This window comes from Petromyzon marinus, chromosome 25, assembly GCF_048934315.1.
Source record: "Petromyzon marinus isolate PM22_M1 ecotype Great Lakes invasive population chromosome 25, UKy_Petmar_22M1.pri1.0, whole genome shotgun sequence".
Taxonomy (NCBI): Eukaryota; Metazoa; Chordata; class Hyperoartia; order Petromyzontiformes; family Petromyzontidae; genus Petromyzon; species Petromyzon marinus.
This window is the reverse complement of record NC_133691.1, coordinates 11,568,172-11,712,350: the sequence shown is the minus strand read 5'-3', so window position 1 is coordinate 11,712,350 and position 144,179 is coordinate 11,568,172. Positions and strand designations below refer to the sequence as shown.

Below are 144,179 nucleotides of genomic sequence, written 5' to 3'. Positions count from 1 at the left end.
TGTGTGTTTATTTGTGTTTTCATGTGTGTGTTTATTTGTGTTTATTTGTGTTTGCGTATGTGTTTATTTGTGTTTGCGTGTGTTTATGTGTTTGCGTGTGTGTGTTTATTTGTGTTTGCGTGTGTGTTTATTTGTGTTTGCGTGTTTATAGGAATGGGGAGCGGTGGTGTAGTGTTTAGCGCTCTGCACTACGAACCCCGCGGCTTGAGTTCAATTCCCACTCAGGGCCCAATACCAGTGATGATTATCTGAACCGGTTTTCGGGTGCCCCTAAGGTCGACTCAGCCTCAAACGAGTGCCTGGTGTGGTTAAAAAAAAACATCGGCACGAGGGAAACAAAGGCGGTCGGGCGTGGTTCTGGCCGCCCACCCTCTTCGAGTACCGTTCCGGCCTTCACAGGTGGTACTCGCAAACAGCACTTGCCCCAACAGTCTGTGTTAGTGTATCTGTGTTAGTGTATCTGTGTTAGTGTATCTGTGTTAGTGTATCTGTGTGAGTGTATCTGTGTGTGTGTCTGTGTGTGTGTATCTATCTATGTGTGTGTATCTGTGTTAGTGTATGTGTGTGTATGTGTGTGTATCTGTGTGTGTGTGTGTGTATCTGTGTGTGTGTGTATCTGTGTGTGTGTGTATCTATCTGTGTATCTGGGTGTGTGCATCTGTGTGTGTGTGCATCTTTGTTTTGTGTGTGTATCTGTCCGGCAAAACAACCCCCTACGGCAACTCTGTCGTGGACAGTGCTGTGGGGGGAGGTCCAATTCCGATCGGCTCCTCGCCTCATGGCGTCTGTGACCATCACAGTGGCTAAACAGGGGCTCTGGACGGGTGTGAGGGGCTCGAAACCCCTCCACCTTCAATTAATTACCACTAAACTACGACTGAAATATGTAACTAATAAGCTTGTGCCGGAGGCCCCTGGGGGACAGGCGTCTATTACGTCTCCTGGCCAAACCCCAATTGGCGGAGCCAGGAGATTTAATCTCTACCCTCGGGGTTCCTCCAGAAACAACGAAAAGCCACTACGGATGGCCACGTGGAATGTTCGAACGCTCACTGCGGAGGAGAGGCTGCCACTCCTCTGTCGGGAGCTGGACCGGTACCGCCTGGATCTCTGTGGCATTCAGGAGGTCCGGTGGACCGATTCTGGCTCTAGCCACCATGAGGGGTGGACAGTCCTCTACTCGGGGCAACAGACTGTCAAACAACAGGGTGTGGCTTTTCTTTTGAACAAAAGAATAAAGGGGGAGTGGGAGCGTGGCGGTGAGGTGTGGGAAGCTGTAAGCCCCAAGCTACTTTGGGCTCGCCTTCCCATCAACCGGAGGCGGGGAGTGGTGGTCGTGGTTACTTATGCCCCCACCGAAGACGAACATCCATGGAGGGATGCAGGCAAAGCCGATGAGTCAGATGCCTTCTATGACCTCCTGTCACAGGTGCTGGCTAATGTGGTCCCTCAGAATAGAGTCATCTTGTTGGGTGACTTTAATGCCCGAGTTGGTCATGATGCTGGCACCTGGTCTGGAGTGATTGGAGGGCATGGGCCAGATCAGCTCAATAACAACGGTAGGAGGCTGCTAGATTTTTGTGCAGCCCATGGGCTTGTAATTACCAACACGCTGTTCCGGCACCGGCGCATCCACACAACATCATGGATGCATACCGGGTCCAAGCAAGAACATCTGCTAGATACATAATGACGGACCAGCGGATGCGAGCCCATGTCCTTGACACCAGGACCTACCGTGGAGCTGATCTGCCCTCTGATCATCGACTAGTCATCTGTAAGATGCGCCTGCCATTCTTCCACTCCGGTGGTGGGTGTACACCCAGGACCCCATTCCAACCTAAAGTGAGCTGGTCTCAGTTATCTGATGAAAGTTGAAAGCGAGAATTTCATCATCGCTTGCGGCTGCGGTTGGTATCGTCCCCCACTCATCCTGATGTCGAGGGTAAATGGGCGAGGTTTAGGACTGTGACTCATGCAGCTGCAATTGCTGCTTTGGGTACGCGGTCCAGACCTCCACAGAGACCCTGGCTGACAGAGGAGGTGTTCAGGATGGTTGAGAAAAAGCGACAAGCCCACTGTCATCAGCAACAGAATCCCATGTCAGAGAATGAGGAGGCTTACCGCAGCCTTCGCTCGGATGTTCGGAGAGCCGTGAAGCGTTGCAAGGATGGGTGGTGGTCGCGGGTTGCTGAGCAGATGGAGTCTGCCTCAGTGGCCCGCGATCACAATTCTCTATTTAACTCCATCAAAAAAGTAACCTGCAGCGCCACACCTATTAACATCATTAGGGGAAAAAACGGTGATCCAATCTCCGACCCCCAGGAACAGATTTGCAGATTTGCTGAGCATTTTTGTGAGGTCCTGGGGGAGGGGAAATCCCTCAGCCAGGAAAACATCGTGGCACAAAGTGGGGATGACCCTGCTGAGGCTGCAGTGCCTCAAATATTGGAAGAAGTCACCCCCTGTGAGTGGCTGGCTGTGGTGCCATCTGTTGAGGAAGTACTGAAGGCGATCCGGAGTCTGCGACCAGGAAAGGCACCGGGTAGAGACGATCTCACAAGCGAAATGCTGAGAGGGTGGCGTTTGTGCACAGACTGCCCTATATGACATCATAATAACAATCTGGACCACTGGACGGGTTCCGCAGGATTGGAAGGATGCCCTGGTGATCCACCTCTTTAAGAAGGGGAACTGCACAGACTGTAACTGCTACAGGGGCATCTCACTCCTCAGTGTGCCGGGAAAGGTCCTGGCAAGGATTATTCAACATCGTCTTGCCAGGCACGCTGAGGAGAGGCTTGCGGAGCCCCAATGCGGTTTCAGGAAAGGGCGGTCCTGCACAGATGCCATATTTTATGTCCGTCTGCTACAGCAGAGGTGTAGGGAATTCCAACAAAACCTACATCTCTGCTTTATTGACCTGGTCAAGGCCTATGATACCATCAGTAGGCCTGGGCTCTGGGTTGTTCTTCGTGCTTTTGGAGTCCCTGACCCTCTGCTCACGATCATTAAGGACCTTTATGATGGTGAGCGGGCCCGGGTAAAATTACGTGGCTGGGAGTCAGAGCCATTCCCTGTACACCTTGAGGTGCGACAGGGATGTCCTCTGGCTCCCACATTATTTAACATCTATTTTGACCACGTAGTTCGTGAAGCCTTCAATAGCTGTACCGTGGGAATCTCCATTTGGTACAGATATAATGGGAGGCTGATCGATGCCCGGGTGCGATCAAGGGATGGCTCCCTATTGCTCAGCCACGTTATGTATGCCGATGATTTGGTAATAGCTGCTCATTCAGAGGAGGAGTTGGAGACGCTGCTGCTGAGACTGGAGCGTGCCACTAAGAGATGGGGCCTTACCATCAGCCCCACCAAAACTAAGCACCTGCCTGGGTATTTTGTACCATCGGACACTCCACCCCCACAACTCCCAATCGGTGATGGGGCAGTTGTGGAGAAAGTGGAGAGTTTCCCATACCTGGGCAGTGTGCTTATGACCGGCTCCAGTTTAACAGCAGAGGTCTCACTCCGAATCAGTCGAGCGGCAATATCTTTTCATCGATTGCGTAACGCTGTGTGGAAGCTACCTGGTCTGTCGTTCCGCACTAAGCTTCAGGTCTTCTCAGCCACGGTCATTTCCTCCCTTCTCTACGCTTGCAAAACGTGGACCCCTCTAGTGGAACATCTTTGCCGGTTAGAAACATTTAGGCTGGCCTGCCTACGATCCATCCTGGCTTTAACCAAGCTGGATTGTTTGAGGAGCTCACAAATCCTTGAAAGATCTGGGCAGGGTCCCATCGGTGAGCTCCTCCGGCAGGCAAAACTGTGTTGGCTGGGTCATGTAGCCCGCATGCCCAGCCATCGCATGCCGAAACAGCTTTTGTTAGTCAGGATCGAGGGGGCTAAACGGGCGCGGCACGGGCTAGAGAAGAGATGGAGTGATGTGGTACAGTAGGACGTGGAGCTGAGTGGACTTCCCGATGACTGGTACCAGCGGTGTCAAGATCGGCCTCTGTGGAGGAGGCTCATGAAAGACGCTACTAGGCAGTTGGAGGCAGTCGCCCTCCAACAGCAACGGAGGGCGGAGGAGCGACGCTCACAACAACGAGCGGAGCGCCGGGTGGCTAAAACACAGCAGGTTGGCAAAGTAGGGGGCACAGGTGGTGCATCAGCCAGTCATCTCAGTCAGTGGACCCGTGGCACCTGGGTCTGCCCCGTGACCTCCTGCCAGCGGGCGTTCGACACTCCACGTGGTCTCAAGGTGCACATGGCCTGGCACAAGCGTCGTGGTGACGTCACCGCCACTTAGTGGCGAATGGCGGTTGTTGTTGTTGTGTCTGTGTGTGTGACTGTGTGTGTCTGTGTGTGTGTATCTGTGTGTGTATCTGTGTTTGTGCCACAACATGGTTGGCGCATGTGTGCAGTGTCTGCCGTATATGATCATTACAACCGTTGTGGTGCACAAGGCGGGTGCCACAAGATTTAAATGATGTGCCCCGCTCCAGCCCCTTCTTAAAAAGGTGGGGGGTGGGGGGGGGGGTCCGCACTGACTGAAACAAAAACTGCATGGGTCATCGTGCCACGATGATTCAACATTGCCTTGCCAGACCAGGCACGCTGAGGATCGTGGAGCCCCAATGTGGATTGGGACCAAGGAGTTCCCGCACGAGCGGCACATTCATTATTCTCCGTCCGTCTGCTACGGCAGAGGCGGAGTGAATTTGAACGGGACCTACATCTCTGCTTTATTGACCTGGCACATGCCATCGACAGGCCCTAGGCTTTGCGTTATTATTCGTGTTTTTGGGGGGTCCCTGACTCTCTACTCACAATCATTGAGGACCTTTATGATGGTGGGCATAACCGGGGAAAGCTGCATGGCCGGGAGTCGGAGCCTTGGGGTGCGACAGAAATGTCCTCTGGCTCCAACACTTTTTCACTTTTATTTTCAACGCGTCGTTCCAGAAGCCTTCCAATGGCTGTACCGGAGATATTTCCATCTGCTACAGATACAATGGGTGGCTGATCGATGCCCCGGGGTGGTCGAGGAATGGCTCCCGATTGGTCAATTGCTGCCCACTCTGAAAAGGAGTTGGAGACTCTGCTGCTGAACCAGGAGAATGCCACTTTGAGGTGGCGCCTTGTCATCCGCCTCACCAAAAAACAAAACACCTGCCTGGGTATTTTATGTAATCAAATACCGTAATCCACCCCCTCAACTCCCCACGAGTGATGGGGCAGTTGTGGAGAGAGTGGAGACGTGTCCGTACCTGGGCAGTGCGCATTTCACCAGCTGAGGCTTGGCAGTAGAAGTCTCACTTCGAATCAGTCGAGTGGCATCAGCTGCCGTAACGCCGTGTGGAAGCTACCTGGCCTGTCGCTTCGTACAAAGCTCCGGGTCTGTACCGGTTTGAAACATTCAGACTGGCCTGCTCACCATCCATCCCGAGTCTAACCATAGCGGATGATGTGAGGAGCTCAGATTTTGAGAGATATGGACACATTCCCATCAGTGAGCTCCTCCGGCAGGGCGAGGCTGCGTTGGCTGGGTCACGTGGCCCGCATGTCCAGCCACCGCACACTGAGAAACCCTCTATCCGGCTTCTGTTTGGCCGGATAGAGGGGACTAAACGGGCACGACACGGGCTCGAGAAGAGATGGACTGATGCGGTACAGGAGGATTTGGAGCTGAGTGGACTTGCCTATGATTGGTACCAGCGGTATCAAGATCGGCCACCGTGGAGAAGGCTCGTGAATGACGCTGCTGCTACTGGGCAGTTGAAGGCAGTCGCCCTCCAACAACAGCGGAGGGCAGAGGAGCGACGCTCACAACAACGAGCGGAGCGCCGGACGAATTAAATGCAAGTTGGAACAGTGGGGACCACAGGTGGTGCATCTGCCGGTCATTTCAGTCAAACAACCCATGGCACCTGGGTCTGTCCCGTGACCTCCTGCAAGCATCGATCCTTCAGCACTTCACGTGGAACTCAAAGACCACCTAGCCTGGCACAAGCGTCGTGGTGATGTCCCCACCAATTAGGGCGAACGTGTGCTTGTGTGCGTGTGTGTGTTTGTGCATGCGTGTGTTTGATGCGCCAATGTGTGTGTAGGTTTGTGGGGAGCGGTGGCGCAGCGGTTAGCGCGCCGCGCTACAAACCCGGCCACCCGAGTTCGATTCCCACTCATCAGCAAGACCGAGGCGATTATCTGAACCAGAACCTGGGCTTCTCCTAGGTCGGCTCAGCCTCAAATCAAAACTTTGTAAGGTGTGTAAATATCGCCACTCGGGAGACAAAGGCGGTCGGACGTGGTATTAGCCACCCACCGCCTCGTGTGCCGTGCCGGCCTTAATAGGTGCTCGCTAACAGCGCTTGCCCCTAGCAGTCTGTTCAGGCGAAACGAGGGATCTTTGTCTTCGTGTACGTTTGTACTTGAGCGTGCGATGTGCATTTATTGAAATCCTCCAATAATCAAACTAATGAATGATTAATAGATTATAATCGATTGTATATAAATAAAATATTGATTTCCATGTCCCCCCCCCATGTATTATCTCACGGCGCGGCAGCTGAAACAATGCTGCTGGGGGGTGGGTGGGTGGTGGGTAGGGGGTGAGTGGGTGGTGGGTGGGTGGTGGTGGGTAGTGGTGGCCTCGTCGGGTGGGGTAAAGTGTGGGTACACACACCTCTTCCCAAGACATCCGTGAAACTACCGGGCATCGGTAAAACAACTGGACATCTGCGGGGAAAAAAGAGCTTTATCGCTCATCGGATTCCTCCAGTCTAAATTTTAACAAAAAAATGTCCTGATTCTCCAAGACATTTGGCCACCGTGAAAGAGTAGGCCAAGGGACCCTCCAGTGGGCGCCCTGCTGGCAGGAGTGGCGCGAGCAGGGAAATTACTCTTCCCCTGCTCATTAAAATTGTAAAATTGTACTGGTGGGTGGGTGGTGGGTGGGGGGTGGGTGGGTAGGTGGTGCGTGGTGGGTGGGAGGTGGGTGGGTAGGTGGTGGGGGTGGGTGGGTAGGTGGTGCGTGGTGGGTGGGGGGTGGGGGGTGGGTGGTGGGTGGGTGAGTAGATGGTGGGTGGGTGGGTAGGTGGTGCGTGGTGGGTGGGGGGTGGGTGGGTGGGTGGTGGGTGGGGGGTGGTGGGTGGGTGGTGAGTGGGGCATGGGTGGGTGGTGGGTGGTGGGTGGGTGGTGGGTGGGGGGTGGGGGTTGGGGGGTGGGTGGGGGGTGGGTGGGTGGTGGGTAGGGGGTGAGTGGGTGGTGGGTGGGTGGTGGTGGGTAGTGGTGGGTGGGTGGTGGGTGGGGCGGGCACGGGAAGGGGGGGGAGATTTGGGGGGTGGGGAGAGATGGGGGCTCATCCCCCCCCCGCGCCCCCACCTCCCTCCCTCCATTGTTCTCACGATGTAAGTAGCACGTTCTTTGTCTCCTAACTCTATACATGGATCTCGCATGAATGCAGCTATGCATTGGACATGCATTCGTCACACGCGATATATATAGGCACACACAATGATAAAGATTCCCCGTATAGCCTTAAACAGACCGTCGTGGCAAGTGATGTTAGCAAGCACCTACTAAACTAAGCTCGAACAATGTTTTCATTATTTTACCAGGTAGGGCTCACTGAGCTATGTAGCTCTTTTTCAAAAGCGACCTGGCCACGAATGATAGCTCAAACGAAGTAGCCGCTTATCGCGTGGACACGTATAGCAACCACATTCTCTAAACGCGTGATGTTCATTCTAAAATGTGGAGGGGAAAAACCGGAGGACCCGGGAAAAAATGCACGCAGAGATAGAGACACGCACACTCCAAATATACAGCAGGCGTCAGGGTCGGGATCGAACCCACAACCTCCTGCACACCAGGCGAGGGAGTTAACATCGCGACACCGAGCGGGAATCGAACTCTTGTCGCCGGGTTCGTAGCGCAGTGCGCTGACGACTGAGCCATCACAACTACCATCACCACCATGCTCATCCACACTGTATCCTATCACCACCATAGCTAAAGGTAGTGCCTTTAGCAGACTGTTAGCGCGTAGCACCTCTGAAGCGCCCGCACGGCACACGAGGGGGTGGCTGTCCAGCACCACGCTGAGCCGCCTTTCTTTCCCGAGTGGTGATATTTACACACCACTCCGGTTACTGACTTATGGGAGGCCCAGGACCGGTTCAGATCATTGTCACCGGTGTTGTCCACTGAGTTCGCCGGGTTCGAAGCGCACCACCATCACCACCACCAGCAGCAGCAGCACCACCAGCACCACCATCACCACCAGAACCACCAGCAGCAGCACCACCACCAGCACCATCACCAGCACCACCAGCACCATCACCAGCACCGGCAGCACCACCACCACCAGCAGCAGCACCACCAGCACCACCAGCAGCAGCACCACAACCACCAGCACCACCAGCACCATCACCAGTACCAGCAGCACCAGCAGCAGCAGCAGCACCAGCAGCAGCATCACCAGCAGCACCACCAGCACCACCACCAGCACCATCACCAGTACCAGCAGCACCACCAGCACAACCAGCAGCAGCACCAGCACCAGCACCACCACCAGCAGCATCACCACCACGTTGCCTTCGTGTTGCCGTGAACACACCCGCCCGTGACACCACCACCACCACCACCTCCAAACCTTCCGCAGCTGCAGGATTCTCAACAATCGCAAACACCGCGAGTCACCGACTCTAAACACCGCAACACGAACTTCCTCCTCGGTATGAACATCGCCGCGCCGGGGAGATGTCAACGTTGTGTCGCACGCCCTCCTCCACCCGACAGTCAAATGGTCACGTGAACGAACGCGGCCAATGTATCACCGCTGCAGCAATAGGTGGAGGGAGCCTCTAAAGCTCTCCCGAGTGGGGGCCTTCTGACAGCGGCGGCGCGAGCGAGCAGTTGCAGGGCTGCACCTTTTGTTCCGCTTACCTACTGCGGTGGCTAGATGTTAACTCCCTCGCCTGGTATGCAGGTGGTCGTGAGTTCGATCTAGACCCTGACGCCAGCTGTGTATTTGGAGTTTGCGTGTCTCTCTCTTTGTCATCATCACTGTGGCTAGGAGATGTGAACTACCTCGCCTAGTATGCAGGAGGTCGTGAGTTCGATCTCGACCCTGACGCCAGCTGTGTATTTGGAGTTTGCGTGTCTCTCTCTTTGTCATCATCACTGTGGCTATGAGATGTTAACTCCCTCGCCTGGTATGCAGGAGGTCGTGAGTTCGATCTCGACCCTGATGCCAGCTGTGTATTTGGAGTTTGCGTGTCTCTCTCTTTGTCATCATCACTGTGGCTAGGAGATGTGAACTACCTCGCCTAGTATGCAGGAGGTCGTGAGTTCGATCTCGACCCTGACGCCAGCTGTGTATGTGGAGTTTGCGTGTCTCTCTCTTTGTCATCATCACTGTGGCTAGGAGATGTGAACTACCTCGCCTAGTATGCAGGAGGTCGTGAGTTCGATCTCGACCCTGACGCCAGCTGTGTATTTGGAGTTTGCGTGTCTCTCTCTTTGTCATCATCACTGTGGCTAGGAGATGTTAACTACCTCGCCTGGTATGCAGGACGTCGTGAGTTCGATCTCGACCCTGACGCCAGCTGTGTATTTGGAGTTTGCGTGTCTCTCTCTTGCTCCCCGTGATCACGTGGACTTTTCTCCGGATCCTCCCGGAGAAAAGTCCCAAGCGTTTAGAGTATTTGGCTGCTGTAAAGTTTGCACGTGATGATGATGATGAGTTACCATGCGTGGCCAGGTCGCTTCTGAAAAATAGCTACATAGCTCAGTGGGCCTCGACTGGTAAAATAAATAAATAAAGTTTTTTTAGTTCAAGGTAGTTAAAGATAGTTAAAGATAGTTACAGGTAGTTACAAGTAGTTAAAGGTAGTTAAAGATAGTTAAAGGTAGTTTAGTTAAAAGTTGTTGAAGATGGTTACAGGTAGTTACAGGTAGTTAAAGATAGTTAAAGGTAGTTTAGTTAAAGGTAGTTAAAGATAGTTAAAGGTAGTTTAGTTAAAGGTAGTTAAAGATAGTTAAAGGTAGTTAAAGATAGTTACAGGTAGTTACAAGTAGTTAAAGGTAGTTAAAGATAGTTACAGGTAGTTACAAGTAGTTAAAGGTAGTTAAAGGTAGTTAAAGATAGTTACAGGTAGTTAAAGTTAGTTACAGGTAGTTACAGGTAGTTACAAGTAGTTAAAGGTAGTTAAAGATAGTTAGAGGTAGTTACAGGTAGTTACAGGTAGTTTAGTTAAAGGATGTTAAAGATAGTTACAGGTAGTTACAGGTAGGTACAGGTAGTTAAAGGTAGTTTAGTTAAAGGTTGTTGAAGATAGTTACAGGTAGTTACAGAAAGTTACAGGTAGTTAAAGGTAGTTAAAGGTAGTTTAGTTACAGGTAGTTACAGGTAGGTACAGGTAGTTAAAGGTAGTTTAGTTAAAGGTTGTTTAAGATAGTTACAGGTAGTTAAAGGTAGTTCAGTTAAAGGTTGTTTAAGATAGTTACAGGTAGTTACAGGTAGTTTAGTTAAAGGTTGCTTAAGATAGTTACAGGTAGTTACAGGTAGTTAAAGGTAGTTACAGGTTGTTAAAGGTAGTTAAATATAGTTACAGGTAGTTAGAGGTAGTTACAGGTAGTTAAAGGTAGTTACAGGTAGTTAAAGATAGTTACAGGTAGTTACAGGTAGTTACAGGTAGTTAGAGGTAGTTACAGGTAGTTAAAGGTAGTTAAAGATAGCTACAGGTAGTTACAGGTAGTTAAAGGTTGTTAAAGATAGTTACAGGAAGTTACAGGTAGTTACAGGTAGTTAGAGGTAGTTACAGGTAGTTAAAGGTAGTTAAAGATAGCTACAGGTAGTTACAGGTAGTTAAAGGTTGTTAAAGATAGTTACAGGAAGTTACAGGTAGTTACAGGTAGTTAGAGGTAGTTACAGGTAGTTAAAGGTAGTTAAAGATAGCTACAGGTAGTTACAGGTAGTTAAAGGTTGTTAAAGATAGTTACAGGAAGTTACAGGTAGTTAAAGGTTGTTAAAGATAGTTACAGGTAGTTACAGGTAGTTAAAGGTTGTTAAAGATAGTTACAGGAAGTTACAGGTAGTTAAAGGTTGTTAAAGATAGTTACAGGAAGTTACAGGTAGTTAAAGGTTGTTAAAGATAGTTACAGGAAGTTACAGGTAGTTAAAGGTTGTTAAAGATAGTTACAGGTAGTTACAGGTAGTTACCACCGTCACCGGGTAGTCCTTTATTGCGTCTGTCACCCGCCGCTTTCGCCAGCATCCTGTCCTCGAGAGCTTCCTTCACTAAGCCCTCCCCCCTGACAGCATTGCCTCTCCGCCCCGCTCTTCAAACGCTCGTGATGAGATTACTTCCCTTCTGGATGCGTCGGACGCAGCGCCTCGTTAGTACCCCCCACCCACCCACTGCCCCCTACCACGTTCCTGGAGCGCCCCTTGACTCTCAACTCAGGCGAGGCTCTCCAGTGCCCTCGCTCCACCGTTACCAAAATCATTCCCATCCTCAGGTGACGCGCCGTTCGGCTGCCGCAAGTGCTGCACCTGCACAGAGCCCGTGTGCCGTTCCTTCTCGGCTTGCCGTGATGCTTCTTGTTGTCGTGTTGTTGTTGTTGTCGTCGTCGTTTTATTCGCTCGATCGTCGCGGTCACCCCCCCCCCCCCCGCTCGACGTCTTCGCATCCGGCAGGCCCTAGCCCCCTGGTTGGACGTGAAGAGATCCTCCACCGGAGGTCGTTCTTTTATTTGCCGAATTCAAAACGCGCCCGCGAATGACGGGCGCGTTGTAACCCGGCGCCTTCGTGCTCACTTGGTGCTGGAGGGACAGCGCGAATGCCAACCGCGCCCGCTCGTTATTATCGTCGTCTTCTAAAATTACGCTTCTGAGAAATGTTAAACCGGTTGATCCCGTGCCGGCTTGAGTTCTTTCAACGGGCGACGTTCGAATTGCTTCGACTCGGCCCCCCGGTATTTTTATCGCGGTTGGATTAAATTAATGATTTGTTTCATTCGCATATCGAACTTTTCGCCCCGGCATATTGAAACCTTCAAAACCAACCAAATTACTGTCGCCTCCACCCCCCCTCCCCCCCCCCCCCCATATTTTCTCTCTCCGAATGGCACAAAAGGTGGCTTCATCAGAAAACCCCCTAACGCATTATTCTATCATCGGTGCCTACGCGTGGACATTGAACTGGAGTCGGTGGCAGTGAGTGACCTTGGTCGACTGCCTTCCCTACAACGACATTGGGAAGGACAGAACACTCCCTCCTCCATAAGTAGTGACGTGGGGGGGAAGGCAGCAGAAGTCGCCTAAATTGTCACTGCCGTGACGTTAGAGGCGTCGCTCGCATTGTGTGGCACAGAACCGTGGGCAAGGTCTACGGGTGTCGATGTTAGTCAAAAGCCTACGGGGGTCTCTTCAGAGTATAGGGGGGAGGGGGGGGGGTCTCCGTGCACGTGTCCAATTGTGAGTGTGCTCGACCACAATCCATCGCGAGCGTGTATGTGCGCAGATCTCCTTTGACACCGTCACGTAGCCAACCGCGCAAGTCGGATGTGTGGGGGCAGTAAGTCCTCCGTGTGAGTCTCAGGGGCCTCCGCTGGAGTCGGCGAGGTTCTGTGTAAGTCTACGGGGGGGAGAGTTTCCACCCGCGAATTACAACACACGCTTCTGCAGGAGGTGCATATGGAATCCAAATTGCCACCCCCAGAAAAACCGCCAACTCATGGCTTGCCAAACTTAACGTTCGCAGCTTTTTTTTTTATGAATATATAAAATTTGAAAACCAAATCAGTGGATTGCTTCACTATTCTGGCAAATCGCCCGATGATGCTGGATGATATTACCAAATTGTAAACGTTGTGGATTTACTCTCCAACACACCGGTGGGCTGTAGTAGTAACTAATCGGCGCGTTGTTCACGTGACAAACCTTACTGGCTGTCGGGTGGTGGAGGGTCACGACACAAAATTTATATTTACGCGATCCAACCCCAAAACCTTGTATCGTGAAAATGTAGCGGGGTTGCGATTCAAATGCCAAGACGCTCAATCCCCCTCCGACTCCCGCCATCTGTCCCGACGCGCAGCGGCTCGACGAGTCTCCCGTGGTGGGGCTTTCGCGACCAATATCATCCATAAGAGGTTTCTTTGGGTTAGATCGCTGTAAATGTATAAATGTGTCGTTAAAACCCGCCACCACCCTGATGAAGCTAGTTGTAATTACTGGCGAAACGTCGTACTCGGTTTGTAAACGTTGTGGCTTGGCTCTCCAACACACCGGTGTGCAGTACTAGTGACGAATTGGCCACGTCCCGTTAACGTGACAACCCATTACTAGTTGGCTGTGTCAGGTGATGGAGGGTTTTAACGACACAACATTTATATATTTACTGCGATCTAACCCAAAACAACCTCTACAAAAGGGGGCGATAAATTGACGCGACGTTCCTCGGGGAACCAATTGGCAGGTTTTTTGTTTGTTTGTTCGTGCGCCCAATTCAAACGAAATTAAAACGTCTTCTCTTTCCTTTTCTCCAATCCACGACCGCGGGGTCCGTGCGCCGCACTTCATTCCGCTCGTCGCTATCATCATTCTCAATCTTCTCCCCCTTTCGTTCCCGCATCCGCTCCCACAATACCGATCCATCCCCCTAATGTGCCCATTCGCTAACAATAAAAAAAAACAACCTCGGTTCTTTCAGCCAAAACGCTCGGCTCGAGTGCTTCCGCGAGCGGTATCGGGCTGACGGTTGTTTGCAGAGCCTTCGCAATCACCTGTTACGCGGTTATCATGAATTACTTTCCGTCGACTTTCAGTGCATCCCTCCCTTTGTGTACACATTCTAGCATTGGGCGAATCACTTCGTCTCCCTTCCTTCTCTTCCCCCTTCAAGCAGCCGTCGATCCTCTCTTGCTGGCATTCCATCCACACCGTCTCGGTGGCGAGATGTTAACCGCCTTGCCTGGTATACAGGAGTTCGTGGCATCGTTGCCGACCCTGACGCCTGCTGTATATTTTGAGTCTTCGTGTCTCTCTCTCCCCCCGTGGTCGCATGGATTCTTCTCCACGTCCTCCAGTTCCCCACCCCCCCCCACACACATTTAGAAACTGGCGTTTCAGAGTATTTGGCCGCGATAAATGTCCACGTGACAAGCCGCTGTGTTGAGCTGTCATTTGTGGCCAGGTCGCTTCTGAAAAAGACCTCTTTCGCTCAGTGGGCATTACCTGGTAAAATAAAACGGGTGTTTTTTTTCAAATCTTCCGATTTCTCTTACCACCTCACTCGGGCATGCTATGCCCAAAATTATAATCTCCAACTTCTCGTCTCCATCTCCCGTTCCTTTATTTAAACTCATGCAGCTCCACAATCTCTCTCTGCATATTATCTTTATATCGTTGGATTATATTCACTATGTAACAAGATTTTTCTTCCTGGGTAGTGTTATTTTCTAATTGCTTATGTTTCAAACGTATAAAAAAAATGGCTATTTTTATTCCCCACAAACTTTGCTTTTGTGACCAGGACTTTATGTGAAGGAATGACACAAATGCACGTTTTCTCATTGAAAATAGGTAAATTTCGAAATCATTTTTCAAATTTTCTTGCTGTGGTTCACACCTGATGATGATTGCTTGTGTTGCAAGTCGAAACGTCGTGATCATTTTAGTGTTTTGTATTTTTATAATTTTATTGTTTCCCTTCTACGTGACTTTACCGAAAGAACCAAGAATATAATATTGGACTCGTGCCCGTCTACTCGCTGACCGCGGGGCTCGACACACACAGCACACTCAAGTCCCCATACACGATGAGGCGCTTCTTAACCAGATACATTATTGATCCTTTTTTTTTAAGTGAACGTACCCATAATTGGGATGCCCACACCGATGAGGATCTCTTCGGAGAAACCGCTTTGATAGCCGTGTCGGAACTGCGTACCTCCCCGCATGAGCGAAGACGCATCGATGGGAGTCAGATCCAGAGATAGATCCCGGTCGGAATGGTGGTCGGTTGGTTCCGGTGTGACTTGGTGCTCGTGTTGTTGATGCAGCTGTGATTGTATTTGCTTGTGTGCGATGATGGCAGATGGTGCGATTTATGCTTTCGTTTTTTTATGGTGTCGTCGTTCAAGCAAATTGCCTCTCAAGATCGACGATGCAATGAGTCGGAAGGCAGCAGCCAGCAGCCAAAGCAGGCGCCAACAAAGATCCGCAGTCCTTCATGTATTCACGATGTTTTCAGCCAATGAATATTTGTACGTGTGTGGAAATAAACCAGAGCACCCGGAAAAAACACAAGTGCAAGGGAGCAACATACTATCCCACACAAAAAGGGGCAGGCGAGTCCACACACACACACACTGCTGTACCCGGCGTCTTCCGTCAAGCCCGCGTATGGGAATCTCGATGCCCACGGGGAGTTTCACAACATTTTGTGCAATCCATCAACCCTCGGCTCCAGTGCTGGATTTCCAGGCGTGGGTGGCCATCGCTGATCATTGCTTGGTGGGACTGATTTGGCGGTTCTGCTGATTGGTGCTGTGAATGATTGGTCGGTTCTGATGATTGATGATAATGTGACTATGATTATACTTATGTATATAGGACTTCTTTCGCGACGTGTAAATCGGGACGTGCGGGGGGGGGGGGGGCGCAACTAACAACAAAAATCAGTTCTAAAGAAATTAGTTTTCGATTTAGACCAGTGTTGATGCGACTGAAATCGGTTGGTGTTAGTGCGATTGGTGCTAGTGTGAAGATGATTGGTTGTCCAGGCGTGATAAATGTTCACTGGCAACCGTTAACCCTTTCTCTCGTTCCGAGACACCTGCAAGTTGCAGGGTGTGGGTTCCCGTTCACCTCGGAATATCGGAAACGTGCGAGCGACTCGGCCTCAAAATGTTAGTCGGTAGCGCCGTTGTTTTTAAAAACATTGTACTCACCGCAGACAACTGCAGCGACACGACCACACTCAAAGCTGGCGCCAAGCTGTGCCACACGCCCTCCCGCACGGCCAGATTCCTTTTGATGACATACGTATGTACAGGTATGTACATTTTTGGAGGGTTTGCAGACAATGAGGAGAAAAGCCCACAATCTTCTTCGCAACGACAGGGCGCAAGTGCGACAGGTGAGTTGGCAGGGATGACCTTGAAACGAGGGGTGGAAAGAATAGAAGCCAAATGCAACTCTGCATTCATGCCCACCCGATGTGATTTGCCCGACGACGCAATTTCACTACGCTCGGCAGCATGGGGCTGTGAGAAAATGAGATTTATTTTAAATTTTTAACAACTACTGGCATTTCAATGGAGAAGTGTCGCAATTTCAACATTTAATGAAGTAGCAATTTCAAACAAAAAACAAAACTTATTTCACTTTTCAACCCACGTAACGGTATTTGTTTAAAAAAAAAAAACCTCCGGAGCTATTTCAAGTTCCTTTTTCATAACAGTGAATGGTGAAAAAAACATTTCTGGAATCTTATCCGGTACGCTCAGGGAAACCAACTGACAAAAAAAAACCCGCACCAAGCCAAAGGTGGATTATTTCTCGCTCTCTTGCAATTCACCATTAAAATTCCAAAGGCGAAGGTCCAGCAAGACACTCACTCGCAAAAGAGGCTCTCCTTTAGAGCAGTAACTCTATCAGATGGGAGCAATACGTTTGCCGGCTAATATTCACAAGCGCAACGGACCGATTGATTTGTGAAACGTTATCAGCGCCTTAAACAAGCGAGGCTTCAACTCCGTCCCCCCCCCGCCCCATCCTTTCAAGTAACACGAGATTAAGAAAGAAAAGCTTCACTTGGGGGCTTGGGGGAGAAGACCTGTCCCGTTTTTGTCGACACTAATAAAGAAAAATATTAGACGGCTCGTCATCGTTGTTCAGCCGAGCGCAAACCCCCTCCCCCCTTCCCCCTAGGAAAAACACCGCTGCGACTCGCGCACACACGTTTACACACACCGGCCAATCCCACACCGGAGCCCTCGGGCAATTCCCACCGCCGATGCCGCTGGGTATCGTCGAGCGCACGCCGGTGCGGGCGGCCGCGCTCCCGCGCAGTTCGGCGAGGATCGTCCGGCGGTGGGGGACGACGCAGGCGGTCGCGGCGAGCTCACCGGCGCGGCCCCCCGCGGCCCCTTCCTCTGCCGCCCCGACCTCGCCCTCGACCCCGACCCCGGCCGCGGCCGACGGCTGCACGCGCGGAAACCACACACGCGCACGCGCGCAGGCGAGCAGATCGGCAAACGAAATTGGTTAGAAACAGGTTGAGAGGTGCGTGCAAACTTGCGCACAAAAGGACACTTTAGAGCAAATGCACGGCCGCACATGCGCACACACGCAAAGACAAATATCCTCCACATAGCCTGTAACAACAGACTGTTGGGGCAAATGCTGTTAGCTAGCACCTATGAAGGCTGACACGGCACACGAGGGGGTGGGTGGCTAGCACCACACCTGGCTGCCTTTGTCTCCCTAGTGCCGATGTTTTTATACGTCGCACTAGGTACTAACTTGAGGCCGAGTCGACCTAGGGGAGGCCCAGGACAGGTTCAGATAATCGTTACTGGTGTTGGCCGTGAGCGCTAATCGAACCAGGGTCACCGGGTTTGTAGCGCAGCGCGCTAACCACTACACTCCCACTCCATACAAAGACACACGCATAAACAAGCACACGTGTGTACACAACCGTAGAGATAAGCAAACATATGGCACACACACACAAACAGGGACACACAAACGTATGTGCAAATAGATACAACCACAAAGACACGAAATAAACAGCAGATTAAAATAACCGCGTGGACGCGGAACCCAAACCAACACACGGGCGCGAGTGTGCACGCAACAAAGACAAAAATCACCGGCAAGCACACACACACACACACAACCGCATGACACATGATACACACCCACACGACAACACGCAGCGGTTAAAGAAGGCAAGGCAGCGAGATTTGCACAGGCAGGAAGGGCAAGAGAGCGCCAGGTCTGCCCATTGATTGAAGCGCACGTGCCACGTTTGCCAAGCCCTGCTATTCCCTAGGCTTCACCGCTAAATTCTCGCCTGCCGAGTCTTTAAGGTCATCTTTAAGAGTTCTCGGTGGGGGATGCTCGCTAGTTTGTGCCCGAGCCCCCCACCCCACCGAAACGCGCCAGCCCCGCACAAGCTGCGTGGTCTGAAGTGGCACGCAGTCATTTACGTCGCGGTAATCTGCAGACGGGAGCAGTAGAATCAGCAAGCGAGTGCGCCAGGGGCTGGGTGGAAATCGTTGCGTCGCAGGATCGCGAGAGATGGCATCCACCAGAGCCCATGAGTTGGTACCGATGAGTAGGAAGGAGCCTCCGAGATAGTGCCAGTGTGCATGCGTCCGTGCACTGGTGCCCGCACGTTAACACCCGACGCCAGTACCCATACATCAATAACTCCTGTTCACGACCTTGGTGAGTGGGCAGTATACGAGTGCCCGTATGCGACTTCCTGTCCCGCTGGCAGCAGTCCACGATGCCTCCCCCTCCATCCCTCTGACCCTGCGTACTTGCTCACCGACTGCCCTTGCTGCAAACCGAGGCTCAACGCCCTCCTCTCATACTCTGGCCCACGACTGTCTCTGCTATTCAATACATAAACCGTATAGAGCAGGGGTCACCAAACTTTTTTCACAGCGGGCCGGATAACTGATAGAATGACGAGCGCGGGCCGCATAATCATTCTGTTCAATACTTGGGGGCGGGAAAGATGCGTATTTGTGTGTGTTGCCATGGAAACCATGGTAACGTCAGAGCGTAGGCTCTGACGGCGGGCCTTATGGACCGACGTCGCGGGCCGGATCCGGCCCGCGGGCCGTAGTTTGGTGACCCCTGGTATAGAGGTACGGGTACACGACACACTGTTTAATAAATCGAACATATTTTTGGTACATACCTCCCCTTGTTGTCCTCCCATCCCCAACCACCCCACTGCCGTGGTCCACTACTCTCACTACCACCGTGTTTACCGTTCCCATCAACTGTATTCATTGATTCCTCCACACCCATGGTGAAGACTCGGGATCTACCACTCTCAAGACTGCAGATGACAACAATACCCTCACCCGAGTCACTTTTCTTTCTGCTTCTTCCCTCTCACACTGCACCAATCTGGAATTCCCTCCTCTCATACCCCCCCCCCCCCAAAGCTCTAATAACAACCTCGTTCAATGCAAGGAACACGTTACACTCCTCTGTCGCTTGCAGCGTCAACGGAAGTGCCGTTTGCTGCTGGCAGCTTAAGGTTTTAGGGCCCGTGCTTTCCAACCGTTTTCAAAAAACATAAGTACACTAAAGCACAGTATTCCCTCGTCAATCGCGGACTTGCCATCCGTGATTTTGGCTATCCGCGAATCGCATCTGGAACTCTATACCACGACTACTGCATCGAGAGAAAGTGATGCGTGAAAGCGATGGGTGAAAGCGATGAGATACAGTGATGAGATAGTGTTGAGCTAAAGCAGGGGTCACCAAACTTTTTTGACAGTGGGCTGGCCGGATAACTGAAAGAATGACGAGCGTGGGCCGCATAATAAATAAATATTTCTGGAGCGTCGGACCTGTGTTGACAAGCTGGCAAATCTTGGGGCGGGAAAGATGCGTGTTTGTGTGCGTTGCCATGGATACCATGGTAACGTGTTGCCATGACGTTGCCATGGAAACCATGGTAACGTCAGAGCGTAGGCGGAGCTACCACGAGCCGGGGAAGTACTTGGTATGGCGCGAAATAAGCAAACGTCACAATAAACAAGAAAATCTAGATACAATACTTTAAAATAGTAAATTTAAGGAACATAGCAGTCAGGAGGTCTCCGCACGCGTGAAGATCTCCTAGTATTCTAAACATATTATTTAAATTTAAATTGCATCACAACGTCTCGTGTTCCATACGTTTTTATCAACCAAATTCAAGTACCGTCGGCGGGCCTGATGGACTGACGTCGCGGGCCGGATTTGGCCCGCGGGCCGTAGTTTGGCGACCCCTGAGTTAAAGTGATGAGATAAAGGAGTCAATTTACATGTATTTAATAGCTATTCGTAGGCCAATATCATTAGCCGTGAAATATGATACTCACAAGCATCTCCGGAACGTGACCCTCACGAATAACGGGGAAATACTGTATTTTCATTTTACCAGGGAAGGCCCACCGAGCTATATAGCAATTATTTTTAAGCAATCTGGCAAGAAACGATAGCTCAACAAAGCGGCTTATCATCACGTGGAACTTTATAGCAGCATAAACTCTCTAAATGCATGTTCATTATAAATGTTGAGGGAAAAACGGGAAGACTCGGACAAAAATCCACGCGATCACGCAGAGAGAGAGGTTAACTACCTGGCCTGGTATACAGGAGGTCATGGGTTCGATCCCAACCCCGACGCCTGTTGTGTGTGCATGTGCTGCCTGTAGTTGCATGGATTTTTTCCGGGTACCTCCGGTTTTTCCCTCCACGTTTGGAATCAATATGCCTTTTGAGTAGGTATGTACATATGTATGTAGAACTTCTTTCGCACTGTACGTAGCCGCTAACCATGCTAATCAGAAGTGCGGGGGAAGGACAACAAACTATGGGTCTCTGTGCGAGTTTATGGCTCTTTGTGCAAGTCTATGGATCTCTGTGAGAGTCCACGGGTCTCTGTGTGAGTCCATGGGTCTCTGTGCGAGTCCATGGGTCTCTGTGCAAGTCTATGGATCTCTGTGCGAGTCCATGGGTCTCTGTGCAAGTCTATGGATCTCTGTGCAAGTCTATGGATCTCTGTGAGTGTCCACGGGTCTCTGTGCGAGTCCATGGGTCTCTGTGCAAGTCTATGGATCTCTGTGCGAGTCCATGGGTCTCTGTGCAAGTCTATGGATCTCTGTGCAAGTCTATGGATCTCTGTGAGTGTCCACGGGTCTCTGTGCGAGTCCATGGGTCTCTGTGCGAGTCCACGGGTCTCCGTGCGAGTCCACGGGTCTCCGTGCGAGTCCACGGGTCTCTGTGCGAGTCCACGGGTCTCTGTGCGAGTCCACGGGTCTCTGTGCGAGTCCACGGGTCTCTGTGCGAGTCCACGGGTCTCGGTGCGAGTCCCATGGGTCTCGGTGCGAATCTATGATGCACGTGTGTACGCTGAACTTCTTTCGCGCCATACGTAGCCGGCAACCGTGCTAACCGCGAGGCAAGTCGCCGTGCGAGTCGTACCGGCTTCCCGCTTGCGCGCCTTCGCCTTGGGGCCATCGTCGACGAGCAGGGTGTCGAGCGGCAGGCTGTCGGGCAAGATGTAGTAGCGGATGTTGTTGCCGCGGATGCTCAGCGAGTCCAGGGTCACCGGCTCGCGGTTCTTCACGGTCAGCTTGACGGCCTTCAGGTGCGTGTTCATGCTGATGTCCACGCCTGCAACCGCACGCACAAAAGACAAAGATTCCCCCGTGTAGCCTTAACAAAATGCAACTATGAAGGCCGGCATGGCACACGAGGGGGTAAGGGGGGCCAGCACCACCCCCGGCCGCCTTTGTCTCCCAGTCGCAATATTTTACACACGGCACTGGGTACTTATTTGAGGCCGAGTCGACCTAGGGGAGGCCCAGGACCGGTTCAGATGCTGTCCGCCAGCGGTTATTGAGCTCCACTACTGCTCCCCACGGGCGCGCGCACACGTACCCATGTGCACACGTGGACGGAGTAAAGGCTGTGTTTCTCAAATGACAAGTCCTCGTGAACGTGGTTAAATGTCAGCCAGATCTGTCTGGGTCGGCGATGCAGACAATATTTTCGCACCCGGCATACGGCATCCAGTACATCTTCTCTCGCTGTGGCTTTGACTACTAGTTGCGTGCCACCTACTCCAGTCCATCAGCGACCGGGAACAATTATTTCCCGCACCTGGCATACCAGGACCAGTATTAACCTCCTCTTGCTAGAGCCGAGGCTAATAATGACCCGTCCACCCCAGTCTACGGTTTACTGGGACATCAATTGGCGAGGAATTAACGCCTGACCGTGCGTGACACAGCACGGCATGGTTTTCCATCCTTGTTAATTGTCATACAAACACAAATGAAGTTATGCACTGCACGTGCTCGTTGACTGCTCAATATCTGACAGCACCGATCAAAATGAAGATGCCGTGTGTGCGTGTGTGTAAACGTACGCGTCCCATGCACTGTAAGAGCGATCTTAATTTGAACTGTGAAAAAGGGTCATTGCCCAAAACATTGCCTCTTATTATTTCAAGGCCACAAAGTGTTATCAACAAATGTGTTCGAGTTTTTTTTGTTTTATACCTGTGCTTGTTGCAATACCGCCAATACAACAGTATTACCGAATAATGTTGCAATTCAATTAGCACTCTGTACAGGTGTACGTACATGCGACACGTTTAGCAATCATCGGGTGTGTTGCAGCAGTCGATTATTGCGCAATGCAATGCGTGTAAAACTGCGAGCTTAAGGAGGAATATAAAAAAAAAAATCCATGCATCGCTCCACCCCTAAATCTGTAGTCCATGCTCCGGCTACCCGACAGGCATGAAAATCAATGCTACTTAACTGCAATGCAGCCCATCTTGCACATCTTGCAAATCTCACAATGTAGCCAACATACGTGAGTCAGGATACTGTCACTCTTACAGCAAAACACAAACACCCGTGGCATTCCAACCTTCCCACACTCACGATGATGAAGTATGCCAATCCCTGTCACCTCCCCCGTCTCTTAGATTCTCCACCTTCGAAATAAAATAATGTTAAAAGCCGCCTATTCCCCACGACCTCATTATGTGTCCTCCTTCGTGTACAACATTTTGAGATGCAGTCATTCTGGGGCGCTGCAGTGGTGAGATGTTAACTACCTCGCCTGGTATGCAGGTCTTGGGTTCGATCCCAACCCGGACGCGTGGTATATTTGGAGTTTGCATGTTCTCCCTGTGGCCGGTGGATTTTTTAACCCGGTCCTCCAGTTTTTGCCCTCCACATTGAGAAACTCGCGTTCAAGAGTATTTTCCTGCTATAAATGTCCACAAGCCACTTCGTTGAGCTGTCATTTGTGGCCAGATCGCCCCTGAAAGAGCTATAAAGCTTAGTGGGCCTTATCTGGTAAAATAATAGTATAGTTTGAGTTTAGCAATGCTTTCTAAATCCTGAATGTCGCGTACGATTAACTGTGAACACTCGCGTGTACCCACGTGGTCATATGCCACTGCGAGACGGTCAAAACATGCAAACTATTCACACGGCCCTTTCTCAGTCGGTAAAGGCAGTTGGGGGCCCAGGAGAAAGTTCGGACATCATTCGCCAATGACGTTAGGCATGAAAGAGAAACGAACCGCAGCTGCCTGGCTCATGGTGCAGTGCGCGAGGCACCGGCGCCACCGCTCCATTCAAAACGTGAGCCCGTTCGTAATTGCGAGGAGGGGGGAGCTGGAGGGGTGCGTCGAATATTTCCGTGTGCCAACGCCGCCCTCGCAAAAGATTAACGCTGCTTCACCGCCGCCCACGTGCGCGCGCATGCACGCACGCACGCCACTCTCAGTGCATTGTTTATGGAGTTGCCCGGGGAGAGCGACATCTTTTCTCTACGGTTCAATAGCTCAGAGAGTTAAAAAGCCTGCAAGAGCACATGGCTGCTGGCCACGTGGCCCCCGCACGGTGAGAGGAGCTCTGCAGAGCCAGTAGGCAATTAAAATAGGGAACGTGTCACTTATCCGCCGTCTCATTGCGCAATTGCGATTTTTTTTTTTTTCAGGGGGCGCGCGGGGCCGTAAAAGATTTCAATCATTGCGGGGCGTTTATGAACGCTCGCACATAATTAATGCACATTCAAGCCTCTCCGTCACTTTTACTCGGCAATTAACGAGTCACATTCCCATTCACAGCGAGTGCCGTGTACGCAGGCGGGCGGCAAGTGCGAGTAGGGGCGCGGGGGAATAAATGGGGGAGATGTTTAAAAAACTGTGCTGTGTTGTGAGTTCCATTTTGCCTGGTCGGGGATGCCTTTGTTGGGCTCTCGAGTGTTTGGCATTTCTGCTGAATCTAAAGAAACTGACGAACAACAATTCCCAGACGCGGCTCATAAAAGGCGGCTAAAGATGCACAGCGGGTCCAATAGACAGCTTCAAAGCCCATCAGCAGGAAAACAGCTGATCGCACACGAAACAGCCTCATTTTCACTACAGATAGAAACCGGCTGAAAATCCTTGATTGAATTTTTTCTGAAGACGCGAGGAAAATTCTCGCAAATCTCCCCCACCCAAAAAGAAGCGCATGGCAGGCACAGTGGCGGCAGCGACTACGGAAAAAGACAGAAATTCGCCGTGGCCTTTCACGCGAGAGGGCGGAGAGATGTCCCACATTACAACGGACGTGGCCGACTGATGATTAATGTGGTTCCGCCGCTTCAAAGAAGCAAGCGGTATTGAAAACCTCTTTCCAGACACGGCTGTGTGAAAACAAAAGGCCAACTTAATCCGCCCGGTGTCACGGCCAAGGTTGTTATTTCACAGCCGGTGCAGGGTTAAGCCTGCAGCCGATGGCGCTCGCTTGTTATCGCGAGGCGCCGACTGCAGGACCCCTTGCCTGTCGCTGCTTGCGCAGGGAGGTGGGGGTGGGCGTGCGTCACGGCGCGCGGGCGTAGCAAATGTCGCGCGGACGTTAGCTTACGGTGGTGTGCATGGCGGGGGAAAGGAATTAATACGCAGATTTACAAAATAACTGGTGCTTGCTTCTTTTTTACGATCTCACTGCAGCACGTTCTCGGTTCAGCGAGTTTAATATTTCATTTCGTCTTCTTTGCCCCAATTATATTCCAATTGTGCCACCACTGTCAGGTCATTAGTCTAAGAAGTTTCCATTTGGAACACTCGCCGACTGCAGTGTAGCATCAACGAAGGGTGACCTACTTTTGAAATCCCTTCAATCGGTCTCTTATCCTTAGGTTTGTTATCCGTACAAGGTGGTGCATGTTTTATCTGCCCTGCAAAAAGTGTTCACCACAGGGCAAGCAAACCCCAAATGGTTGGTCCTCAGATCTTGTGTAGATCCAGAATAAGGTCAAAAAAACAAATAAAAAAAATGCTACAGTCATTGGTTACCGGGCTAAGGCCATCACCTTGTCTCAAGTGAGAAGCTGGTTTAATCACACAACGCAAAATAATCATTAACACTGCCGTGGAGAATGTAAGAAACAAAATAATTAAGCAGATATTAGAGGCCTCCTCATTTCACACATCTGTCCCTGCATATCATCATCGGCAGTTCAAAACTGGATTCGAACCCAGGACATGAGTGGTGTTTGACTCAGGTTGCCTGTCTGGCCATTATAGCCCTCAGCCACCTCAAGGGAGCAGGCTTTCCTAGGGGTCATGTGTAATGGCACACAGTATGGGCACACGGGGCCAGAGGTAGTATATTGTTATTTAGAAACCGTGCACGTCTTTACTTTTTTTACAAGGTCGACGGGAGAAGACTTTGCTTCGTCGTCTCGCGATGCCCTATTAATAACACGAGCACCGCAACACTTAAAAAATGTACAAATGAAAATTTACAAGTGAAGGCAGAGGACAATAAATGATTCAAAACAACTTCTTTTGCAGTGCCAAATTTCACCAAGCAGCGAATAAAACACGCAAATTCACTCTTTCATTCACTTCGTGCACGGAATCCAATTACGTAAATGAAATGCCAGAGGTTGAAATAAAATAAAAAAAGTATCGACGTCTCAATATTACAATCCACCCCTGATAAACCAAGTGCAAGTTGCATGAAAAACACGCAGAGCACAGATGACATTTAATATTAGCACGGGCCGAGGAATTTTGCACTCGCTGCGTTTTTAACTTCCAGTCACGCAATCGCAAATGGCTGTATGTTATACTGTACGCCGGCCACATATTTTGTTTACGCACAGCAGTAAGTATCATGTGCCTCCATAACGATAAACAGTGCAGAGGGTAAAAAAAAAAACTTGCCCATGTGTAAATCCCAAAGTTTACGAGAGGACTTTCGCGTAGTCGGATATGGACAGTAAATGTGAAAACTGGCTGCCACTTTCATAAAAGTGCAAAATTCTGAAACATTATTGAGAGCCTTTATAACCGTGACTAATACTAAAGTGTGGCTGACATGAGACCTTGAGAAAATGACTAGTGGGCTACGTCAGATGCATCCCTTTTTTTTGTAAAAAAAAATAAGTGCAGCAGGGTGTGTGTTCTCCTGATCGCCAAATTTCCAGGGTTCCTGACTCAACATTCACAGAAGCAATGTCGCACCGATGCCAATACTATTCTGCAGAATCGTCCGTCACCTGTTTCTCAACAACATCGTGTCTCGGTGTTATCCAACAGTCTGTGGCATCGCTCAAATGCACCCCCATGGCCTCTCACTTTCTGCCATCACTGCATTCCCCATCTCACACAACCTTTCACTTCTGCACGACGAATTATCACTCCACGTCTAACACAGCTGCGCTGTGGTCTCAGCCATTCTTCCCCTTTCTTCATCCCACTTTTTCACCCAAATTTTTTAAAGCAAATATATCTCCGCTTTTTCCCTATGCATATACTCTCATGATATTAAACATGCCCTTTCCTAAGTCACTCATCTACTTCCGACCCTCAATGTAAATCGTCCACATTTCTTCGGGATGTATTTCAGGGGGTTGTGATTTATTAAAACAAAACATAGTTTTTTACTCCAGTTTGTATTGTCTTGTTTGTCTAGTCCAAGGAAAACAAGTAAATATATAAACTGCATTTATGGAAAATTATTCATTCCTACACATACACACAGTGGATGCATCGTGATAAGAATCTTACTGAATTTAAATGCCCCGGCCCCAACACTTTTGGGATTTAAAGAGTCTTATTTAAAAAAAAATATTTAATTTTTAGCGTTCGCAACAACCGCTTTGTGCACCGAGTGTGGCCGAGCGGGAGAAGAGTAATCAAGTGCAGGTACAAGACATTCAGTTTATCACGTAGTAGGCTTTTGCGACCAACATCATCCATAAGGTTTTTTTTGGGTTAGATCGCGTTAATGTGTTGTTAAACCCGCCACCACCCGACACAGCCAATTAGTAAGGATGTCACGTTAACAGAAAATGCCAATTCGTTACTAGTACAGCACACCGTTGTGTTGAAGAGTAAGTCCACAACTGGTTTTCATTCATTGACATTCACCGGTTTCCTCTATTCTAACAGCCTCTCTCTTATAATATAAATATGCTCAGCGTGTCTGTCAGGGCTGGGTAAATACATGGTGCGTTTGAATGTCACGTGACAACCCATTATATATAAGATGTATGTTTAAAAAATGTACAGTTCATTTGTCAATCCATTGCTGAATGAAGGCTTTACCACGCTGTTGTTTGTCATGGGGCTTATTTGACAATACTTCCTCACCATGCTAGTTGGTTAACCTGATAGTAGATTTTTTTGCATGTGATCATGAATAACACTAAAATACCAAAATTAACAACTCTCATTTCACTACTTTGTGGATTTATACAGCATTATTATTATTATTCACCTGTGACCGTGCCATGCACCTGGGTACCGTTCTTCAGCTCAATGGTCACCGTCTCGTGGCTCAGCTTCATGAGGAACCTGCGGGTGACATTGCAACACCTCGTCAGACCCACACCACAGCGGCACATCACACCACGCCGAAAGATCTTACCACTACCAGCCCCGTACCAACACGTGGCGAGATGTTATCCCCTTGGCCTGGATATACAGGTCGTGGGTTCCATCTCGACCCTGACGCTTGTATATTTGGAGTTTGCATGTTCTCTCTCTCCCTCCTCGTGGTCGCGTGGATCTTTCTCCGCGTCTACAGGTTTTTTCCTCCACATTTAGAAACATACAATTTCATTAACACGGAAGCTTGCGACCAATATCATCCATAAGTTTTTTTTGGGGTTTGATCGCGTAACTATAAATGTGTCGTTAAACCAGAGGATTTCTTCACAAATCTGGCTTTCGCCTGAGGATAGTTGTAATTACTGTCGAAATGTCGTACTCAGATTGTAAATGGCGTGGATTTGCTCTCCAACACACCGGTGTGCTGTACGAGTAACGAATTGGCACGTTTGTTTACGTGACAAACCTTACTAATTGGCTGTGGCGAGAGGTGGCGAGTTTAAGGACACATTTATAGTTATGCGATTTAACCCAACAAACCTATATGATATACGATTTGATTATTTGGCTGCTATAAATATCCACAAGCCACTTCGTTAAGCTATCATTTGTGGCTAGGTCCCCACTGAAAAAACAGCTAATAGCTCAGTGGGCTTTGCCTAGTAAATAAAATAACGGTTATATATACAGTATCACCAAACCAGCACAATAGGGGCCATCCATTTAGTACGTACGTATGGAGGGGGGGGTTAACCCAAATGCGTATGCTTGCGTAAGACGGCGGCCCAGCAGACTGCAGCTAACGCTATGCTTCAGCCTGACATTGCACGTGTTGACGAAATTCCTATAATATGGAACTGTTCGACTGGGTTCAGTCGACGTTTGGAACCCAGCGGACACTAGATAACTTTTTTAAAGTTACGCAACTTAATTCTTTAATGCAGCGGTGGACAATGTTTGCTTAAATAAATGGATATTATTCATCCTTGATCGTTTCTGCGTGGATTATCGGCCGTTCTATAGGATGCGGGGGAGGGGGGTGTAAAAAGTACACGTGCGTACAGGAAGGGGGGGATCAAGTTGACAGATTTTTGCGTACGTATTCTTGGATCTTTCGGTAAAGTCACGTAGACAGGTTTAAAGAAAATAACAAAAAAACTACGACGTTTCGATCACAACACAAGCGGTCGTCTTCAGAAAAAGGGGGGTAAGCTTCCAAGGCAAACTGTTTATAAGGGTTTGAAATGGGCGTAGCCCAAATGTCAGCAGCCAATGATAATATAAGAGGTGGGCAGCCAACTCGACAGTGGTTGGTTTTCCACCAATCAAAGGGCTGCCAGGTGAAACGTAGCATGTTAATGAGATATTAGCATGGTGATCGCAGAGCCGTAACAAAGTGATCGGCGCGCGAAGTGGCTGTGTGAGTGTGAACCCTTGCGTACGTACTAAATGGATGGCCCCATATAGCGTGCATGAGAAATATACCAGATCAGTATTCAACAACAAGCCAGCATCTATGATGAGCGCATAACAATATCCGAACAGCCACCAGTGAAAGGTCACACGTCACCAACACACACATCAGTATGCCACACCACACAACGCTACAGCACATCACATTCGCACAAAATATCATGCCAACATATAACCACAGCGACATGTAACACCGCACCAACACACCATATACCAAGGTGGCACAGCAACATGGGCGGTTAGGGTGGAATCGGGGGTAGGTAACGCACGGCTCGTCACGATTTCACTCATTCTGCCTACAAATCGGTGAGAAGGAACACCACCTCGGGTGTTTTTCGCATCGCAATCGGATCACCCGTCAACAACTCACGTTGACCGCCGAGTGCGCAGCTTTTACAACTGTGCACGTGAAAGTTAATTTGCAATCGTATCGACCAACGTCCATAAACTTTTGAGGCAGACAGGTGGGTGCGCAGGGCTATTTGCGGGCCCTGAACATAAACAAACATTGACGAACATCTAGCGAGTGCGTCAGGCCTCGGCACTTCGCCCCCCATGTCTAATTACAAGCGCACGCACGTGGCTTCTTGTAAAAGTGGCCCACATTCAGTTCACTTACAACGAGCAGCCCTTATTTCTAGCCCAGATGCGATTATCAACGCACGCGTATGGAGGCCCTCGTCCAGAAGTGGATTGATGAAAGGCTCGTACATTAGTTTACTTACAGCCAGGAGTCTCCTATACCAGGTCTTAACACAGTGCATCAATAACACTGACCAATGTCCCGCCTACAATTACAAATAGACGCGTGGTGAGGCCTTCATCCACCAGTGGGCTAATCAAGGGTTATACGTGACAATTAACTTTTTAAAACTCTCATTGAAATTTCAACTCTCGTTACCCAAAGAGTTCACTCGTGACTCTTAGCACAGAGTTAAGTTGACATCACGCTGGCAAAGTTCGCTAATCGCGAGCGTAGCTACATCACAGCTCGAACTAACTAGTCCACCGATGGCTCGTGGGCTCTTAGCCCAGATATAAAATTGGACAAAGTGAAGCAAACCTCTCAAGGGAGTCAAACGCAACCCCCGGGCTAGAGTTAAACACAGCGCTCGTAAAATAGTCAAACACAGGGCCTAAGTCTGCTAGCGTTTGCGACGGCGCAACGCGACCGACTGCCTGATAAATTTACGTGGAGCACCCGTTAAATGCACGGATTTAAAAATAAAATAAAAAAGCGCAACCTGCTGCTACGTGATGAGAGGCCACTGTTCGCTCATCAACGCGCGGCTGTCAGAGAGAGGCCGCTTCGTCAAAATCAAACCGCCGCGCGAATGAATGGAATCCCCGGGTATCCATCTATCTCCAAGACCCGCCCCCCTCCGTCGCTAAACCAGCAACCACTGCCAATTAACCTGCTAAGTACACTTAGCGACTTAGTCACCACTAGCAGCAGCGACACGAGCGACGCAGGGTAATTAACGCTTGAACTCCCCCACCCCCCTCCACGAGCTTAAAATCCCGCTCGTTGTGGCGACTCCAAACGCCAGGGAAACAAAAAGCGCGGGGGCCGTGGCGCTGCTTCGGACAACAACAAAAAAACCAAGCAAAAACCCCGCGAAGTCCCCTTTCAACTCCGAAAGGAAGGAGGCGAAGGGACGATATGGACCACGCGAGTCTGCCGGGCCATCGCGAAGACGAATCGAACCTCGCGAGCTTCATGATGCCGACGGATGGAGGCAGCGGGGCCCGAGATGGCTGGAGCTTGACGCTAGGATAGAGCGGGGCCCTGGCGGGAAGGGCCGCGGTAGGTGGAGGGAGTGGCGGATGTGACGTCACTGGGGTCGATGATAGAAGATTTGTACTTCCGGGACAGGATGGTTACCACGGAAATTTTTAGTGGCAATAAAAAAATATTTTAAAAAACGAGAAATTGGACCTCTTTTTTATGTGGGTCACTGTGAATCAATGAATGAAGTTTGAATGAAGTAAAACAAAATCCACAAAAGTTAAATATAGATTTTGTAAAAATATCAATATTTAGCGAAATTATTTTTTTTGTGAAAATGAGGTGTATACAGATTTATCGGCAAACTTTCAAACTTTGAGGGGGAAATCCCTCGGCAAAAAAAGTATCCACGTTCTGACAAAATACATTTCTTTATGCTGACAAAACAAATGGAATAATATGAATAATACTTCCGCATAGTAAAATAAAATTCGGAATTTTGTGAAAACCACTGCTATTTAAAAGCATAAATGAACTCAACACATTAATCAATAACACTGTGGCCTTAAAATAATAAAAATATATATAATAGACGACGTTTCGGGCAATGGCCCTGCATGGCACGTAATTAGAGAGGTCAGAGAGACAGAGTGGATATTTGGAGTTGCAGACTGCCCATGTTTACACCAAAAGGCTTGATGAGAATTACATTTTTAAAAATATGTTGACATGTGACGCTACATTATTCTCAGATATTGACTGACAGACAAACCTTTCAATAATCACAAAGAATTTACTCAAAAATAAACAAATGTATATTAGATGTGAAATCTTCAAATGTTTCTGACACATTGCATTGTGGGAAGATTTGTTCTAATGAGAGCAAGTCACGAGTCACTTAACAATGCATCCCTGGGCCCAAATCACAGTTCCAGGAAGATTAATCTGAGAAGTGAAATGTTAAAAGTACACGGACTGCATATGAATCTAAAATGAATAACCTTAAATTAGTTTTTACTTCTAACACACTAAAATAGGCAAGCGATGATAACTTCAATCAGCCAGACCCAGCGATCAACGTAGTTTTGCAACATTAACTTCCAGCTGGGTGCAAAAAACGTGAGAGAAAATCTCTCTGCTGCGAAGATTCACCTCTAAAACAAACAAACAAACATCGATTTAATTATCAACGCCACATTTCCCAGGTAATTATTCCACGCTGCATGCCTCTGTCTAGAAACACCTGATGTGCCAACACTAGCCATCAACAAGTACGGCATGCTCCGTGATGCTGTGTCGGTTCATGGGGAGCGGTGGTGCAGCGGTTAGCGCTACGCTGCGCTACGAACCCGGCGAACCGAGTTCGATTCCCGCTCACGGCCAACACCCAGTGACGATTATCTGAAACGGTCCTGGGCCTCCCCTAGGTCGACTCAGCCTCAAATTAGTACCCGGTGCGGTGTGTAAACATCGCCACTTGAGAGACAAAGGCGGTCGGACGTAGCGCTGGCCACCCACCACCCCCTCGTGTAGCGTTCGGGACTTCATAGGTGCTGGCAAACAGCACTTGCCCCCAATGGTCTGTGAAGACCACACAGGGGATCTCTGTCTTGTTGTTGTGTGGGTTTATATGCCAAGTCACTGCATGCCCAAGTAGCCTCTGTTTGGCCAGATAGAGGGGGGCTTAATAGGCTGATTGGGCTGAGTGGCCGGTACCAGCGGTGTCAAGATGGGCCTCTGCGAAGGAGGCTCGTGAAGGATGCTGCTGCTGGGCAGTTGGAATCAGTCGCCCTCCAACAACTTCGGAGTGAAGAGGAACTACGCTCACAACAACGAGCGGAGCGCCAGGCGGCTAAAACGCAGCAAGTTGCCCACAGTGGGGAGCACAGCTGGTGCATCTGCCAGCCATCTCGTGGGTCAGTCAACCCATGGCACCTGGGTCTGTCCTCTGAAAACTTGCCGACGATCCTTCCACGCTTCACGGTAGTCTGAGGGTGCATCTAGCCTGGGACAAGCGATGCGGTGATGTCACCGCCACACAGCGGTTAACGTCGATTTTGTTGTTGATGTTGTGTGTAAAGTTTAGTGCCAATGGCTGTCAAATTAACAACCAGTGGGACTTGAGGACGGGAAATGGCAGACCAGTCATGCGTGTACATGTAGCAAATACTCAAAGCAATCGTAACTTTCACTGCCTTAAAAAAATAGAATGGTCCAATAATTATAATTAATCAAAGGAACGTTGAGCCAACGTTGTTGATCCAACGGTTTCCAACCATATGCCAACGTTGGCTCAACGCTGACATGTTTACTGGGAGGTGACGTTCCGGGCAATGGCCCTTCTTCAGAGCACATCGATGTAGCCTCATATACAGGGTGCTTAATATTTTTTAAACAATTATATTGTGTTGTCTCTGCGCAAGCCAGCGTGTGTGTTATTATTGGACGCCACAGTGACGAGATGTTAACTACCTCACCTGGTATGCAGGAGGTCGTGCGTTCGACCCTGACGCCTGCTGCTGCTGTATATTTGGAGTTTGCGTGTCTCTCTCCCCGTGGTCGCGTGGATTTTTCTCCGGGTCCTCGAGGTTTTCCCTTCCACATTTAGAATCAACATCACGCATTCAGAGTATATGACTGCTATCAATGTCCACGTGATGATGATGATGACAGGCCACTTCGTCGAGCTATCATTTGTGGCCAAGTCGCTTCCGAAAAAAAGAGCTACAGCGCTCAGTGGTAACGAAAAAACGAAAATATCGTTATAATTTATTAATGTATTGTTTCGTGGCAATAAAACAGTGGCGGCTGGCGGGGCTGCTCGCCCCTTGTTGCGAGTATAAAACACGCGTTCAATTGAGGCCAGGGGACCGAGCGGGCGGGTGATGTTTACTGCGTTTCGTCAGTCGCGGCCTCGTTAATAGACGCAAGGGAGGGGAGAGGAGGGGAGGGTGAAGTCCTCGCTTGATTCACGGCTTTAATCAAGGGGCGCGCGCGATTCCGCGGGAGCGGCCACACTCCCCACCATGGACAGCAGCGAGGGGCAGGAAACCTCTCCAGCGAATCCTCGCGGTCCTTCTGCGATGACTGTCATGCCGGGCCAACCCCTCCCCCACCCACCCCCAAGAACGTGTTTCAAAACAGATGAAGAACCGATTCAAAGCTTTCGTGACCGCAAGGATTCATCTTCTTTGGTTCTTTCGGTAAAGTCACGTAGAATGAGAATAAAATAATAAAATAAAATAACAATAAAATTCTCACGACGTTTCGGCCACAACACAAGTGGCCGAAACGTCGTGAGAATTTTATTGTGTTATTTTATTATTTTATTCTCATTTTACGTGACTTTACCGAAAGAACCAAAGAAGATGAAGAACCCTCATCACGTCGTCATCGCCATTATTATCATGAGCAGCGGCTGCAGATGCAGATGCCGATTAATCTTATTTGGTTCCTTCGGTAAAGTCACGTAGAATGAGAATAAAATAATAAAAATAAAATAACACAATAAAATTCTCACCACGTTTCTTTACCGAAAGAACCAAAGAAGATGAATCCTTGCAGTCACGAAAGGTTTAAATCGAAATTTAAATGCCGATTAATATTAATAATTAGCATCAAGTAATACGAGCAGCTAAATGATGATGATGATGATCAATCGGCAGCAGTAACTGATACCCATCAGCAGTAGCAGCAGCAGAAGTGGCTGCAGCAGCTAAATGATGATCATAGTCATCATCAGCAACAGAAGCAGCAGCTGAATTATCGGCAGAAGGAACAGCTGGATCACCATGATTATTATCATCAGCAGTCGAATAAAAAGTATAATCAGTTTCAGCAGAATCATCATCGCAAAAGCTTGCCTAATGGTCCTTATAATCACCAAAGCTTAATCATCATCAATAGCGTAATCACCAAAATCATAACAGCATAATCACCATCATCTTGCAGAAGCTGAATTATTATCATCAACATCACCATTGCCACGGTATGACCCTTCCTGCCTTTCAATTTCGCTGTCATTCAGAAGGGGATTTTAGATTGCCATATGGGTCGTATAACCGTGGGTACTTATAGTGCTGTGTATAAGACCCTTAGCTATAATGCACAACGCGAACACCTGCCAAATGTACGAGCCATGCCCACCGAAACACAACAACATCATTTAAATATGTGCCAGCCAGGTGGCTCAGGGGAGCTCATCACGTGTCGAACAAACTGGAGCCATCTGAGAGCATTGGGATCGACTCCAGGCTGTAGCCGTCTGTGATTAATGACCATCGAAGTGCAGCGAGCTGATGGTTCTCAGCCTTAATGGACAACGACTACCCAAAGGAGGAGGAGGAGGGGAAAAAAACTCATCACGTAAATTTGTTTCTGTGTTTTTTTATTTGGATAGCTACCAGCTGCGATGATTAAGCTAAATTTCGTTTTAACGCAAATGTGGCGAGCGTATCTATATAGCAAAATTAAATATGCAGGCGACAGTCTCCTTCTGCACATATAATCCGTCTCTCCACATCAAATAATTTAAAAGTATTTCTTACACAAAACCCATCAACCACACACACACACACACCCGCGCAGGGCCTTCTGGGAGCGCGCAACTTCAGCAGCATCGATTCAAGACAAGTCAAACTCTGGACCGGTTTCAACATTCAATGCATCACACAACGCCGCCAGTGACTACGTTGATTTGGGGGTCGCTCTAAACCAGCGTCCTTCATTGCAAGGCCCGCGGGCAACTGGTGGCCCCTGGTGGCCTTCAGTGCGGCCCCTGACATTAAACAAATCGTGAAAACATCACCATCGTGCTGCTGTCAAATCCCAACATTGGTTTCAAATGTGTGGCGGGCCCTTACACACTGATTATGTCTTATCGGCCAAAGCGCCACCCCCCCTCCCCTCTGAAAATTAGTGAAGAACACTTCTCTAGAACGTCGCATCCAATTGGGACCTCCACAGCGTGACGAGAGAGGCACCTTGCCTGTTAGATCGGCAGCTCGCCGACATTGTTGACGACGCGACTTCAAAAGCACAATTATAATAACATATATAGATTTTTTTTTAAATATATATACATATATATGAAAGGCAAAGTTGTGAATATGTGTGTCTGTTCGAAATGTTTAGCATACTTCCCGACATGCAGCAAACTGGAAATTTGCCAGACTGTACACCATGCAAAAATGATAAAAATACACTTTTTTTTTGGGGGGGGGGGGGGGGTGGGAGCTCAATAATGCATTTATTTTTTGCACGCACGTGAGCTGTGACGTCAAATCTGTCACGTGACCCACGCATGTGGAAGCGTAACGCATTGTAGTGTAGTGGTTAGCGCGCCGCGCTACGAACCCGGCGACCCGAGTACGATTCCTGCTCACGGCCACCACTGGTGACGATTATTTTAACCGCTCCTGGGCCTCCCCTAGGTCGACTCAGCCTCAAACAAGTAACTGCTGTGGTGCGTCAATATCGCCACTGGGGAGACACAGGAGGCCGGGCGTGCAGCTGGCCACCCACCCTCTCTTCTATATATATAAAAGGGAAATTTGTGAATATGTGTGTCTGTTCGAAATATTTAGCATACTTCCCAACATGCAACAAACTTGAAAATTGGCAAGTGGGTAACTTCCAGACTGTACACAATGTAAAAAGTATAAAAATAGACTTTTGTATTTTGGGAGGTGGGGGCACAATAATGCATATAATTTGCACGGCAAGTGAGCGGTGACGTCACATCTGTGATGTCACCCGCATGCGTCAGCGTCACGCAGTGTGCCTGTGACGTCACGCATCCCCCCCACCCCCCACCGTCCGCGTAGGCCGTGTATTAATTCAAGACAAGAATTTTCTCGGGCGAAGCCGGGTAGTCAAGCTAGTACATATATAAATAGTCGTGTAACAGTGTACTCGCTGTTCAGCGGTCATGTACCTAGAGGCACAGGGGCACTGCAGTGTTCAGGAATTACAGAGTCCACACCCCCCCTCGTCACGCACAGATAATCCCCACAGCAGATGCAGCAGCCAATGTGATTGGAGGCAGCATGGGGTGGTGGTTGCTGTTGCTGTTGTTGTTTTGGGTCCAAGAAAAGACCAAGGCAACCCTTGCTCTCTCTCTCTCCTCGTCCTTGATGTGAAAACGTTAACCCCTTCCTTGCCTGCTCCACTCCTCCACCCACACGCATCGGCATGTGTAACAAGCCGAGACAACGGCTCACACATTGCGTAAACAAACAAAAACATTCCAAATCGAAACAACTTGTAGCGCGCTGATAATTGGACGGGTATGTGCATCCCCAATTTACATCGGAAGGATTGCGAGAGATTGTGAACATTTGGCCAGGCCTCCATCCAGCAGTGGACTTCTGGATCGATCACCTGGCTGGTGATGATTGATCACGATGATTATCCCCATTGAGACCACGCGTATTTTATTTCACAACGGAGACCCTGATATTAAAATACCGCATTTCTCCAGATTATGAGACGCTCTGAATAATACGGCGCACTCAAAACACGTGTGTGTGTGTGTGTAAGGTGCCAATACGGTTCTACAAAACGTGATATCCCTCTCTCTCACATACCGGTTTACAAGACCGGTTGCTTTAAAAGACAAAATAACAACAAGTGCGGCTTATAGTCAGAGCGCAGAAAAACAGAAAACGCTTTCCATCGCGTGAACAAACTCGAGGTGGATTTCCTTGCCCCCCCCCCCTTTCCCATTTGAAAATTTCACATCACAGCCCACGGTCGTTACCTCCCGTCTCTTGGCAATCTTCTCCACTCCAATTCAAATCAAGCCTTTAATCACACACGCTGTGTGGAGAAAGAGGAGGAAGGCGAGGATTGGTCAAAACGCAAGCGCACGCTGATGGGAGTTTACGAACCCCTATTCTTTCAGAGCGCGGGCGCTCCTGCACTAAGACGACGGTACGGTCAATATCTAGGGGCGCCACGGTGGCTAGGAGATGTTAACTCCCTCTCCTGGTATGCAGGGGATCGTGGGTTCGATCCCGACCCTGACGCCTGTCTCTCTATCCCCGTGGTCGCGTGGATTGTTTTTTTATCGGGGTCCTCCGGTGTTTCCCTCCACATTAATAATCAACATCACGCGTTTAGAGTATTTGGCTGCATTACATTACCGCACGATGATAATCCCACTACTTCGTTGAGCTATCATTTGTGGCCAGGTCGCTTCCGAAAAAGAGCTTCATAGCTCAGTGGGCCTTTCCTGGTAAAATATAAAAAATGTGTATAAGTTTAGTTTTAAATACCCCCCCCCCCCCCACCCAAACTCAGCGAATCATCCCGGCAAGCGATGGGGTGGGTGGCCAGCACCACGCCCGACCGCCTTTATATTTCCCAGTGGCGATGTTTTTACACACCGCACCAGGTACTAATTTGAGGCTGAGTCGACCTAGGGGAGGCCCAGGACCGGTTCAGATATTCGTCACTGGTAGTGGCCGTGAGCGGGATTCGAACTCGGGTCACTGGGTTCGTAGCGCAGTGCACTAACTGCTACACTACCACACACAAAAGACAAAGATCCCCCGTATAGCCCTAACAGACTGTCGGGGCAAGTGCTGTTAGCGAGCACCTATGAAGGCCGGAAAGGTCCACACGAGGGGGTGGGTGGCCAACACCACGCCGGGCCACCTATGTCTCCCCAGTGACGATGTTTACACATCGCACCAGGTACTCATTTAAGGCTGAGTCGACCTAGGGGAGGCCCGGGACCGGTTTAGAAAATCGTCACTGGTGTTGGCCGTGAGCGTAAATTGAACCCGGGTCGCCAGGTTCATAGCGCAGCGCGCTAACCGCTACACTACCGCTCCCCTACACACACACAACACACAAACACAGACATCTTTACACGCCTCCCCCACCTCCACCACCCTAACGGAACCCCCTAAAATATTAAGCACGCCTCACACTTTGGCGCGCGCGCGGGGGGGGGGGGCGGTTCCGCTGGCGCCGGAAGGATTTCACGTCGCGGGGGGTGAGTGAATGATTGGTTGTGTGGGTGGGGGGGGGGCTTTATGGGATGGTGGATAGAGGGGGCGAGGTAGGGGGGCCTGGGGGGCTGCGGGGGTGGGGGTGGGGGGTTACCCCGCAAGGGGCCGTAGTTATTGTGGGGGGAGTGGGAACGGGGGGCGGGGGGTTTCCTTTGATGCCGGGAAGCTCCGATACGGGAGGCGAACGGCGTGGGATCAATTCGGACCGAGCAGGCTCGTCTCTGGAGACCCCATTAGGTGGATTATGATCCCTCCCGGCTTAAGAGGCTCCTCGCGCGAGATTTCAAAAATAAAGAAATAATTATGGAACGCATTTGAAAAACATTATAAATAAACCCATCCGTGGCCAGGCTGATGCGGACTGACAGGCGGTACGTTCGCTCTGTCGCTTTCTGTCTCTCTTTTTTGTTCTTCTCCAGTGACCTGTCCTGGGTTTTGTTTGTGTGTTTGTATCACCACTTCGGAAACGTACGGTTAAGGCATGTTTGTTTGTTGAAGTACGGAGTTAGCCTGATAACTTTAATATAAATTGCTTCATGGTTGTTACTGTTTGACTCGTATCCCACTGGGATTTTTGCACATAGCGTTGCTATTCGGTGGGTTTTTTTTTTCAGGAAGATTTTTGCTGGTTTATTCCTGGATGTTTCTGTTGCGCGTCATCACTTTAAGATGTTTCTTTGTTCATGTTTTTGTTTCATCTTCTTTGGTTCTTTCGGTAAAGTCACCGAAAGAACCAAAGAAGATGAATCATTGCAGTCACGAAAGCTTTAAATCGAAATGTTTTTTGTTTGTTGCGGTTGCACCCGAGTCAATAGCCGCATGGCTCACAGGGCTGTACCTAATAAATGAAACTGAAAACTGAAAATCACTTCAAAGGAGTGGGTTGGTCATCAAGTAATTCACTCTCATCGGGCACGTGAAGAAAGCGCTGCCATTCAACTTCAGAGAGTTGTCAAAATGATGCTGAACGTCAGAGATGATGGGAGGGAGGGGGGTGAGATACTCCCGTTCAACGTAGAGGATCAGAGTTACAATTGCACTCCCCACTCGATTTGCTCTGTGTGAAACCCTGAAAATCCGCAAATTATGTGAAATTTTTTTTATAAACTATTGTATTTTTTTTAACCAGGTAAGGCCCCACTGAGCTATATAGCTATTTTTCAGAAGCGACCTGGCCCATCACAAATGATAGCTCAACGAAGTGGCTTATCGCGTGGGAAATTCATAGCAGCAGCCAATTAATCTAAACGCATGGTGCTCATTCTAAATGTTAAAGGGAAAAACCGGATGACCCGGCGAAAAATCCAGGCGACGCCGGGGAGAGAGAGAGAGAGAGACACGCAAACTCCAAATATACAGCAGCAAGCGTCAGGGTCGGGACCGAACCCACAACCTCCTGCATACCAGGCGAGGGAGTTAACATCTCACCACGGGGAGAGAGACACGCAAACTCCAAATTCTACAATCAGAAGGTCAACTCGATGGGCGCGTTTCATTGGCTGGCAGCAGAGGCTCATGGGACCCCTGCACGCGGTCACAGGCGCACGTGACCTGTGCACGTGGCCTGTGCACGAATCTTCGCTCGCGCGAACCACGGAGGTTTGGAAAACACGGAGAGAGGCGACCCCTGGAGCCGGCGCGTTGGATTGGAGTCCACACAACAACAACAAATGGAATAAACCACGACACATTTGAAACGGAAGCCGGATCCAGAGGGATGGACATAAAATAATGCTCGTTTCGACCGCCTCTTGTTTTCTCTCTTCTGTCAGCTGTGTTTCGGTTGTATTCCTCTCTCTTCCCCCTTACTTTAAAAAAAGGTGACCCTTTACCCTTCGGTAGGACCCCCCCCCTCCCCCTTTGTATGGTTTGGGGCAGCGAGCCCCCGTCCCCCATTTTTATATCCCCCCCTGAATTTCATAATCGGCTCGGCTTGTGTTGACGGCGGTGCGTTCGCGCGCGTCGCGACGCGATGTATCGGGCCCCGCGCATTGCCCCCCCCCCCAAAAAAAAACCTCATGGACACCACCCCTGCAATCCTCGTGAGACAGACAAAGATCCCCCGTATAGCCTCGAGCAGACTGTTGGGGCAAGTGCAGCCAGAGAACACCGATGAAGGCCGCCTACGGCGCACCGATGGGACTGCGGCCAGCACCACGCCGGGCCGCCTTGTTCTCCCCCAGCGCTGACGTTTGACACACCGCACCACGTGATGTTTGACACACCGCACCACGTGATGTTTGACACACCGCACCACGTGATGTTTGACACCGCACCACGTGATGTTTGACACACCGCACCAGGTGTTGTTTCACACACCGCACCACGTGATGTTTGACACACCGCACCACGTGATGTTTGACACACCGCACCACGTGATGTTTGACACACCGCACCACGTGATGTTTGACACACCGCACCACGTGATGTTTGACATGGCACCAGGTGATGTTTGACACACGGCACCAGGTGATGTTTGACACACCGTACCACGTGATGTTTGACACACGGCACCACGTAATGTTTGACACACCGCATCACGTGAAGTTTGACACACCGCACCACGTGATGTGTGACATGGCACCAGGTGATGTTTGACACACGGCACCAGGTGATGTTTGACACACCGCACCACGTAATGATTGACACCGCACCACGTGATGTTTGACACACGGCACCAGGTGATGTGTGTCACACCGCACCACGTGATGTTTGACACACGGCACCACGTGATGTTTGACACACCGCACCAGGTGATGTTTGACACACCGCACCACGTGATGTTTGACACACCGCACCACGTGATGTTTGACACACCGCACCACGTGATGTTTGACACACCGCACCACGTGATGTTTGACACACCGCACCAGGTGTTGTTTCACACACCGCACCACGTGATGTTTGACACACCGCACCACGTGATGTTTGACACACCGCACCAGGTGGTGTTTGACACACGGCACCACGTGATGTTTGACACACCGCACCACGTGATGTTTGACACACCGCACCACGTGATGTTTGACATGGCACCAGGTGATGTTTGACACACGGCACCAGGTGTTGTTTGACACACCGCACCACGTGATGTTTGACACACGGCACCACGTGATGTTTGACACACGGCACCACGTGATGTTTGACACACCGCACCACGTGATGTTTGACACACCGCACCACGTGATGTTTGACACACCGCACCACGTGATGTTTGACACACCGCACCAGGTGATGTTTGACACACCGCACCACGTGATGTTTGACACACCGCACCACGTGATGTTTGACACACCGCACCACGTGATGTTTGACACACCGCACCACGTGATGTTTGACACACCGCACCACGTGATGTTTGACACACCGCACGACGTGATGTTTGACACACCGCATCACGTGATGTTTGACACACCGCACCACGTGATGTTTGACATGGCACCAGGTGATGTTTGACACACGGCACCAGGTGATGTTTGACACACCGTACCACGTGATGTTTGACACACGGCACCAGGTGATGTTTGACACACGGCACCAGGTGATGTTTGACACACGGCACCACGTGATGTTTGACACACCGCACCACGTGATGTTTGACACACCGCACCACGTGATGTTTGACACACCGCACCACGTGATGTTTGACATGGCACCAGGTGATGTTTGACACACGGCACCAGGTGATGTTTGACACACCGTACCACGTGATGTTTGACACACGACACCAGGTGATGTTTGACACACGGCACCAGGTGATGTTTGACACACCGCACCACGTGATGTTTGACACACCGCACCACATGATGATTGACACGGCACCAGGTGATGTTTGACACACGGCACCAGGTGATGTGTGACACACCGCACCACGTGATGTTTGACACACGGCACCACGTGATGTTTGACATACCGCACCAGGTGATGTTTGACACACCGCACCGCGTGATGTTTGACACACCGCACCACGTGATGTTTGACACACCGCACCACGTGATGTTTGACACACCGCACCACGTGATGTTTGACACACCGCACCAGGTGATGTTTGACACACCGCACCACGTGATGTTTGACACACCGCACCACGTGATGTTTGACACACCGCACCACGTGATGTGTGACACACCGCACCACGTGATGTTTGACACACCGCACCACGTGATGTTTGACACACCGCACCACGTGATGTTTGACACACCGCACCACGTGATGTTTGACACACCGCACCACGTGATGTTTGACACACCGCACCACGTGATGTTTGACACACCGCACCAGGTGATGTTCGACACACCGCACCACGTGATGTTTGACACACCGCACCACGTGATGTTTGACACACCGCACCACGTGATGTTTGACACACCGCACCAGGTGATGTTTGACACACCGCACCACGTGATGTTTGCCATACCGCACCACGTGATGTTTCACACACCGCACCACGTGATGTTTGACAGACCGCACCACGTGATGTTTGACACACCGCACCACGTGATGTTTGACACACCGCACCACGTGATGTTTGACACACCGCACCAGGTGATGTTTGACACACCGCACCACGTGATGTTTAACACACCGCACCACGTGATGTTTGACACACCGCCCCACGTGATGTTTGACACACCGCACCACGTGATGTTTGACACCGCACCACGTGATGTTTGACACACCGCACCAGGTGATGTTTGACACACCGCACCACGTGATGTTTGACACACGGCACCAGGTGATGTTTGACACACCGCACCACGTGATGTTTGACACACCGCACCACGTGATGTTTGACACACCGCACCAGGTGATGTTTGACACACCGCACCACGTGATGTTTGACACACCGCACCACGTGATGTTTGACACACCGCACCACGTGATGTTTGACACACCGCACCACGTGATGTTTGACATGGCACCAGGTGATGTTTGACACACGGCACCAGGTGATGTTTGACACACCGTACCACGTGATGTTTGACACACGACACCAGGTGATGTTTGACACACGGCACCAGGTGATGTTTGACACACCGCACCACGTGATGTTTGACACACCGCACCACATGATGATTGACACGGCACCAGGTGATGTTTGACACACGGCACCAGGTGATGTGTGACACACCGCACCACGTGATGTTTGACACACGGCACCACGTCATGTTTGACATACCGCACCAGGTGATGTTTGACACACCGCACCACGTGATGTTTGACACACCGCACCACGTGATGTTTGACACACCGCACCACGTGATGTTTGACACACCGCACCACGTGATGTTTGACACACCGCACCAGGTGATGTTTGACACACCGCACCACGTGATGTTTGACACACCGCACCACGTGATGTTTGACACACCGCACCACGTGATGTGTGACACACCGCACCACGTGATGTTTGACACACCGCACCACGTGATGTTTGACACACCGCACCACGTGATGTTTGACACACCGCACCACGTGATGTTTGACACACCGCACCACGTGATGTTTGACACACCGCACCACGTGATGTTTGACACACCGCACCAGGTGATGTTCGACACACCGCACCACGTGATGTTTGACACACCGCACCACGTGATGTTTGACACACCGCACCACGTGATGTTTGACACACCGCACCAGGTGATGTTTGACACACCGCACCACGTGATGTTTGCCATACCGCACCACGTGATGTTTCACACACCGCACCACGTGATGTTTGACAGACCGCACCACGTGATGTTTGACACACCGCACCACGTGATGTTTGACACACCGCACCACGTGATGTTTGACACACCGCACCAGGTGATGTTTGACACACCGCACCACGTGATGTTTAACACACCGCACCACGTGATGTTTGACACACCGCACCAGGTGATGTTTGACACACCGCACCACGTGATGTTTGACACACGGCACCAGGTGATGTTTGACACACCGCACCACGTGATGTTTGACACACCGCACCACGTGATGTTTGACACACCGCACCAGGTGATGTTTGACACACCGCACCACGTGATGTTTAACACACCGCACCACGTGATGTTTGACACACCGCACCACGTGATGTTTGACACACCGCACCACGTGATGTTTGACACACCGCACCACGTGATGTTTGACACACCGCACCAGGTGATGTTTGACACACCGCACCACGTGATGTTTGACACACCGCACCACGTGATGTTTGACACACCGCACCACGTGATGTTTGACACACCGCACCACGTGATGTTTGACACACGGCACCACGTGATGTTTGACACACGGCATCACGTGATGTTTGACACACCGCACCACGTGATGTTTGACACACCGCACCACGTGATGTTTGACACACCACACCAGGTGACGTTTGACACACCGCACCACGTGATGTTTGACACACCGCACCACGTGATTTTTGACACACCGCACCACGTGATGCTTGACACAGCGCACCACGTGATGTTTGACACACCGCACCACGTGATGTTTGACACACCGCACCACGTGATGTTTGACACACCACACCAGGTGACGTTTGACACACCGCACCACGTGATGTTTGACACACCGCACCACGTGATTTTTGACACACCGCACCACGTGATGCTTGACACAGCGCACCACGTGATGTTTGACACACCGCACCACGTGATGTTTGACATGGCACCAGGTGATGTTTGACACACCGCACCACGTGATGTTTGACACACCGCACCACGTGATGTTTGACACACCGCACTACGTGATGTTTGCCACACCGCACCACGTGATGTTTGACACACCGCACCACGTGATGTTTGACACACCGCACCACGTGATGTTTGACACACCGCACCAGGTGCTGTCCTCGTTTGAGCCCGAGTCGACTTAGTGAGAGGCCCAGGACCGGTTAAAATATTCGCCACTGTTGTGTGGTTCGTGAGCGGGGCGGTGGTGGGTCAGAATCGCGACTCTGATCGTCGTCGGGCTCGTAGCGCAGTGCGAGTGATCCCCGGAACCACAACAACAACCACAACAACCACAACAACAACAACAACCACAACAACCACAACAACAACAACCACAACAACCACAACAACAGGGACGACACCGTTAGCGTCGACGCGAAAGCATCGACGAGCGGCGAGGAGCGGCCCGGGTCACACGAGGCCAAGGGGGGGGGGGGGGGTAGGGGAGCGCCGTTCCGCCGCCCCCTCGCCCACACGCGCCTCGCCGCGTTGGACTGGGCTGTAATTACAGCTTGGAGCGCCTCTCGCTTGCCCCACGCTTCAAGTGCTCATCAGCTGTTGTTGTTATTATTAGGGGCGCCACGGTGGCTAGGAGATGTTATCTCCCTCGCCTGATATACAGGAGGTCGTGGGTTCGATCCTGACCCTGGCGCCTGCTGTATATTTGGTGTTTGCATGTCTCTCTGCCCGCGGTCGCGTGGATTTTTCTCCGGTGTCCTCCGGTTTTTCCCTTCACATTTACAATCAACATAGCCCGTTTAGAGTGTTTGGCTGCTGTAACTTTGCACGTGGATACGCCACTTCGTTGAGCTATCATGTGTGGCCAAGTCGCTTACGAAAGAGCTACATAGCGTAGTGGGCCTTACCTGGTAAAATAAAATATTACTGTTGTCTTAACCCAGAGTGGAGAACCGACTTTCAACCTCCAAACATTTCCCGGACCACCACGCGCTAATGCGGCCCACATGTTGGGAGCCGCTGGTGTAATGCTCCCCGCGAAACGTCACAGTTAAAGTAGCCCTCCCCCACCCCTCCCCCTTTAATAGACCACCCCCCGCCTCCCCCACACCCTCCCTCACCCACGACAGAACGACTTAAAGGGCTCGCACGCACGTGCGGTGATCGTAAGGGTGCCACTCACGATGTGTTTGGGAAAGTGAAGTCTCAAGTTATCCGGGATCACTCGCTCCTCTCGAACGTGCGCGTAGAGTGGTTGCTGTACATTTCCACACGGCGAGTCACGCAGTTGAGCGATCATTTTAGGTGATAGCCAGGTCGCCTTCTGACAAGGAGCTGCCTATCTCAGTGGGGGCCTTACCTGGTAAAATAAAAAAATAAAAAGTTTAGTTTTACTTCTTTTCATATTTTTTTTACGTGCAGATTGCTTCGGGTCCTCCTCTGCTGATACGCGCGTCTATGCCTCTGCACTGTGGCTCCAATCGCATTGTCTCAACTCGGTCGAGCGACCGGTAAAACATCGCGGGGTTCTCATTAAACTCGCACAGTGGCTTCAGTTTCACAGGCAAATGACTAAAGCCAGTAAGCGTGACCTGGATAATGAAACGCACCTGAATTTTGAGTGGCCACCGTAATGCTCAAAGACAAAGATCACCCGTGAAGCCTTCAGAGACTTGTCTGGGCAAGTGCTGTTAGCCAGCACCGGTGAAGGGCCGCAAAAAGGCACGCGAGGGTGTGGGTGGCCAGCACCAGTGGCGACGTTTGCACGCCGCACCTGGTACTCATTTATGGCCAAGGGGACCTAGGGGAGGCACAGGACCAGTTCCGATAATCGTCACCGGTGCTGACCGTGAGCGGGAATCGAACTGGTGTGGCCGGGTTTGTAGTGCAGCTCGCTAACCGCTACAGCACCGCTCACCACCCGAATGCTCACACACACACACACATATACACACACATACACACACATGAACGGTACCGACTGCAGTCATTTCCAGTGCCTCCATACGTCCAGTGAGGTGGAGGCCCAGCTAAGAGTGCACTGCGCTAAGAACCCGCCCAGTTGAGTTCCATTTGTGGTCACGGCTCACATCAGTGGCGCCACGGTAGCTTGGAGATGTTAACTCCCTCGCCTGGTATACAGGAGGTCGTGGGTTCAATCCCGACCCTGATGCCTGCTGCTGCTGTATATTTGGAGTTTGCGTGTCTCTCTCTCATCATCATCACTGTGGCTAGGAGATGTTAACTCCCTCGCCTGGTCTACAGGAGGTCGTGGGTTACATCCCGACCCTGACGCCTGCTGCTGCTGCTGTATATTTGGAGTTTGCGTGTCTCTCTCTCTCTCTTCCCGTGGTCGTGTGGATTTGTATCCGGGTCCTCCGGTTTTCCCCTCTATATTAAGACTCAACATCACCAAGGGTTTAGAGTATTTGGCTTCTATAATTGTCCACACGATGAAACATCGAGGCCAGGTTGTTTCTGAGAAGGAACTACATAGCTCAGTGGGACTTATCTGGTAAAAACAGTTCGCTAGTTTAGTTTAGTGGCGAGTGATGATATCCCCTCCCTCCACTCCCCCGTCAATTCCCAACAACAACAACCGCCGCATGCCACTAAGTGTCGGCGACGTCACCACGGCGCTTGTGCCAGGCTAGGTGCGTCTTGAGGCCACGCGAAGTGTGGAAGGCTCCCTTCTGGCAGGAGGTCACGGGAGAGACCCAGGTGCCATGGGTTGACTGAGATGACTGACAGACGCACCACCTGTGCTCCTCACTGTGCCAACTCGCCGTTGTTGTGCGCGTCGCCCATCTGCTCTCTGTGGTTGTTGCTGGAGGGCGACTGACCCCAACTGCCCATCAGCGTCCTTCACGAGCCTCCTTCCCCACACACCGTCACCAACCCGCACTGTCATCGTGGTGAAGTATGGTCAAACATCCCCCAGGCGTGGAGAGGCCTTCATACAACAGGTCAGTAATAAAGACCTGCACACACCAGACTTAGAATTGTACGATACATGCATATGCTTATATACAGGGTTGTCCAAAAGTCATGGGACATCTGGTTATTATGTTAATTTGAACAAATCACACACGGTTATTGGATTTATTTTAACAAATGTTCAAAGTGACACTCCGTTAACAATAATGGATGCATGAATTCTGTTTTGAAATTAATTTAGGACGATTTTTTTTTAAGATTACAAGTGTAATCGTACCAGGGTGCTTATTTTATGGTTGAGTCAACCTAGGACATTCCCGGCCATGGAACGTGTACACGGAATGTACACATTTCATGGAATGTACACATTCCATGGCCGGGAATCGAACCTAGGTGTCCGGGTTCGTAGCGCAGCGCGTCGTCCACTGACATACACACAACCCAAACATAGACACAAAGACACACGAATATAATGACTAATGTCTCCTGTATTTGTCGTATTTGGCCGTTGGAGCAAGTGCTGTTAGCAAGCACCTATTATGGCCGGCCAGCACCGCGCCCGGACGCCTTTGTCTTCCCAGCGACGATGTTTACACATCGTACCAGATACTAATTTAAGGCTGAGTCGACTTAGGGGAGGCCCAGGAGCGCTTCACATGGCCGTGAGCGGGAATCGAACTCGGGTTGCGCGCTAACCGTTGCGCTACGACTCCCCGCCTATATTCACAGATACACACGGGCACGTGTAGACACACAACGACACGCAGATACACACGGGCACGTGTAGACACACAACGACACGCAGATACACACGCGCACGTGTAGACACACAATGACACGCAGATACACACGCGCATATATAAACAAACGCACAACTGGGAATACGGTGTGATCGCATTCGAATACCAAATTGTACCGGCGGCACGAGTCTACGTCGCCCCATTTGGGGCCACGAATGTTCGAGCAGAAGCAATGAGCCCGGCTACGCCTCTTGCGAAGTACAACTCAGGGCCCTGAAGGGCTCTTAGCTGGCAACAATGCAAAAAGCCTGCGCGGCGGAACGTAATGGAAGCCGTTCGTCCTCCCGGGGAGTCTCTGCGTGAGATCGGCACCGTGGAGAGCGGCGCTTGCTCTGGGAACGCGCCGAGCGGTTGTGGTGCCCGTAACCCGGCACCGACACCCCCTCTTCTTTGCAACAACAACAACAACAAAAAATCCTCTCAACATTCATCAACACGTCTCGGCAGTTAAAATGACGGCGGTTGGGCGGTACTCCTTATTCCGGTAGGGACGTTTTAAGGGCGAGCCGGGGGAATCGTTGTATTTTCTGATGGAGATTTGCCCACCCCTACCCCGAATGCACTTCGCCGCCGAAATTATGAATCGCGCGGTAATTTCCCCCCCGGGGAACGGACACGGGAGCTCGACGTCTCGAGGATAACTCAACGCGCCCGTCACTGACGCCACTGCGCGTCGCCTTAAAAGGGGTAATGGCCGGCGTTTCGGGCAACGTTCCTTCTTCATGGCCAGTGCGCAGAGAGGCCAGAAGCGAGAAATTGTGGGCGATAAGAGTTTGAGAGTGCGCTCGATTACACGTTGGCGCGCAAATGAAAATTACATTCTTAATACAGTTTTCAGATTATGGGTTTCTTTATTTACTGCCATATGAGGTTACAATAACAGCAGTTTATTGAGTAACGGAATAAAACTCCTTCAATAATCACGCAAAATTTACTACGAAATTAACTCATTTATATTTCGAGTAAAATTCCGCAATGTGGCTGGCACATTGCATTCTTGGAATGTGCGTTAATTCATACTTAGAGTCTATTCATTAGGGCGATCATCGCAAGTTATTGGTTGGTTGAACGTTATCACCCCACCAACGGCGATTCAATTTTGGGCGGCAAATCGATTAACGAATCGATTTTAGTTTTGTTGACAACAGTGGTGAATCGATCCATGCGCGCGCGCGTGACGTGATGAACGCGCGTAGCAGCGACGCGTAATAATCGATGGTATCGTCGACTAACGAGTGCGATCTTTGCACTGAGATCATTGATGGAGAAGTTCAGAGAGAAGAAACGGGGCCTGCGTGTGGTGTTTATTGATCTCGAGGAAGCGTAAGGGGCCGTCCATAAATGACGTCACGCGATTTTGGACGATTTTTGACCGCCCCCCCCTCCCCTCGTCACACGGCGTCACAAAAGTCAGACCCCCCCCCTCAAATATGACGTCACAAAGCTCTGCCCCCCCCCCCAAAAAAATTAAATATGCTTCAAATCGCTTTAAACTATTGTCATTGTAGTGCGTATTTAATGTGGCGCTGCACTCTAATATTGTATAGGAGAAAACATTTATTAAAAATATATATTTAATTAAGTAGAACGTGTTGTCTATTTTTAAAGTTGCGCATTTTAATGTGACGTCACATTTCTCAACCCCCCCCCCCCTTCGTCACACATCGTCACAAATGTCTGACCCCAAACCCCCCACCCCCCCCCCCTAGGTGCGTGACGTCATTTATGGACGACCCCTAACCACAGGGTGCCTAGCGAGCTCACCTGGTGGTGCATGGGAAGAAGAGGAATCCCTCAGGTGTATGTCCGGCTGATCCAGGATCCGTGTGAATGAGGGATAATGCACGTGCGAAGCAGCTGTGGGTGTCGGAGGGCTTTCAAGTGAAAGCGAGAGCGAAGCGAGGTTCCGCCCTGAGCCCCTTCCTGTTCATCCTGGCGCTGGGCACACTCACGAGAGACGTTCAGAGGCAGCCCCCCTGGTGGACGCTGTTTGCAGGCGACATCGGGGCTATGCCGTGGAAGCAGAGGGGTCGTGGAAGAGGATTTTGAAGATTTGGGTGCAAAAGATTGAAGGGAATGGGTTGAGGAGCAGTCGGACAAAGACGGAGTACATGGTGGCAAATTTCAGTGGCAATAATGCTGAAGATTGCTAATTGGAATTGACCAGTTCATGAAGACAAACGAGTTTAAGTACCTGGGTGCCACGATGTGTTGCTGTTGGATCACAATGATAGATGAGAACAATAACAACGGCTGGATGGCTGAAGTGGCAAGAGATGACTGGTGTGGTGTGCGATAAGAGGGTTCCAGTTTGGTTGAAGGGAAAAGTGGGTAATGTACAGTGTAGTGTATAGTGTAGTGTATAGTGTAGTGTATAGTACAAGACGGTGGTGGGGCCGGTACTGGTGTATGGGGCCGAGTGATGGGGTCCAGGAAAGAGGGAGGACCAAGCTTTGTCAGTCACAGAGATGAGGATGTTGGATTTAACAAGGAAGGACAGGGTGAGAAATGAAGACGTGAGAGGAAGATTCAAGGTGCTAGAATTCACGGAGAACATGAGCGAGAAAAGGCTGTGGTGTGGTTCGGTCACGTGAAGAGATAACAGGAAAATGATGTGGGTCAGAAGGTGCAAGTGATGCAAGTGGAAGTAAAGAGATGAAGAGGAAGGCAGAGGAAGAGGTGGGGGGGGGGGGGGGGGTCGATGCGGTGCGATCGGACACGGTGGCCCGAGGAGCGGAAAGAGAGATGGCGCAGGACAGCGCAGCGTGGAGGAGGTTGGCAAGGACAGCGGACACCCCCTCGTGAGTGGGACAAACGCGTGGAAGAATAAGAAGACAGTCGACTAATCGATGCGTCGGTAAGTACCGCCCATGTCGGGAGCGGTTGCGCAACGGTAAGCGCACTGCGCTACGAACCCGGCGGAGCGAGTTCGATTCCCGCTCATGGGCCAACACCAATGGCGATTATCTGAAGCGGTCCTGGGTCTCCCCGAGGTCGACTCAGCCCCTCAAATGAGTCCCTGGTGCGATGCGTGAACATCGCCACTGGGGAGATGAAGGCGGCCGGACGCGCTGCTGGCCAGACCACCCCCTTCGTGCGCCGTTTCGTCCTTCAAAGCACTTGCCCCAACAGTCTGTTAAGGCTTTACGGGGGGGGAGGGGGATCTTCGTCTTTGTAGCCATGCGGGAGGGGATGAGGGAGGGTGGGGAGGGCAGTGCGCCCCTCCCCCCAGTCTCCCTCCCCTCCAACACTACGTTGGGTTTGACTTTGAAGTTCGGAGGAAGGGGAGCCTCCCCCCCCCCTAAACCTCCCGAGCAATTAAAGAGTTCAAAGTGAAAGGCGGTCACGTGAGCGGTGCCCGAGCCTTACCCCGCGGTAGTTGGCGAGCTCTTTCATTACTAGCTTCCGCGAGCTTAATGATTAATTAACCGCACGCGCAGACAACCTGGTTATGTAACGAAGCGAATGTAAGTTAAATTAATGATCTAATGGCACAGAGCAAGAGGGAGCGGTGGAATGTGCTCACGTGTGGATGATTGCATTGCGAGTCAGTGAAAGACGACGAGACTACTTGGGGAGGCCTTGGTCCAGCGGTAGATAGATCTTGGCTGATGATGGTAACGAGGATGATGTAGAGATGCATACGAATGACTCCACCTCTCCGGCCTCTGTCTCTCTATGTGCTGTGAGAAAGGGCCATTGCCCGAAACGTCGCCTTTTTATGCATCGTCTCTTTAAGGCCAAACGCGGTGTTGTTGACGATTGAGTTATTAACGAACACGAGGGGTTGGGGCAGGAAGAGGCGACCGTGTAAGTTAGCCCCCTGTGCTGTGAGGCACGCAACCTGAAGTTCGGACTCCCATACACGGCTAACATCAGTGGCGAATTACATCGGAAAGGAACGGTCCGGCAGTGGATTAAAATCCCCACCACCATCATCAGCATCATCATCAGCATCATCATCATCATATGTCTCTTACGTTATTGGGCCTCTTGAGTCTGTGCGAGTCACTGGGTCTCCACGTGAGCGCTTGGCTCCGCACTTGAATCCGTGCCTGGCTGTGTGAGTGGTGTGGTGGGTCTCGATTTGCGTCTGTATCGTCCGGAGAAAACAAATGGAAGGAACCGGAAAGAGTGGAAGAGAGCTCACAGAGAATGTCTCTGACGACGACGACGACACGATAGGAGAGTGGTGCCAGAGAATGTCTCTGACGACGACGACACGATAGGAGAGTGGTGCCTGATAATGTCTCTGACGACGACGACACGATAGGAGAGTGACGCCAGAGAATGTCTCTGACGACGACGACACGACACGAGAGTGGTGCCAGAAAGATGTGGCCACCACTTGAGCTGTTTTGGCACAAGACAGAGAGGGACGTGGAAACAACGAATCACGAAATGCGCAGCGGACACCTCGCGATGATGACGGTGATGACGTGAGTCTCTTGGACCTCTATTTAAGTCTCCGGCGTCCTAACTAAGTTTATGAGACTTCCATAGTACATCTATCTCGTCACCAAACACACAGCCTAAATCTCCCTCATACATGTATAATCCAAACCCAGGTATTGACTCCCCTCCCCGATTGTTGCTGATAAACGAGCGGCCACGCTCCGTGACACAGCGAGACAAACGGCAGCGCACGTTGTTCAAGCTCCGGCTCCATGGATATTGGAGCAAGATGAACATGCAAAAGTTCGCATGCGTCGGCGCGAGCGAAATATCCCACTTGCGATTCTGTTCTTACGCAGTGCAGCACTGCGCTCTTCAGAAGCGAAATGCCCAATGATGAGGTCTGCTGCTGATGCTGCTGCTGATGCTGATGTTGCCGCTGCTGCTGCTGATGCTGTCGCGGATGCTGATGTTGCCGCTGCTGCTGCTGATGCTGCCACTGATGCTGCTGATGCTGCTGCTGATGCTGCTGATGCTGCCACTGATGCTGCCGCTGATGCTGCTGCTCGCCACGCCGGGAGGGCTTCAACAGCGAGCGAGAGAGTTCGTGTCGTGTCCGCTGTTCACCCTCCTGCGTTGACGGAGCTCAGACCACAGCGGGTTTGCTGTACGGTCCATAGTTTAAGTTCCATTGCCACAATCACACGACTGTGGCTCGCGTCTTTAATTATATATCTTTACGTATCTATATGGGTCTCCGTGAATCTCTACGTATCTGTATTAGGCTGTGCATCTCTGTGTGCCACTATGGATCTACTCCGTGGTCCATAGTCTGGGCTGCATGGCCACAACTACACTGCTGTGGCTTGTGTTTTTAATGTATTAATACGTATTGCTACGTGTTTCTATGGGTCTCTATTAATACGTATTGCTACGTGTTTCTATGGGTCTCTATTAATACGTATTGCTACATGTTTCTATGGGTTTCTATTAATACGTATTGCTACGTGTTTCTATGGGTTTCTATTAATACGTATTGCTACGTGTTTCTATGGGTCTCTATTAATACGTATTGCTACGTGTTTCTATGGGTCTCTATTAATACGTATTGCTACATGTTTCTATGGGTTTCTATTAATACGTATTGCTACGTGTTTCTATGGGTTTCTATTAATACGTATTGCTACGTGTTTCTATGGGTCTCTATTAATACGTATTGCTACGTGTTTCTATGGGTCTCTATTAATACGCATTGCTACGTGTTTCCATGGGTCTCTATTAATACGTATTGCTACGTGTTTCTATGGGTTTCTATTAATACGTATTGCTACGTGTTTCTATGGGTCTCTATTAATACGTATTGCTACGTGTTTCTATGGGTCTCTATTAATACGTATTGCTACGTGTTTCTATGGGTCTCTATTAATACGTATTGCTACGTGTTTCTATGGGTCTCTATTAATACGTATTGCTACGTGTTCCTATGGGTCTCTATTAATACGTATTGCTACGTGTTTCTATGGGTCTCTATTAATACGTATGGCTACGTGTTTCTATGGGTCTCTATTAATACGTATTGCTACGTGTTTCTATGGGTCTCTATTAATACGTATTGCTACGTGTTTCTATGGGTCTCTATTAATACGTATTGCTACGTGTTTCTATGGGTCTCTATTAATACGTATTGCTACGTGTTTCTATGGGTCTCTATTAATACGTATTGCTACGTGTTTCTATGGGTTTCGATTAATACGTATTGCTACGTGTTTCTATGGGTCTCTATTAATACGTATTGCTACGTGTTTCTATGGGTCTCTATTAATACGTATTGCTACGTGTTTCTATGGGTCTCTATTAATACGTATTGCTACGTGTTTCTATGGGTCTCTATTAATACGTATTGCTACGTGTTTCTATGGGTTTCGATTAATACGTATTGCTACGTGTTTCTATGGGTCTCTATTAATACGTATTGCTACGTGTTTCTATGGGTCTCTATTAATACGTATCCTGGAGAAGACCGCGTTTAGGAAAAATCTCGTTATCATAAACAATATCTAAAGTAGGGGCAAAGCACAGTCCGTGATAACACGTGAGATGGGTACGCAGGCTGAACAAAGCCTCAGGCACGTGGGTAGCGTCTAGAAGCATCCAGCAGCATCCCATTGCCTTGTGCGATGTTACGCAGAGACAGCCGTACGACCGCTTATTGCTACTCGCGCGGCGTAGTTCTGTTCACACTCAATCGCGTTATATCCAATTCGCGTTTTAAAAACACGCGGCGTTCTCGCAGCACAGACTGCATTTCTAAATATTCCTATGGGTCTCTAAGTATCACCACGTGTCCCTATGCATCTCTATTGGTCTCTCGTATCTAGTATGTGTCTATGGATCTCCGGGTATCTCTAGCTTCTTCTTACACATGTCCACATGTCCAGCAGCTAAATGCCAATGTCGAGGTCTGCTTGCCTGCACGCCCAGAGGGCTTCAGCAGAGAGAGGGAGAGTTCGTGTCGCGTCGCTCTTCTTCCTCCTCCTCCTCCGGTGCAGTGCAGACTCCAGAAGCCCGCTGCATGGGCCACAGTATCATCCTTGTTGATTCATAATAAAGGTTTTTGGGTTAGATCGCGTGTATTTATAAATGTGTCGTAACCCTCCACCACCCGACACGGCCAATCAGAAAAAAAAAAAGTGTCACGTTGACAAAAGACAAATAATTCACTACTTTAGCCCACCGGTGTGTTGAAGAGTGAATCCACATTTACAGTTTGAGTACGATGTTTCGCTGGTAAATACATCCAGCATCATCGGGCAATTCGCCAGAATGGTAAAGCCCTCGCTTGCTCCCGGTTTTATTTAGAGCAGCAGGGTGACGTCATCACTTAACTCATATCAGGTGCAGTGATTAGAGGCGGAGGGGGGGGGGTATTGTAATTATATAATCGATTAGTAATCAGTCATTGGTTATGATTAGTAATGAGTTGTAGATTAGTAATTCTTTAAATCAAAATGTAATGTGTATTATTTAATAATACGCTTCCAGGCCGCACTAAGCCGGTAGCTGTCAGAGCGATTAAAGTTATTCTTGTTCCTCTCAATTTCAATGGATTCTCTAATTAGTCTTTGCCAGTAATAATTAGTTTTACACACCACTGCAACATTGTCAAAATCAATTGAGTGTCCTTGTTGACAAGCATGTTCTGCCACTGCCGACAGTTCTGTTTGAGATAATTTAATATTTCTCTGTTCTTTTAGTCTTACGCTGATGTTACGTCCCGTCTGCCCAATGTAGCAGCTGCCACATGAACAATTAATCCGATATACACCTTCTGTTGATAGTTTAGGTAATGTGTCTTTAGTGCAAGATACTAGTTTTTGAATTTTGTGTACTGTACCAAATCTTACTGTAATGTTTTGCTTTTGCAAAATACGGGCTAATTTGTCAGTTACTCCTGAGATATATGGAATTTTTATTGTTTTAACAATCTGGTCGCTTTCAGCAGTATTGCTTTGCGATCGTGATTTGGCATTCAGTGCTCTGTTAATTTGAGCATTATTGTAGCCATTCTGTCGTAGTGCGTCTTTAACGTGTTTAATCTCTCTCACTAGACTCTCACCATCTGACACTGTTTTAGCCCGATGTATGAGCGTCTTGATAAGAGAGGATTTCTGAGCTGGATGATGATGTGATTCTGCATTCAGATAGGCATCAGTGTGCGTTTGCTTTCTGTAAACGCTGTGTGTTATTTTACCGTTTAGGCCATGTCCAAGCAAAATATCTAGGAATGGGAGTGTGTTATTCACCTCCATTTCCATGGTGAACTGGATGGCCGGGTTTTGTGCATTGAGATGATTTAGAAAATCATTAAGTGTATCTTTACCATGTGGCCAGACAACCAAAGTGTCATCCACATATCTAAACCAAAAGGATGGTTTTAATGTGCTCGAGGCAAGTGCTCTTATTTCAAAGTTTTCCATGTACAAATTTGCTATAGCAGGGGATAAAGGAGAACCCATTGCTGCTCCTTCCTTTTGTTTAAAGAAATCACCTCTCCATAAGAAGTAAATGTTATTTAAACAATGGCCAGCAAGTTTCGGAATATCTTTTGGTAAACCGGTATTCTTTACTAGTGTATCAATCAATTTAAGTGATTCGTCCACTGGAACCTTAGTGAATAGAGAAATCACATCAAAACTTACCAGAATATCATCAGGAGTAAGTTTAATATCTTTAATCACATTCACGAGATGTTCTGAATTTTTTATGAATGAAGATGTCTTACCGATGTAGGGCTGTATTTGTTTGGTTATATATTTTGCTAATTGATATGTGGCAGAGCCAATTGTACTGACTATGGGTCGTAATGGGATGCCGATTTTATGAATCTTTGGTAGCCCATAGAGTCTAGGTGGTTTTGAGGCCCTTGGCTTAATTAGGTATTGTTCATTTTTAGGGTTTAATGAATTTGCAATTATTGCAGTGGTCTTACGTTCTAAAGTATTAGTTGGATCTCGTTTAATTTTAATTTAGGTACTTTCCTCTAGTAAATTTCTAATTTTATTATCATAATCGGCTCGTGACATCACTACAGTAGTGCGGCCTTTATCAGCTGCTAGGATTTGGATATCCTTATTTACACGCAGCTCTCTTAAGGCTTTTGCCTCGTTAGAGCTAATATTTACTTTTGGAACTTTGCTATTCTCAATTATTTTAGCAACCTCATGTCTAGTCATCTCTGCCTCATTATGTGGAAGGAGTCTAACTGCTGATTCTACCTCAGCAATTATCTCATCCACTGGAATTGTGCGTGGGGTAACGGCAAAGTTAAGGCCTTTAGAAAGGATAGAGACCATGTCACCGGTTAATACAGTGTTAGTCAAGTTCAGTACAGTTTTGTTTTTTAATTTTTGGTTTTCAGTAGGGATTTGTTTATTATGTAGTCTAGAAAATTTATAAATTTGGTTAGTTTTTGTTAGTTTAAACACATTATCAGCCGATTGTTGTGTTATGTTATCGATTATATTCCAATAATGCATAGATACACTATTGCTTATATCTAAGTGTAACTGCTTTAGCGATTCCGAAATGTAAGATAATTCACTCCGATTGTGCTGTATTCTCTCTATTAATAATAATTCGCTAGCTTTGTGTAGTATTTGGTTAGCTTTAGAAGACTTTATGTGATGTGTTATTTTAACTGCGTTTGGTATTACCTTGGTATTACCACTCAATTGATTTTGACAATGTTGCAGTGGTATGTAAAACTAATTATTACTGGCAAAGACTAATTAGAGAATCCATTAAAATTGAGAGGAACAAGAATAACTTTAATCGCTCTGACAGCTACCGGCTTAGTGCGGCCTGGAAGCGTATTATTAAATAATACACATTACATTTTGATTTAAAGAATTACTAATCTACAACTCATTACTAATCATAACCAATGACTGATTACTAATCGATTATATAATTACAATACCCCCCCCCCCTCCGCCTCTAATCACTGCACCTGATATGAGTTAAGTGATGACGTCACCCTGCTGCTCTAAATAAAACCGGGAGCAAGCGAGGGCTTTACCATTCTGGCGAATTGCCCGATGATGCTGGATGTATTTACCAGCGAAACGTCGTACTCAAACTGTAAATGTGGATTCACTCTTCAACACACCGGTGGGCTAAAGTAGTGAATTATTTGTCTTTTGTCAACGTGACACTTTTTTTTTGCTGATTGGCCGTGTCGGGTGGTGGAGGGTTACGACACATTTATAAATAAACGCGATCTAACCCAAAAACCTTTATTATGAATAATATTGGTCGCGAAAGCCTACGTGTTAAACTGATCCTTGTTGATGTTGTTGTTGTTGTCCGTAGCATTATTAATCGTGGTATTGTTGTTGTTGTTGACACGAATACATGACGACGGTGGACACGTTTGGAGAAATTGGAAAACAAATAAACAACAGCCAATTATGACCACCCTCCCCTTGATCTCTGGGCGCCCGTGTTTCCGCGTGAGCGTCGCCACCGCCTCACGCCGACCGACTCACCTCGGCTATCGCTCACCAGAGCTGCGTGCATATCAGCGCCACAGTTGTAGTCGGTATCGGGGTTATTGACGCGTGCTGCTGAATATTTGGAGTTCGCGTGCTCTCTCTCTCTCTCCGCGGCCTCCGTGGTCGCGTGCATTTTCCCCACTCTACATTCAGAATCGGCATCACGCGTCTCGTGCATTTGGCTGTCGCGATGCATTCCCACGCGAAGACGAGAAGCCGCCACTTCGTTGAGCGATGTGATGGCCACGTGGTGGTGAGCTCAGTGGGGCCTTTACCTGGCACACAAACAACAGCGCCGTACCCCGCGGTGGACACGTGGCAAAGGGAGATAATCACACGGGAGGTCTTCATTGACGTGTGGGGTCAGCTCGCGTGCCGTGAGACCCTCTGCCACCCGACACAGCCAAATCAATGAGGTTGTCACGTGATGAACGAACATGCCGTTGCATTACCGCTTCGTCAGCACCACCGGTAGTGCTGGGCAGCAATCCACACATAGGGCGCCCACGTGGGTGACAGCTGCATTCATTGGCTGTGTCGGGTGGAGGAGGGTGCACGACACCAAACGCGTATACATGTTTTACTCGCGCGATCTGACCCAAAAATAAATAGCTCATCGTTACATTTGGCCGCGAAAGCCGTCACCTGTTCAATGTGGAAGTCGCTGTGATTACACTGAGCTCTACGAGAGGCAACGGAGGTTCTATGAAATTTACGTAACGCTATGCAAGTGAACGGAGGTCGATTTTTTTAATGTGTAGAGCATTCACGAGTGAATGGGGGTCACCTTCATGGATCTCTATTCAATTGGGGCTGGAGCGGTGGGTAGTGGTTCGATTCCAGGCAACGGCGAGACTCTTCTTATTCTTTACTACTGCTGTATTTTAATGTTACAAGGTAAGGCCCAGTGAGCTATGTAGCTCTTTTTTCAGAAGCTCAACGATGTGGTTCGTCACGTGGACGCTTATAGCAAGCCAACTACTTTCAGTCATCGGTGGAGACCACAAAACCGTCGACTCTGCCAACGCTCAACCCGCTCCTCGCTGCGGCTGCGCCAGGTGGCAGGATGGGACGAGACGCAAAGGAAATCCCGGGACGGGTGGATTCTTGCATCCACAGGCCACGACCCTGGGACGCCTTCATCCAGCAGTGGATTGTAGTTTTGTAGAGCGATGGTTGCTGAGCCACAGGCCAGGCGGCGAGCAATGAACATCACCATTGAACGCCCGGTAGATGCGCGTGAATAGTGAGTTTTGAAACTGGCAAAACAAGGTTATCCCATGATATAGCTGCTCACCCCGAGATGTAAATGTTCTGATACGTGCATTGTCTTTGGACTGTTCGCCTTTTGGCGTTCTCTGATCTGACACTGGTCAGACTAGGCTACAAAGAAGGCTGTCTCTCGTGTCGATCAATGAGTTTCTAAAACAATTCATATATAATTATCAGAGCATGTTTGTTTGCATGTTCACTACAAGTGTGGTGCGTGGTTAACGCAGTAAACTTGATTCCTTGCAAAAGGTTTATATTTGGTGTTGGAACATCTCAACACCTCCTGGTTTATTGCCATAAAGGTAAAAAAACACTGTTCTTATTTTTCACGAGTGAATACGCGCCTTCAATTTGGCAAGGTTATACAAACTTTGGAAAATTCGCGACGGGAGAATTGATCGTGGATGACGAGATGATGATGATGGTATCGGCAGGCCTGGGAGGACAAGTTTCTCTTGGGGGGGGGGCATCAGCGGCCTACGCTGTCACCCTGGGAGCGAGGGGACTGAATGCGTCACGAGGTGAAGGGCATGGAGATTCTCTTGGAGAGTCACGGGCCTTCACAGATGACAGCGCGGAGGGGAGGGGAGGGGAGAGGAGGGGGGTTGGAGGGGAGGACAGGGGAGGACAGGGGAGGGAATTCGCCAGGGGTTTGAGGATCGATCTCAGGGCCCGGTCATTAAACTTCTCACAAGAACTGGCGCTCACATTAACCCTGACCCGAACGACACCTTGAGCGCAAACGATGCCACATTAACCCTGACCTTAGGGACATTAAACAGGACCTGGGCAATAATCTGTGACACGAACACCACACTTAAAATTAACCTCGACCCCAACTTTAAACCTGATCGGAACCCCAACCCAGACATTCACTCGGCCCCGAGTGCCCACCCTTGGATGGAGCACCGTGTCTCACATTGCCCCGGTGACACCAACAAAGACATCGACACTCAATCTAACGTTAGCCCTGACATTAACCCTCCTCACACGAGCACTCACCTTGATGTTAAGCCGAGCTCGAACATTCACCCTGACCAATGACGTTGACCTTGATCCCAACAATAACCCTGACCCGAGCACTGAAAATAAATGCAGACATCGCATTCACCCTATGCGTGATCGGAGAGAGAGTCCGAGTAGAGTGATGGGAGAGAGATTGAGAGTGAGTCTGGGTAGAGTGATGGGAGAGAGAGTCTGGATAGAGTGATGGGAGAGAGAGAGTCTGGGTAGAGTGATGGGAGAGAGAGTCTGGATAGAGTGATGGGAGAGTGAGTCTGGGTAGAGTGATGGGAGAGAGAGTCTGGATAGAGTGATGGGAGAGTGAGTCTGGGTAGAGTGATGGGGGAGAGAGAGATTGAGTCTGGGTAGAGTGATGGGAGAGAGAGTTTGAGTAGAGTGATGGGAGAGTGAGTCTGGGTAGAGTGATGGGAGAGAGAGTCTGGATAGAGTGATGGGAGAGAGAGTCTGGGTAGAGTGATGGGAGAGAGTGTCTGGATAGAGTGATGGGAGAGTGAGTCTGGGTAGAGTGATGGGGGAGAGAGAGATTGAGTCTGGGTAGAGTGATGGGAGAGAGAGTTTGAGTAGAGTGATGGGAGAGTGAGTCTGGGTAGAGTGATGGGAGAGTGAGTCTGGGTAGAGTGATGGGAGAGAGAGTCTGGATAGAGTGATGGGAGAGAGAGTCTGGGTAGAGTGATGGGAGAGAGAGTCTGGGTAGTGTGATGGGAGAGAGAGTCTGGGTAGAGTGATGGGGGAGAGAGAGATTGAGTCTGGGTAGAGTGATGGGAGAAAGAGTCTGGGTAGAGTGATGGGAGGGAGAGTCTGGATAGAGTGATGGGAGAGTGAGTCTGGGTAGAGTGATGGGGGAGAGAGAGATTGAGTCTGGGTAGAGTGATGGGAGAGAGAGTCTGGGTAGAGTGATGGGAGAGTGAGTCTGGGTAGAGTGATGAGAGAGTTAGTCTGGGTAGAGTGATGGGAGAGAGAGTCTGGGTAGAGTGATGGGAGAGTGAGTCTGGGTAGAGTGATGGGAGAGAGAGTCTGGGTAGAGTGATGGGAGAGAGAGTCTGGGTAGAGTAATGGGAGAGAGAGAGTCTGGGTAGAGTGATGGGAGAGAGAGTCTGGGTAGAGTGATGGGAGAGTGAGTCTGGGTAGAGTGATGGGAGATTGAGTCTGGGTAGAGTGATGGGAGAGTGAGTCTGGGTAGAGTGATGGGAGAGAGATTGAGAGTTTGGGTAGAGTGATGGGAGAGAGAGAGAGTGCGACTAAAGTGATGGGAGAAAGAGTCTGGGTAGAGTGATGGGAGAGTGAGTCTGGGTAGAGTGATGAGAGAGTGAGTCTGGGTAGAGTGATGGGAGAGTGAGTCTGGGTAGAGTGATGGGAGAGAGATTGAGAGTTTGGGTAGAGTGATGGGAGAGAGAGAGAGTGCGACTAAAGTGATGGGAGAAAGAGTCTGGGTAGAGTGATGGGAGAGAGAGTCTGGGTAGAGTGATGGGAGAGAGAGTCTGGGTAGAGTGATGGGAGATTGAGTCTGGGTAGAGTGATGGGAGATTGAGTCTGGGTAGAGTGATGGGAGAGAGAGTCTGGGTAGAGTGATGGGAGAGAGACTCTGGGTAGAGTGATGGGAGAGAGAGTCTGGGCAGAGTGATGGGAGAGAGAGTGAGCGATGTGGACACAATCCTGACGCCCACGAGTGTAATGAGTGGAGGTGTCTCGACGAGAAGCCGCGGCCCTTCCCTGCCCCCTTCGAATGGACGCGTCCACTGCCCAGCAGGGGGCCGCCGCGGATCGCGCGCGCGCGCGTGCACCCCCCCCCCCACCGCCCCCCCGTGTCACCTACAATGGCCCATTGCGCGAGGATGCATCCCAAAACACAAAGTTGCTCTTCTCACTGTATCTTGTAGCCGCACGTGTTTGTTGTCGTCCCGCGCGCGCGCGCGCGAGTGTGGAGCTCACTGGCTGAGAACTGAGACTTCACATCGACTGCCCCACGCGCGATGCTACAGCCAGGGACGTGCACAGTGGGTTGGGGGCTCGGGGTCAAACCCCAACCGTGTGGGCCCTCCCGACCGACGCCTTCAAACTAAACCGGGGAAGTATGACTTCTCACACCGTGCCCCTCGGGCTTCGGCTCTGGAGGATAGGGGACCTCATTGCTGCGATTGTCGTTGCAAATAGCAATGTAGTGGCATCACTGGCGAGCTATCGCAGCGAACGTGAATGTAACTTTCAAACCTTTGTGTGTGTGTGTGTATATATACAGTGAGGGAAAAAAGTATTTGATCCCCTGCTGATTTTGTACGTTTGCCCACTGACAAAGAAAGTATCAGTCTATAATTTAAATGGTAGGTTTATTTGAACAGTGAGAGACAGAATAACAACAACAAAAAATCCAGAAAAACGCATGTCAAAAATGTTATAAATTGATTTGCATTTTAATGAGGGAAATAAGTATTTGACCCCCTCTCAATCAGAAAGATTTCTGGTTCCCAGGTATCTTTTATACAGGTAACGAGCTGAGATTAGGAGCACACTCTTAAAGGGAGTGCTCCTAATCTCAGCTTGTTACCTGTATAAAAGACACTGTCCACAGAAGCAATCAACCAATCAGATTCCAAACTCTCCACCATGGCCAAGACCAAAGACCTCTCCAAGGATGTCAGGGGCAAGATTGTAGACCTACACAAGTCTGGAATGGGCTACAAGACCATTGCCAAGCAGCTCGGTGAGAAGGTGACAACAGTTGGTGCGATTATTCGCAAATGGAAGAAACACAAAAGAACTGTCAATCTCCCTCGGCCTGGGGCTCCATGCAAGATCTCACCTCGTGGAGTTGCAATGATCATGAGAACGGTGAGGAATCAGCCCAGAACTACACTGGAGGATCTTGTCAATGATCTCAAGGCGGCTGGGACCATAGTCACCAAGAAAACAATTGGTAACACACTACGCTGTGAAGGACTGAAATCATGCAACGCCCGCAAGGTCCCCCTGCTCAAAAAAGCACATATACACGCCCGTCTGAAGTTTGCCAATGGACATCTAAATGATTCAGAGGACAACTGGGTGAAAGTGTTGTGGTCAGATGAGACCAAAATGGAGCTCTTTGGCATCAACTCAACTCGCCGTGTTTGGAGGAGGAATGCTGCCTATGACCCCAAGAACACCATCCCCACCGTCAAACATGGAGGTGGAAACATTAAGCTTTGGGGGTGTTTTTCTGCTAAGGGGACAGGACAACTTCACCGCATCAAAGGGATGATGGACGGGGCCATGTACCGTCAAATCTTGGGTGAGAACCTCCTTCCCTCAGCCAGGGCATTGAAAATGGGTCGTGGATGGGTATTCCAGCGTGACAATGACCCAAAACACACGGCCAAGGCAACAAAGGAGTCGCTCAAGAAGAAGCACATTAAGGTCCTGGAGTGGCCTAGCCAGTCTCCAGACCTTAATCCCATAGAAAATCTGTGGAGGGAGCTGAAGGTTCGAGTTGCCAAACGTCAGCCTCGAAACCTTAATGACTTGGAGAAGATCTGCAAAGAGGAGTGGGACAAAATCCCTCCTGAGATGTGTGCAAACCTGGTGGCCAACTACAAGAAACGTCTGACCTCTGTGATTGCCAACAAGGGTTTTGCCAACAAGTACTAAGTCATGTTTTGCAGAGGGGTCAAATACTTATTTCCATCATTACAATGCAAATCAATTTATAACATTTTTGACATGCGTTCTTCTGGATTTTTTTGTTGTTATTCTGTCTCTCACTGTTCAAATAAACCTACCATTAAAATTATAGACTGATCATTTCTTTGTCAGTGGGAAAACGTACAAAATCAGCAGGGGATCAAATACTTTTTTCCCTCACTGTACAGGGATGCCCCATGAGTCTGGAATTATAGGAAAGACCCAGCTCTGTGTTGTTGGCTCGCGGTCTGGATGAGTCTGTTACATTCAACAGCGACCTCCCTCTGACTCCTGGACTCGTTCGTCCTTCTTACTCAGAGACATCTTGGGCCTGCAGAAACAAACAAAAAAATATTAATTCGTTTCCCCCTTCCCCCTTCCCCCCATGATTCCAGACTCATGGGCCACTTTACATAAATATATATTAAATTCCGATTCAACACGTTGTGGCCCATGCTTCAACAACTTGAAGCATGGGCCATGAGTCTGTCTAAAACATAAATAAAGCGCAGCAAACATTCCCTGCACGTTCGCGGTTGCGACTTTAACTGCATCATTAATGACAGCAAACGCCGTCGAAGCAGCGGGGGGAATTCCTCTTCCTGGGATCCATACAGACCACGGATGGCCGATGTGGACCCCTCGTGGCATGCGCCAGATCGCCCTGCCCTCAGGAATCGTGAACGGCTTAAACCGCATTTGGTCCCAGAAACGTTTAAGTCGGGGCATCAAATTGAAAAGCTGACCAGTGGTGTGTTTTGCCAATGTTGTTGTTGTTATTGTGCGGAGACACTGGACACCGCTTCCAGCCGATTTAAATCGGCTGCGGTCCTTCAAAATCGCGATGCCGAAGGCGACTCCCTCGCATCCGATGGTTCGACTTGGTGGCATCTCCAGACGGCCTCCGAGCGATCGCGAGATAGACAGAGAGCTGAGTTTCAGGGAGGAGACGGCTGTGGCGTCACTTTGTGGACTCGTCATCCCTTCTTGGTGAGTAAAGTCCAGCGGCAACTTGCGCTCACATCGGTCGGCGGTCGAAGCGTGGACTGCGACGACCCTCAAAAAAAATGCCCCCCGCCCCCGCCGTGATGCAACACCAATTTTACAAATATTCCATAAGCATAAGCCGAACCACAGTAGTCCAATCGAGTCTCTAGCATTGAACAAGCCAACTGGCCCAACCATAACCCTGACTAAACGAGGCAACTGGACCCGATGGTCATCATCCTCACCAAACTAAAAGCAACCCGACACTCGCTGCTCTCCGACCCAAAAATAAGCAACCAGTCACCCACGACCCCAAACTCACTCGCCGGCTTCCACCTCGATCGCCACACGAGCCCACAACGCAACCAACAGCCACCCCCCCCCGAACTCGCAATCCACGAGCCAACGAGACGAAAACCTTTCCCGCTAACCCCATCAAACTAAGGGGCCGTCCAGTCCCAAACACGACCCCCCCCCCCACGGTGCCCCATGGCCCGAACCGCAACCCCCGCGTCTGGCGCTGCCGTCCTGCCCAGCCCCCTCCACCTGCAGCTCCATCGCACGCCGCAGGCTCTCGGCGACCGTGCCCAACGCGTCATTTGGGAGAGGGGCCTCCTCCCTCCTCCTCATCATCATCCTCCTCCTCCATCCTCCTCATCATCCTCCTCCATCCTCCTCCTCATTATCCTCCTTATCATCCTCCTCATCCTCCTCATCATCCTCCTCCTCATCATCCTCCTCCTCATCATCCTCATCATCCTCCTCATCATCCTCCTCCTCATCCTTCTCCTCATCCTCCTCCTCATCATCATCCTCCTCCTCGTCATCATCACCCTCATCATCCTCCTCATCATCCTCCTCCTCCTCATCATCCTTCTCCTCATCCACATCCTCCTAATCCTTCTCCTCCTCATCATCATCCACATCCTACTAATCCTTCTCCTCCTCATCATCATCCACATCATCCTCATCATCCTCCTCATCCTTCTCATCATCATCCTCCTCATCCTCATCATCCTCCTCCTGCTCCTCATCCTTCTCGTCTATCCTCCATCCTTCTCATCCATCATCCTCTTCTTCTTCATCCTCATAATCCCCCTCCTCAACCTCGACCAAGAGTCGAGGTTTGTAGGGCTCGTCTGAAGCCACGTTTATTTTCTCTTGCGGATCCGTTTAATGGGTGGTGGTTTTCCTCTAAGTTTTAATGTTCAGATTTTCGTTCTACTGGCATGCTGCTATAACCCGCCATGAGGCCTTGGGTGAATTCCGTTCTGTGTGTTGGGAGTGTGCCGAGGGGGGTAGTTGTGTCCGTGGTAACCTCACGAGCCCGCCTGCTTACAGAATTAGGCGAGTTATTGAACGTTGTTGTTGTTGTTAGCTCTGTGCAGCGCCTTGCGACCTCTGGGTGAGACGCGCTTCACAAAACGGTGCGAATTATTATTATTACTTTGTACTTTACTTACCTCCAATTAGCATGGGCTGGCTACGCACGGTGCGAAAGAAGTTCAACGTGCGTACACTGCGGAACGTGTTGCGACGGGCGAGGAGGGAAGCGCAACCCCCCCCCCCCGCCCCCTCGGGGGGGGGGGGAGAGGAAAAAAATAGAGGAGGAGGAGGGGGGGGGCAACCCCCACTTCTTCCCGATCCGTCTCTTCCCCCCCCCCCCCACGACCGCCCCTTCAAGCGATTCGACCCGGGGAAGGTCTGGGGCACAGTGTCACGTCGGGAGACGGTGCAGTGCAACGCCGGGCGGCATGATTCACGAGCGACGGCAAACGAAACCGCGGTGACGTCGCGTTATGTTGGGGGTCTTCTTTTGTACCCCCCCCCCCGCCGCCTCCACTGTGAGCGACCCCGATTGGGGGGGGGGGGGGGTGGGGTAGACCCCGAGAGAGGAGCCACGTGATGGCTTTCACGCGGCCGCCGTCGTCACGTGATTCTCGTGCGTGGCAATTTTATTTCCCTCGAATCGTCTGATCGCGTTCTTCCAATGACTGCGAGCGTGCGATATATGACGGCGTTGTGCGATACGATGCGCTTTGAACTTCTATCGCACCGTACGCAGCCAACCGTGCTGATTGGAGGTGCCCCGGGGGGGGGGGGGGACAGCAAACGATGCGCCGAAGAAATTCCAATGGGTGGGTGGGTGGGGGAGACCCTGGCAGAGAGCAGTGTACCACCGTGTGGGGGGGGGGGTACGTGGAGCGACAACACTTTTTAGTGTTTTACCGCCTGCAACCGCTTCCTTGACGCGGCCAAAACACAACGAAGTGGACGCGACAATTCGGATAACTTCCGCGGACGGTGACACAATCCCCTCGAACAAGTAAAAATATTGTCTCTCTCTCGGTCTCTCACCAAGCAGACGGCTCGCACCAAGCAGACGGCTCGCAAGTCCACGGGCGGCAAGGCTCCCCGCAAGCAGCTCGCCACCAAGGCAGCCCGAAAGAGCGCTCTGGCCACGGGCGGCGTCAAGAAGCCTCACCGCTACAGGCCCGGCACCGTCGCTCTGCGCGAGATCCGCCGCTACCAGAAGTCCACCGAGTTGCTCACCCGCAAACTGCCCTTCCAGCGCCTCGTCAGGGAGATCGCGCAGGACTTCAAGACCGACCTGCGCTTCCAGAGCTCCGCTGTCAAGGCTCTGCAGGAGGCCAGCGAGGCGTGCCTTGCTGCGCTCTTCGAGGACACCAACCTGTGCGCCATCCACGCCAAGCGCGTCACCATCATGCCCAAGGACATTCGGCTCGCTCGCCGCATTCGTCGCGAGCGCGCTTGATCGCCCAGCTCGGCCCTCTCTCTCTCTCGGTTAATGATCGAGGACTCGGCCCTCTCTCTCTCTCTCTCGGTTAATGATCGAGGACTCGGCCCTCTCTCTCTCTCGGTTAATGATCGAGGACTCGGCCCTCTCTCTCTCTCTCTCGGTTAATGATCGAGGAAGAGGAGAGCGGCGCACAGCGATAAAAATGCCACTTTAGGTCGTTGCACTGACGAGCCAAAAAACAAACACGACGCTGTGGTATCATCAGCATGGCACAGTAAGCCCGTGTTTTGTTGACTCCTCAGAGAGGGACTACACGCTCAAGACGCAATTATACCCTCCTTGGTGACTTGTGTGCCAAGCCTCATCAACTCGCTCCACTCCAGCTCCCCGGCTTCATCACAGAGCGGCGGTGGCTAGGAGATGTTGACTACCTCGCTCGGTGCACAGGAGGTCGTGGGTTCGATCCCGACCCTGACGCCTGCCGCTGTGTATTTGGAGTTTGCGTGTCTCTCTCTCATCATCATCATCACGGTGGCTAGGAGATGTTAACTACACAGGAGGTCGTGGGTTCGATCCCGTCCCTGACGCCTGTTGCTGTATATTTGAAGTTTGCGTGTCTCTCTCTCCCCGTGGCCGCTTGGAATTTTTTCTGGGCCCTCCGGGAATCGAACCCCGGCTCCTCGGCGGTGCCGGCTCTGCGCCTCGCCTCCGACACGGCCATGATGACCCCGCTCCCCGGACCCCACTCTGAGCCACGCCCATCGGTATGAGAGGCCCCTCTTGGGGACACACCCGTGCGACGACACTGTGTGTGTGTACATACAGTGAGGGAAAAAGAGTATTTGATCCCCTGCTGATTTTGTACGTTTGTCCACTGACAAAGAAATGATCAGTCTATAATTTTAATGGTAGGTTTATTTGAACAGTGAGAGACAGAATAACAACAACAAAATCCAGAAAAACGCATGTCAAAAATGTTATAAATTGATTTGCAATTTAATGAGGGAAATAAGTACTTGACCCCTCTGCAAAACATGACTTAGTACTTGGTGGCAAAACCCTTGTTGGCAATCACAGAGGTCAGACGCTTCTTGTAGTTGGCCACCAGGTTTGTACACATCTCAGGAGGGATTTTGTCCCACTCTTCTTTGCAGATCTTCTCCAAGTCATTAAGGTTTCGAGGCTGACGTTTGGCAACTCGAACCTTCAGCTCCCTCCACCAATTTTCTATGGGATTAAGGTCTGGAGACTGGCTGGGCCACTCCAGGACCATAATGTGCTTCTTCTTGAGCCACTCCTTTGTTGCCTTGGCCGTGTGTTTTGGGTCATTGTCATGCTGGAATACCCATCCACGACCCATTTTCAAAGCCCTGGCTGAGGGAAGGAGGTTCTCACCCAAGATTTGATGGTACATGGCCCCGTCCATTGTCCCTTTGATGCGGTGAAGTTGTCCTGTCCCCTTAGCAGAAAAACACCCCAAAGCATAATGTTTCCACCTCCATGTTTGACGGTGGGGATGGTGTTCTTGGGGTCATAGGCAGCATTCCTCCGCCTCCAAACACGGCGAGTTAAGTTGATGCCAACGAGCAAATGTTCAATGGAAAACTTCAGACGGGCATGTATATGTGCTTTCTTGAGCAGGGGGACCTTGCGGGCGCTGCAAGATTTCAGTCCTTCACGGCGTAGTGTGTTACCAATTGTTTTCTTGGTGACTATGGTCCCAGCTGCCTTGAGATCATTGACAAGATCCTCCCGTGTAGTTCTGGGCTGATTCCTCACCGTTCTCATGATTATTGCAACTCCACGAGGTGAGATCTTGGATGGAGCTCCAGGCCGAGGGAGATTGACAGTTATTTTGTGTTTCTTCCATTTGCGAATAATCGCACCAACTGTTGTCACCTTCTCACCAAGCTGCTTGGCAATGGTCTTGTAGCCCATTCCAGCCTTGTGTAGGTCTACAATCTTGTCCCTAACATCCTAGGAGAGCTCTTTGGTCTTGGCCATGGTGGAGAGTTTGGAATCTGATTGATTGATTGATTCTGTGGACAGGTGTCTTTTATACAGGTAACAAGCTGAGATTAGGAGCACTCCTTTTAAGAGTGTGCTCCTAATCTCAGCTCGTTACCTGTATAAGAAATCTTTCTGATTGAGAGGGGTCAAATACTTATTTCCCTCATTAAAATGCAAATCAATTTATAACATTTTTGACATGCGTGTTTCTGGATTTTGTTGTTGTTATTCTGTCTCACTGTTCAAATAAACCTACCATTAAAATTATAGACTGATCATTTCTTTGTCAGTGGGCAAACGTACAAGATCAGTAGGGGATCAAATACTTTTTTCCCTCACTGTAATGTATGCAGTGGCTGGAAGATTTATCAGAGGCTCTTGACAGGCGTAATGAGCCGATCATTAAAATCGCTGTCACGGATTTGCGCGATCTTTAATTAAGGGCGTTAATGAACTTCTAAATCGCTGCGCGTGGGGGGGGGGGCAACACGGGGCAGCCCCCCCCCCACCCCCAAGGCTCCCCACGCCTCACTGACCCCGATGCACAGGCCACACATCTCACGCAGTGTTAGACACACCACTCTGTACACACGTCTCACACACAGCGTTAGACACACCACTCTGTACACACGTCTCACACACAGTGTTAGACACACCACTCTGTACACACGTCTCACACGCAGTGTTAGACACACCACTCTGTACACACGTCTCACACACAGCGTTAGACACACCACTCTGTACACACGTCTCACACACAGCGTTAGACACACCACGCTGTACACACCACACGTCTCACACGCAGTGTTAGACACACCACTCTGTACACACGTCTCACACACAGTGTTAGACACACCACGCTGTACACACCACACGTCTCACACACAGTGTTAAGACACACCACTCTGTACACACCACACGTCTTACACGCAGTGTTAGACACACCACTCTGTACACACCACACGTCTCACACGCAGTGTTAGACACACCACTCTGTACACACCACACGTCTCACAAACAGTGTTAGACACACCACTCTGTACACACGTCTCACACACAGTGTTAGACACACCACTCTGTACACACGTCTCACACACAGTGTTAGACACACCACTCTGTACACACCACACATCTCACACGCAGTGTTAGACGCACCACTCCGTACACACCACACGTCTGACACAGTGTTAGACACACCACTCTGTACACACCACACGTCTCACACGCAGTGTTAGACACACCACTCTGTACACACCACGCGTCTCACACACAGTGTTAGACACACCACTGTACACACCACACGTCTCACACGCAGTGTTAGACACACCACTCTATACACACACACGTCTCACACAGTGTTAGACACACCACTCTGTACACACCACACGTCTCACACACAGTGTTAGACGCACCACTCTGTACACACCACGCGTCTCACACGCAGTGTTAGACACACGACTCTGTACACACCACACGTCTCACACACGGTGTTAGACACACCACTCTGTACACACCACACGTCTCACACACAGCGTTAAACACACCACTCTGTACATACCACACGTCTCACACGCAGTGTTAGACACACCACTCTGTACACACACGTCTCACACACGGTGTTAGACACACCACTCTGTACACACCACACGTCTCACACGCAGTGTTAGACACACCACTCTGTACACACCACACGTCTCACACGCAGTGTTAGACACACCACTCTGTACACACCACACGTCTCACACACAGCGTTAGACACACCACTCTGTACACACCACACGTCTCACACACAGCGTTAGACACACCACTCTGTACACACCACACGTCTCACACGCAGTGTTAGACACACCACTCTGTACATACCACACGTCTCACACACAGCGTTAGACACACCACTCTGTACACACCACGCGTTTCACACACAGCGTTAGACACATCACACGTCTCACACACTCTCTATACACTCCACGTTGCAGACACAGAAGCTCCCCGTCACTCTGCTTTCCAGATGCGGAACTGCCTCCCTGATGAACATTGTCGGCGAAATCACCGGTCCTGGTCTTCAAATGCCGAGCACACACACACACACACGTGACATCTCGTAACTTAACCACACGCCTTGTATTGTACTGAGCCTTTGAGGTGCAGTGAACCAGTGCTCATGCCGATTTAGATGATCGGTCTTAGACGAGTGAAGCGGAAGCCGAGTTGTCGAACAAAGCTCTCGGTGTACAGGTCGATTTACCACCATCACCTATGGTCATGAGCTTTGGGTAATGACCCGACAGGATGAGATCGCGGGGTACAAGGGGCGGAAATGAGGTTTCTCCGCAGGGCTGCCGGGCTCGCTTTCCGCGATCGGGTGAGGAGCTCGGTAGTCCGGGAGAGCCTCAGAGTCGAGCCGCTGCTGCTCCGGATCGAGAGGAGCCAATTGAGGTGGTTCGGGCACCTTGTAAGGACGCCCCCCGGTAGACTCCGCCTGGAAGTCTAACGGGCAGCAGCAGCACGTCCCACCGGGCGAAGACCCCGGGGCCGGCCCAGGACACGCTGCTGGGACTATGCCGCTCGGCTGGCCTGGGAACGCCTGGGAATTCTCCAGGAAGAGCTGGAGTCTGTCGCCAGGGACAGGGAGGAGGCCTGGACCGCCCTACTCAACGGAACTGCCGCCGCGACCCTCACCAGGGCAAGCGCACTGAGAAACGAACGGATGAGTGTTTGATATGGCTGTTGTTCACAATTGCATCCAGCTGTCCCACCTTGTCACAGGTAAATAACTGCAGGGTATGGCAGTGCAGGGTATGGTTGTACAGGGTATGGTAGTGCAGGGTATGACAGGGGGTATGGTAGTGGAGGGTATGGTAGTGCAGGGTATGACAGGGGGTATGGTAGTACAGAGTATGGTAGTGCAGGGTATGGTAGTGCAGGGTATGGTTGTGCAGGGTATGGTAGTGCAAGGTGTGGTAGTGCAGGGTGTGGTAGGGCAGGGTATGGTAGTGGAGGGTATGGTAGTGCAGTGTATAGTAGTGGAGGGTATGGTAGTGCAGAGTATGGTAATGCAGGGTATGGTAGTGCAGGGTATGGTAGTGGAGGGTATTGTAGTGCAGGGTATGGTAGTGCAGAGTATGGTAGTGCAGGGTATCATAGTGGAGGGTATGGTAGTGGAGGGTATGGTAGTGCAGGGTATGGTCGTGCAGGGTATGGTCGAGGGTATAGTAGTGCAGGGTATGGTAGTGCAGAGTGTGGTAGTGCAGAGTGTGGTAGTGCAGAGTGTGGTAGTGCAGGGTGTGGTAGTACATTGTATGGTAGTGCATGGTATGGTAGTGCAGGGTATGGTAGTGCAGGGTATGATAGTGCAGGGTATGATAGTGCAGGGCATGGTAGTGGAGGGTATTGTAGTGCAGGGTATGGTCGAGGGTATAGTAGTGCAGGGTATGGTAGTGCAGAGTGTGGTAGTGCAGAGTGTGGTAGTGCAGAGTGTGGTAGTGCAGGGTGTGGTAGTGCAGGGTGTGGTAGTGCAGTGTATGGTAGTGCAGGGCATGGTAGTGCAGGGTATGATAGTGCAGGGTATGATAGTGCAGGGTATGATAATGGAGGGCATGGCAGTGCAGGGTATGGTAGTGCAGAGTATGGTAGTGCAGAGTGTGGTAGTGCAGAGTATGGTAGTGCAGGGTATGATAGTGGAGGGTATGGCAGTGCAGGGTATGGTAGTGCAGGGTATGGTAGTGCAGGGTATGATTGTGCAGCGGTATAAGAGGGCGGGTGTTGGAACAAACCCGAAACTTGCACCACCCGAGTCAGTTTCTCGATGCGTCAATCCAAAGTGAATCGTACGCGACTGCCTTTCACGAGCGTGGGCTATGGGAGGAGGGTGCCTCCCACAGTGGCGCATGCTGCGACGGTGTGGGGGGCACACGGTGGCGCATGACGGTGGCACGGGACATGGTGGTGCTGGGTCGGGAACTGTGGGTGGCAGCACAGCGGCAGGAGGCCAGGGACGTGTGAAGCCAGGGCAGTTTTAAAACCACCAGCCACAAAATAATAAAACTAAAACTCGAAGGGTCACCCGAGTGTCACTAAGCCACCCCGTCGGTGGCGATGAGAGGGAGTTTTGATTTCCAGTCACGGTCGACGGAGTGCAACGCTGCTGAAGCTGTACGGCGGCACTTTTCCTGCGGCCCCCGGGAGGGTTTGCGAGGAGCGGAAGGAAGGTGTGGGAGTGGTGGCGTGGAGGGGGTGGAGGCGGTGGTGTGGTGCGGTGGGGTAGCTCCTCATGCTAAGAAAGCGACGTTTTCCCGCTCCGTTCCGAGCCCACACCGGTGACGGACGGCTGCAACGAGTGGTGCTCCAGTCGCGCTTTTATTTTGACGCCGTCTCCCTTTAAAACAAAAAAAAACAACGCCGCCACCGCCGGTGGAACGCAGGCGACGCCGTTCGCCGGGGTCGCGTGCCCAACGACGCTCCTCCCGGCGAAACTCACGGCCCACCGCTTTGCACCGGGCACAGCGCAGCAGCGCCGGCGGCCGTGTTTGCCCGGCAAGCCGGCTCTGGAAATTGAGCCACGTCGTTCTCGTGGCACAACTTAAAATCGGCAGAAGGGTGCCGGCGGCGGCGGCGCGATGAGTGACATTCAGATTTAAAGAGTTTTTTTTTGTTTTGTTTTGTTTTTACGCAGGAGGCGAAGATCTCAAGCTCCAGGTTCCGGCTTGCCGGGTAAAATTCCCGGCCCCCAGTGGCCCAGTCTGTGACACGGCACCTTTCTCCTCCCAATTACAGCACACAAAGACAAAGATCCCCTCACCCACCCCCCCCCCCCCCCCCGTATAGCTTTAGCAGACCGTTTGAGCAAGTGCTGTTAACGAGCATCTCTGAAGGCCGGGGGGTGGGGTGGCCAGCACCACGCCCGGCAGCTTTTGTCTCCCGACAGTGGCGATGTTTACACATCGCACCAGGGGGGGATAGACCCAGGAACTGGTTCCGATTTTCGTCACCGATGTCGGCCGTGGGCGGGAATCGAACTCGGGCCGCCGGGTTCGTAGCGCAGCGGCGCTAACCGCTGCGCCACCGATCCCCACGCAACACGCCACGGCAGCCGCCGCACACACACGCACACACACACACACGCGATACGCACACGCGATACGCGTGTGTGTGTGTGTGTGCACACGCGCACACACACACGCACGCGATACGCGTGCGATTTGGACCAATATTTTCTCGCGCGAAACGAACACCGAGCGAACACTGCGAAGAAAAAAACACGGACGCGACACGACGCGACGAGTCGACGCGTAGGCTCCGTGCGGGAAGGCGCACACCCCCGGGGGCTCCCTCGATCCCCTGCCACGCTCGCAAACCCCCGCGGCGGAATCGGTACCACGACTTCCTCCCCCCCCCCCCCGCCCCCCCAGGGGGATTGCGAGCGGCGTTTCTCTCCCGGCCAAGAGGCCGGAGGCGTCGCCGAGTTCCTCCGCCGATGGGCGCGGGGGTCTCTCCCGACAGCCGTCAACCTCCAAGAGATAAAAGGGGAAAATAAGTGAAAGGAAAAAAATCAAGCAGCCCCAAGGTCTCGCTCCAAAATGCCTCGTCCACCTCCTCACCCAGCACCCGCCAGCATGCACCCTCACCCACCACCACCACCACCCCACCACCACCGCCCGCGTCCACGGCGGCGCTGGCACCGAGCAAAGTGCCGGCACCGGCCGACGTTCAACCGAACGAATCAACCGAATATTTCCAGAAGCACAAGGGCCATGTTACGCCACGTTCCAAATTACCCCCGCGGAGGGGCCGGGGTCGCAAAACAAGAGTCGAATAGTCGCTGGCACCGAGATCTACCACCACAACCTCGCTCCGTCAAGCAAGCCGGTGAGCTCGCCGCTCCACGGGAAAGCCCGTGACCACTTCTAGGAACCGGCCCGCGGAGTAACTGTGATGGCGGGCGCACGGGAACGGTGCCGCCCTCTCGCTCCCCGATCGAAGGCCGGGCCGCCCGGCATCCCCCTCGCTGCGTGTGGAAAATAGCGCCACCTGTCCTCCTGCTGCCCCCCCCCCCCCCCCCCCCCCTCATGGCGCGCCAGGACCAGGTCAGTCACGGAACAGTCGCGGAACGGTCCCGGAATGGTCCCGGAACGGTTCGGGAACAGTTCAGGAATGATCGTGGGAACGGTCACAGAATGATCACAGAACGTTTCCAGAATGGTCACGGAACGATTCCAGAGCGGCCCGGAATGATCACAAAACTATCACGGAACGATTCCGGAACGGTCACAGAACGGTCCCGGAATGATCACAGAAACGAACCTGGAACGGTCCCGAAACGGTCCCAACATCGGTCGCGGAATGGCCGAATATCGGTCGAGAAGGGGGAACGAACCCAGCTTCTCGCACGAGCGAGCGGAACGAGCGGAACGAGCGGAACGAGCGGAACGAGCGGAACGAGCGGAACGAGCGGAACGAGCGGAACGAGCGGGCTGGCGAGCGGGCGGTCCCCATTGCGGATGGCGGTGGGCGATTACCCCCCCCCCCCCAATCCACCCCACTTGGATCAGTAGAGCTTCCAGAAGGGAGGTGGCGAGTGCTCTGGAGGCACGGGCCCGGCCGTGAGCCCCTTCCCGCACGCGCATGTTCAGTCCGTCTTCTCCTTGTGCGCCAGGTGCGGCGCGTCGACAAACTCCCGCCCGTTGTAGAGGATGACGGCGCCCGTGACGGCGCCGGCGCTCGCCCAGAACGCCAGGTAGGCCAGCGTCTCCGTGAACGTGTCGCCTGGGGACGCATGGCAGGGAAGCACGCATGCACACACGCACACACACACACACGCACACACGCACACACGCACGCACGCACGCACGCACGCGTGATCGCGCGATCGCACGACAGGGACAGGGTTAAAAGCACAGCGTGGACGCGAGCCGCGCGTCCACGCTGTTCCGGAGTTGTTTCAATAAAAGAAAGAAAAAAAAAGCAACAAGAAAAAAATGGCATTTCGTTTTTAAAGACACGTTTTTTTTTCGGGCGTCTTCATCCTATGGGAACCACAACGCAGGACAGGACATGGGCTGGAATATGGGACACAGAAAATGGAACAGAGGCAATAAATAACTGGAGAGACAGTGTTGTGATGTTTACACACTACACAGGGTACTCGGTGACAACTAAAACTAAACTATTTTTCATTTTTATTCGAGGTTTTTTGAGTTAGATCGCGTAAATATATAAATGTGTCGTTAAAACACGCCACCATCCGGCACAGCCAACTAGTAAGGGTTGTCACGTAAACAGAACGTGCCAATTCGTCACTAGTACAGTACACCGATGTGTTGGAGAGCCAGGCCGACGTGTTAAACTATTTTTTATTTTACCAGTTAAGGCCCACTGAGCTATGTAGCTCTTTTCCAGAAACGACCTGGCCACAAATGATAGCTCAACGAAGTAGCTTATAGTGTGGAAATTTATGGCAGCCAAACATTCTACAGACACATGTTGATTCTAAATGTGGAGGGAAAAACTGGAGGAGAGATACACGCAAAATCCAAATATACAGGCGTTTGGGTCGGGATCTAATCCACGACCTCCTGTATGCCAGGCGAGGTAGTTAACATCTCGCCACCGTGACCCAGGGGAGGCTAAGAACCAGACCTGGTGTCAATTACAGTTGTAATTATGTCACTGAACTCACATCCAAATTTCAACCCACAATGCTCCTGTAATTGTCATTATAATTGAACCAAGGTCTGCGCAGGACAGATAAAAATAGACCACTTGCCACATGGCTCGGCAATCAATGCCAGCTTGCCGTACTCCTAGCAGCGTGTTAACCGTTGCACCAACATTGCCCACAAAGACAAAGATGCCCGTATAGCCTCAACAGACTGTTGGGGCAAGTGCTGTTAGTGGGTAGCACTTATGAAGCCACGGCACGCGAGGGGGTGGATGGCCAACACCACACCCGGCCGCCTTTGTCTCCCTAGTGGCGATGTTTACTCCACACCGCACCGGGTACGCATTTGAGACTGAGTCGACCGGGGGGGGGGGGAGGCCCAGGACCGGTTTAGACACTTGCCACTAGTGTTAGCTGCAAGCTGGAATCAAACTCAGGTCACACGTTTCGTAGTGAAGCGCGCTAACCGCTACACCATGCGCATGCACGCACGCACACATACGAGACGCCCGCACACACACACACACACACGAGACAAACACACACGCATGCGCACATCACAAGCACTTGCGCCAGGCAACATCGTCATCATCGCTCAGGCCACAGTGGATCGGAGCGGTAATCTCTGGCCGGTTGTCACGGGGCGACTGGTGATGATATCCGTGTGCACGTACGCACCCACGTGTCTGGCACTCGTGCATTCGCACATTCGGTCGCGCACACGTTGCCAGGCATCGTTATAAAAGGAGACTGTTTGGCAAAGTGCTGTTACGATTCACACAGCCCTATGTCAATCCACTTGTATATGGGTTTCTTGACCCATACCGTCGTGCAGGCTGGTAAAAGGGGGGCCAGGGACTGGTTCAGATCACCATTCGCCACGGATATTAGACGAGGGCAGGATCTGAACTCACCGGGTTTGCAGCATGCTAACACCACTGTGCCACCGCCCCACACACACACACACACCCTTCCACATTCACACCCCACACACACGTGCGCGCGCACACACAGACACGCGCACGTGCGCACAAACACACACATGCACAAGGGCAAACAACATAACACTGCTGTCCAAGCTTCTCACACCCGAGGACCATCATCATCACCACCATCCCCCCCCCCCCTCCTGCTTTTCCTCCAACGTTAAGTACACCTCCAGCGCTCGAATGGCGGTGGCGATACCACTGCCGGCAGTGCCGGCACTGTCGGCACTGCCAGGGTTGCACTCGGCCATCACAACCGGTCGGCTTTGCTTTTGCAACGAGCATCGCGTTTCCTCCAGGTGCCTCACCTGGCCCACAAACCGCGCACGTGGCACTCACCGAGAGAAGACCGGAGCCAGCTAATAAGGAATCACTCGCTTTGAAGCAGAGCCCTGCTGGGTGGCGCTGTGCCCTGCTGCCCCTCGTCACGGGGCTTGGTCGCCCTCCCAGTACCACTTACCCCGGCTATTTCCATCCGCATAGGCGAGAGACGGGGGGGTGCGAGGGCGGGGGAGCCGCGCAGGGAGTGGGCGAAAAGAACCCCGGCAGTGGTCCGCGAACTCTCGAAGGCGCCTAAAGCGACCGCCCACGAGGCTTCTTAGCGCTTCCTCTCGCATCGCCGAGCATCGCATTCGCTCGCCCGCCCGCCCGCCGCGTTACTTCCATCGCCTGTGCTCCCCCCCCCCCACTTACCGAAAATAACAAAACCACACGCGTCAATAAATTAAAACCTCGCCGCTTCATGGCTGTCCCTGCGCCGCAAGCTCGCCATTCTTCAACATCTGCTGACCTCCGGCGACGGCCGCTTTTTGTATTTTTTTTTTGTTACGCTTCGGTCCGATGAAGCATGATTTTTCGGCGATGGAGCGAACAGCGTGGCGGGCGTGTGGCGGGAGGGGGCTCGCCGGGCCCGTGGCTTTGCCGGCTGCGATGGAACGCCGAGCCGCACCGGCTCGGCAACTCGGCACGCGAGCCTGCATCTCGGTGGGAGCGTGCGTTACGTGTGTGTGTAAAAAAAAAAAACTCAAAAACACCGAGCCAGTGGTGAAAAGTCCGCATTCCTATGGCACGGGCGAGTCCATCCATAGGACAACCGCCGCATTCCCCGAAGAGAGGGATTATGGGCCGGAGTCAACCTCCCAGCTAGGATTTGAACCTGCGATCTTGCAAGCGCTCGCTCTACCGACTAGCCACCTGGCCACATCCAGAAATCGCGAGGTTTGAGCTTTGCTTTTGCTTGGCCGAGCGTACCGCACCTGCGGCACCGCCGCTGGGTGATGCGGAAAAAATTGATTTGGCATCTGGAACGCTCGCGGATAGCAGGGCACCACCCTGCGTGGAAGCGCCAAAGCCGCCGACGTTGTTACAGAACTACTTGTGAAGGCCTCTCTGTGACCTCTGTAGGCTGGGCACCGATTTATTCCCTTGAGGCGGAGGGCAGCGCACCAGTAAAATCCATCGTTCTGAACGTCTCAGCATCCGCATCAACACTCCCTGCGCCTTCACAAAGACCCCGCATATATAGCCTGAACAGACTGTTGGGGCAAGTGCTGTTCACAAGAACCTTTGAAGGGGTGGGTGGGTCAACACCACGCCCAGCCGCCTTTGTCTCCTCAGCGCCAGATACTGGGAGGCTCAGGTCCGGTTCCAACACATTCACCAATGTTATTCATCATGAGCCAAAATCAAACTCGGGTCGGCTGGATTCGTACGACAGCCGCGCTGACCGCTGCACCACCACTCCTGCCTTCACCAGTCCCGCACTGACCGGCACGGTGAAGTGCGGCCAAACAACCCCACCACCCCCCCCCCCGCCGCACCACCAACAATCTGCACGGCTTGCGGATGGCTTCATCCAACAGCGGATAGCCAAGAGGGCGCCGCCGTATATGCACGTGCACAATCACACTGGCGTTTTACATTTTCACAGCTGGATTAAGCCCCAATAACGGATTAAACCAAATTAAATTGAAAGTGGAGACGGGGGGGGGAAGTGGAGGGGGTGATTTTGTGCAGTCATCGGTGAACACCGGGCCAAAGCAATTAGCTCCGCTCCGCTTGAGAACCCAGTTTGGTCAGCGGTGGCTGCCCACACACAACGAAGGCCACGATTAGCCGATCCAGGCCACCTCCTGGCCGCTCCACGTTTTCCATGCCCTTTAATCGCCGACCTGGACGACGCGTTCAAGTGACCAGGGAGGGGCGCGACAGTTTCTCTTCTTCTGGTTATGTTTTTTTTTTAAACACCCCACTGCTGCTCTAATGCGTTTGGCACGCCGGGGCTGCCAAGCAGACGCTGTGACTTTGTATTTTTAGCCGATCCAGAGCCCTCTGCAATGCCTTGATAAGATCGGTGTCTGGCTGAGGAACGGCAGGCAACCGGGTGGAGCACAAAGACAAAAATCACCCGTATAGTCTCTTAACAGACTGTTGGGGAAAGTGCTGTTAGCGAGCACCTTTGAAGGGCGGCCAAAACCACGTCCGGCCGCATTTGTATCCCCAGTGCCGATGCCGTTTCAACACCTCTCCAGGTGCTCATTTAAGGCTGAGTCGACCTAGGGGAGGCCGAGGACCAGTTTTATTGGCCGGGGTGAGTGGGAATAGAGCTCGGGTCGCCGGCTTTGTAGCACAGTGCGATAACCACCACACTACCGCTCGCCACTCACACACAAAGGATAAAACAAAGATTCCCCTTGTTTAATCTGGGAGATTGTTGTGGCAAGCGCTGCTAGCGAACGCCCATTAAAGCTGGCATGGCACAGGAGGGGGTAGTGGGGTCAGCAACTAAGCCCGTCCACCCGCGTCCCCGTCTGTGCTGATATTGGAACGCTGCGTGAGCAGCCGCACCTTTGGAGAGTAATAGGGGAAGTGTGTGTACGTGTGTGTGTGTACGTGTGTGTGTACGTGTGTGTGTGTGTACGTGTGTGTGTGTGAGGACTGATGGCGAAGTGGTTAACGCACTGCCCCATGGACCCGGGGATCCGAGTTTGATTCCCGCTTGCGACTAACACCGGCGGCGATAATCTGCACCGTTCCTGGGCCTCCCCTAGGTCGACTCAGCCTCAAATGAGTACCTGGTGTGCTGTGTAAACATCGCCTCTAGGGAGACAAAGGCGGCCAGGCATGGTGCTGGCCATAACCACCCTTTCATGTGCCGTTCTGGCCTTGATAAGCGGTCACTCACTGCACTTGCCTCAAAAGTCTGTTCAGGCAATACGGGGGATCTTCATATCTTTATTGTGTGTGTGTGCACTTTGTAGCGAACACCTATGAAGGCGGGCACGATACACGAGGAGGTGGGTGACGGACACCACGCCCGACCGCATTTGTCTCTCCAGTGGTGATAATTTTTACACACCGCACCAGGTACTCATTTGAGGCTGATTCGACCGAGGGAGGCCCAGGCCCATTTCAAATAACCGTCAGTAGTGCTAACAGTTAGTGGGAATCGAACCCGGATCGATCGAGTAACGCTCACCGTGACACTACCGCTCCCCCCCTACTTTTCACACACGAACAGCGCACCACCCCCTAACCGCACCAAACAACCCCCCCCCGCCAGGGTCCCATTCCCCCCGCACGCGTTGCTCACCGGTGGTCAGCAGGCAGATGATGCACATGGAGAAGGCGACCACCATGACAATGGGCAGCTGTGGGGGTACAGGGAGGGCGGAGACGGGGACAGGGAGGAGGAGAGTCGGTCACGCGCGTGAACACGACGTGCGGGGACAAACAAAAATCGTCCCTGCGCACCGCGGATCCTGCACCAACGTCCAACGCGCGTTCATTTTCTCACGCACGTGAACGCACGTTGGAATACCGTCGCGGAATCCACGTATATATATTTTTTACCATGCGCACGTGATCGGTAACAAAAATCTGACGGGGCAACTGTCAGGTTAAAAGGGGTGGGGGGCAAATGCATTGGCGTATTTGCAAACAGCCCATCTCTGTTCGCTGCGGGTTATGTCTCCAAGTGTTGAGCACGAACACTTTGATCGCTGAGGCCGGCGGTCTAATAGATTGGTGAAGTTGCCGACACGACTTCACCGTGCACACTGGAGCATCTTTACAAGAGCTGCAGTGCCCCACCCACCCCCCCCCCCCCCCGGAACGGTACAGATGGATGGAGCTCATGGATTAAGGGCTTTCAAACAGAGTTGTAAACCATTAAAAAGTGGTAGTCATACATTATTTAAATACTCCGCAATGCGCACATGCCATAATAATAATAACCATTTGTCCCGCTCAATCATTTCATGAAAAAAAAAAACGATTGTGCGGCCACAAACTCAAGAGGCGTGCATCTGCAACGGCACTTACCGCCCCTTCTAACTCTTTGTCATTCCACTGCTGGATGAAGGCCTGTCTGTGCAACATCGGCCATGGGGTTTGTTCAAACATACTCTACCACGCTAGTCAGTGCGGTTTGGTAAAGGAGGGGGTGGCTGCGCACCAATGAGTTGTTGCATGCCTAATACAGTGAAACCTTGGATTGCGAGCATAATTCGTGCCGGAAACGTGCTCGTAATCCAAAGCACTCGTATATCAAAGCGAATTTCCCCATAAGAAATCATGGAAACTCAGATGATTCGTTCCACAACCCAAAAATACTGTATTCATATAAAAATGATTAATACAAAATACCTTTTTTATATTTTTTAGTATTTCAATGTAATATAAAGTAATCAAATGTATTAATTACATTTAATCGTGGCTGGTGTGAGGGAGACGAGAGAGAGGAGGAGGAGGGTTATTGTGTAGGACGACGGTTATTGTGTAGGACGACTTTCACTTGCAGTACAGTTACTAAAGAACAGTCACTACACTTGGACACAAAATTAAAAAAATGTTTTACGCACACACACGTGGTCACAACACTATACTGTAGTAAACAGTATACGCTCGCACGGATGTTGACTATACGAGTGAGGCATGCCGACTGAGACCGAGCATGGGAGATGATTACCCACAATCCCACAGCGAGAGAGAAAGAAGAACCATTGGCTCACTTGTGATCACGTGACGCTCGGCAGACAAAGCGTATACTGTACGTACTGCTCGTATTGCAAGACATCGCTCGTTTATCAAATTATCACCAAGTTACTCGCAATCCAAGGTTTCACTGTATGTTTAAAGTGTACTATTTGTTTAACGAGGTGAGAACTCGAGAGACACGGATATGAGTCTCATTGGTAAGAGTCACCTAGCAGGGTTTGTGTGTGTATGGTATGCATGTGTCTACGTATGGCGTGTGTGTGTGCGCAAAAACAACCCCCTACCTCCTCGTCGCTGTGGTGGGAAGAGCCGTGGACGGAGGGCCATTCCCCTCATGGTGTTTGTAACCACCACAGCAGCCAAATGGGGGCTCTGGACGGGTGCGAAGGGCTGGTAACCCCTCCACCTTCAATTAATTACCACAACGCCACGTCTAAAATATCTAATGAATTTAAGCTTGTGCCGGAGGCCCCGGGGGGACAGGCGTCTATGACGTCTCCTGGCCCTATTTGGCGGAGCCAGGAGATTGAATCTTTACCCTCGAGGCTCCTCCAGAAACGACAGAAAACCACTGAGGGTGGCCACATGGAATGTTCGAATGCTCACTGCGGAAGAGAGGCTGCCACTCCTCTGTCGGGAGCTGGACCGGTACAACAGGGAGTGGATCTTCTTCTGGACAAAAGAATGAAGGCGGCGTGGGAGGGTGGCGGTGAGGTGTGGGAAGCTGTAAGCCCCAGACTACTTTGGGCTCGCCTTCCATCAACCAGAGGCGAGGAGTGGTGGTCATGGTTACTTATGCCCCCACCGAAGACGAACATCCGTGGAGGGATGCTGGCAAGGCCGATGAGTCAGATGGCTTCTATGACCTCCTGTCACAGGTGCTAGCTATAGTGGCCACTCGGGATACAGTCATCCTGTTGGGAGACTTCAATGCCCGAGTTGGTCATGATGCTGGCACCTGGTCTGGAGTGATTGGAAGCCATGGGCCAGATCAGCTCAATAACAACGGTAGGAGGCTGCTAGATTTTTGTGCAGCCCATGGGCTTGTAATTACCAACACACTGTTCCGGCATCGGCGCATCCACACAACATCATGGATGCATGCCGGGTCCAAGCAAGAACATCTGCTGAACTATGTAGTCACGGAACAGCAGATGCAGGCCCATGTCCTTGACACCAGGACCTACCGTGGAGCTGATCTGCCCACTGACCATCGACTTGTCATCTGTAAGATGTGCCTGCCATTCTTCCACTCCGGTGGTGGGTGTACACCCAGGACCCCATTCAAACCCAAGGTGGCCTGGTCTCAGCTAGCTGATGAAAGTTGCAAGCGAAAATTTCATCATCGCTTGCGGCTGGGGTTGGCATCATCCCCCACTCCTCCTGATGTCGAGGGGAAATTATGCAATGGCTACTTCGGTTACGCAGTCCAGACCTCCCCAGAGACCCTGGCTGACAGAGGTGTTCAGGCTGGCTGAGAAAAAGCGACAGGCCCACTCTCATCGTCTACAGCGTCCAATGTCAGAGAATGAGGAGGCTTACCGCAGCCTTCGCTTGGAGGTTCGGAGAGCCATGAGGCGCTGCAAGGATGGTGGTGGTTGCGGGTTGCTGAGGAGATGGAGTCTGCCTCAATGGCCCACGATCACAAATCGCTATTTAACTCCATCAAAAAAGTAACCTGCAGCGCCACACCTATTACCATCATTAGAGGAAAAAACGGGGATCCCTCGGCGTGGAAAACATCGTGGGACAAAGTGGGGATGACCCTGTTGAGGCTGCGGTGTCTCAAATATTGGAAGAAGTCACCCCCTGTGAGCAGCTGGCTGAAGTGCCATCTGTTGAGGAAGTACTGAAGGCGATCCAGAGCCTGAGACCAGGAGAGGCACCGGGCAGAGATGATCTCCCAAGCGAAATGCTAATGGAGAGTGGCGTTTGTGCACAGACTGCCCTACATGACATCATAACAACAGTCTGGACCACTGGCCGGTTTCCGCAGGATTGAAAGGATGCCCTGGTGGTCCCCCTCTTTAAGAAGGGGGACCGCACAGACTGTAACAACTACAGGGGCATCTCATTCCTCAGTGTGCCGGGAAAGGTCCTGGCAAGGATTATTCAACATCGACTTGCCAGGCACGCTGAGGAGAGGCTTGCGGAGCCCCAATGCGGTTTCAGGAAAGGGCGGTCCTGCACAGATGCCATATTTTCTGTCTGTCTGCTACAGCAGAGGTGTAGGGAATTCCAACAAACCTACATCTCTGCTTTATTGACCAGGTCAAGGCCTATGATACCATCAGTAGGTCTGGGCTCTGGGTTGTTCCTCGTGCTTTCGGAATCACTGACCTGCTGCTCACGATCATTAAGGACCTTCATGATGGTGAGCGGGCCCGGGTAAAACTACGTGGCCGAGAGTTCACCTTGCGGTGCGACAGGGATGTCCTCTGGCTCCCACATTATTTAACATCTTTTCGACCATGTAGTTCGTGAAGCCTTCTATGGCTGTACCAGAGGAATTTCCATCTGGTACAGATACAATGGGAGGCTTATTGATGCCCGGGTGCGGTCAAGGGATGGCTCCCTATTGGTCAACCATGTTATGTATGCCGATGATCTGGTAATTTCCGCTCGCTCAGATGAGTTGGAGGCGCTGCTGCTGAACCTTGAGCGTGCCACTAAGAAGTGGGGCCTTACCATCAGCCCCACCAAAACTAAGCACCTGCCTCGGTATTTTGTACCATTGGACAACCACCCCCACAACTCCCAATTAGTGATGGGGAAGTTGTGGAGAGAGTTAAGAGTTCCCATACCTGCTCATGATCGGCTCCGGTTTGAAAGCAGAGGTCTCACTCCGAATCAGTCGAGCAGCATCATCTTTTCATCGGTTGCGTAACGCTGTGTGGAAGCTACCTGGTCTGTCGCTCCGCACGAAGCTTCAGGTCTTCTCGGCCACGGTCATTACCTCACTTCTCTATGCTTGCGAAACGTGGACCCCCCTAAAGGAACATCTTCGCCGGTTAGAAACATTTAGGCTGGCCTGCCAACGATCCATCCTGGGTTTTACCAGGCTGGATTGTGTGAGGAGCTCACAAATCCTTGAAAGATCTGGGCAGGGTCCCATCGGTGAGCTCCTCCGGCAGGCAAGGCTGCGATGGCTGGGTCATGTAGCCCGCATGCCCAGCCACCGCATACCGAAACAGCTTTTGTTCGGCCAGATAGAGAAAGCTGAACGGCCGGGGTACGGGCTAGAGAAGAGATGGAGTGATGTGGTACAGGAGGGCGTGGAGCTGAGCGGACTTGCCGATGACTGGCACCAGCGGTGTCAGGATCGGCCTCTGTGGAGGAGGCTCGTGAAGGACGCTGCTGGGCAGTTGGAGGAAGTCGCCCTCCAACAACAACGGAGGGCGGAGGAGTGACGCTCACAACAACGAGCGGAGCGCCGGGTGGCTAAAGCACAGCATCTGGGTCTGCCCAGTGACCTCCGGCCAGCGGGCGTTCGACACTTCACGTGGCCTCAAGGTGCACATAGCCTGGCACAAGCGTCGTGGTGACGTCACCGCCACTTAGTGGCGAATGGCGGTTGTCGTTGAGTGTAGGTACGTTTTGAATCATCTAAGTGTGTGTGCATTTGTGTGTATGCATATGGCAGGCTGGGTGCACTTTGTGAAGTGTCTTAAGGCTTAATGCTGGCAGGTATCTATTTATGCAAATGTACCCGAGCCATATCAAGCGTGACAGTTGGCGTTTAATCGCTGAATTTCATCTTCCAAAGACGCCGTGCCCACGCGTGCGCCCTTGTGTGCAGTGCTCGCAAAGTGCACACGCCAGCGCCAGCAACAGCAGCAGCAGCGCCAGCAGCAGCAGCAGCAGCAGCGCCAGCAGCAGCAGCAGCGGCAGCAGCGGCAGCGCCAGCAGCAGCAGCGGCAGCAGCTTTAACGCGAGGCTCCATATCTGAGAGCGACACCTCCAAAAGCGCAATGGAGGCTGGACTCAATCCACCTCTCGCCTTTGGCGGAAAATCTTCTCCACTCGCTCACAAATTGGGTGAGGAGCGGCGGGCTCGCTCGAGCCGCTTGATTGTGACACCGAGGGGCCCCGGGGCTGAGCTCGTCTGCATTTCCTTCTCGCGCAAACCAAATTACCGCGGGCTGTCATGGTGTGCCACTGCCGTGACGACCCGTAGCAAGCGGAGGGATTTGGGAGTGTTTTTATTTCAAGGCAATAACTTCTTCTTCTACTTTTGTTTAACGATTCATTCAGTGGCAGCCCGCCGGGAACGAACGCTCGCAACAGTGCGTCCGCCGCGGAGATGGAGCAAGGAAGTCGGCACATGTGCTGGCAATTGGTGGATCGTTGTATCGCTGGAATGTTGGGTGGTGGATTGATCATGGCCGATGATGAAGATTTTTGCCCGTGATCTGCATTAGGATATTTGACCAATGCCAATTAATGACGAAATTGGGAAGAGCCGAAATAACCCACGCTGACAAGTTGTATAATAACAATTAGGGCGTCCGCAATATAAGTCTTAACGTGACAATTATCGCAAAATCAGTTAACTTTAACCAATAATTGCATTCGCTCGATGGGCATCGAGGAGATGCCCTGGCTTGCCGGGAGAAGACGGTACAGCTAAGTGCGGACACAACACTCTATACTGTACAGGATAGAGTGCTTCCTCCTCGTATGCGTGGATTTTCTCCGCGTGCTCCGGTTTCCTTACAAACATGTTTAAAATCTCATCAAGTGTGGACGACTGTTGCTATCGCCGGCTCCTCGCGATACGAAACTAAATGCGAGCATTTCGCATTTTTATCGCCTTTTTTCACTGCTTTGATGTACTTCAAAGGGGAATCAAGGAAGATCGCATTAGAAATTTTTCAACTGCAGTTCACTTAACACGGTCCGCCATGAGTCTTCTAATCATTGCACCCTTACAATCTATGATGCTGATAATGCCCATGCTGTCACGGGACAATGACGTCTTATGTTTGACATGCTGTCATTTACTAGTGAAATCGTTCTACAATCATGGGTGATACCAATTTAAAAAAAAAAAAAACTTTTAATCGTGAACTTTCAAGAAAAATTACGAGTTAAAAAATATAATCACTTCGTAAACAATAAACGGGGAAAGATAATCACGAAGGTGCAGTGTGCTAACCGCTGCACCCCTGCTCACCAAACCGTGACAATCATGTACAAGACAAAGATGCCCCCCCCCACCCCGTGTAGCCTTAGAGTGACTATTGAGGCAAGTGCCACCGTTCACGAGTAGCACCATACTGAATGAAAGCTATTAAGCTCTTTTTCACCAATGTCCAGTCGATGGAGGGCCCGGCGCACGAGGGGGGGGCCAGCCAGCACATGCGCGCGTGTTGGTGCGGACCCGTGCCGGCGTGGAATGCGAGACAACACTCACGGCCATGAACTTCCAGTCCTTGTGCTCGTGCAGCAGTGGCGTGGCCCTCTCTGCCTCCTCCACCACGTAGTTGCCCAGGAAGAGGTCAATGGAATCCTGAACCGGCGGTTTGCGGTCGTCAGATTCAGCAGGGGGAGAAGGAGGGCAAGGGGAGGTCACCCCGGGGTGAGAGGGCAGGGATAAGGGGGCGAGCGGGGAGGTCAGGGGTCACGCAAACTGTTTGCGGTTCCCATTACAGTAAAACCTTTGATTGCGAGTAACTTGGTCTGCGAGTGTTTTGCAAGACGAGCAAAATTTTTTAAAATAAATATTAAGTTGATAAACGAGCGAGGGGTCTTGCAATACGAGTAGCATTTACACGCTTTGTCTGCCAAGCGTCACGTGATCAGAACTGATGTACGATTGTTTTAATATACGAGTGCTTAGGATTACAAACACGTTTCCGGAACGAATTATGCTCGCAATCCAAGGTTTCACTGTACTCAGCAGTCCTGCAGTCACAGCGGCGTCTGGATGCCGACGGTGTGGACAGAGTGTCAATACCGTGCAATCACAGACTCGGTGACCTTTCACTTAGCTTTGCGTGTCCAAGCTCCAACTAAAACTAAAACCTTAACTATTTTTCACTTTTACCACGTAAGGCCCACTGAGCTATTTAGCTCTTATTCAGAAGCGACCTGGCCACAAATGATAGCTCAATTAAGTGACTTATCGTGTGGAAATTCATCGCAGCCAAATACTCTTATCGCATATTTCTAAATGTGGAGGGTAAAAACTGAAGGATCAGAAGAAAAATCCACACGACCAAAGGGAGAGAGAGAGATGTGAAAACTCCAAATACACAGGTATCAGAGTCGGGATCAAACCCACGACCTCCTGTATACCAAGCAAGGTAGTTAACATTTTGCCACCGTGGCACGCCAACTGTTGGGGCCTACACAGTGGCATGTAAGCATATTCATAGTGACCCGGCCTGTAGCGGCCAGCACAGTGGTAACACCTGCAGGGACCTGAATAGTGAACTACCCTATTGGTGATACTGGTCCTGAACAACGATGGCCTCTCCTAGCATAGTCTGAATAGTGGCCTCAATTTCCAGATGATAAGCCACTACGTTGAGCTATCATTTGTGGCCAGGTCGCTTCTGAAGATGAGCTACGTAGCTTCGTGGGCCTTCAGTGGCAACATCTAAAATAGTTTATATATTTTTTAGAATAGTACATGAGGAGAGGCCTAATTGGCGACCTCACGTCTTCCTCGTCTTCGAAGCCAGAAGTCCCATTATCACATCAGCGGTCGGCCACTCAGGTTTCCTTTTCTCCATGAACTTCCATTCCGTGCCGTGGTCGCATGGATTTTTCTACGGGTCCTCCGGATTTCCCTCCACGTTTATAATCAACGTGCGTTTAGAACATTTGGCTGACGATACATTTTCACGTGATAAGCCACTTTTTGTTGAGCTATCATTTGTGGCCAGGTCGCTTCTGAAAAAGGGCTACATAGCTCAATGGACCTTACCTGGTAAAATAAAAAGTTTATAGTCACACAGAGTGTTAACCGCCGCTCCACCCACGGCTTCGCGTGCTCGCAACATTACGGCGTACACCGGGCCTCTTGGAACACCGCAGCCCTAACGGTGGCCTTCCCCCGGTAGGGTATGAGACTGCGTTCCTCACCAGCCTGTGGCAAAGCTCACCTGCCGGAACCCGTCGGAGAAGTTGTTCTTGTAGTAGCGGATCATGGAGTTCCACCCGTCCATGAGCAGACCGCGCTTGGTGCGCTTGCCCGTGCTGTCGGGCGAGGGGCAGGTGGGGGGAGGGGGTGGGTGAGAGAGTGGGAGGGGGTGGGAGGGGGTGATTCATAATAATTTACACATGTAAGGCGCATTTCATCCGTAGATCCCAATGGCCATGTATGTGTAGAGGAGTGAAATACGCGGTGCGCACAGTTAGCCGAGGGCAACTGAGGGCAAACGGGTGCGCGGGTGCAAACTTTAGGTTTGCACGGACAAACTGCCAGTTGTTAAGGGGCAGAGCAGGTGCAAACGGGGTCGACCGGAGGTGTTGCCAGGGAAATGGGAGATAAGGGTTGATTGATGGGCAAACAGGCGCCAGCCTGGCTGAGCTTAAAGAGACGCACGAGAGGTCTCGGACAATTGGCAAGGGGATATAAGGGCGTGTGCTTGAGCGGAGCGGGGAGTTGTCGCTGGGGACACGAATGGAGACATCTCGCCGCTGCCGCTGGAGCCGTCAACGAACCTCAACCCTCACGCGTCACCGGGCGGGTGTAGGCTAATCCCCCCGCCCGGGTGAGCGGGTCTAAGGGAGCATCGGTGCGGGCAGCGGTGGAGTTGTAGAGCTGCTGTGTGCGACTACGCTGTGTGCGGAGACGCTGAGAGCAGAGCTGCCGAGTGCAGGATAAGTGAGGTGTAAAGTAGATACGAGGGGGAGAAGTTACCATACAGATAGTTAGTTATAGGAGTGCCTACGACTGGTGCAAGAATAGGTGAATAATGTGGAAGCACGTGACCTGTTACAACGTGTCGGTGCGAGTCATTTTTTAACACACTACATATGGAAAGCAGGAAATAAACAGAAACAGGGTAAATGGCCTCAAGCAATGTTCTGCATGGCAAGGCCCGCAGACCAATGGCGGCCCCTGGTGGCCTTTAGCGCAGCCCCCGACGGCCTTTAGCGCAGCCCCCGACAATACACAAATGTGAAAACAAACCCCATCTTGCTGCCAAATCCAACAATGGTTTCAAATGCGTGGCAGCCCTCTGATGATGTCTTATCAGTGAAAGTGCCCCCCACCCCCGCTCTGAAAATTAGTGAAAAACACTGGCCGAGATCTAGGGGGTAAAGGCCAATTTAAAGAGGTGAGTTTTCAAGGGGGGCTCTGATGGTCTTATCATCAGGAACAAAGCATTCTAAAGCTTGTGACCTGCACTGGCAAAAGCCCCAAACACCCCTACAGGAAACGAGCCTTGACCTCGGAGTACTGAGAACACGGCAGCCCGAAGAGCTCAGAGCGATCTCGTTGGTGCACGAGCGGACAAGGAGTGCGAGCGGAGTTTTTTCAGGCGGCGTCGAGCTTTGTAAAGTAGCAAGCTATCCCGTGTCTCCCTTGTGACAGAGAAACGTCACACCACGTCGCAGGGCCGTCGCCCGGTCACTGCGTACGCGTTTAAGTCCATCGCGCGCGCGCGTACAACGGGAGCGTTATCGCGCCAAGGAGTGTAAACCATCTCGTGAACTCGGGTCGGCCTCGCAGCGGCGGCTATTGGCTCGCCAATCGAACAAATATGGTCACTGCATCGTGTACTTTCAGATGCACTTCTGCGGCCGTCTGGAAGGCTCTTCCTTCTGATATTAGGAAGCCACCGGAGCTATGAACTTGTAAATCGAAGTTGAAAACTAATTTCTGAAGAACTGCTTTTTGTGTTTAGTTTTGTTGTCCTCCTGCACCTCTGATTAGCGTGGTTGGCTACATATGGTGCGAAAGTTCAACATACATACGTATATACAACAGGGCACGCGGTGTTTCACGTGGACTGCTAGATGCAGTGGACGTGGTTGCGCTGGTGGTCTTTGCAGTTGTGGTAGTTGCCATGAGGTTGTGGCAGTGGTCATGTGCTGCACGCGATGTGGTTGTGGTGGAGGGCGTGCAGTTGTGATCCTATGGTTGTTGAAGTAATGCGCTTGAGGTGATGATCATGTGATGGCTGCGATTGTGTTAGGGTCGTACAGTTGTGGTCATGCGGTTGCGGTGGTGATAATGTGGTTGCTACGATGTGGTAGCGATCGTGGGGTTGCCGTGATGGTGGCAATTATACGGTTGCTGTGAGGCGATGGCAGTGGTCGTGCGGTTGTGATCACGCGGTTGCTGTTGTGGTGGTGATGATGATGTGGTGAATGCGATGTGGTTACGGTGGTCGTGGTTAGTGCGGCTGTGGTGGTGGCCGTGTGACGCTCACCGTGTAAAGTCGGTCTTGAGCGCGCCCGTCCCAGCGTACTGCTTGGCGCAAGCATCCGCATTGTCGGCCCAGACTGTTGGGGGGGCAGCGTAGGGGTTTCCGTGGGGAGGGGGGGTGGGGGTAGGGAGGTTCAGAGAACGGCCGATACTTTAGCTCAGGGTGTGTGAGGGTCTGACGGGTGACGAGTGGACACAAGACCAAAAGTCTTTCGTCTCAAACTAGACTACTACTTTTTATTTAACCAGGTAAAGGCCCACTAAGCTATGTAGCTCTTTTTTCAGAAGCGACCTGGCCACAACTGATAGCTCAATTAAGTGGCTTATCGTGTGGAAAAGTACAGTGGCCAAATACTCTAATGCACCTTTTTAAATGTGGAGGAAAAAACCGGAGGACCTTGAGAAAAATCCACGCGACCACGGGGAGAACATTTAAACTCCCAACTATACAGGCGTCAGGGTTAGAATCGATCTCACGACTTCCGATATGCCAAGGGAGGTAGTTAACATCTCGCCACCGTGGCACCCTTAACTATACATGGTTTAAGTAAACAAGTATAACGAGAGGAATCAAGAGCATGGCGAGACAATTTTAACATAAAACCTTTCGATACCAGACCACACTCCGCTGCTCTGCTACAGTTCACAGAGAAGGAGCAGTGACACAACTTCGCTTGGAGCTGCAATTCCTAGAGAGCTGTCTCTGTAACTGTGACGTAGCTGCTATGACAGCCGTATTTAGCAGGGATGGAATGAGTCTCTGGACGTCACCTAAGACGAGCAGGAAGTCCGATGACTCTCTCCCTGTCGATCGGGGAAGCGCTCTTGAGACCCTCTCCGACGGTCCGACGGCCTATGATGATGATCTAAGCTGTCACCACCTCATCCACCTCCTCTTAAACCTTTCAGGGAAACTAAATAATTTTGTATTTAACCACAGTTAAAGGCCCACTGATTTATACAGCTCTTTATTCAGAAGCGATCTGGCCACAAATGATAGCTCGACAAAGTGGTTTATCATCATGTGGAAATTTATAGCAGCCAAATACCGTAAATGCATGTTTATAAATGTGGAGGGAAAAACCTGAGGACCCAGAGAAAAATCCACGTGACCACGGAGAGAACATGCAAATGCCAGGCGAGGTAGTTACCATTTCGCCACCGTGGCAGCTTCTGCTCCACACAGTGCGGGCCTGTCCTTAGGCACAAACATTCAAAATGATTCTTCCTCAGGTCCTCGTGTATCTCCTCCACATGGTTGCCATCTTCTAGAGCAGGGGTAGGCAACCTGCAGCTCCGGAGCCACATGCTTCTCTTTAAGGACAGCTTCGTGATGTAACGTGTGTGTGTGTGTGTGTACGTAAGCATTCACATGCATTGCGTCTCTTGAGATATTGAGTGTTGTACCGAATTCGAAAAAATGGCTGCTGCTTGTTATTTTCGTTGGCGACCCATGTTCTAGAAGGTTCCTACCCTCAGCACGTGACTGGTTATGCAATGCGGGCTTGTAGCATTTCAGTAGCATTTCAGGAGCATTCATTAGGAGAGTTTTTGGGTCAAAACCGGTCCCCTGTTCCACACTCATATCGACGTAGTATTTACAAAACATCTCATTTCGCCACTAACTAATGCAGCTACTCACGAGCAAGGATCGCGATGCCCCCTCCCCCCATCCTCCCCCACCCCCCAGGGCCCTGCTTATGATCAGCACTTTAAGCAGCTCCTGGATCCATCGTCACCGCAAATACACCCCCCCCCCGCTCTCCATTCCAACGACTTGGAGTGCCCAACAACCGCCACCTCAAGCTTGCAAAGCCAGGCTCCACCTCTTCCTCCTCCTCCTCCTCGTCCTCCGCAGTCGCCGCCGCCGCTCTCGCGACACGTGCCGCAACATAAAAACATTTTGCGGCAAACGCCACATTCCCGTTCGCATTACGGCGAATGTGATCATTATTGTTCGTTACGAGCGCCTCATTGGTGTCAGCGTCGTTAATCTGGGCCCCATTCAATTTAACGTCTGCACGTGCGGCTGGGAATTTTCTTTTTTCTTAAACAAATCCCTGGCATGGTGTTCGGCACGACACGTTAAGTGTCGGGAGGTCCGCGGTGGCGGCTACTGCGGAGAAGACGGGGTGTGCGCACGCGCGCCCGTGCGTGTGCGCACAGCTTTGAATCAGGAGGCTGTCAGACATCCGGTTACATTTACGGTTGAACGGGTTGCGAGAAAGTTGGCGAGCTGCCAGGCAAGGATAAAGCCTTGATGGATGAGACAACAGCGGAGCCAGGACCAAGCATGGGTGGCTCACGGTCCAAGCGCTAACCCAACGAGGTGGACGGGGCTGACGCGAGCGCGCGCACGAGCAACCAAACGCGCATGTACACACGAGATAATATGCACAGACACAACCAAATACGCACACACACGCACACAGACGGGCAAGCTCGCGAACGCACACACGACCAAACGCACGCACAGAGAGGAAAACACGTGCACACACACACGAGCAAACACGCACACAAGAACAAACACACACACACACACGTACACGGAAGAATGCATGCGCACACACGCGCAAACACGCACACACAACCAAAGACACGCAAGCACACGAGGTGCACACGACCAACCACAAACGTACACAGAAGAAAACACGCACACACAAGAGCAAACACACACACACACACACACGAGCAAACACGTGTGCACACATGTGAGCAAACACACACACACATACAACACAGCAGATGCACGCACAAACAACAGCCGAGGCTGCGGGAGCTGGTTGGGTTAGCGAGCATCTATTTGACTATTGTCCTTGTTGACACAAACTACACGCAGAAAGGGCGCCCGAGTTGGGAATCAAATCCTAGGCACTTCTTGCTGTGATAGTGCGAGCACTGTAATCACTGCGCTGCCGCCACCACCAACCACCCTGCTGCCCGGCTGGCAAAGGCACGGCGGGTTGCAGGCAGAGAGGATAAGCACACCTGCGCCAGCAGCAGAAGCTGGCGCTCGCCGGGAGAGATGCGCAGGTGCTCATTTTCGGCAGGTTAGACACAGGCCCGCCAATTATGCTCAACGTGCAGGCTACACAGATTGCGCGTGAAACCATGCCAGGCACTCGGATGCACGTGCATGCGCACGCGCGAGCTCTGGCACGAAGAACGAAGATTGGCCGTGTCGCCGTGTTGCAGGCTGCAGGAACGAATGGCATTCACCAAGTTTACTGCTGCCGAAATAGGCGACCGCATAATTTCACAGTTCCCATCTTGAGCTGTAACTCCCTTCGTGGTCGCCGCAAGGAGCGGTGGGCGCAGCAGTGGCGCTCGCGCCTCGCAGCAGTAGCAACAAGGGCCCTGGGGTTCGATTCCCTACTCGGGCGCTTTTCAATGTGGAGTTTGTAAAACATGGGTTGTCTCCGGGGTTCTTTGGTTTCCTCCCACAGCAACAAAAAATGTTTGCATTTGACAAACCTCCCAATGCTGAAAGATTACACCGCAAATTACTCAATTGGGATCACATTCCGATGAGCACGGTTGGCTACGTACAGTGAGAAAGAAGTTCAATGGCAACATCATCCCCGACTGCGAAAAACTTGGCAGGACCCTCCCGAGAAAAGTGTTTTAAGACTCAGTGAAGCACAATAATAATATTTTTTCCGTACGGCTGATGTAGATGCAGAGCAACAATTACAATTTCATATTGAGGTGGTCAATCCAGACAGCCGCATCAGGGAGCAGTGGATTGTATCGCTGCGATGTCTCCTTCGTATTTGCGGATCGGGCATTGGATCGTTACATGTTGTACGGTCTGTTCTGGGTGACCGCAGTCGCACATTACTGGAGAGTTTATAATAATCACAAGATAGGATGCGTCTTTACAGCTGTCCAATAGGAATCTGAAGGGGGAAGCATTTAAAAAATCAGACACACAAGAGTTACAACAATGTTGTAACGGATTAAATGTCTCGGGGGGGGGGGTGGGGGTGATGCAGGAACGACTTTGCGAGGGCACCCCAAGCATGATTCTAAATGCCCGCTTGTCTCATTAACGAAGCTTAGGGGTCCATGGCGGACAGCCTGCATCGTACCACACAGAAGGGCACGCCTACCGGATTAAACAAGCGCCTCCTGTTTCTTCTTCGTATTTGTGAACCGGGCACTGCGTCGTTACACGTTGTATGATCTGTTCCGGATGACCGCAGTTGCACACTACTGGAGAGTTTTTTTTTTTCATGAATGCGCATTCAACTACACCACAGCGTGGCAAGCACACTGGGGTGGGCCAGGCCGGGATCGCATCTGACCACTTTGGGTATCATCCCATTGCGGATGTTCACACACAGCACCAGGAAATCATTCAAGGCTGAGTTGACCTAGGGGTGACCCAGCGCAAGTATGGATACCACTTGTCCGTGGCCAGGGATCAAACGCAAGCGATCGGGACTGACGGGTGAGAAGCCAATACGATATCACTCTGTTCTAACACCCACAAAGACTAACAACACCAAGGTCCCCGTGCAGCCATACAGACTGTTGGGGCAAGTGGTGTTGACGAGTAACTATTAAGGCATGAAGAATGCGCAAGGGGATGTTGTGGACAGCAGCAGCATGCCCGGACCGGCTTCATCTCCCCGGCGCTGATATTTCACACATAGAACCAGGTCGTCGTTTAAGGCCTTGTCGACCTAGGGGAGGCCCACAATAAATATAGATACCACTCTCCGCTGACGTTAACCGTATCGATGAACCAAACCCAGGTTGCTGGGATGACTGTTAGTAAAACAAAAAAAAACGCACAGCGTCGCTCTCTCTGACGCACGCACGCACGCATGACAGCGCACCGTTGCCATGCCACCGGGGGACACGGCGATCACCGACCTACGCCCACGCGCGCGTCGTGCGGGGCGCACATGCCCACCGCTAAATTTCTAAGCACAGACCCAAAGGCCCAATGCGACAAGGGCCAGCTTGGTAAAAGAGACACGGGGTGACCTGGCAGTGTGGTGAGAGTGGGCGAGTGGGTGAGTTGATGAGCGAGTGGGTAGGCGAGCGCTTCAGTAGGTGGGTGAATGCGTGAGTGGGTGGATGAGTGAGCTGGTGACCGAGTGAGTAAGTGAGCGGGCGGGTGAGTGAGCGAATGTGTTGTTGCGACCTGCAGCGTGGCAGGTGTGTTAGTGAGTTAGCAAATGAGCGGGTGGATGAGCGAATGTGTGAAGGGGGTGGGCGAGCGTGTTGTTGTTACCTGCAGTGCGGTGGCGGTTAAACAAAGTGTGGATCAGAGAAAAGTCAGCCTGGTAGACCGAATGTCTCTAGCATGGGTGGAGGAATCAACGAGTGCCGTTCACGGGAACAGAAATTATGGGAGCAGCGATAAAGAAGCGTTTGTCCGCACGTCCTTCTTATCCGCCAAGCGAAGATGCGGGCGTGCGAATATTAATATCAGCGAATATTATTATCAGCGAATATTAATACACAGCGTGTCGCTGTACCGCACATGCCGTACCTGTCTCGCGAGGGTCAAGGTTCAACCGCATGGCTTGTCGCGCGGGGCTGCGCCCAGAAGCAAGACTGTCCGCGGTGAGAGAAGCCGCCGGCATTAATCGAGGAATTAACGAGCGAAGAAACGCGCCCGTGGGTTGTGGCACGAAGCCTCGACGGGAACGGTTCCGCGGGTTGGCGCATTACAAACGTCGCCAATTAAACCGAGTAAGAGCTCGCAGAGCGAACTGCGCCCCATGGGGAAATAAATAAAACGCGGGCACCGACCGTTTCTGTAAATCTTCTCAAACTCGGCATGCTCCTCCACCCTCTGGCCGGCGTGCAGGATCCCCACGCGCTGCGCCGACACACAGAAATGAGCACACACACGGAGACACGCACACACACGGAGACACGCGCACACACACACACACGGAGACGTACACACACACACGGAGACGCGCGCACACACACACGGAGACGCGCACACAGACATACACACAGACGTACGGCACACACACACAGAGACACGCATACACACACACGCGGAGACGCGCACAAGGAGACGCACACACGGAGACACGCGCAGACACACGGATACGCGTACACACACAGGGAGACAACACAGGGACCATATTTATGCTTTTCACAAACAAAAAACTCCATGTACATTCCATGTCAATAACAAGACCATGTGTGTGTATAAGCCTTCTTCATGGCACATAGAGAGGCCAGGCAGAGGTAGAGTGGATGATAACAGTTGGGAGCCTACACTTGTTTAACACCATGAGCACAAATACACACAAAAACAACAGCCATCATTCGCCACTAAGTGCGCTTTGAGACATCGTCAAAGTGTTGAAGGCTCGCTGGACAGAGGTCATGTGACAGACCCAGATGATATGGGTTAACTGACTGATATGACTGGAAGATGAAAGACACATACAGATGCAAACATAAACACACACACACACATATAAACAAACACATACAATATATATCAAAAGATAAAGATTCTCCATATAACCTTAAAAGACTGTTGGGGCAAGTGCTGTAAGAGAGCACCTATGAAGGCCGGTATGAACAAACGCAGGCACGTAAACACACACACAAAGCATACCAACTATACATCAAGTATGTGTGTGTAGGTGTGTGTGGTGCCGGACGGGCAACGCTGTCATGGACAGTGCTGTGGGGGGGGTGGGCCAATTCCGATTGGCCTTTCCCCTCATGGCATCTGTGACCACCATGGCAGCTAAATGGGGGCTCTGGATGGGTGCGAGGGGCTGGTAACCCCTCTGCCTTCAATTAACTACTACTAAACTACGACCGAAAAATGTAATTAACAAGCTTGTGCCGGAGGCCCCAGGGGAACAGGCGTCTATGACGTCTCCTGGCCAAACCCCATTTGGTGGAGCCAGGAGATTGAATCTTTACTCTCGGGGCTCCTCCAGAAACAACAAAAAGCCACTACGGATGGCCACGTGGAATGTTCGAACGCTCACTGCGGAGGAGAGGCTCCCACTCCTCTCTCAGGAGCTGGACCGGTTCCGCCTGGATTTCTGTGGCATTCAGGAGGTCCGGTGGACCGGCTCTGGCTCCTGCCACCGAGGGGTGGACAGTCCTCTACTCAGGGCAGGAGACTGCAAAACAACAGGGGGTGGCTCTTCTTCTGAACAAAAAAATGAAGGGGGCGTGGGAGCGTGGCGATGAGGTGTGGGAAGCTGTAAGCCCCAGGCTACTTTGGACTCGCCTTCCCATCAACCAGAGGCGAGGAGTGGTGGTGGTGGTTACTTATGCCCCCACCGAAGACGAACATCCATGGAGGGATGCAGGCAAGGCCGATGAGTCAGATGCTGATCTACCCTCTGACCATCGACTATGCGTCTGCCATTCTTCCACTCCGGTGGTGGGTGTACACCCAGGACCCCATTCAAACATAAGGTGGCCTGGTCTCAGCTAGCTGATGAAAGTTGCAAGCGAGAATTTAATCATCGCTTGTGACTGGGGTTGGCATCGTCCCCCACTCCTCTAGATGTCGACGGTAAATGGGTGAGGTTTAGGACCGTGACTCAGGCAGCTGCAATGGCTGCTTTGGGTACGCGGTCCAGACCTCCCCAGAGACCCTGGCTGACAAAGGAGGTGTTCAAGTTGGCTGAGAAAAGCACCAGGCCCACTCTTATCGGCTACAGCATCCCACGTCGGAGAATGAGGAGGCTTGCCGCAGCCTTCGCTCGGAGGTTCGGAGAGCCGTGAGGCGCTGCAAGGATGGGTGGTGGTCGCGGGTTGCTGAGCAGATGGAGTCTGCCTAAATGGCCTGCGATCACAAATCCCTATTTAATTCCATCAAAAAAGTAACCTGCAGCACCACACCTATTACCATCATTAGGGGAGAAAACGGTGATCCAATCTCCGACCCCCAGGAACATGTTTGCAGATTTGCTGAGCATTTCTGTGAAGTCCTGGGGGAGGGGAAATCCCTCCACATGGAAAACATCGTGGAACAAAGTGGGGATGACCCTGCTGAGGCTGCGGGGCCTCAAATATTGGAAGAGGAAGTCACCCCCTGTGAGTGGCTGTCTGAGGTGGCATCTGTTGAGGAAGTACTGAAGGCGATCCAGAGTCTGAGACCAGGAAAGGCACCAGGCAGAGATGATCTTCCAAGCGAAATGCTGAGGGAGGGTGGCGTTTGTGCACAGACTGCCCTATATGACATCATAACAACAGTATGGACTACTGGATGGGTTCCGCAGGACTCGAATGATGCCCTGGTGGTTCCCCTCTTTAAGAAGGGAGACCGCACAGACTGTAACAACTACAGGGGCATCTCACTCCTCAGTGTGCCAGGAAAGGTCCTGGCAAGGATTATTCAACACCGCCTTGCCAGGCACGCTGAGGAGAAGCTTGCGGAGCCCCAATGTGATTTCAGGAAAGGGCAGTCCTGCACAGATGAGATATTTTTTGTCCGTTTGCTAAAGCAGAGGTGTAGGGAATTCCAACAAGACCTACATCTCTGCTTTATTGACCTGGTCAAGGCCTATGATACCATCAGTAGGCCTGGGCTCTGGGTTGTTCTTCGTGCTTTCGGAGTCCCTGACCCGCTGCTCACGATCATTAAGGACCTTCATGATGGTGAGCGGGCACGGATAAAACTACGTGGCCAGGAGTCGGAGCCATTCCCTGTTTACCTTGGGGTGCGACAGGGATGTCCTCTGGCTCCAACATTACGGATAAAACTACGTGGCCAGGAGTCGGAGCCATTCCCTGTTTACCTTGGGGTGCGACAGGGATGTCCTCTGGCTCCAACATTATTTAACATCTATTTCGACCACGTAGTTCGTGAAACCTTCAGTGGCTGTACCGGAGGAATTTCCATCTGGTACAAATACAACAGGAGGCTGATCGATGCCCGGGTGCGGTCAAGGGATGGCTCCCTATTGGTCAACCACGTTACGTATGCCGATGACCTGGTAATTGCGGCTCACTCAGAGGAGGAGTTGGAGGCGCTGCTGATGAAACTGGAATGTGCCACTAAGAGGTGGGGCCTTACCATCAGCCCCACCAAAACGAAGCACCTGCCTAGGTATTTTGTACCATCGGGCACTCCACCCCCACAACTCCCAATCGGTGATGGGGCAGTTGTGGAGAGAGTGGAGCGTTTCCCATACCTGGGCAGTGTGCTCATGACCGGCTCCGGTTTAACAGCAGAGGTCTCACTCCGAATCAGTCGAGCGGCATTATCTTTTCATCGGTTGCGTAACGCTGTGTGGAAGCTCCCTGGTCTATCACTCCGCACGAAGCTTCAGGTCTTTTCGGCCATGGTCATTCCCTCCCTTCTCTACGCTTGTGAAACGTGGACACCCCTAATGGAACATCTTCACCAGTTAGAAACATTTAGGCTGGCCTGCCTACGATCCATCCTGGGTTTAACCAGGCTGGATTGTGTGAGGAGCTCACAAATCCTTGAAAGATGTTGGACAAAGTCCCATCGGTGAGCTCCGGCAGGCAAGGCTGCATTGGCTGGGTCATGTAGCCCGCATGCCCAGCCACCGCATGCCGAAACAGCTTTTGTTTGGCCGGATCGAGGGGGCTAAACGGGCGCGGCACGGGCTAGAGAAGAGATGGAGTGATGTGGTACAGGAGGACGTGGAGCTGAGTGGACTTGCTGATGACTGGTACCAGCGGTGTCAAGATCGGCCTCTGTGGAGGAGGCTCGTCAAGGCCGCTACTGAGCAGTTGGAGGTAGTCGCCCTCCAACAATAACGTAGTGGGGAGGAGCGACGCTCACAACAACAAGCAGAGCGCCGGGTGTCTAAAGCACAGCAAGTTGGCACAGTAGGGGCACAGGTGGTGCATCAGCCAGTCGTCTCAGTCAGTCGACCTGTGGCATCTGGGTCTACCCCGTGACCTCCTGCCAGCGGGCGTTCTACACTTCACGTGGCCTCAAGGTGCACATAGCCTGGCACAAGCATCGTGGTGACGTCACCGCCACTTAGTGGCGAATGGCTGTTGTTGTTGTTGTTGTGTGTGTCAGGAGCAGTTGTGTAGCAGTTAGCCCGCTGTGCTACGAATTCGGCAACTCGAGTTCGATTCCTGCTCAAGGCCAACACCAGTGACGATTACTTGAACCGGTCCTGGGCATCCGCTAGGTCCACTTAGCTCCAAATGAGTACCTGGTGCCATGTGTAAACATCGCCGCTGGGGAGACAAAGGTGGCCGGGGGTGATGTTGGCCACCAACCCCCTCATGCGCCATGCCGGCCTTCATAGGTGCTCGCTAACAGCGACGGCCCCAACAGTCTGTTAAGGCTATTCGGGGGACCTTTGTCTTTTTGTTCGCGAGCACTTGGGAGGTCTTAACTAAAAAATCATCGGTAGCGAGGGGGCCAGAAGAGGAGGCAGCCGAGACGACGCGAGACACAGAGTGGGAAGGGACGCGGGAGCCACCCCCGGGATCCGGTGACGCCGGCAGCTGCTGCCCCATCGCGTGGCTCACACACGTGCCGCGCTAATCCCCGCCACGCTCCTGCCCGGTACCTCCCTCCCCCACCGCCCCAGCGCACGCAAGACCCCTCCCCCCCCCCGCCCACAGTCTGGTCGGAGTCAGCGCTTCAAATTAGCCATGCCGCTGGCACAAAATAAACACGGGCAAGCGGAGTTCTTGGGATTTCAGCGGCGGAGTCCACGAGACAGCACGATAAAAACCAACAGATCCGAAAAAACAGAATTATCCTTTAAAAAGTCTAAAATCCAAACCGTTTAAAATCAGAAACTCATCCCACATGGTGTTTGGTGTTTGTATCATGCCAGGTGAAGCATGCACTGGGGGTGTGGGCATGAGGGGGGTGAGGGGGGTTGGGTGGTGGGTGGCACCTGCAGCTGCGACTGTAGCGAGCGCCGTGCCAGCATGCTCTGCACCACGTTGGTGCGGTCAAGGCAGTCGATGCAGTTGGTGCGGAACACTCCCTCCTGCTGCTGCGCCACCTTGCCCTCGTTGTCCACCAGGAAGTACCTGCGCCACCAACGGGACACAGACAAAACACAAACCCCACCGTTAAGCCTGCTCAGCGGCGCGTTAGAGCAATGATAACAATTATAATGTCAACTTGTAACGCCATGCCACCACACAGTCATCGCTCACTTTCAAATAGAGACAGAGAGACACGGAGAGAGAGAAAGAAGACGACTCAGAGGCACCATGGGGAGGAACCACAAACGAACGGGAAGGCAGCAGCAGCAGCAGCGGCCACGCGGTGAGCTGGAAAGCCACAAAAAAATTCCCAAGCTCTGCGGTCCTCTATATATTGAGGTGTTGTCGACCAATCAATGAGTGTTTACACGTGGAAGGAAACTGGAGCACCGGCAGAAAACCCACATGTGCGAGGGGGGAACGCTCTATCCCAAACACACGGAACAGGTGGAGTCCACATTTTTGCTGTAGTGCATTGTTCTGGCGAGCCAGGGTATGGCGGCAGCTTCTCGATGCGCACGAAGTTTCACAACAACATTTGTGCTGCGATCCACCACCCCTCGCTGCTGCGTCCACAGCAGTGCTGGGTTACAGGCAGCCACTTGCAGCGTAGCCACCACCACCGCCACCGCCGCCGCCCGCCTACGAGTGCCCCATGGTTGTTGGCGAGCTCCCATTGTTGCCGGCGTGGCAAAACAAGGGGCGCCAGGTGCGTGTGGAAGCTCTTCCCTGCTCAGCGCTGACGTTCTACAGCGATGACGGTTCTACACAACCACTCCAGGGAGCTATTTTAAGTTGAACAAAAGATGCGAGCTCTTTGAAATGCAGACTGGATTTTATCTTGCAGATAAGATACCTACGCTGTGCGTCCCGGGCTGCCCGATATCAATGTCAAGCTACGTTAAGTGAGAACGAAAGACATTTAAATTGATTGACAGCACCACCAGAGCACTTGAGTGATGTCAATGCATTGTGCTGTTGTTAATATAGAGGACTTTGGCTAGCCATCGAATAAAGACAGTCAATGCATCACATGCTTTCAGATGCGCTTCTGCGGCCCTCTGGAACACTCTTCCTTCCGATATTAGGAAGCCACGAGAGCTATGCACTTTTAAATAATATCGATTCAAAACTCATTGCTTTAGTGCTGGTTTGTGTTTAGCTTGTTGTCCTTCCCCTGCACCTCCGATTAGCACGGTTGGCTACGTACGGTGCACAAGAAGTTCAACATACATACGTAGTGGAAACGACATTACAATGATGCCAGCAGGGAGCTACAACGGAGCTCCCGATCATAACATTAACTCAGGCTGAACATACAGTTCTGTGAGCAGCTGCAAGAATAAGACAACTCAACAACGTTCATCAATAACACCGTGACCATTTTTACATCCCTATGAAAAAGGGCCTTTGTCCAAAGCGTTCCCCCCCATCTCTGGATACATTTTTATTTTAAGGCCAAAAAACACATACACAGTGTTATTATTGACGAATGCTCTTTGACCGTTTTTTTGTGTGTGTTACTTGTGCACCACTGCCAACGCAACATCAGCAGTCGCCAAATAATTTATCTTCGAGAAGGGCCAGGGTTGTTATTTTTTATTTTTAGCTACTGCGGCAAAGTTTCGATCGGGCAGAATAACCACTCCCAGCTCTGCGCAAGCGGGAATTAAGCCCAGGTGTTTTTGGGACTTGAGCGTCACTCGCGGGCGTGCGGAACGCACCGCGGCGCTCCTTCCCCATTTTATCTGGATTCTTTCAGCCGCGGCCGATAACGCGTCACAGATGAACGCTCCTGCCACTTGCACTGATAAAAAGCTTCGTCTTAGCAGCAGCGCGTGCCGCTTTCCCGCCTTCGCCACGCCGATATTCGGTGGGGCAAGGCAAGCTGAAGGGGGACCCGGTGGGTCGGGGGCCAGGGCGCGGGTATTCGATGAATCCGCCACCGCCCTCCTCCTACGCCAGCCACCATTTTTCCCGTACAGCGCAAAGTTCTGCGCATGCAGCTTTTCGCTGGGTGAAGCCGTAGAGTTTTCACTTTTTTGGTTTTTACACACAGGGAGAGAATTTCGCACGCAGACGACTCTGGCGGCGGCCCCTGAAGGTGCTCGTCAGCCCCCGGTACCTACACTTCTTTCTTCCCATCGGATGTAGCGGCTCGGCAAACAGAACCGTTGAAGCAACGATACACAGAGTGGATATAAACGAGTCCCGAGTGGGAGACATTCCGGTCGATTTAGATCGCGTAAACATTTTCATCGACTACCCTTTTTGGTCGAGTATACGGGGCACCCTTTAAAAATGGCCTCCCCGAAGGCGGGAAACCCCCCGACAAGCCACACCCCCCCGGCGTGACGCGGTTGGCGCCACTGAGCTCCAGGCAACACCTCCCGTTCAGTGGCTCTCGCGCCAAGCGGCAAAATGTTTTATCCCCGAACGGTTTCCGCGCTCTCCCAACGAGCCGGGTAATCCATCGCATAATCGGTAGTCACCAATTACTTAAGTGATCGGACGGCTCAGCTCGAAAAACTCGATTGAGCCCTCATTTCACACACGTGGGAGCCCCCTACACGAGGCTGACTCCGCGCTTCACCGCTATATTTATTAGTGCTGCGAGCGATCCTCGGCAACCATGGCGACGACAGCCCGATGCCGTGTCGGCGATAACGGCAACGGCCGCGGCATTTCATTTCATCTCGTTCCTTGCGGACGGCACAGCCACCGCGGGGGCAATGGCGCCGGCGGCGGTGGCGTTGGTGGCGAGCCACCTAGAGCGAGGTGTTTGCGGGTGACAGGTTGGCACGTGATCTCGCCCACGAAACACAAGTGGCGAGATGTTAACTTCCCCGACCAAGTATGAAGGAGGTCATGGGTTCAATCGCGACCCGAAGGCTTGGATTTTTCTCCAGATCCTCTGTTTTTTCCATAAACATTTAGAATCAACATCACGCGTTTATAGTATCTGGTTGCAATAAATTTCCATATGATCTGCCACTTTTTGAGCGATTATTTGCGGCCAGGTCGCTTCTGAAAAATAGTTACATAGCTCAGTGGGACTTACCTGGTAATAAAATGATAATATTTTTTTTTAGTTTTTTTTTTTGTTTAAATCTGCGGAAGTGTTACTTTCACACAGCACGAGGCGGCGTGACGTGGGGAGCGCCAGGCGACCCCCCGCTGCGCGGCGGGGGCCGTGCCGAACGATCGCAATGGAACGGCGCAGCGAGAGCGATGATGGCACAAAAGGAAAATCCCCTTGCCTTGCGCCGAGCGCTTCGTTTTGCAGTGAGGGAAAAAAAGTATTTGATCCCCTGCTGATATTGTAACGTTTGCCCATTGACAAAGAAATGATCAAAAGAACTGTCAATCTCCCTCGGCCTGGGGCTCCATGCAAGATCTCACCTCGTGGAGTTGCAATGATCATGAGAACGGTGAGGAATCAGCCCAGAACTACACGGGAGGATCTTGTCAATGATCTCAAGGCAGCTGGGACCATAGTCACCAAGAAAGCAATTGGTAACACACTACGTCGTGAAGGACTGAAATCCTGCAGCGCCTGCTGCAGGATTTCAGTCAACTGGGTGAAAGTGTTGTGGTCAGATGAGACCAAAATTGAGCTCTTTGGCATCAACTCACCTCGCCGTGTTTGGAAGAGGAGAAATGCTGCCTATGGCCCCAAGAACACCATCCCCACCGTCAAACATGGAGGTGGAAACATTATGCTTTGGGGGTGTTTTTCTGCTAAGGAGAGAGGACAACTTCACCGCATCAAAGGGGTGATGGACGGGGCCATGTACCGTTAAATCTTGGGTGAGAACCTCCTTCCCTCAACCAGGGTATTGAAAATGGGTCGTGGATGGGTATTCCAGCATAATGACCCAAAACACACGGCCAAGGCAACAAAGGAGTGGCTCAAGAAGAAGCACATTAAGCTCCTGGAGAGGCCTAGCCAGTCTCCAGACCTTAATCCCCATAGAAAATCTGTGGGGAGAGCTGAAGGTTCGAGTTGCCAAACGTCAGCCTCGAAACCTTAATGACTTGGAGAAGATCTGCAAAGAGGAGAGGGACAAAATCCCTTCTGAGATGTGTGCAAACCTGGTGACCAACTACAAGAAACGTCTGACCTCTGTGATTGCCAACAAAGGTTTTGCCACCAAGTACTAAGTCATGTTTTGCAGAGGGGTCAAATACTTATTTCCCTCATTAAAATGCAAATCAATTTATAACATTTTTGACATGCGTTTTTCTGGATTTTGTTGTTGTTATTCTGTCTCTCACCGTTCAAATAAACCTACCATTAAAATTATACACTGATCATTTCTTTGTCAGTTGGCAAACGTACAAAATCAGCAGGGGATCAAATACTATTTTTCCCTCACTGTATAACGGCGTGACTTTTGGGAAGGGTGAAGGGGGAAAGGAGCAACGGGATGCTTTTGAAATAGGATCCCCCACCCCCCCCCCCGCCCCGTAATTCCGCTTTCGTGGAAGCGGCGGTAACATTGGAAGAACGCTGGATAAAGGGGACTGCGTTTAAATGTACATCGAGAGAAGGACACGGCGGTTGGGAGCCAGCGGATAGAGGATGGGGGGGAGGGGGGGGTGAGAGGGGGGTGAGAGTCGAAGAGGACCGGGGGGGGGGTGGAGGCGGCTTTAGCAACGAGTGGCGGGATGGAGGGAGAGGTGACCTTGCAGAAACACATGCTGCCGCCTCCATCAGCTGTCAGAGCCAATAAGTAGCACCGTTACCCAGGGATCACAGCACGGGAGGAGGGAGGGAGCGGAGAGGTGGGGGAGAGGTGGGGGGGGGGTGGGGAATGGCGTGGGTGACAGTGAGCGGCACGTGTCACGTGTCACTAGAAAGCACGCGGTCCCTCACATCACACATGTGGCGCGAGAGCGCACTCCCGTACACCCAGAGGCATTGCCAAAGATAAAACAGGCGGCCAGTACACATGTACACGCGTACAAAGAGATAGTGTATATAAATAGTGTACGCAGTGCGGACGGCTGGGCTGCCTGGAGCAGCTTACAAACAGCGTCAATGGGTTGATTTCACAGCAGCCGCCCCGAAAATATTGGCAAGCGTTAATCAAGTTGCTCAGCTCCTTGTAACGACCCAATGACAATCATTAGTCTACCCGTGCGCTATGTTAGGGTCTAAATTTGAGATCAGAAAAATAACTACACCCACATGAGTTTTATTAACAGTTGCACCTGTTCATTTATGTGCTTTAGGCTAAGGGTGAGGGGGAGGGAGGAACGGTGATGCGGTGGTTAACACAACACACAATGAACCTGACTACCCAAGTTCGATTCCCGGTCAAGGCTAATATCAGCGACGAGTGAGGTCTCAACTAGTCCTGGCGCCCACCATCTCCTTCATTTGCAACATTCAAGGCGTTCCATTGATGACATAAGCATATCGTATGCTTGTAGTTTTTTACAAATTGTGGCCACCGTATGATCGTATGTTGAACTTCTTTCACCCCATACATAGCCAACCGTAATAATCGGAGGTGCGGGGCGGAAGGACAACAAACTCAACACAAAAATAATCTCTAAAGAAATGAGTTTTCAATTTAAAATTTTAAAAGTTACTGATGAAATGTACGATTCGACGCACGTGGTAAGAATTGACTTGAATTGACAAGTCGATGCGACGTCACACACATGCAGTCTTTCCTTCCTTCATACGGCATTAAAAAAAATGACAAAACATCAAAACCATACGATGAGTTTGGTGATCCGGCAAAAGTTACTGACAGGCAAACAAAGACAAAGATCCCCCGTGTAGCCTTAACAGACCGTTGGGGCCAGTGCTGTTTGCAAGCACCTATGAAGGCCGGCACGGCACACGAGCGGATGGGTGGCCAGCACACCGGCCGCCTTTGTCTACCGAGTGGCGATGTTTAACCACCGCAACAGGTACTCATTTGAGGCCGAGTCAACCTAGGGGCGGCCCAGGAGCGGTTCAGATAATCGTCACTGGTGCCAGCCATGTGCGGCAATCGAACTCGGGTCGCGTGGTCCGTAGTGGAGCGCGCTAACCGCAACGCTTCCGCTCCACGCCGGCAGGCACACACACTCAGTACAATGCGGTTAACGTACGATGCATAAATGGACTGACAAATGGGGGTCACCGTTTCACGAGCAGAGGGGGTCATTCTCGCACTCCTGAGTCCCCACGTCAGTGCTCGTCTGAGCCCACCGGTGCTTGGAAACAAAGCCCTCCCCCCCCTCCCCCCCCCCAGGTCTAGCACAGCTCCGAGCATGCTAGGCCGGAGCGTCACTGCAGCGAGTTCACCAACCAGCGCGGAGTACCGGCGCGTGAAGCAAAGTGCCGCTCCGGAGGAAAGTGTGAGCGCTGCTGCGTGAAGGTGGTGGCGGGGGGAGGGAGGGAGAGTGAAAGATGTGCAGATTAAGCATCACAGACAAGGGGGCCGGAAGGTTGGAGGGTTGCGGCGGGGGGGGGGGGGGGGGGCAAAGGGGGGCGAGTGGAGGGAAGGGGGCGGTTGGTAATGCACAGGGAGAGGTAGTGCTAATGTTACGCGCACCCTGCAGTGTGCATTTATACAGCGCTGCTGCCAACACAACGGATGTGAATGACAGCGGCTTAACAGATCCGTCGATCAATTTGGATCAGAGCAGCAGACTGGGCGGGGAGGGGGCAGGTTAATGTTCGCTTGCTGTGCTTCATGCAAACGGCCGCGGATATGAAATATGAAAATCTTAAACGTAAATGAGAATGGATTGCCTGGGGAATACATTCCCTTAACGGACGAGCAAACAAAACACGACCAATACAAAAACACATCGAGGTAAAGGTGCAGCCCTGCAGCTGCTCACTCATGGCCATCGCTGGCAGAAGGGGGCCTCCACTCCCACGAGGAGCTCTTGAGAGGGCCTCCAAAGGGTGCTGGGCCTACTCTTCCAAGCTAGCCAGATGTCTTAGAAGAGGTGGAAGTATCCACATTCTACCCCATGACACACGACCTACCTACCTACGGATCTACTGCTTACTCGAGTGTATACACACTCATAAACACATACAGTGAGGGAAAAAAGTATTTGATCCCCTGCTGATTTGGTACGTTTGCCCACTGACAAAGAAATGATCAGTCTATAATTTTAATGGTAGGTTTATTTGAACAGTGAGAGACAGAACACCAAAAAAAATCCGGAAAAACGCATGTCAAAAATGTTATTAATTGATTTACATTTTAATGAGGGAAATAAGTATTTGACCCTCTATCAATCAGAAAGATGTCTAGCTCCCAGGTGTCTTTTATACAGGTAACGAGCTGAGATTAGGAGCACACTCTTAAAGGGAGTGCTCCTAATCTCAGCTTGTTACCTGTATTAAAGGCACCTGTCCACAGAAGCAATCAATCAATCAGATTCCAAACTCTCCACCATCGTCAAGACCAAAGAGCTCTCCAAGGAAGTCAGGGACAAGATTATAGACCTACACAAGGCTGGAATGGGCTACAAGACCATTGCCAAGCAGCTTGGTGACAACAGTTGGTGCGATTATTCGCAAATGGAAGAAACACAAAATAACTGTCAATCTCCCTCGGCCTGGGGCTTCATGCAAGATCTCACCTCGTGGAGTTGCAATAATCATGAGAACGGTGAAGAATCAGCCCAGAACTACACGGGAGGATCTTGTCAATGATCTCAAGGCAGCTGGGACCATAGTCACCAAGAAAACAATTGGTAACACACTACGCCGTGAATGACTGAAATCCTGCAGCGCCCGCAAGGTCCCCCTGCTAAAGACAGCACATATACATGCCCGTCTGAAGTTTGCCAATGAACATCTGAATGATTCAGAGGACAACTGGGTGAAAGTGTTGTGGTCAGGTGACACCAAAATGGAGCTCTTTGGCATCAACTCAACTCGCCGTGTTTGGAGGAGGAATGCTGCCTATGACCCCAAGAACACCATCCCCACCGTCAAACATGGAGGTGGAAACATTATGCTTTGGGGGTGTTTTTCTGCTAAGGGGACAGGACAACTTCAATGCATCAAAGGGACGATGGACGGGACCATGTACCATCAAATCTTGGGAGAGAACCTCCTTCCCTCAGCCAGGGCGTTGAAAATGGTTCGTGGATACGTATTCCAGCATGCAATGACCCAAAACACAGGGCCAAGGCAACAAAGGAGTGGCACAAGAAGAAGCACATTAAGGTCCTGGAGTGGCCTAGCCAGTCTCCAGACCTTAATCCCATAGAAAATCTGTGGAGGGAGCTGAAGGTTCGAGTTGCGAAACATCAGCCTCGAAACCTTAATGACTTGGAGAAGATCTGCAAAGAGGAGTGGGACAAAATCCCTCCTGAGATGTGTGCAAACCTGGTGGTCAACTACAAGAAACGTCTGACCTCTGTGATTGCCAACAAGGGTTCTGCAACAAAGTACTAAGTCATGTTTTGCAGAGTAATCAAATGCTTATTTCCCTCATTCAATTGCAAATCAATTTATAACATTTTTGACATGCGTTTTTCTGGATTTTGTTGTTGTTATTCTGTCTCTCACTGTTCAAATAAACCTACCATTAAAATTATAGACTGATAATTTCTTTGTCAGTGGGCAAACGTACAAAATCAGCAGGGGATCAAATACTTTTTTCCCTCACTGTATATGTGTGTATCTACACACACACACACGTATATACATATACGTGTGTGTGTGTATATATCTGTGTGGATACACACACACGTGTGTGCAAGCGGATTCGCAGAGATTAATACATTGTGTGCACAAAGATGGTGACACGGACACAAGTTGTCACAACGCGAATGAAGCCACCGGCTATTAGGCATGTCGGTTGTTAAATATTGAACAACTCTTCATTGAGGCTACTGGCTGAGAAGAACAGACACTGGGTTTCCAGTGATGAATAAGAGGCATCGTGTGATCAAATCAAAATTTCCTCGCCCATTTTTCCAAGTGGAATAGTTTCTCTGTAACAGAGCCCCCACTGGCTGTGTCCACAGTCGCGTGCGGTTTGGATGCGAGCCGTCTCCGATTGGACGGAATTCATCACGTGCGGCTCTCCTTCGTGTCCTCCTATCTCACCGCTTCCTGAAAATATTTATTTGGAGAGGAAAGGGAAAAAAAAGTCAGGTGGCCCCCGTCATCGTCACCATCGTCACCATCATCACCATCAGCAACGGATAAAAAATAATGAAACACCTCTCAAAAGAAGAGAAGGTGACTCAGCGGTGGAGCAAGCGGCTCGCAATCGGAAGGTCGGAGTTCAAATCCTGGTCTGGGGGGGGTGAGGGGGAGTTGACTCGGCCCATCATCTTTTTTACCCCTTCTGGGGTAAAAAAATAAGTATAACTTTGCGTGGGGAAGTTAACTAAACCATAATTTATCTCTGTGAGTTCCAACAGACTTTTAAAGGCTATATGAAACTAAACTAAAAACTATTTGTGTTTTACCAGGCAAAGCCCACTGAGCTGTGTAGCTCTTTTTAAGAAGTGCCTGCCCACAAATGATAGCCCAATGAAGTGGCGTATCATGTGGAAATTTATAGCAGCCAAATACTCTCAAATGCGTGATGTTAACTCTAAATGCGAAGGGAAAAACCGGAGAACCCGGAGAAAAATCCACGCGACCACGCGTAAATCTACGCGATCTAACCCACAAAAACCTCTATTAAGGATGATATTGGTCGCGAAAGCCTACGCGTTAAACTCCAAATATACAGCAGGCATCGGGGTCGGGATCGAACCCATGACCTCCTGTATTCCAGGCGAGGTAGCTAACGTCTCTCCACCGCGAGTAGGAAACCACAAGGGGGGTGGCCATGGGAGAGAGAAGAATAAATAAAATTACAAAAAGTTGCCAGGAGAGACTTCCAAATGGGTAACAGCTGTCAGCACCGCATTAGAATGCGCGTCCGCGTCCGCGCGACGGCCCCAGAGAGTGACGGCGCTTTCAGCGGGCGCTCGGTGCGCCCTCGCTCGCCTTTGTAGCTTTGCGCGTCGTTACGCAACGTGAGGCTATGTTTGGAGACGATGGAAACAATGCTGTTGTTTAAAAAAATAAAAAAAACCTGGAGGTCAGGGTAGGGGGCAAGCGAGCAGAGATGGCTACGATTAGGACAGGAGGGGAGCGCTCGCTGGGGTCATCATCAGCTGCACGTTATGACGTTCCGGGCCGGTGCAGATATAGGAGGCTTTGGTGAACGCGCACCCCCCCCCGCCCCCCCCCCCCCCCCGAGCGAAAAATCAAATCCCCTTCGACATCAATGTCATGGCGGTGAAAGTAAAAAAAACTAAAAAAATCGCTTTGCAAACGGAGGGATTACACAACCCCCTTTTTTTGTATGTACTCCCTGTGCTGAACATGCTAATTGCGTTACACGCGTGCGCGCCGTGCGTTTTCGCTGTGTGCGCGGCGAGCACGGTCGCCGCACGTCATAAAATGCGAAGGAAGTTCATTGCATTACAAACTCATTGCGAATCTAAACCAAATCAAGCGCAAACCATCACTCATCCCGGCCGTTATGCGGTCCGAGACCGATCCGTAAAAAAAAGATTAAGTGCTGTGTGCATGTCCGCCTACCCCGCTGAGTGTAATCTGTGTTTAATTGGGATAAATAATACGCACAAAAACTAATAACGTGAAAACGGGCGAGCGGAAACCGCAAGATTGAACGCGAGAGCGTGGGTTCGGCGGTGGATCTGCTAAAAACAGGTGAAAGCGCCGTGGTCACGTCACCTCGCGCACATTCGGCAACAATTATTAATGATTTTGATTAAAACCAAAAACGCCAGCTGTGTGGCGCACGCCTGCGGCTCTCGGAGCAGCAAGCGACAGTGAAGCACCATTAACCCCGGAGCGGCATGCACAGCTCCGGCGCCACACGGCTGGCTGCCCCTCCCCCCCCTCAATGGGAAGCCCGTTCACAGGACCAATCAAATCACCCAGCTGCCCCTCCTATACAGGGCAGCACTTTCACTCGGTCATTCAAATCATCTTATACAGGGCGCAGCGCTTTCACATGGCCTATCAAATCACCCAGCTGCCCTCTTATGCAGGGCAGCGTTTTTAAACAGCCAATCAAATCACCATGCCGCCCCTTTTAACGCAGGGCAGCACTTTCACTCGACCAGTCAAATCGTACGACCGAAAACTCTCACAACACGGATGAAGGTCCCTCCCCTTTTAAGGAGAAATCAAATCTCCAAGGATTCTCGCTTGCTGCTGAGCTGCTAATGGACAGTAGGAAACGTAACAGGCGGGCACGTTGGACCGTTAAGAGAGCCAACGTCTTTAAAGCGATTTGACAGCGCAAAGGACCGCGCCTGCGGCAACATGCAAAACACACTCGCACGAGCTGCACATACTTGTACGCAAAGCTGCATATCGATTTTTTTTTTGTATTAAACCTACTTCTTACAAAAATATTCTAGTGCTGATAAAATACGCTTGGCGTCCGGGAACATCATAATACTTTTCAACTCAACACGCACATTGTAAAAAAGTATTATATTGCCCATCTTGGGCGAGGGGGGGGTGATAATATACAAACAGATTTGGGCATTGCTACTGGAAAGCTGTGTGGCGAGTTGTGCAGCAATTGCTTTAGGAGTTTTGGTTTGTTTTTGAGAAGTGCCCTCAGACTAACAAGACACACGGACCCCTCATGTGATGTTTCCCAGGTTAGAGCAATAAAGCAGCCTTCGCTGTACAGCTTAAAAAAGAAATTGACAACACATGTCACCAAGGTGCACGTCCGGGATGCACCACGTGCGGTTGCGGTTGTTGTTGTTGTTACATGGCGGAACAACCCCGAAGGCAACATCGGAGAGCTTTACGGCACAGCTGCGAACACCTACACGGTATAATTTCACCGTACCAAATAAATACGCTCGGGACAGCTGTAGCGGCGCGGCTATCACTGCACCAACATTCATAATAACAGCCGTTGTGTAAAAAAAAAAACCCCCCACACATGGAATAAATAAATAAATAAATCGGCGATCTTGCGAGCGGCTATTTTGCGTACGACGGGAGCCGCACTCTCCTGTGCGATGAAGCCACGAGCTTGCTCAGCTGTGCAGACCCCCCGGGGGGCGGTTGCCTCCGCGCACGCGCCCAGGGGGAGTGTCACTTACCGTCCCCGACACGCTCACCCACCGCCCCCGGCTCGCTCGCTCCAGCACGTGCGCTTTAATCCCGCGGAATGTGGATATTAAGTGGGCATTAGCGGTCAGCCACCCCCCCCCACCCCACACCCTGCCCTCCCCACTGGAGCCGGCTGAATTGCGTGCCGTATGTATGCATGTTGAGCTTGTTTCGCACCGTACGTAGCCAACTGTGCTAATCGGAGGCGCGGGGGAAGGACGACAAACTAAACACAAAAAGCGGTTTCAATTTTATTGCTTTATTTTTTTATTATTATTTTTTTATTGTTTCCCTTCTACGTGACTTTACCGAAAGAACCAAGAATAGGTTTCAAAGAAATTAGTTTTCAATCTATGATGACTCCGGGGCGAAGACAGAGGGATGCTGGGGGTTGGGTGGGTGGCGGGAGACGCCCCGCATTCTCGTGCTCGGAGGCCACAGGGCACAAAAATACACGCGCCCACAAAGTCCGCTCTGTGTGTCCACACGTACATGCAACGTGTGTTGATCCCTCACCAAAGCCTGTCGGCTTTCCAGTCTAACGTTATTCATTTGGAGGATTTGTTTAAGCAAACAACCTGAATGTGAAATTGTAGTTGTTGATCTGCATCTGCATCAGCCAGAGGAAAGGCAGACAATGCTGGACCAGTTTTGACCTTCCCAGGTCTTTATCAGCAGGGTCAGAATTTATTTGACAAACCTGACTTTCCTGATGAGACCCTGAAGGTCGAAACTAGGTCAAGAGTTGCTTACTTAAATAAATGCCACTGGAAAATATTGCTCTGGAATGGCAATAATCGGCTGACAGACTAATACTTATTTGTATGTGTATGTGGAGATACAAAACGGAGTTCTCCTTATACTTGCTATTACCCATAATGCTGCAGAGTAACCTGCCGGCGCTGAAGGCAATGAGCGGTGCGCACTGCTGGTGCATCAAGAACAGGACAAAGATCCTCCATATAGCCTTAACAGTCTGTTGGGGCAAGTGCTGTTAGCGAGCACCTCCAAAGGCCAGCACGGCATACAAAGGGGGTGGGTGGCCAGCACCACGCCCGACCGCCTTTGTCTCTCCAGTAGCGATGTTTACACATCGCACCAGGTACTCATTTTAGACCGAGTCGACCTAGGGGAGGCCCAGGACCAGTTCAGATAATCTTCACCAGTATTGATCTCGTAGCGCAGTGTGCCAGCCGCTACACCACCGCTCCCCACTGCTGGTGCCTCACCTCCCCCCCCCCCCCCCCCCCACCGTGACGCTCGCTCCGGCCTCTGCCACATCCGCGTGAGATCGGCGAGTGTCCGGGCGGCCACGCATCCTTGCCGGTCAGCGCACAAACTGACCCTCTAGGACGTGCACCAAGCCTGCAGGCCACCCTCTGCGGAGGATCGGCGCGACGATTCGTCTGCGGCTGTACAAACGGACGACAGAGGCGGCACCCCCGTCCTTCGCAAGAGAGGGCCCTCGTGAGTTAATATGACAAAATTCGAAATATGAGCCACCAGGACAATGTGTGACATTCACCAAAGTCACCATGGTGACCAAGGTCTCGCTTACATAAGGGGAAGCGTATCTCATGAGGTTGTTTCTCCGACAAATGACACGGTTGAGTTATAACCGATACCCTGCCTCTGGTCAATGTCCCATCTCCCCGGGGTCTTATCTATCTCCAGGAAACCTTGTCGGAGCTCTTCATAATCATCGCCACGGGTGCCGTGCGCCACCAAAAGGCCACGGCCGGACGAATCCGGCCGGAACACACGGCCACCGCTCACGGCGAGGAGGATGGCTCCCCGAAGCCATCGCTACACGTCAGGTGGATCATATTCTTGTTTACGCCTGGCGGCGCGTGTGCCACATCATGCCCTGCCAGCAGCATTATCCGTGACAGCGCCGGGGGGGATCTGCATCGCGCCTCTACAGCCGTCTGTCCCGATGCCAAAGACAACGTGCTCTCTTTAACAAAGTCAAGGGCGAGGTCAGACGGGCTACGACGGGGCTATGCCGCCGCTGCTACCCATGCCACGCCACCGCTTCATTCCTTCTGCGAGAACGCGCAGCTGTTGTAAAGTCGAGAACCGTCCGCCAAAGGTTCACGTTTCTCGGAGCCGTCGCGCAAATCCTCGTTAATGAACGGTATCGTCTCGGGTGCCGCCGTTTGTTCCCCTAGGCGTGATCACCTGACACGTCTGCACTAAAGTGGGGCGCAGCGGCAAGCTAAGCCCCGACGTGTGCCCTTCCCTCATCTTCCTCCTCCCACATCTAAAGGCCTACCGGGGCCAACTTATTACCTCTGTCGACAGCTGCATCTCACTGCCGGTGCGTGAATAATTCATCGGCCGGTAAATTATTGTGCTCGCTTGCCATTCCCGTGAAAGGACTGCAGCTATTCCCCTCTGTTCCATGGCAGGAACCAGACTATCAGCACTTTCTCCATGTGAAGTCTTTTCAAGCAATAAAATCGAGGAGACCTGCCCCAGTTCAATCCTCGGGCACAAAACACGGTGAACCGCGCTCATTTTTTCTGACGCTGCCTCCAAAGGCCGAGGGCTTTAATGAACAGTTCTGGGCTCTCCCCAAGGGCTCACCGCCTTCCCGTTGCATCATTAAAAAACAAAGTAAAAATCGGAACGAGAGTGCCACCACCACTACCACCTCCGCCACGGAGCTGGTATCTGCATAGCCACATCCCGCCAAGCCGCCACCTGCCCCCACGTGCCCGTTCCATCACTGCGTGCCCTCTGCCTTCCGTCTCCATGGCCAATTTTACATCCCTCCCGACACCAGCATCTCCCGAGACACCAAAGTGCTCGCGAAGCTGCTTTGTATGTGTTGAACTTCTTTATCCAAAACGATTACCAGGTACAGTGAGGGGAAAAAAGTATTTGATCCGCTGCTGATTTTGTACGTTTGCCCACTGACAAAGAAATGATCAGTCTATAATTTTAACGGTAGGTTTATTTGAAACAGTGAGAGACAGAATAACAACAACAAAATCCAGAAAAACGCATGTCAAAAATGTTATCAATTGATTTGCATTTTAATGAGGGAAGTAAGTATTTGACCCCCTCTCAATCAGAAAGATTTCTGGCTCCCAGGTGTCTTTTATACAGGTAACGAGCTGAGATTAGGAGCACACTCTTAAAGGGAGTGCTCCTAATCTCAGCTTGTTACCTGTATAGAAGGCACCTGTCCACAGAAGCAATCAACCAATCAGATTCCAAACTCTCCACCATGGCCAAGACCAAAGAGCTCTCCAAGGATGTCAGGGACAAGATTATAGACCTACACAAGGCTGGAATGGGCTACAAGACCATTGCCAAGCAGCTTGGTGAGAAGGTGACAACAGTTGGTGAGATTATTCGCAAATGGAAGAAACACAAAAGAACTGTCAATCTCCCTCGGACTGGGGCTCCATGCAAGATCTCACCTCGTGGAGTTGCAATGATCATGAGAACGGTGAGGAATCAGCCCAGAACTACACGGGAGGATCTTGTCAATGATCTCAAGGCAGCTGGGACCATAGTCACCAAGAAAACAATTGGTAACACACTACGCCGTGAAGGACTGAAATCCTGCAGCGCCCGCAAGGTCCCCCTGCTCAAGAAAGCACATATACATGCCCGTCTGAAGTTTGCCAATGAACATCTGAATGATTCAGAGGACAACTGGGTGAAAGTGTTGTGGTAAGATGAGACCAAAATGGAGCTCTTTGGCATCAACTCAACTCGCCGAGTTTGGAGGAGGAGGAATGCTGCCTATGACCCCAAGAACACCATCCCCACCGTCAAACATGGAGGTGGAAACATTATGCTTTGGGGGTGTTTTTCTGCTAAGGGGACAGGACAACTTCACCGCATCAAAGGGACGATGGACGGGGCCATGTAACATCAAATCTTGGGTGAGAACCTCCTTCCTCTCAGCCAGGGCATTGAAAATGGGTCGTGGATGAGTATTCCTGCATGACAATGACCCAAAACACACGGCCAAGGCAACAAAGGAGTGGCTCAAGAAGAAGCACATTAAGGTCCTGGAGTGGCCTAGCCAGTCTCCAGACCTTAATCCCATAGAAAATCTGTGGAGGGAGCTGAAGGTTCGAGTTGCCAAACGTCAGCCTCGAAACCTTAATGACTTGGAGAAGATCTGCAAAGAGGAGTGGGACAAAATCCCTCCTAAGATGTGTGCAAACCTGGTGGCCAACTACAAGAAACGTCTGACCTCTGTGATTGCCAACAAGGATTTTGCCACCAAGTACTAAGTCATGTTTTGCAGAGGGGTCAAATACTTATTTCCCTCATTCAATTGCAAATCAATTTATAACATTTTTGACATGCGTTTTTCCGGATTTTTTTGTTGTTATTCTGTCTCTCACTGTTCAAATAAACCTACCATTAAAATTATAGACTGATCATTTCTTTGTCAGTGGGCAAACGTAGAAAATCAACAGGGGATGAAATACTTTTTTCCCCTCACTGTAAGGCCCACATATGATATATAGCTCTTTTTTTTTTAAGCGACCTGGTCATCACAAATGATAACTCAACCAAGTGGCTCATCGTGCAGAAATTTGCAGCAGCCAAATACTCTAAAACGCACGTTTCTAAATGTGGAGAAAAAAACTGGAGGGCCCGGAGAAAAATCCACGCGGCCACGGGGAGGTAGACATGCGAACTCCAAATATACAGCAGGTGTCAGGGTCAGGATTGAACCCAGGACCTCATGTGAACCAGGTGAGGGAGTTAACATCCCGCCACTGTGGAGTCCTCGCACTGTACGTCACCAACAGCGCGCTAATCGGAGGTGCGGGGCGGAAGGGCAACAACAAACTAAACACAAAAAGCAGTTCTCAAGAAACGGCTTGCCGGACATGCCGGCAGAATAAGCGCGACCCGCGCACCCACAAAATTGCGAACGAGCACCATTGCACCTCGTCATCCACCGCCACCTTTCCTTGCCATCATCCCACTCCACAGGCCCAGTTGCCCAACAGATTGATCCGCACGGCCCAAAAAATTCGCCTGTTAAAAAAAAAACTTACCGCGCCTTATCGTGTAAACCCACACCTTTTAGCTAAGACGATCTGAATCTCATCCTTCACCACTCGGATTTATGAAATCCCACTCACGCCGGCCGCTGGTCGGGGGCCTGGTCTGCCGGACCGTCTCTTGGGACTGGATTTTTTTTTCTCTGCACGCGATGGAGGGGTAGCGGGGTCACGTTTACATGCTTCCAGTCGGGGCTGGGATCTCCGCGTGGCGTCAGGGGAGCCGCCAGGCAATCCGGACCACGACTCTATCAATCTCCGTCTTCACTTTCGAGATGGCGCAAGGGGGGGGGGGGTGAAGGGGCGGGGGGCAGCTTCCTCGCCCCAGACCGTGGGAGCTGTCCTCCCTTAACCCCTTTTGGCAGCGGCCGGCCGCCCCACGCGACGCGGCGGAAGCATTCGCGGATTACTCTCTAAGCCCTTTTCGCAATTTCATTTCCCAGCTTCGTCTCCTTCGGCCCTTATTTTGCCATTTTGCACTGTCAATTCTGGCTCGCACCCGAAAAGACCTTCGCACTCTCGTCAGCCAGACGTCCCATCGAACGGTGGGGGGGGGGGCGCATAGCTTTGCGGTAAAAAAAAAACTATCGTAACTGCCGACAATGAACCGGTACCGGGCACCAACTTAAAAAAGGAAAGCGCGAACCGGAAAGGCGAACAGCCCTTGCGTCATGAGTATGCGCCTCGCGTGAGAGTGTAAGCGGGTGTAAGGCGAGTGCAAGTGTGAGCGCGAGCAGTGCGTGTGAAACGCTCACCCCAAGTGGTCCTGTCTCTCTGCCAAGCGGTCGATGAGGATGTGGAGGCGCTCCCAGCGCATGCGGCTGCACTCCTTGTGGAAGTCGAACGCCTCATACCTGCACGGCGAGCACGCGCACACACACGCACACACAAAGACCCCCTTGTATAGCCTGTGCGGGGAGCAGTGGCGTAGCGGTTACCGACAACAACAAAAACAAAGATAAAGATCCCCCGTATAGCCTGTAAAAGACTGTAGGGGCAAGTGCTGTTAGCGAGCACCTATGAAGGCCGGAATGGTACACGAGGGGGTGGGTGGCCAGCACCACGCCCGACCGCCTTTATCTCCCTAGTGGCGATGTTTACACACCGCACCAGGTACTCATTTGAGGCTGAGTCGACCTAGGAGAGGCCCGGGACCGGTTCAGATAATCGTCACTGGTGTTGGCCGTGAGCGGGAATCGAACCCGGGTCGCCAGGTTCATAGCGCAGCGCGCTAACCGCTACACTACCGCTCCCCATGCCCCAACAACACACGCATGCACACATGCGCAAACATACGTACACGCGTACACATACGCACGCGTGCAAACACCTCCGATTAGCACGGTTGGCTACGTACAGTGCAAAAAAGTTCAACATACATACACACAAAGAGTATCCTTTACTTTAGCCAAAGGGACTATCAGAGCCAGAGGTGTCCATGATAAGTTCTAAAAATAAGAATGTACTTATTTATCCAGGCGAGCCATGCCGAGTTGTCAGACTCTTCTTCAGGAGAGTTCTGCTGCTGCTGCTGCTACATTGGGGTTTTATTTTAAGATGTTTTCAGCCAATTAATGATGAGCTGTGTTTAAACAAGCATAAGGAAGCCGGAACACCCAGATAAAAACCCACGCGTGCGATGGGGCAACGCCCTACCCTCGTACAGATGAACACAGATGGCGAATAGTCCACTTGTTGGAGCGCTTTGTCCGTACCAGCCAGGTGTATGGCACCTCCTCAACGGCCACGGGAAGGGAGTTTCACACCATTTGTGCGGTGGTCCACCGACCCTCGCCTCCACAGTACACTGGGTTACATGCCACGCGTGTAGCCAACCTACGAATACTGACACGGTCAGGCGAGTGGGTGTGTGGCCGGCGCCACGCATGCTGCCTCGCGCCAGTATCCATGGTTACACAACGCCGCACCAGGTACTCATTTTAGGATGAGTTGACCTCGGGGGAGGCCCAGAACCGGTTCGGATATTCATCGCTGATGTTGGACGTGGCCAGGAATCGATGCCGAAAGTAAATAATTGTATTCGATTAGACCAGTAGTTCTTTACCTGGGAGTGCGAGATGCCCTTTCTGGGGGTGCCAAGACATGGCCAGATTTCTTTAGAAGGTAAATCATCAAAACCCAAATTAAGCACGCGCATGTAAGTACAACTAATATGTTTCATTAAACCCTATCTATTTATTAACATTATAATTTTTTTTTTACGATTGAGAACCAAAGGGCTGAAGTAAAGGTTAAGAACCAGTGAGTTAGGCAATGCAGTGCGCTAACCACTGTGCTCCCACCAAGAACACACGCTGTTCCAAATACACTAACACATTCGGTTGTGCAGTTCGAGATCCTATGAAACCGATTTGATTTTCATATCTGGGAATTGTTCAAGTTGAGAAGAACGGAGAGCAAGGGAAAGTGAACGGAGAGAGAAAGATGGGAGACGGAACGAGAGGGAGCAAAGGCAGAGAGAAGAGTAAAAAAAGTGAGGACAAGAGGGAGAAAGGGAGAGAGCAACAGAGAGAACAAGAGAGAGGGATACTGGCAGAGTGAGAAAGAGAGAGCAAAGAGAAGGCACCAAGGGGGAGACAAAGGGTGGGGGAGAGAGAGGGTTGGGGAGAGACAGTGAGAGGCAGAGAGAAAATGAAAGAAAAGTAAAGATGAAACAGAGATGGGGGGAGGAGACAGAACGAAACCGAGAGAGAGGGGGAACGGGGAGACACGGCGATACGGAGAGCACAAGAGGGAAAGAGAAGGTTGAGGGAGAAAGAGAGAACGGGGGAGAGAGCGAGATTGCCTAAGGGTAGCAGGAAGGGCAGGTCGCTCACTGGATCCAATCGCTGCCCAGACGCTTGGTCAGCGCCGCAAACGCCTCCTCCAGCCTCTTCTCCGAGCCCTTGTGGTCCACCTTGGGGGGTGAGGGGTTGGGGGAAACAGCACACCCAGGAGCCATCGTCATTCACCAGAGCCGGGGCACGCAGCCACGTAGCCGGGGCGGTGAGTCGGATGACAGATTTTTTTACGCTTCCGAACGAAGGTTGAAAACCTTCGCCCATTGGCTCATTAGCTCCGTCTGTCTGTCGGTCCGTCCATCTGTGACGAAGGGGAGGGGTGGGACAAAGCTGTTGTGTAGAGTTGCAGCCGCATTAGGGATAACGTCCAATTAAAATCCGGCCACGTTGATCAGAGGATTGAACACAACTCGGGAGGCAGAAGAATCGCAAGAAAAAATATTGAGTGTTAGCATCAATTACGAATGAATTTTGCCCATGTAGACTACCTGTCGGATATATGCAAAGGAGTATTTATTTTCCTGCCAGATACACGTCAGCTTCCATACTGCTCGTTAAACACGTGCACGGATGAAAATCAGGGTGGAAAGTGTTGCATAATCCTTGCCTACGCAATATTTTCAAAACTTGTTTCACTTAAAAGCTTTTGTCTTCCTCTTCTGATTTTTATGTCGAGGCGATGAAGCCACTCAGTGGCCTCCGTGGAGGCTCGGTTGAACTCGGTGACATTAATAAAGTATTAAAGCTTTCGTGACTGCATAAAATTACTCATTGGTTTTTTCGGAAAAGTCACGTTTGTAGAAATACAATAAAATTAAATTAAAACAAAAAACAATCACGTTTCGATCACAACGCAAGCGATCTTCATCAGGTGTCAAGAACAAATCACGGAGGTAAATAGAACAAAAAGATAAGACGAGAATTCAACAAACCTGAAAAAACATTATGTGAAGCACATCCAGTCAGGTCAACAACACAGTTAGACACTTCCTGGCGGACCACGAATTTCAGAAGAGTGTTAAATTTCGTGTTCAACCTTTGGATTGCACATACCAGCATAGATAGAATGAAAAATACGAGGTACACGGTCAGTAGAAATACATATACAAGTCCACCAAGAGGTAAGGAGGGAGGAAAGACGGACACGGAGGCAGAGAGAGAGAGAGAGGGGGGGGGCCGGAGGGATGAACAGAAGCTTAAATAGGAAATACGGTTGGAGGGGGGGAGGGGCCAGTGCGAGAGCGGCAGCTCAAACACGCACATCTTACACATACAAAACGGCAGCTCAAAAAAGTACCACCTCTTGTAAATACAAAACGGCAGCTCAAAAAAGTACCACCTCTTGTAAATACAAAACGGCAGCTCAAAAAAGGGCACATCTTACACATAATTACAACGGTAACTTCCCCGTAGAAGTGTGATAATAAAGTATTAAAGCTTTCGTGACTGCATAAAATTACTCATTGGTTTTTTCGGTAAAGTCACGTATGTAGAAATACAATAAAATTAAATTAAAACAAAAAACAATCACGACGTTTCGATCACAACGCAAGCGATCTTCATCAGGTGTCAAGAACAAATCACAGAGGTAAATACAACAAAAAGATGAGAGACGAGAATTCAACAAACCTGAAAAAACATTATGTGAAGCACATCCAGTCAGGCCAACAACAGAGTTAGACACTTCCTGGCGGACCACGAATTTCAGAAGAGTGTTAAATTTCGTGTTCAACCTTTGGATTGCACATACCAGCATAGATAGAATAAAAAATACGAAAAAACCAATGAGTAATTTTATGCAGTCACGAAAGCTTTAATACTTTATTATCACACTTCTACGGGGACGTTACCGTTGTAATTAAGTGTAAGATGTGCCCTTTTTTGAGCTGACGTTTTGTATTCACAAGAGGTGCTCATTTTTTGAGCTGCCGTTTTGTATGTGTAAGATGTGCGTGTTTGAGCTGCCGCTCTCGCTCTGGCCCCTCCCCCCGTCCAACCGTATTTCCTATTTAAGCTTCTGTTCATCCCTCCGGCCCCCCCCCCCTCTCTCTCTGCCTCCCTGTCCGTCTTTCCTCCCTCCTTACCTCTTGGTGGACTTGTATATGTATTTCTACTGACCGTGTACCTCGTATTTTTCATTCTATCTATGCTGGTATGTGCAATCCAAAGGTTGAACACGAAATTTAACACTCTTCTAAAATTCGTGGTCCGCCAGGAAGTGTCTAACTGTGTTGTTGGCCTGACTGGATGTGCCTCGGTGACATTGCCCGCTGACCCATGCTCTGTGAATCGGAGGAGCAGGGGGCAGCTTGGGATCAGCTGATGCATGCTCTGTAATCAGCGGTGCAGGGAGCAGCGTGGGATCAGCTGATGCATGCTCTGTAATCAGCGGTGCAGGGAGCAGCGTGGGATCAGCTGATGCACGGTGTGCGAATCGGAGATGCAGGGATCGTCTCATCCATACCGCGATAAACCACCACACTGTAGGTCACAACAAAGACAAATACAAAGGTCCCCCTCATAGACTTAACAGACTGTTGGGGCAAGTGCTTTTAGCGAGCACATATGAAGGCTGGCATGGTACACGAGGGTGTGGGTGGCCAGTACCATGCCCAACCACCTCTGTCTCCCCAGTGGCGATGATTTTTACACACCGCACCACGTACTCATTTGAGGCCGAGTCGACCTAGGGGAGGCCCAGGCCAGCACCACAACAACACACTCGCTCGCTCACCCACTCACTCACCCACCCACCTATCCACTCATTCACTCACTCGTGCACTCACCTAATCAAGCGCTCACTCTCCCCAACCACTCACCCACTCACCACACTGCAGGTCACCTTCTTCCCTCGCACTGCTCCACTTTGGAATTCCATCCCAATCAACATCATCTCTTTTCCAAGCTCTTCTAACAACTTTGTTCAATAAAAAAATTTTTTTATTACCCTCTTAACTATTACAGCTTTATAAAAAAAAAAGGATATGATTGTGTCATTTGTAATGAATTGCAATCACGGTGTAATTTCATCTGCTCCTCACAGCTAATAATGCCACTCTGATTGGAATTATAATTGACCCTCGGTGGGGTTGGTAGATCGTGTAGGTGTGTGAAACTCCCACATGTACAGCAAGCGGGTTCGTGAACATGTGGATTAGACCTCAGAGTGTTATCCCCACTGTATGTTTCAGTTTTCTCCGTTTTTTCCGCCGTTCTTCCACTTGCAAAAAAATTTTTTTCCTTAAATAGGAATTGGCCAAACACCCCAAAGTAGCAGGACCCTCCTGAACGAGTGCCTTTGAGACTCAGGAAGGTTCTTCCTGGAAAAAGTTTAACTACTTTTAATATCTTCTCTCTCTATTGAAACTCAATATTTTATCGAGTCATATATCCTTCTGGACCTCACCGTGAATTCGTTTGGTTCTCCAAGCCTTGGGCATTTCAAACCGACTCAGACATTCTTGACAACGGGGGTCATAGGAGGTAAAGGCGCAGCCCTGCAATTGCTTGCTCACACCACCGCTGGCGGAAGGGCTTCCGCTAACAGAGGGCGCTCTAGAGAGCCCCCCTCTGGAGGGTATTTGGCCTACTCTTTCATACTGGTCTGACGTCTTGTAAGAGGTGAAAGTATCCACATTTTCTCCCACCACATACAACCCGCCGATCGATGAACCTACTTATACTGCTAGGTGGACAGAGGCGGTTGGGGGGGGATTGATGTTTTGCTTCAACTGCCGTGCGGAGAGATGGAATCGAACCGGTGGGCGACATTTGGATTGCATATAATGCGCTACGCCCATACACCGCACACACACTCCCTACGTGTACCCCTGCCCCCCATGCCCCCACCCTTCCACTCCCCACCTCCACACCCCCCCCCCTACCTCCTTAGCTTACCAGGCTGATGTTAAATCAACAAAAGTTAATATCCAACTCCCACAAGACAAATGCTAAATCATAAAAAGCCTGCTGGAGTAATGCAATACTAAATTACATAAAGATGAATCAAGGCTAATAACACATAACGGTATTGCCGAGCCGGGTAACACTAACTCGAAAAAGTATATGTTTGCAATAATGGTTGCTTTAATATTGTATGAAAACACGGGAAGGAGAGCACATTGATCAAAAAACTAATTAAAAACAGAGAGAGAAAATCATCCAGCGGGCTGGGGCAGGCCAACGCGGCTGGATGGGGTGATGGTTAACAACATGACTGGCAATGGAACAGCAGGAAAAGGAGGGAATGGAACCGAGAGTACGCCCACTGATGAGAAGGAGCGATGAAATCTAACCCATGTGCAGGAGCGAGATGGGATTGTGGCATCCAAGGACCGTGACAGATGGAGCCAACATGTGGAGGCCTTCATCCAGCGGTGGATAGACAATGATTGATGCTGATTAATATAACAATGATTACTCAAGGTCTCCAAGCAAAACTGAGCTCATACCTGAAATGGGCTCTCTCAATAACCTGAATTGACCTGAAGATCAGTACAAAAATAACATCGCTTTTTTTTCCTTGCACTTATTATCGAGTGCACATGCCACACATCAGCCATGATGAAAGTGTCTCCGTAATCGCACATGAAGTGGAGATTCCGTCCCCCGCGGCAGGGGGATTGGGCGAGCGGGGCGACCGCGCGGACGAGGAAGCGAACGTGGAGCGAGTTCCACGAGAACTAGCGAGCAGGCGGATGAACAGGAGGGTGGGCGGGCAACTGGGTAATTGAGCGAGCGTGTGCATGGGTGGGTGCGTGTGTGGGTGGGTGGGTTGGTTCTGGTGGGTGGAATTGGGTGGATGGGTTTGCGGGAACAAGCAAGCATGTGTTAGAGTAGGAGGCCAGATGTGCAGGTGGGTGTGCGGGTGGGTGAGCGGGTAGGTGAGCAGGTGGGTGAGTGTGGGTGAGCGGGTGGGTGGGTGAGTGAACCGGCACAGCAGACTTACCAGGTTGACCACGATCTGTTTGCCGTAGCTCACTATCTGGCTGTCAAAGTGCCTCTGGAACCCATCCAGCTGTGGGAGAGAAATGCACACAGAGGACGCCAACCCCTTGAGCAAGTGACATTTTGACCTTTTTCGTATCAAACATAGATTTCAAATATAAATCACCTCGGATATATTATTGTTATTTTTACATTGATTTTCTGCCCTATGACCTGCCCTGCCACACTCTCACTCGTTACAATACCGATCGGCACCGTCTGAAAAATGTTATTTTATATATCATGGGCAGCCGAGTAAGCAAATCATATGATCATCACAGATGGACACCACCCCAAGACCACCCCCCCCAACACCCCACTCACCCAACCCCACCCACCCAACCCCGACCCCCCCACCCATCCAACCCCCCCTACCCACCCCTCACCCACCCAGCCCCGCCCACCCCCACCTCCCGGCCAGCTATATTATAAGCTATATAAATTATATCTATTTATAAACAAATTATTTGGTTATACCACATTGGCAGTGGTGCCTCAAATAACAAAAAACTCAATGCAAGCATCAACAACACGTGCTATGAAAGAAAGGCCCAATGCTCAAAATGTCACCAATTTAAGAGTTGATTTCTCCGCTTTTGAGACAGCACGGTTATTGGCGAATATGTTGACCGTGAAAGCCGAGCCAACATGGTCAATGTAACTGGATCGCATTTTGTTTTTGTGCGGTCATTGACGACCGACCCTGAGACAATCGACTCGCTGCACTCGAGAATCCGGTTGAAACAAAAGGGAGGTGCGTGGACTTGAACTCAGGATCTCAGCTTTGCCAGCTCAGTGTTCTGACCACGAGTCACCTGGCATCACACCAGGGTCAGCTCAAGTCTTAATTGAGCACCTGTGTGAAAACCGGTGTTCTTTACTCGGTTTATTTTTTTTTGGGGGGGGGGGGGAGGCACTTTCGCCGATAAAACATCATCAGCGTGTGAGGGCCGCCACACATTTAAAAAAATCATTGTTGGGGTTTGTGACAGCACGCTGATTGGGGGGTGTTTTAACATTTGTTTATATTGTCGGGGGGGGGCGCACTAAAGGGCACCAGGGGCCGCCAGTGACCCGCGGGCCTTGCAGTGAAGAATATTGGCAGAAGCAAATCTAGCACGCCAACAACCCTGAATGGAAGGGGGAGACTCACGTGGTTGAGGGAGGTGCTGATCTGGGGTCGAGGTTTGTACTTGAGATCTGGACGCTGAGACCAGTAGAAAGGCATAGATCCGCGTGTCTGCGTTGTACAAAAACAAAGTTCACCCGTACAGCCTTAACGGACTTTGTGGCAAGTGGTGTTAGCAAGCATCACCTATGAAGGCCGGCACGGCACGCGAAGGGAGTGGGAGGCCAGCACCACACACACACACACACGCAGCCATCGCCAACATCATCCCCATCAACGTCGCCATGGCAACAGCAGCACTGACGAACAGCATTGACAATCACCCGTGTCAACATCACCATCACTAAACAAGAGCTGCATTGCGAGCAACAACCACAGCAACAATATCAGCGCTGCCATCAAAAGTGGCATTCAAGCCACAAATATGCAGCCCCATCAGCAACAGAGGCCACCAAAACCACAATTCGCATCACAATTACATCTCCTCTAACGGTTACAAATTGCTTTAATTTTGTCTAAATGTTTTCCGCACCAGACGCTAACGAGCCTAATTGTGTTTGATTAAACTTAATTTACAGAGGAGGGGGGGGGGACGACAAATAATAGTAAACCTGGGAGCGGGGGATAGGCTCGCATGGCAGCAACGGATGAGCCGTGCAGACGGAATGTATCACCCGGGGAACCACTAACGTGACATCACTAACGTGACATCACAAACGAGCGTGGCCATTTGACACCCCCCTGCCCGCTCCCCGCTCCCACTAAATCTGTTGCAAGTTCAACAAGAGGGGGGAGGAAGGGGAGGGTTGTGGAATGCAATCTGCGGAACCCTCGGGATGCTGAGCTAGAGAGGGAAGTCTGTGGTGAAGTTTGGAGTGTGGAGGATTCTATCTGGGTGAGTGTGAGACTGGTGTGTACCAGATGTGTGGTATGTGTGAGTGTGTGTGTGTTGTATGAACAGTGTGTGTGTGAAACTGGCATGTGCCGGGTGTATGGTATGTGAGTGTGAGCGAGCCTTCGACTCTTCAAATGGCCTCAAAGTGAACTTCGCCTGGCACATGCGCCGTGGCGATGTCACCGTCACTTGGTGGCAAATGGCGGGTATTGGTATTGGTGTCTGGCGTGCATGTTGCATGAACACTGTGTGCGTGTGTGGGTGAGTGAAACTGGTGTGTGCCAGATGCGTGGTATGTGTGAGTGAGCGTGCGTGTTTGTGTCTGGTGCGTGTTGCATGAACACTGTGCGCGTGATCATGGGGGTTGGCTGGGAAGTGGGAATTCAACCCCAACCTGCACAAAGGAAGCCTTGTTGCCGCCGTAGAACACAATCTGCTCCGTCTCCACAAAGTTCGCCGCGTGCCCCTCTTGGTCGATGCCTGCCAAGCGGAGGAGGGTTGGACGAGACGATCATAAATGCTGAGAGCCGGACGACTCTGGGCCCAAGGTGGACCCCAATGACGCTGGCGTCGCCGTCGCCTCGCCGCACCTCGACGCCACCAACAGCCAGGCTAATTCCGCCCGCTCGGCACACGCCACCACCGCTCGTCATCGTCACAGCGGAGTGGTCGGCATCAACTCGGGTTGTCGGCGTCTTAAGCCCACCGATCGGCTGAGCGGCTTTAATGCCCCACGACAAGCACATTTTATATATATACTGTTAGTAAAAACTTGATTAGAAAGTAACCTCGGAAGATTCGCCAATAAGGTTGCCTTGAAAAGAACACGTATATAATCTGTGTCATTTCGGGTAATGTACCTTCTCTTCTTTGGTTCTTTCGGTAAAGTCACGTAGAATGAGAATAAAATAATAAATTGATAAAATAAAATAACACAATAATATTCTCACGATGTTATTTTATTTTATCAATTTATTATTTTATTCTCATTCTACGTGACTTTACCGAAAGAACCAAAGAAGATGAATCCTTGCAGTCACGAAAGCTTTAAATCGAAATGTAATGTACCTTCTTTAAATGATGTCCTATGAAATATCCTCATCAGGCCAGTGTTATTGGTGGACGTGTTGAGTTGTTATTTGTGCTCGTGCACCAATGATAGCACCGTATCACCAACTAATGTGTTTATACATATTGAGTGGGTTAGGGGCACTTCTCTTGGCTTTTTATCCCCGTCGAGTGTCACAGACACCTCGAATAAGTCGCTTTAATTAAAAAACGGAGGTGTTGATGGGAGGCGAGGCTTGCGCCTCACCCGGTTTGCCTACCGGCTCCGCTGTCCCCCGGCCCAGGTAAAGGGACCGTGAGCATCTCCCTCGCCAAGTATGCAGGTCATGGTTTCGATCCCATTCTTCCGGGTAGTCCGGTTTTTACCTCCACATTTAGAATCAACATCCGTTTCGAGTATTTGGCTGCTATACATTTCCACACATAAGGCCACTTCATTGGGCTATAATTTGTGGACAGGTCTCTTCTGAAAAGGAGCTTAATTGCTCAGTGGGCCTTACCTGGCAAAATAAAAAAAAAGTTTACTAGTTTAGTTTGATGTTCACTTGATTCACATTTCATCCGGTTATTGATGAGATTTGATCTCATCAATAACCGGTCGCCCGGCGCTGACTAACGCGCGAGCCCACCCGCGCACCCGCACGCAATCCAATAAAAAAACGTTTCCTGCGGCACGACTTTCCGCAAAGGACAACAACCGCGCCTCGCCTCTCAGGTAGTAGCGAACGCCGGCACGGTAGCAGCTGCGGCGCGAGATGAGGATCCAGTCGAACACCTTCCCGTTGATGACGCACGCCTTGACGGACAGGACTGGGGGCGGCGCCGTCAAGGAGACCACTCTCCGTGCCACGTCGCCAACGAAACTGGCGCAGCCACATCCCCCGCCCTCTGACCTCCGCTCTCCCGTCGCCACCACTGCGTTCAGGCACTTCCCCGCTGTTAAACAAACCCTGTTTTCAGGTACAGATGCAGCCCTGAAATGACTGCTTTCACGCCACCACCGGCAGAAGAGCCTTCGCGACAGGGAGCTCTGGAGGGCCCGTCGAGCAGCTATGTTTGGCCAACACTTGCACGGTCGGCTAGACATCTTGGAAGAGCTGGGAGCAATCAATCTTTACTCCCCCCTACACGTAACCTGCCAGTCAACCGTATAATACCGATTTACACTGCTGGTTTGAGCAGAGGCAGAAGGATTTAAGAATGTTGCCCATCGCTTCTGCTGCCTAGTTGGGAGACAGAGAACAGTGACCTCTGGATTGCAAGTCCAGCGTAGGAACGATACACAACGGTGGGCATCCGGGCATAACACATCCAATTACCGGCACGGCTGGCCAATTAAAACCCAAGCAAGTATGAGCGCCGTCGAAATTCTTATGCAGGCTCTGGGTTTGATCTATTGGGTGAAATGAAGAGTATTTAATTTGCATTGTTGTGGCTGTTACGTGCGCATACTATATGACAAAAAGGCTCCAACAAGCTACTTAAGAGTACAGCCGTTCCTGCAGACCAAGGTCACGGTCAACATGCACTCGTTACAGCGAGGGTCACATCCGACACGCGCTCGTCAGACTAAAGTTGGAGCTCCCTGGTGTCAAGTGCCGACTCTTCAGTTAATTGTTAATTTGCGCACGAGTCCCACGTGCCTCTGACCGCAGATGAAAACGTTTAAATTTCCCATTTTAAAATGGATAAATTAGTCAACTCGCTATTATCCAGGGTGATTGGGGATGGGAGAAAGGTGGGAATGGATATCCCAGATAAAAACAAAAGCACAGGTCATGCCAAACATTTAAATTACCAAAAAATATTTGCTTACCGACGTAATAGAATGCTGGTGGGGCGCAAACATACAGACCACAGAGACCCACTGACTCACAAATAGATGGCCATGCTTAAACGGAGTTCTCATGTTCAGTGAGCTGATGGTTTTAAGCTGGTCACCAGAGGTGGCACAAAACATCATGTTAAATGTTGGGTGCCACTTGATTTCGCTGCTATAAATTTCCACGCAAATATGCGACTTCATTAAGCTACCATTTGTGGTCAGGTCGCTCCTAAAAAAGAGCTATATAGCTCAGTGGGCCTTACCTGGTAACAAGTATTAAAGTTCATAGTTTGTTTAATGTTCACTTGATTCACCTTTAACTCAGTGATTGATGAGAATTTACCAGAAGCACACGACCTAGGCCACCGGTACCACCGTCGCATGGTCGCCCGGCGCTGGCTAATGTGCCGTCCCAACTGTTCGCGCGCGCAGTGGGCGAGAGTTTAACTGTGGTACAATGCTCCCACGGCCGGAACCCGTGGCCGACGCGGCGCTGCCATGTGGCACACAGAAAGGATACAGCCGTGAATGAGCGGCACGGCGAAGCGGTGCAGCTCCGGGACGGTGAGCAACTCCCGCAGCAGGTGACCGTTCCACACGAACCGCTGGTCGGCCTGGCGTGCACACGGGGTCAACAGAAGCGGGGACGAAGTGCACGGCAAAGGGCGACTTAAAAAGGACGCTTAACAAAGAAAAATACTCGCATCCAGGACACGCAGATGTAGCGGGCATGACAAACTAGGCACCCGATTTAAAGTCAGTTGTCAGCCGGGACGCATCGGAACTGAGAATGATCCAAGATGGTGGCGATAGCAGTCTTCCGGCTTAAAGGGGCAGTTCGCGGTGTGGTTTGTGGTGCAGTTGTGTGCGTGGTACGTGGTGCAATTTTGTGCAGATTGTGGTGCGGCGGTGGTGAGGTTGTGGTGAGCTTGTGGCGAGGTTGTGTGTGCGGGGATGGCATGCGGTGGGGCACCCGCTCGCAGAGGGACATCTCGTGGAAGTCGGGGCTGGTGTTGGCCAGGCGCTGCAGGCTGTGCGTCAGGTCGAATGTGCAGGAGAAGAAGAAGCTTTCCGTGTGCAGGACGCCACGCAGCATCATCAGCAGCGTCTTGTTATCCTGAGCCTGGAGACGCGGAGGGAGCGCCAAAGGGGCGGTGAGCGGAGGGCGCAAAGCAGGAGGGTGGCCACGCAGATCGGATCCCTACTCGTCATGGATTGGAGGAGTTGTGACCGTCAGCCCATAGCGTCGGAGAGGGCCAGAGGAGGGCTGAAGGCTCAAGTCCCCAAACTAAATTCTCATGGTCAAGTCAAAAATGTTGGCGGCAATATTTAACACCAGTGGCGGTTTGCTGCAACAGGAATAGGGTGACAATTAACATAAATATGAGTAAATGTAACCAACTGCACCTGCCAATTGGTAACATTTGCTCAAAAAGACAAGAGAACCACAACGCACTTCTTCAGGGAATGCTGAAATGTTTTGCATTAGCAAAGATATCATGTGCCCTTTACACATTCTAGTTAGCGGTCAGCATGAATTTAAAGTTTACTTAACAGTGATGGTGTCATGCCCATGCCTAAGTTGTTGCATGCCGCCCATTAAACAAGGTCACGCTGGAGTGTTTTGCAAGGCCACACCTGTAGGTCCGTCAGGTGCAGGATGGTCTTTTGGTAGGAGAGGATGTCAAACTCCACGGCCTTCCATATGGCCTGGCCCGAGATCTCCCCCTGCTTCTCCTTCTTGGTCACCACAATCAAGTACATGCCTGTCGGTGGGGGGAGAAGGGCCGGTCTTTCATTCCAAATAATAAAACGGCTGAAGTGCCATCGATCCTTGTCTGTGCGTTCTCAGTATTGATATGCACCCAAATATGCAGACCGACCAATGCATAGTATTAAGGTGGTGGTGCTGCTCGGGTTTATAGCGCCAACATAAAGCACATGCTATGATGCTTATTTACCAAAGAAATCCTCACCGAGTGTCAAGGCTCTTTTTCAGGAGTGTACTGCCAAGTTTTTGCAGTGGGGGAGCGGGGGGGGGGCGATTTTTTACGTTGAATCTCAATTGAGTGAAATGCTGGTAATTTTACAGTATTGGGATGTTTGGACAATACTAGTTACATTGTACGTTCACTCTTTAGCTAAGGCAGGAAACTGGAGAACTCTGAAGGGGAGAACATAGAGACTCCACACATAAAGGTGACTGAGTCAGGAATCAAACCCAGGTACTTCTTGGAGCTGGTTTTCTGCGAGGCACAAGTGTTACCACTGCGTCACCATGCCACCATGCTGGTGGTGCTATGTGAGAAGCGATTAGGGGCTAAATTCACATTCCAGATATATCCCCATTGTGCCATCGGTGTCCTGTCTTGCGACATCGTGTCCATTCGTATCTCTCGCAAACAGGCACGATCCTTCACATTTGAGATCGGCCCACTAAAGCGGATATCACAGAGCTAGCTCTGTGATATCCATTCATGAAGTGATCTCTGGTCCATGCAAAAGGAGGGACAGCAATTCCACAGTACCTCTGCCAATTAGAGTAATATTTGTCTCATGACAGAGTTGTACTTTGTCCAATATTAAGCAAACATGATAGGTTTTTTGTGCAGTCATTAGCATCCTGGCTAAAACCATCAACTCACTGCACTTGAGAACCTGGTTTAATAATTGACGACTGAAACCTAGATTCAAACCCAGGATCTCAGCAGTGCCATCTCAGTGCTTTGAGCTCTGAGCCACCCAGCCACATTGGGCCAGAATGACACTTTGGTGAAGTGGCCAAAACACTTTGAGAGAATCAGCCCATTGTTGGCGAGGCGGACGTCATCACGTTACCGCAATTAAGAGTGGCCAAGTCGGGAAATCGGGCCATGTACTTCGACCACGATCTTCCAATAACATTATGTCATCATATCTATTTGGTGTTTGAACATCTTAACAGCTATATTCTTGGTTCTTTCGGTAAAGTCACGTAAAAGGGAAACAATAAAATAATTAAAATATAAAACAATAAAATTCTCATGACGTTTCGACTGCAACACAAGCAATCATCATCAGCTGTTTAAGTTGAATCGGAATCTTTATTTTACTGGAGGAATTCGAAGAGCTATAAAGCTCTCTTTCACAGATCTCCATTAGGGACGTGTCAGAATGTTACAACAACAATACAAAAACACGGTCAGAGGGCAAAGTATAGAAAAGATAAACAAATAACTTAAAATATATAAATAAAATAAAATTAATTGTCTTACCAGGTAAAGACCACTGAGTTATTCGCTGCTTTTTTCAGAAGCGACCTGGCCACAAATGATAGCTCGATAGAAAGGGCAAAGCCTATTCTTATCTTTTCATCGTTTTGATACTCGAAAAAAGGTCCCGAAGATATATTCTGGCATTGCTTGCCAAAAAAGTAGTTTTGCCTCTTCTCAAGGGAACAATTTTGTTACTAAGTTATTTTTTTTTACCAGGTAAGGCCCACTGAGCTATATCTCTTTTTCAGAAGTGACCAGGCTATCACAAATGATAACTCAACGAAGTGGCTTATCACGTGGACATTTATTGCAGCCAAATACTCTAAGCGCTTGTTTCTAAATGTGAAGGGCAAAACCGCAGGACGCGGAGAAATAACCACGCAACTATGGGGAGAGAGACACGCAAACTCCAAATATACAAACAACAGGGTCGGGATTGATCCCAAGGCCTCCTGTATATCAAACGAGGTAGTTAACATCTCGCCACCGTGGAAGCGTTCGGAGCGAGGGAAGGGACTCCCTTCACCTGCCACGAGGCGAATGGTCCCGACGATGCAGCATATGTGCTGCGTGAGCGCCGACGGAGGAATGTCTTTCTGAACTGCGATGGGAAAAGGGAAGGAAGAGTTGTAAACGACGAATGAGTGAGTAAAATACATGGCAAATCAGCAGGCAAGACATTTCAAAACATAGAGGGTGGGTCGAAATAACACGCATAAAAAAACAAAATTGAACCTTATGGCGGTACCCCGAGGTACCATAGGACCCCGGCTCTCGCACAATGTCCGTGATGCAATCATTTTTAGTCTCTTGATGGTCGGCAATGGGGCAATCGACTCATCTCGACGAGCTGTACACGATGCACCGTGGTGCGTACGAGCGTTCAGGGTTTCAGCGCAATCGTCCTCACTGCGTTTCGACATCGCGGAGTAGCACTGATTTCGGATTGATTGGTACCCCAGTCGCAGAGTGAAGTACGCCTCTGGACTAAAATAATGTCCCAGAAATAAAATATTTCATTGCCTCGGCCATTTTGTATTATTTGGTACCCCAGGGTACCGCCATAAGGATACATTTTCTAAAAGGCCATAAGACCACCTAAAATAATGTCAACAATTATTATACTGTATTGGTATAAATGTGCCGATTCAGCAAATGTATGGAAAGAAATACAAGGCTAGTTAAAGTTAATGGCTTACATTTTAGAATGTCTCCAGACAATTGACATTTTGAGCAATGGGCATTCTTCAGGAAATATTGCAGTTTAGAGCGATGGAGTATAACAAAAAATATATACTGAAAAGCAGGTGTGGAGTTGGGTGGTGAGTTAATCATTACATTGTAACTATTTTGGAACTGACGTTTAGACCACAGAGAATCCCTTGACTGCAAGGGCAATGCGGCCAATAGAACACAGGTGCCCGAAGGCCACACAAGACCCTCACACTGTCGTCACACGCAGTGAATGAGTCGCACGTGTACATCCTCTGTACAGTGTACCGACACAATGTATGACAAAACAAAAAATCATAGCTTGCCCCCTCCCCCATTGCACACAAAGTGCTTGCACACAAATTAACCACAATCACCTCGCTAATCTCAAGGAGCATAAACCATCACGTGAACTCCGGTCACCCTAGCAGCGGCGGCTTCTGGCTAGCCATTGAACAAAAATCGTCACCTCATCACGCGCTTTCGGATGCACTTCTGCGGCCTTCTGGAACACTCTTCCTTCCGATAATAAGAAGCCACGGGAGCTATGCACTTTTAAACCTAGATTTAAACCTCATTTCTTCCTAACTGATTTTTGTGTTGAGTTTGTTGTCCTTCCCCCTCACCTCCGATTATCACGATTGGCTATGTACGGTGCAAAAAAGGTTCCACAAAGACATAGAAAGCCAAACAGGAGTTGAGACTTTGCACGCACCCGTGAGACTGATATCTGTGGACACTCTGTCGATGGCGAGCACATCATGACTGCCTTCGTCGCACGCCTCCACGTAGAACTTGTCCGGAGTCGTGTGGCTGCACAAGGGAGGAGAGAGACCGGGGTCAGAAGAGCGAGCTCGTTCGAGTGTCGGGTGAACAGCAGAAAGACGACTCCTTCGTGAGTGTGTGTTTGTGGCATTCACAACCGTGAAGACTGGTGGTAGTGAGAGGTGGTAACTGAGAATGAGTTAGCAAGCTACACCCTGACGCTCTAAACCAGGATGGGAGAACCTACAGCACGCAGGCCGAATACAGCCCACTGCTTCATTTCATACGACCTGTGGACGCATGAGGCCTAGCACTTAAAAATGGCCTGCTCAGTCACTTGTGTTACTGCAAGGGTAACTCTCTGGAGTAACAGCGATGAATAAGTTGTGTGTCAATGTGCAGCCCAACCAAAGGCACATGAATGTCCTATATGGTCTTCGGTTACAAAAATATTCCCCATCTCTGCTGCGAATAAATTATGCTGAAGTTGGCTTGCCTAGTCACCCTTGTGTGGCAAGAGCTCAATGGCTGCATTGGGTTTATGTCAGTCCAGCCCATTGCTACAACCATAAACTCAGGGCATCCTTCAGTTGCAGCAGACAGGAAGTTTACCTTCCTTACTCAGCAAGGCTCCAGGAACAAACAATAAGTGGACTAAGGCAACATGTAATGTAAATCTACGTGGCATTCCAAGGGGTGTTTGTGTGCGCGAGTGCTTATGTTAAGCTTAACACAAGAGTTGCGAGTAAGCCTTGTCATCGCTGGGCGAAAGAGTTATCGCCTGAGATGTGGGCTGGCAACATTGTCCACACTTAACCGTAGACAAATAAATTAAATGAGTGAACGAGCAGTTGTGCACATGCATTCATCGATAACTCGCCCCATATGTAGATAACACTGCCTTGTAAAAAGTCCAAGTGATTCCCTGCTCAAAGGAGCACTGAGGCAGTGCTCATCTCCTGCTTACAGCTCAGAGCCAGTGGTGGAAATTCCACATTTATATGGCGGGTGAAATAAAACTATTTGATAACATAGGCTGATATGAAAAATAAGAATAGGTTTTACCCTTTCTGGCAATAAAAAGGTGTTAAGATGTTGGAACACCAAATAGGGACCTTTTCCAAGGACTCAAGTCTCCATTAACCACACGTACTTGAAGCAAACATGCCAGAAAGGGTAAAACCATTCGAAAATGTTCATACTCTGATATTGGAAGAAAAAAAAGTTCCCATGATATAACACCGCCTGCCATCTCAGGTAATGGCCCATAAACTTATATGGAGGCTGAGACAGGTAGACGTTCAACAAATCAAGGCAAAATAACACGTTGCTGTAGAGCCTAATGAACGGACGGGTGGGGCTATCGGTCAGGCGTTTACATCATGACAAGGGGACGGAAGCAAGCTCTGACAGAAGACAGAAACCCTCCATCTCTGCGAGTGGCGGTCCCTTTGTCTCGCACACTGACAACCATCGTCTCTTACCCAAGATTTAAAACCCGACACGAGGCCCCAGCCAAATTAATAAGTGTCGTTAATCCACGAAAGCATCACCGACTCGCACGGCCTTTTTTTAGGGGCCCTCACATTAATACCCATGACAGAATGCACATGTTGAATAAAGCCGTAGTACCTGGAGATACGAGGTGATAGTCTAGTACTACTATTTTTATTTTACCAGCTAAGGCCCACTGATATATGTAAAAAAATTCAGAAGCGACCTGGTCACAAATGACAGCTCAACTTAGTGGCTTATCGTGTGGAAAAATATTGCAGTCGAATGCTCAACACGCATGTTGATTCTAAATGTGGAAGGAAAAACCAGGAGCCGTGGAGAAAAATCACCGCGACCACGGGGAGAGAGAGAGAGACACGCAAACTCCAAATATGCAGCAGCAGGCGTCAGGGTCGGGATGTAACCCACGACCACCGATATACCAGGCGAGATATTTAACATATCGCCAGCGTGGCGCCCAAGCATTAAGCGGATTACATTTAAATATAAATAGCAGCACTCGTGACATGAGGGGATAAACCAAACCACGCAGAACGTGCCCGGATCTCGTCAGATACCGGAAGCGAGGCAGAATTTTGAGCTTGGCTGGCGCAGTCGAGTTGCCCACCAAACATCAACACAGGCGCCATCGCCGCCGCGTGCACCAGAGGGCAGTGCAGCGACCTCCACTGCCGTTCTGCACATATGTCTACACCAACATTTAGTAGGCATGACCCCCCCACACACACACACAGGGTGGAGAGCCCTTCATGCTGCAACTGGACTGACAGCGGGCTGTCAGAACGCTTCCCAGGCACGGCTAACATCAGTGGCGAGCAACACCTCAGCCCCTGTCCTGTGCCGACCCGCCCCATTCACCAATCCGCAATGACCAACGTGGTGAAGTATGGTTAAATATCCCTCACGGCCCGCAAGGCGTTGGAGGGGGGTGGTGTGTAGGCCGTCATCGGCAGTGCCTTGACAAGACGGGCTGTGCACGTACAACCCAATTACTCAACGTTGGCACCTGGATATTCTAATTGCAAACGTTATCACTCAACTTGCAAGGGTACATAACACTTAAATACGAATCGACAATGCGAAAGACATGAAATTCAAATACGAAGGGGAATAATTTAGAGACAAAGGGGGAATACGGCTTGGTTCTTTAACACCCGCGTGGGCAACCGCATCAGCATCATTATTAGCCGCGGCACAAGGCCGCACGCCCGAGCCTTCGCTCTTGCCTAGCGGCCCGGCCGCGTCAGCGCGCGTCGCAGCCGGCAACATCGGCAGGTGAAAACGGGGGTGGTTCTCGACTGTGGCTGCTGTCGTTAAAAAAACAAAAACAACCCATCAAATGTCAGCACCACGTAGGGAGGCGGGGTAAAATTCCGCGCAACCTCAAGGGGTTGAAACCCGCCGCTCAATTTGGAGTGAGAAACGAGGGCGAGGGGAAAGAGAGACCCGGCGACTCACAGCTTGAGAGACTGGTAGGCGGCCATCGCTGTAGCGTCACCTTCCCGGCTCGCGCGCACGGAGTCGCATTTGGAATTCGCCCCGCGGGCCTCGTGCGCGCGACGTCGGGATTGGGTGTAGGGGGAGGCGTCGGTGTCGAGGCTCAACCACTCAACGATGGGCGAGCCTCGGGGGCGTTTGTCAAAGCGACTTCTCGCCTTGTTCGGGAGGGGTGGGCGGGGCGCGCCTCGCCCCTCTTCCGCGTGGCGATACCCCGTGCTCGCCACGGCGAGCGCTCCATCGAGCCAGCGACACGTCGGTCCGACGTTGGGCCAACGTTGGGGCTGCGATGGAACCGTTGGGCCAACGTTGACCCAACGATGGGGCTGCGATGGAACCGTTGGGCCAACGTTGACCCAACGATGGGGCTACTTTTGAACCGTTGGCCCAATGTTGTGGCAACTTTGGAACCGTTGGCCCAACGTTGGGGCTGATTTGGGCCAACGTTGGGTCGACGTTGAGCCAACGTTGGAACCGTTGGGACAACAACGTTGATCCATGCGCCAACGTTGACCCCTGCCCTCCCCATCACCTCTCATGGCACATAAAATCAAATCATAATCATGCACAACTTTTGTTTGACAAAAC

At 50.9% G+C, this 144,179-nt stretch overlaps 2 protein-coding genes across 4 annotated transcripts; both read right to left on the bottom strand.

The window, feature by feature from the left end:
* Window positions 1–16,282: 16,282 nt before the first annotated feature.
* SNRPD1 (small nuclear ribonucleoprotein D1 polypeptide) lies at window positions 16,283–31,008 on the bottom strand. Of its 3 annotated transcripts, none has more exons than XM_032960259.2 (4): window positions 30,853–31,008; window positions 27,559–27,635; window positions 21,239–21,430; window positions 16,283–17,221 (listed from the first exon to the last, which is right to left on the bottom strand). In XM_032960259.2, exons 1-4 carry the CDS (start codon window positions 30,864–30,866, stop codon window positions 17,142–17,144), a joined length of 363 nt encoding a protein of 120 aa, XP_032816150.1. In that variant the 5' UTR covers window positions 30,867–31,008; the 3' UTR covers window positions 16,283–17,141. The 3 variants fall into 3 exon arrangements, with proteins under 3 accessions (XP_032816150.1, XP_032816152.1, XP_075925849.1); XM_032960261.2 differs by lacking the exon at window positions 30,853–31,008 and adding an exon at window positions 30,389–30,499; XM_076069734.1 differs by lacking the exon at window positions 30,853–31,008 and adding an exon at window positions 28,771–28,894.
* A 44,801-nt stretch (window positions 31,009–75,809) lies between these two features.
* Window positions 75,810–143,689, bottom strand: SACM1L (SAC1 like phosphatidylinositide phosphatase). The gene is made up of 19 exons (XM_076069733.1): window positions 143,553–143,689; window positions 140,530–140,627; window positions 139,129–139,203; window positions 136,987–137,114; window positions 136,322–136,471; window positions 135,869–135,962; window positions 134,232–134,333; window positions 132,850–132,935; window positions 131,585–131,671; window positions 130,394–130,462; window positions 125,482–125,561; window positions 123,400–123,498; window positions 105,355–105,493; window positions 100,271–100,340; window positions 94,506–94,578; window positions 92,226–92,319; window positions 90,530–90,625; window positions 83,708–83,765; window positions 75,810–78,234 (listed from the first exon to the last, which is right to left on the bottom strand). The coding sequence occupies exons 1-19, from the start codon at window positions 143,576–143,578 to the stop codon at window positions 78,098–78,100; spliced, it is 1,761 nt and encodes a 586-aa protein (XP_075925848.1). The 5' UTR covers window positions 143,579–143,689; the 3' UTR covers window positions 75,810–78,097.
* Window positions 143,690–144,179: the final 490 nt, after the last annotated feature.

Excerpts from the sequence above, each read along its gene's own strand:
- SNRPD1 (XM_032960259.2), bottom strand. Across the intron at positions 21,431-27,558 it reads GGTGCATGGCACGGTCACAG|GCGTGGACATCAGCATGAAC; the intron begins GTGAATAATAAT and ends GTGCGGTTGCAG. Across the intron at positions 17,222-21,238 it reads GGCGCGCAAGCGGGAAGCCG|CCGTCGGCCGCGGCCGGGGT; the intron begins GTACGACTCGCA and ends CCGCGCGTGCAG.
- SACM1L (XM_076069733.1), bottom strand. The coding sequence starts at position 143,578 with ATGGCCGCCTACCAGTCTCTCAAGCT. Across the intron at positions 92,320-94,505 it reads CTCAAGACCGACTTTACACG|CACGGGCAAGCGCACCAAGC; the intron begins GTGAGCGTCACA and ends CTCGCCCGACAG. Across the intron at positions 83,766-90,529 it reads AGGACTGGAAGTTCATGGCC|CTGCCCATTGTCATGGTGGT; the intron begins GTGAGTGTTGTC and ends GTACCCCCACAG.